General features: G+C 37.6%; 1 protein-coding gene, 1 non-coding gene and 2 pseudogenes across 2 annotated transcripts; 2 read left to right on the top strand and 2 right to left on the bottom strand.

The window, feature by feature from the left end:
- Positions 1–2,326: 2,326 nt before the first annotated feature.
- Positions 2,327–2,552, bottom strand: LOC119055386 (uncharacterized; annotated as a pseudogene).
- Positions 2,553–27,017: 24,465 nt separating this feature from the next.
- Positions 27,018–138,957, top strand: CUL5 (cullin 5). The gene is made up of 19 exons (XM_053670413.1): positions 27,018–27,477; positions 55,724–55,833; positions 77,710–77,809; positions 81,342–81,518; positions 84,815–84,956; positions 86,488–86,633; positions 86,716–86,796; positions 97,406–97,499; positions 100,513–100,643; positions 100,877–100,984; positions 103,646–103,710; positions 122,175–122,307; positions 123,161–123,292; positions 128,281–128,404; positions 128,964–129,139; positions 129,680–129,841; positions 130,751–130,869; positions 131,757–131,880; positions 138,316–138,957. Exons 1-19 carry the CDS (start codon positions 27,454–27,456, stop codon positions 138,508–138,510), a joined length of 2,343 nt encoding a protein of 780 aa, XP_053526388.1. The 5' UTR covers positions 27,018–27,453; the 3' UTR covers positions 138,511–138,957.
- On the top strand, positions 57,252–57,388 carry LOC119055387 (small nucleolar RNA SNORA42/SNORA80 family). The gene has a single exon (XR_005083688.2). It is a non-coding gene; the product is annotated as a small nucleolar RNA SNORA42/SNORA80 family (small nucleolar RNA).
- Positions 68,386–70,224, bottom strand: LOC119055383 (14-3-3 protein zeta/delta-like; annotated as a pseudogene).
- Positions 138,958–144,179: the final 5,222 nt, after the last annotated feature.

Here is a 144,179-nt window from a genome sequence, read left to right as displayed (position 1 = left end):
TTTAAAATGAACGATGACATAAAGATCTGAGTTCTTATACGGCATTGCCAAACATGTGTATAACCTTAGCCAGATATCTTTATCTAGATATATATGCATATATATAAAATAGCTGACCTATTTTCTTACATATCATTATAGAGAATATGGGCAATAATGCCAAAATAGCAAAAATATTTGTTCCAGGCAAAACATTTTGACTATGTGTATTAGAAGTCAGATATACATGAATCAGATATAATTGAAATTATTTAATTTAAAATCTATTTAGTTTAAATTTAAATCCATTTAAATTAAAATTTTTAAACTACTGAATGATGTAGCTAATTACTAAATATTTTAAATAAATATCACTTTAAAAAAATAAATGAAAAACTATCCAATTGTATGATAAACTTGTCCCTGACCAAAATTGCTCATTTTTTAAATATATTTTATTGATCATTTTGAGTTGCATTAACACTTTTAGTACAAGTGGTAATGTGATGATTTATTAAATGGTAATAAGCTTAAGCCAAAATGATTATGTAATTAGAGTGATTTTAAATCTGGTCTTTATATACATAATAGTAGCAAACAAGATTTCTTGAGCCTAGAAACTTGAGAGTTTACTCTAGATTTCAAAAAACCACAAAGAACTCCATGATTTTTTTGTGTGTGGCAACAAAAGCCATCTTTATTATTAAGATAACCTCACCAATCTACTTATCCAACTTTACATCATCAAAAAAACTGAACCTATGGATTAATAAAATCATGTTGTGTTTTCATCAGGTTTTATATTGCCCCTGGTTCAGTTAATCACAAAGCTTCCACTGACTTCAGAAAGTGCACTATGTTTGAATAATATCCTTAGGTCTGACAGAGAGAAGGATTTGAAAGACTAAAGGCCCATTTCATAAGTTAACCCATTTGTTCTCAAGTAACTGCCTGTAGAGATTTAGTTGGAAATGCAAAGGAAACATGTTATTTTTAAGGGAAAAAAAGACTATAAAGGCTTTAAATTTAGATACTTTATATTTTAATATAGAATACATTCCCAACCAGAAGCTAACTCCTGGAAATTCTGTAGCTGATAAATAGCTATCTCTGCTTCTTTCTAAATCCAAATGTTTTCACTAAACTTTACTGAGCAACCAATCTTCACGTGATCTTAAAATAACTAAGAAAGTATTTTAAACCTGAGTGTACTGCTGCATGACTCAGTATCTTTATAATCTTAATAACCAATGAAAGTAGACACGAGTGATGAGCTGTGACAATCTCTATCAATCATTAACTATCTAGTTCACTAACTACAAGTAATCATGGTATAGAACAAATGAAAAGAAAATGCTTTAGGATTTTAAAAAGTAGTGTTCTTTATTGTTATCTCTCTGGGTACATTTTTTGTCTTTTTTTAAAATAGCACCTCAAACATTGTGATATTCAGTGACTTCTAATCGATGGTTATCAGGTTGAATTAGTCCTATTAAATTCGGGTTCCATATACATGATTTTAACTTATACCTTCCATTCTATTTCATGGAACAAACATGTTTTGCTACAATTATACCTTGTCATTTTTTAAAAGAATGACAGCCAATGGAAGAAAGATATGGTATAAACTTTTTAAGTATGTTGTTACTTTTATTTTGTAGTGTTCTTTTATTTTAAATAATGAATAAAAAATGAGAATGAGAACTGTGCTTTTCATAGGATTGTTATATTATCTTTCATGATGCTTTTTAAATCCTATTTAACTGCAATTAAATGCATGAGTATGTGTTCACAAATGAAGTGCACAAAAGAACCATTAAACACCTGAAATTTCTTATGCATTACATAATACCCTCATAAACTGTGGGGCACAACCCTATAACCAAATATGAATATATATATATATATATATATATGTGTGTGTGTGTGTGTGTGTGTGTGCAGCAAGATGTATGAATGTTCACAGTAGAAAAGACAAAATCTAATGAGTTCAGGTCAGATTTTTTTTTTTTTGCTGCCAAATGAATTATCAAAAGAATTTTAGGTTTTCAGAGCTTTGGGGATATTAGAATGGTAGAAAAGGGATCATGGTCATGTACTATGCCTTAACAGATAATTCAGAATTTGTGACTCTTTTCTAGCTGGTTCATCATTGCCATGCTTCAGACTTGCATACAGTAGGAGCTTATTAAATTTTGACTTGACACATTAAATCACACACACAAAATATCATGATTTCTGCACATATAACCAGTTGCACATCTCAAATACAGGGCGAGGCAACTGATTGTTCCCTCTGTCATGTCTAAGTGGGGACCTGGCCCAGAACCCAGGCATGTGCCCTGACCAGGAATCAAACTAGCAACCTTTCAGTCTGCAGGCTGGCACTCAGTCCACTGAGCCATACCAGCCAGGGCACCAAGCACTAACTTTCGATAATGGTTGTCGTACTGGTTGATTGTAAATGGTCATGACTCTTCAAAATGGTCCCATTCTTAGAGTTAAGGAAGAATGTTTTAAACTGATAAGAACAGATACTACATTTGATCTTAGCCAAAAGGTTGAGGAGCAATTAAAAGAAGAATGTTTTAATACAACAGAGAGATAATACAGCTGTTGGGAATAGCTGGCAATGACCAACATCATCTGACCGGATGGGTAGGTGCTCAAGTGAGGGTAGGCCATCACGTCTCAACTGCAGCGCTGGAAACAGTTATCACTGGAGTAGTAAATATATGTGTGTGGTGTGGTGAGGGCTGTGGGTCAAAGGGTTGGGCTTCTCAGTGTTATATATAAAAAATACTTTGTTTTTTTAATCCTCACACAAGAATATGTTTTTATTGATTTGAGAGTGAGAGGAAGGGGAGGGGGGAGAAACATCAATGTGAGAAACATCTATATGAGATAGAAATATCTATCGGTTGCCTTCCTTAGGCACCTGGTCCAGGGATCAAACCTGCAACCTTCTGGTGTATGGGATGATGCTCCAGCCAACTGAGGGACCCAGCCCAGGTGAGTCTATTATATATAAAAGTTATTCGTATCATTGTTTCTTTAAAAAGTTTTTTGGTACAGCTTTATTGACATATAATTCACATACCATATAATTTATACATTTAAAATGCACAATTAGCCCTGGCTGGTGTGACTCAGTGGATCGAGCACTGGCCTGCAAACCACAGGGTTGCTGGTTTGATTCCCAATCAGGGCACATGCCTGGGTTGTGGGCCAGGTCCCCAGTAGAGGGGGTGTGAGAGGCAGCCATACATTGATGTTTCTCTCCCTCTTCTTCTCCCTCCCTTCCCCTCTCTAAAAATAAATAAATAAAATCTTTAAAAAACACAAAACTCTCTAGGGTTGGTGGGGAGTGGTGGAGGGAAAATGAAGACAACTGTACTTGAAGAACAATAAAAAATGTTAAAAAACCCCACAAAAACATCTCCATTTAACAAAATGAATGAAATATGCACAATGAATGAATTGTGCATAAAATGCACAATTAAATGCTTTTTCATAAACTCAGAGTTATGCAATCATCACAATTAGTTTTGAAACATTTTTTTGTCACCTCAAAAAGAAATCCAGGCCCTATTACTTCCAACACCCCTCCCCGAGCCCTAAACAACCACTAATCTACTTTGTGTCTCTATATTTGCCTATACTGAACATTTCATAAAAGTGGGGTTATACGATATGCTGTCTTTTGTAACTAGTTTGCTTCAATTAATATAATGTTTTTAAGGCAGTACCATCATTTTAATAAAAGTGTCCCCATTAGGTAATAAAAGCTCATACATTTCAGCTCTACCTTTATTTTTTTTAAGATTTTATTTATTTATTTTTAGAGAGAGAGGAAGGGGGGGACAAAGAAAGAGAAACATCAGTATGTGGTTGCCTTTCAAACACCTTCTACTGGAGACCTGGTCCACAACCCAAGCATGTGCCCTAACTGAGAATAAAACCAGCAACCCTTTGGTTCACAGGCCAGTGCTCAAACCACTGAGCCACACCAGCCAGGGCTTCTAACTTTATTTTTTTAATTATTTCTATATTTATTGATTGCTTTACTAATGTACACTTATAAATCATAGATATGCACATAAAATAAGGAAATATCCCTGTTATTTTATTTCCTTCACTGACTTTGGTTTAACGAGACATAAAACACAGGAACTGAGTTGACACACAAGGTCTGTCCAAAAGGTATCCAGTCATGTATATAAAAATAGAAGCGTTTATTGAAGAAGATACAATATACAAGAAACACTGTACATAGGATGATGCCTCAGTCTCTTTCAAAACAGGCACCTTGGCACCTCATACAGTCCTCCCAATTGCTGTCAGCTGCCCCTTTGTATTTTCCTGAATCTCATCAATGATCTGAAACCTCTTCCCTTTCGAAGGTGATTTTAGTTTTGGGGAAAAGCCAGAAGTTGCAGGGCACCAAATCTGGTCTATAGGGGAGCTGAGTCACTTGGATGATTTGATGTTTTGCCAAAAAACTCTGCACAAGACCTGATGCATGAGTGGGAACCTTGTTATGATGAAGATGCCAATCACCAGTTGCCCATAACTGTGGCCTTCTGAATCATCTGAATAGTTTCCATGGAGGAATGTTCAAGGTTAACGCAAAATGTGATTCAGATTTGTTGCTCTACTTGCTCAGTCATTTTTAATGCAAAGGCCACACAGTACACATGCTCACTAATGGTGTCTACCACCCCCACTGACTAGTACAGTGAAGTTGTCATTGTTCACATATGTGCATTCCAGTCCACTCTCCTTGGCTGCCAGTTAACATCGATGTCACACAAACCATTCTCATTATATTAACAATGTCTGGACATTTTCTGGACAGACTTCATATAAGTAGTCTGTATAAGAAATATTCCTAAGCCCTGGCTGTTGTGGTTCAGTGGATTGAGCACAGGCCTGTGAACTAAACAGTTGCTGGTTCAATTCCCAGTCAGGGCTTATGCCTGGGTTGTGGGCCAGGTCCCCAGTAGGGGGTGCATGAGAGGCAAGCACACATTGATGTCTCTCTTCCTGTCTTTCTTCTTCCTTTACCCTCTCTCTAAAATCTTTTAAAAAGTATTCCTCAAAAAAATTTAACCTAAATTTGCAAAACATTTTAACCATAGTAACAAAAACACAACCAAAACAGACAGAAAATTGAACTGTACGGAAGTCCAAAAACAACGAACCATTCAATCAGACTGGTAAGAGGGGCGGAATCAGCAGCTGGCAGAGCAGGGTCGGGCAGGAAAAAGTGGCCAGACCCACCCAGGCATGCAGGCAGCGGTTGGCAGATCCCAGGCATGGGGGTGGCAATGGGTGGACCCAGTGAGGGCCCAAGGCAGCTGGCTCACCACGGTCACACATTCTCACTGGTTTATCATTTTTAATGCAAAGGATAAACCAGGCATAGGAGGGAGCAGTGAGACAGACCCCGCAAACCAGGGCCCCAGCGACAGGAATTAAAACCTAAAAGCACCAATTGGAAAAACTTTCGGGGGTTGAGGTGCCAGGAGAGGCTCCCAGGTTCACAGAGAGTTCATTGGAGAGACCCACAAGGTCCTGGAAGGTGCGCAAGCCCACACACCCAAGAACAGCACCAGAAGGGCCCAGTTTGCTTGTGGGAAGTGGCAGAGGGGACTGAAATCCAAGGGAAAGCAGAAAAAAACACCACTGCCCCTCTCTGACCCCACCCCCACATACAGCATCACAACCCAGCAACATGGGTTGTCCCACCCTGGTGAACACCTAAGGCTCTGCCCCTCATACATAACAGGTGCAAACAGATCAAAACATTATGGCTCAAGCAGACGAAGAACTCAAAGCCCTAGAGCCAATACTAGTAAGCAACCAAGAGATAGCCAAGCTATCAGATGCACAGTTCAAAACACCGGTGATCAGGATGCTCACAGAACTGGTTGATTTTAGTCACAAATTAGAGGAACAAATGAAGGCTACACTAAGTGAAATGAAGGGAAATTCACAGGAAACCAATAGTGATAGGAAGGAAACTTCCTATCAATGGACTTCCTAACAATGGACTCAAATCAATGGAGTGGACCAGAAGGAAGAAAAAAATTACCAAACAGAAAACAATGAAGAAACAAGAATTCAAAAAAAATGAGGAGAGGCTTAGGAACCTCCAGGACATCTTTAAATGTTCCAACATCCAAATTATGGGGTTACCTATAATTTGGTACCCCTAATTAATATAGGGGTACCTATAATTTGGTACCCCTAATTAATATAGGGGTGCCTATAATTTGGTACGAAAGGGAAGAGGAATAGCAACTAGTGGAAAACTTATTTGAACAAATAATAAAGGAGAATTTCCCCAATCTGGTAAAGGAAATAGACTTCAAGGAAATCCAGGAAGCTCAGAGAGTCACAAAGAAGTTGGACCCAAGGAGGAACACACCAAGGCACATCATAATTATATTAGCCAAGATTAAAATGAAGGAGAGAATCCTAGAAGCAGCAATAGATAAGGGGACAGTCACCTACAAAGGAGTTCCCATCAGATAGTCAGCGGATTTCTCAAAAGAGACCTTACAGGCAAGAAGGGGCTGGAAAGAACTATTCCAAGTCATGAAATCCAAAGACCTACATCCAAGATTGCTCTATCCAGCAAAGCTTTCATTTAGAATGGAAGGGCAGATAAAGTGCTTCTCAGATAAGGTCAAGTTCAAGGAGTTCATCATCACCAAGCCCTCATTTGATTTAATGTTAAAGGGACTTACCTATGAAAAAGAAGATAAAAAAGATGAACAGTGAAAGGACAGCAAACTCACAGTTATTAACAACCACACCTAAAACAAAAGCAAACTAAGAGGGCAGCTAGATTAGGAGTGGAACCATAGAAATGGAGATCACAGGGAGTTTTTAGCAACAGGGGAGTGGGAGGAGGAGAAGGGGGGAGAAGGTACAGAGAATAAGTAGCATAGATGGTAGGAAGAAAATATACAGGAGGGAGGGCAAGAATAGTATGGGAAATATAGAATCTAAAGAACTTGTGACACATGGAACTAAACTAAAGGGGGGAATGGTGGGGGAGGGGGTGTGCAGGGTGGAGGGGAATGAAGGGGGGAAATGGGACAACTGTAATGGCATAATCAATAAAATATATTTAAAAAATAAAGTAAAAAAAGAAATTCAGTGATACAAGTAATATTGTACACTTATTAGTACATTTAATGATATAATAAAAGTTAGGTATAGTTTAGATTACCAATAACTTTTTCCTAAAATATTTATGCTATGTCAGGCACTGTGTTAAGATGAGAAGTGTCAACAATGAAAAGGCAGAAGACTCACCCAAGGAAGTTGTCTTAAAGAGCAGAAAAGCCATTTAACTATAACAAAAATGAGAGCTTAGGACACAGTAATGTGATGGACAAAAGAAGAAACCTAAAGCAGGTTTCATAGTCAGAGAAGGTTTCTTCAACCAGACAGTAAGGAATGACTGGACAACTAAAAGAAATGAGGCAGACATGGGAGAGTTTCCCAGCAGAGGAGACTGCAGTGAAAAGACCTAGAGGTTGTCCACATAAGAAACATCTAAACCTGTAGAGAATTTTCATAAGAGTTTATCTGAGCCAAATTGATGACATGCTGGGCAGCCAGGTCTCAAATGCTCCCTCACACTCTCCTTTTAACAGGTCATTCCAGTGTTCTGTTAGGTCAGCAGCTTCTGGGTGGTGCAATGCATCATCATCGGCTCTCTCCTACACACCTTTCGATATAAAGTGGGTCCCTAGTCTATGTGGTAATTAATATATGGCATGTTAGGCTGAGTCACTGCAAGAAAGGCAAACCTATACCAATATATGTGTCTATTCCTGCTAGAATTTACAGTTGACTTTTCCAACACTGTCAACTTGCCACAAAGGTGCCAATTATCAATGACTCCATGTTGGTCTCTTCTGCTGGTAGATTAAACTTTCAATGATGGACATTCATCCTTAATAAGGGGTAGCCCATGCTGTTGGGTCTAAACACAGCCTCCACTCCTGCCACCAGGGCCACTTTGCTCATATGTCTTTCATGCCAGAACTGGGCAACCAATGGCAAAGATTGGTTGATACCAATTGGTAGAGTAATTTCCTCTATTTGGTTTAGTGCCTCTTCTGAGATAGCTGCTCTTGTCAACATTAACATAATGAAAAGACCTTTGTATTTTGTGCCCCACCCCATCTGTTCATCCTGTACCTCTACCCAGACTTCTTTGTCCTAAATCATCTTATTTTCATACCCTTAATGAATAGCTAAGGTATTCTATACTGCACAAGGGTCTGTATATTCTAACTTCATTCCATTTATCATTCTACATGAAGTGTAGAACAACCATTTTGTCAGAGAAAAACAAGTACTGAACAGCAATTAAAACAGTAAAAACAGATTTTACTGAGCAACCACACACTAGAGGAAAAGAATCCTCCGTATAGAACTGGGTTTAAACTTGGGATGGTGTGTTGGGGACCCCTCTGCTTGGTTTCAGGAATTGTAACTACTCCCCCCCCCATGGCTAAGAATGAGTGAGCGACCTCTGGAATGTGAGCCACAGGAGACAAAGCTCGTCTCTGGTAGCAAATGCTGCCTCAGTTTCCTCCCTGCCCCCAAAGCATGGTCGGAAGTCAATGATGGGTAAGACTCCTCACAGCGAGGGGCAACCTAAGCCAGACTCTATCACTTGGGAGGTCATCATGGGAGGACTTGGGGGGCTGCAATAAAGGGAGCAATGGACCCTTGACCCCCAGCTATATGTGACATAGCCTGAGTCCCCATGTCCTCTGGGAGAAGCGCTTCCTGGCTCTAAGCACTTAAGCCTGATAACCTGGTGGGGAGGGGTGCAGCTCCTTGCCTTGCTAGAGCAGTATTGGGGGAAATCTAGCATAAGAAAGAATCCCTAAAAATCCTGTGAAACCTGGTAAGAGTGCCTTCATTCATATGTTATAGGTCCGAGCAGGAAATGAGTATGTCTCCCAAAGTTTCTGCAGACCCCCTTTCCTGACAAACACTGACTCAGACTAAGCCCTCAGGTTTCTTTGAAATGTTATCTACTGTTTGATACTTGCTGCCCTGTATTACAACTCAGTAAAAGCCCCTGGAGGAAGGGGCTCCTGGCCTTTTTCCTCCGAGAAACTGGCCACCTCTCCTCTCCAAGGAGATCATGTGTTGGTAGTGTTTACTTTCATCCATGGTGGACAGGGGGACTTGAGGGCAAAGTTGCCGCCACAGTGGTGGACACACACTACCATCTACAAATGATACATCATAGAACTGTACACTTGATACCTACATAACTGTATTAACCAATACCCCAATAAATTCAATAAAAGACAAAAAAGAACTGGGTTTAATTCCAAATTCAACAAGGAAAATGGGAATTTATACACAAGCAGCAGGGTGGGACCAGTGGATGGAAAATAACTAAGAAATATCAGGGGATTCTGGCTAAATAGGCCTAACAGGATTCTTCTGAACGTAGATATTACCTGGGAGATGATAAGGAATGAGTAATTTAATCAGATATCAAGGGTTAGAGATCTGGGCCAAACTCACTTAGCAGGGTTCTTACTAAAACTGGGCTCTGAGACATGCCCAAGGATGAGGCCTACTCACGTTCAAAGAAACCTGACTTAAGTTTGGTCAAAGAGAGCACCTTTGTCAAAGTGCACCACTCTGTCTATAAGGGAGTTTTCCCTAACCACTGTCTTTCAAGGCTTTGGTGCAACTGCTGTTCATTTCTGGCCTGCACACACCCACACTGAACCAATCCCTCATGAATCAAGCCTGGCATGTTTTCTTTTTCCTTCTTCCTCATTCATATGTGTGACTTATGGAAAGTGTGACACAGATGTGAGCAAAGGAAGAGGTACTGGTGTAATAGCATTAGATGACAGGATTCCAAACATCCTGCCTACTAAGCTTCCTTCTGCTCCTGGTCTCTCTTGTGTTCAGTACTGGATGCATCACTCTATCTTGTGCAAGTGCTGCTGTATTTGGCGGCTCTAATGGAAACCAATTTGTGAAGAGCAGTTGTAGCTACAACACATGGTCATTCGGTACTTCATAGTCAGGCTCTTCACCTCTACCAGTGCCAAGTATCATGCCGGAAATTGTTTTCTAAAAGGCATAAAATTCCCTGCTATAGATGGAACAACTTTGATTCAGAATGCTAGGGGTTGTTTGTGATTGGGTCTTGCTGTAAACTCCATAGTATGTCTTTTCCACTACTAATATGTCTAAGAGTATAGAGTCTACTGATTTTCAGTCCAAGCAGTAAGGCCACTTGCACCACAATCTGGATAACTTCCATTTATGGGAATCTGGTATATGGGTCAGAGGAGTATTATCCAGTGCAAACTTAAGTTGTCTTCAGAACCTGAGAGGCCTTCCAGTATTTGCTCTTCCTTCTGCATGGTAAGATGCAATGTCTCAACATGAATCCAATCACTTGACCCTTTAAAAAATTCTACTCTTGTAGAAGGTGCCCAAGTCTTCATAGGATCTGTTTCCCACCTCTGAAGTACATCTGTCTTATAAAGGCTTCCAGCATAATAGCCAGTCATTTATTATAGATGATGTCATTTATCAATTAACCAAATGATGTTTTGCTGGATATTAAGATAGTCCACACATCTTTGGACTACAGTATGACAAAGGACAGGAGCATTAATACAGCCCTAGAACAAAAGTGTAAGTTTTACTGTTTTCTATACCATGTGCAAACTTTTGATTCTCTGTTCTGATGTAGATAGGAAAGAAGGCATTCACAAAATCAAAATCCATATAACATGTATCTAGGTCTCTGTGCATCTACTCTAGCAGATAGCCCATCTGGGACATTGCTCCAGTTGGTACTATTGGTGTTGCAACTGGTTGAGTTTGGAAGTCTACTGTCATTCTCCCATGACACAGGCAGTGTCTGAGGTGTTATGGATGAGACGAGATAAATTCACATGGACTACCAAGTCCTGTGGAGGAAAAGGGATGGCATGGCTACTCTCTCAAGGGGAGAGCACACTGACCCTTGCCTTGCCAGGCTTTTATTGGCTTTCAAATAGCATACATCAAAGAAAGTTTTCGTTCATTATACTTAGATTTGCTTTAGGAAATTACTTTTTACAGATAGCAATGGAAGGGATGTTACTGATTACTTCTTACAGTTTAACAAGGAAAAATTGTTGAATATGCGAGGGAACGATAAGAGTAACAGGTCTGGTTACACTTCAGTCCTTGGGAGAATTAGCACAGACTTCAGGAAGTTACTTTCAAGATATGCAGCAAGTGCTCATCACCGGAACTCAGAGTGGGGGAGTTTTAGCAAGAGCAAGTCATGAAGCAGCCTAGGTATAATGCAGTCCTGTATTCCCATGGGAGAACTTCTTCATGGGCGTGGTCCTGCATGCCAACTTGGTCCCCAGTGGTTTTCCATGTGGGTGCTGAGCTACATTTCCATGCCTTTTGAAGTGGTTCCCTACACTCCCAAATCCATCTGGAGTATTCAGGGGCAAGACTGGTAAATTAAATGGAGATGTGATGAGAATTACTGCCCTTGAAATCTAAAATCTTTAAGAATAGCCCTAATTCCCACCATCTCCCTCACAATATAATATTTATTCTCTTGGCCAGGGCAGATGTACACTTTGAGAGCCTATGATTTGCCCTTTACCACTGTGCTCAATTTTACCCCATTACAGGCTAATAACTTGATATGATGTTGTGTGAACTACCAGGTATGGGTTTCTTGGGCTTGGGGAGTTTCAAGGAATCTAGTGATTCAAGATTTTGTAGGTCATAAAAGTAGATGTTCTCACTCCATGTGTCAGGTTCCTATTTTTTTTTCCCCAATTAACTCTCTTTGGAGCTTGGCTACTCTAATTGTTAAGTCTTGGTCCTGGCCCTTGGCTTTCTTTATCCTCCCATTGTAGGAGATGAAAGCGTCTTTGTAAGCTATCAGGAAGACCTGGATTTCACACTTAGTTTCCAACTAGTGATTAATACTCTCAGCTTGTCAATATTTTTTTCTAGTTCTCAGTGATAACTAATATCATTGTCCTAACAGGATTGAAGTTACTATAGTTACCTCCCATATTGTTAGCTTATATGCTTCAATGCCTCATATATCTCACCAGATAATTAATTCCCTTCCACCAAATATCAAACAATTCACCCCTGAAGAAAGTTTTAACAACCTGTGATATGTCCTTATCACAAGTAAGAAGTGATTCAGTTTCAAAATTTCATATTATAACTGTTCCTTTATGGAAACCCTCCTGGTAAGAACTGTCACAGGATGGATTTCTCAGGAAGCTGACTCTAAGACAAAGTTTGGTTGAGACAGCCAGGCCTTCATTACTTTTTGTCGACAGAAGTTGTCAGAGATGGGCCTTCCAGAAGAGGTGTGGCATTGGGTGAGAAGGCTCTCTGCAGCTGAGACCACCCCTGAGGGAACTGATGGCTGAATGTTGCCTGTTGACAGCAGCTGAGACAGTAAGCCCTTCATAGAAGGGGAAGCAGTATGGGATATGTCAGTGCTCATTGGAGAAATTGATAAGTTAAAGAGACTTAAGGGATACAACAAGCATATGCGTGGTATTGACCAAGTGATCCCAATTCAACTGTAAAAATTATTATGTGAGAACCAGGAAAAAACAGACACTGAACAATGACATTGACATGTTGAGTTTTTAGGTGTGATAATGGTATGTAGTCATGTTTTTAAAATGAGCTCTTTTTCACCTTTTAGAGATACATGTTCAGATGTTTATGGATGAAATGATAGGCTACCTGAGAATTGCTTCAAAGTAATAGGTTGAAACCAGTTAGAATATACATGGAACAAGAGTGACTATGAGTTGCTAGTATGGATGAAGACAAGCTAATGCCTCACCACCTGCAAAGATGGCCTTGTACTAATCTCTAGAACCTGTGACTATGTTAACGTACATGGCAAAAAAGGATTTTGCAGGTGTGATTAAGTTAAGGATCTTGACATGGGAAGATTATTCTGGATTTTCCCAGGTGGGTTCCATATAATCACAAAAGTTCTTATGAAAGGGAGATAAGGCCCTGGCTTAGTGTAGCTCAGTGGATTCAGCATGGGCCTGTGAACCAGAGGATCGTGGTTCAATTCCCAGTCATGGTACATGCCTGGGTTGTGGGCCAGTTCCCAGCAGGGTACAAATGAGAGGCAACCATACATTGATGTTTCTCTCCCTCTCTCCTTCCCTTCCCCTCTAAAGATAAATAAATAAAATCTATTAAAAAAAGGGAGATAAGAGGGACAAAGTAAAAAAAAAATAGAGGGAGAGAGAGAGAGAGATATATATACCCTGACTGGTATGACTCAGTGGGTTGAACATTATCCTACAAACCAAAAAGTTGCCAGTTTAATTCCCAGTAAGGGCACATGCCTAGGTTGTGGGCCAGGTCCCCAGTTGGGGGACATGCAAGAGACAACTCCATCGCACACTGATGATTCTCTCCCTCTCTTCCTCCCTTCCACTCTCTCTAAAATAAATAAATAAATATTTTTTAAAAAAAAGATCTTATCACACTGGGAGCAGAGTCAAACAAAAAAGGCGCTGTGCTACTAATTTGGAAAAAGGAGTCACCAGCCAAGGAATGAAGACAGCCAGAAGATGGAGAAAGCAAGGAACAGATTCTTTCCTGCAACCTTCAGAAGAAATGCAGCCCTACCAATACCCTGAGATTAGGCTTCTAATCTCCAGAAGTGTAAAAGAATAAATTCGTATTGGTTTAAGCCACTAAATTTATGGTAACTTGTTACGGCAGCAATAATTATCTAATACAGTAGACAAATGGGAATTTCATGTGCCATTTTTTCAACTCTTGTGAAATTTTCTATAATAAAAAGTTTTTAAAAACCCAAAAACTCCTGGACTAAATAGCTCAGTTGGTTAGAGTATTGTCCCAATATGCCAAGGTTGCAGGTTCAATACCTGGTCAGGGCACATACAAGAATCAACAGTGGGCACACCTAGCTGGGCCCTGTGGGTCTGGCTGGACAGAGTGGAGGAGCTAGGCCAGCGGTTGTCGCTGGAGCTCAACCACGCTGCCCGTCTGTGCTGCAGTCCACAGAGTCTAGCAGTGGGGCCCAGCATGGTCAGGTGAGATGGCCCAAGGCACTTGCAGAGCTGGTTGGTCCAGGTGAGGTTCTATGACATGGAGGGCACGCTGGGCAAGGACAACTTCGCTGTGGTGAAGCTGAGACACCAGATCACCCGATGGTGCAAAACCATTTCACTGACGTCTGGTCAAGATGAAGATGTAGGCAGACACACTTTGCCTCCTCGCACAACCATAGAAAGGATTACAACCAGATCTCAAAAACAAGTAACACCCAGAACTGTCAGAAAATCAAGCTACATAGAAGTCTGACAACCAAAGACTTAAAGAAGCCACACTCATCCAGATGGGTAGGAAGGGTGGAGTTGGGGAGAAAGGAAGGAGAGGTGGCAGTGGCCCAGGGTTCCAGCACCAAGAAGATAAACCACCATTACCTCCAGCTGCAAAAACAGTGGGTGTTGGGGTGGCAGAAGAAATGGCCAGAATTTTGCTACTAAAGGGACTGAAAAGTCTTAGAATATACACAAACCCCAGGGCAGCAATGGGAAAGACACCAATTGCATATAGGAAGAGACTGAAGTGACTAGAAACAGGGCAAAAGCCAGACAAGCCTCTAGAAGCCAGGCAACAGCACTGCCCCTCTCTGAGCCCTCCCCCACACAGAGCCACAGAGTGGGGAAGCAGGCTGCTCTGCTCTGGCAATTACCTAAGGCTCCAGCCTACACAATTTACAGGTGCTTTTTCTACATAGGCCATGCTACTAGGACAGGGAGAAAAAGCAGCTGTATCTAATACACAGAAACAAACACAGGGAGGCTGCCATATTTCTTTGGCCCAAAGAAATATGGGCCAAAAAGAAGAACAGAACAATAATCCAGAAAAAAAGCTAAATTTAATGGAAATAGCCAGCCTATCAGATGCAGCGTTCAAAACACTATTGATCAGGATGCTCGGGGAAAATCATTGAATACCGTCACAAAATAAAAGAGGAAATGAAGGTTACACTAAGTGAAACAAAGAAAAATATACAGGGAACCAACAGTGCAGGGAAGGAAGCTGAGATCAAATCAATTATTTAGAACAAAAGAAATGAACATTCAACCAGAACAGAATGAAGAAAAAGAATTCAAAAGAAATAAACAAACAACAACAACAACAAAAGTGAGAAAAGGCTTAGAAACCTTTGGAGCAACTTTAAGTGTATCAAAACATGAATCACACGGGTGCCATAAGGAGAAGAGGAAGAGCAAGAAATTAAAAATTTATTTGAAAAAATAATGAAAGAAAACTTCCCTAATTTGGCGAAGAAAATAGACATACAAGTCCAAGAAGCACAGAGAATCCCAAACAAGTTGGACCCAAAGAGGGCCACGCTAAGACACATCATAATTAAAATGCCAAAGATTAAAGATAAAAAGGGAATCTTAAAAGCCCCAACAGAGCCCTGGCTGGTATGGCTCAGTGGATTTAGTGCTGGCCTACAAACTTGAAGGTTTGCCGTTCAATTCCTAGTCAGGGCATATGCCTGAGTTGCAGGCCAGGTCCCAAGCTGGGGGCACACAAGAGACAACTGCACATTGATGTTTCTCTTTCTCTCTCCCTTCCTCTCTCTCTAAAAGTAGGTCCTTGCTTTTCATGACTCTCAATACTTCTTTCTAGGCCCTTCTTGCCTGCAAGGTTTCTACTGAGAAATCAGAGGATAGTCTTATGGGAACTCCTTTGTAGGTGACTGTCTCCTTTTCTCTTACTGCTTTTAAGATTGTCTCCTTATCTTTCATCTTGGGTAATGTAATTATGACGTGTCTTGGTGTGTGCTTCCTTGGGTCCAACTTTTTGGGGACTCTCTGAGCTTCTTGGACTTCCTGGAAGTCTATTTCCTTCACCAGATTAGGGAAGTTCTCCTTCATTATTCATTCAAATAAGTGTTCAATTTCTTGCTCTTCCTCTTCTCCTTCTAGCACCCCTACAATTCAGATGTTGGAATGTTTAAAGTTGTCCTGGAGGTTCCTAAGCCTCTCCTCATTTTTTTGAATTTTTGTTTCTTCATTCTGTTCTGGTTGAATGTTTATTTCTTCCTTCTGCTCCAAATCATTGATTTGAGTCCCGATTTCCTTGCCACCACTGTTGGTTCCTGTACATTTTCTTTTATTTCACTTCTCTTAGCCTTCACTTTTTTCTCTATTTTGTGACCATACTCAACCATCTCTTTGAGCATCCTGATTACTAATATTTTGAACTGTGTATCTGATAGGTTGGCTATCTCTTTATTGTTTAGTTGTATTTTTTTCTGGAGCTTTGATCTGTTCTTTCATTTGGGCCAAATTTTTTTGTCTTGGCATGCCTGTTATGTACTAAGGGTTGGAACCTTAGGTATTTGCCAAAGAGGGGCAACCCACCTTGCTGTATTGTGGCACTGTATGTGGGCGAAGGGTCCAAGAGGGCACAATGCTGCTTCCTCAGCTCTCTGCTGGCTTCTGGTCACCTCCCAGGCCACCCACACGTGAATTGGGCCCTTCTGGTGATGATTCCTGGGGAGGGGGGCGGTTTTGTGTACATTCTAGGACCCTGTCTCCAACAAACACTCCTGTGAGGCTAGGAGTTTCTCCTAATGCCTCAACCCCTACAGGTTTTTTTGGTCCGAGGTTTTTGAGGCTTTATTTCCCCTCACTGGAACCCTGGGTTGCATGGTCTGTCTCAGTCCCCAGTTGTTCCTCCCAGTTTATCCGCATGCAAAAGTGGGACCAAGGAGTCACCAGCTACCACCTCGCCCGTCCGCCAGGAATCACCTTGCCTCGAGTCCTCTCTGCCTGGCTTCCCATCTCCGCCCCTCCTGCCCATTCTGGATGAATGTTTCTTCTTTAACTCCTTGGTTGTCAAACTTCCATACAGTTCAATTTTCTGTCAGGTCTGTTTTTTGTTGTTGTTTTTAAATTTGTTGTTGTCCTTCTGTTGGTTGTTCGAGGAAACACAGTGTATCTACCTACACTGCCACTGCGCTCAGAAGTCAACATTTTATTTTATTTTTTTAATATTTTATTTATTTATCTTTAGAGGGGAAGGGAAGGAGAGACATATCAATGTATGGTTGCCTCTTGTGCGTCCCCTGCTGAGAACTGGCCTGCAACCCAGGCATGTGCCCTGACTGGGAATGGAACCGCAATCCTTTGGCTCACAGGCCTGCGGTCAATCCACTGAGCTACACCAGCCAGGGCAACATTTTATTTTTTTATAGTCTGTCCTTATCTTGTAAACTAACTGAGAAAATTTTAAAATAAATTAAACGAGACTTGTGAATGACAGTAGCTTGAATATAAAGGTGTTATTGTAGAATTTTAATGTAAAATTCTAATAAGATAGTCTCCAAGTGATAGTATAAATAAAAGCTCATAATTGACCAAGAATTGCTAATTTTGGTTTCTTCTATTTAGTGCTAATTAGGTGAGATAAAGTTGTTTTTTTTTCTGGTATTGGGAAAGTGAATAATTATTTGCGTAATTATAGATAATGAATCAAGTATTAGGCATGTACGTGTGTGTGTTTTTCTGGGTGTCTGAAATCATCCTTTGGCCAAAAAGTCAACAATGATCCACAGATGTGGACAGGCTAAAGAGAAACTAGAGTCTGAGCCTTCTGGACAAGCAAAACATTACTTGAGCTTTTTATCTCTGTTCTCTCTGATGCTTTTTTCCTGAAACCATCTTTCACATAAGAGCATTGAAGCACTTGGACCTAGTCCAAGTTCTGACAATTGACAATACTAATTTACATGGTGGAAGGTACTTGACCCCAAGCAAGCTCATAGAATGCAGGTTGGTCAACTCAGGTTGGTTAAAATGTCTATCTGTTCCAGAAATTGTATACCTAATAAATTATTTTTTCAAGAATTAATAATTCTAAACTTCCACCAAGATGGAGGCATAGGTGGAAGCACTGCAGCTTCTCACACAACCAAGTTTAAAAACAACAAAGTTTTAGCAACAAAAATGCAGCCAAACCACAGAAAGTTGAACTACACAGAAGTCTGACAACAACGAACCCTTCAGCCAAACTGGTAAGAGGGGAAGAGCCAGCAGCAGAGCGGCAGAGCCAGCAGCAGAGCGGGGTCAGACAGGAAGAATCCACCGGACCGACCTGGGCATGTGACCCAGGTACGCCAGCAGCCGTGGGCAGACCCCAGGTGTGGAGAAGCGGGCAGACCCACTGAGGGCGCAAGGCAGTGGACCCACTGAAGGCTGACCACGGTCACACACTGGCATGCAGATAAACCAGTGAAGGAGCTAGCAGTGAGACAGATTGGGAAGGCCCCAGCGGAGGGAAGTGGCAGAGGGAATCGCCATTGTCCCTCTCTGACCCTGCCCCGACATACAGCATCACAAACCAGCGACCTGGGTGGCCCCGCCCTGGTGAAGAACTAAGGCTCCGCTCCTCATATGTAACAGGCAGGAACAGATCAAAACATGGCTCAAGAACAAGTCAGAGCCCCAGAGCCCATAAATCTAAGTGATGAAGAAATAGCCAAACTTTCAGATGCACAGTTCAAAACACTGGTGATAAGGATGCTCACGGAACTGGTTAATTTTAGTCACAAATTAGAGGAACATATGGAAGCTAAACTAATTGAAATGAAGGGAAATACACAGGAAACCAATAGTAGTGGAAAGGAAACTGGGACTCAAATCAAAGGAGTGGACCAGAAGGAGGGAAAAAATGACCAAACAGAAAAGGATGAAGAAACAAGAATTCAAAAAAAATGAGGAGAGGCTTAGGAACCTTCAGGACATCTTTAAACGCTCCAACATCCGAATTATAGGGGTATCAGAAGGGGAAGAGGAACAACCATGAATGGAAACGTATTTGAACAAATAATAAAGGAGAACTTCCCCGTTCTGGCAAAGGAAATAGACTTCAAGGAAATCCAGGAAGCTCAGAGAGTCCCAAAGAAGTTGGACCCAAGAAGGAACACACCAAGGCACATCATAATTACATTAGCCAAGATTAAAATGAAGGAGAGAATCCTAGAAGCAGCAAGAGATAAGGGGACAGTCACCTACAAAGGAGTTCCCATCAGACTGTCAGCTGATTTCTCAAAAGAGACCTTATAGGCAAGAAGGGGCTGGAAAGAACTATTCCAAGTCATGAAAGGCAAGGACCTACATCCAAGATTGATCTATCCAGCAAAGCTTTCATTTAGAATGGAAGACCAGATAAAGTGCTTCTCAGATAAGATCAAATTCAAGGAGTTCATCATCACCAAGCCCTCATTTGATTTAATGTTAAAGGGACTTACCTACGAAAAAGAAGATAAAAAATATGAACAGTGAAAGGACAGCAAACTCACAGTTATTAACAACCACACCTAAAACAAAATCAAACTAAGAGGACAGCTAGATCAGGAGCAGAACCATAGAAATGAAGATCACATGGAGGGTTAGCAACAGGGGAGTGGGAGGAGGAGAAGGGGGGAGAAGGTACAGAAAATAAGTAGCATAGACCGTAGATAGAAAATAGATAGGGGGGAGGGCAAGAATAGTATGGGAAATATAGAATCTAAAGAACTTGAGAACATGGTCATAAACTAAAGGGGGGAATGGTGGGGGAGGGGTGTGCAGGGTGGAGGGGAATGAAGGGGAGGAAATGGGACAACTGTAATGGCATAATCAATAAAATGTATTTTAAAAAAGAAAAAATTATTAATAATTCTGGGACCTCACAGTGTTGTTTTGCAGTATTTTTAATTTTTAGACACTTTTTGTATTTTTCAGCAGTTGGGGGTTATTTTCCATTATATATATATATATATATATATATATATATATATATATAATAGAGTAGAGAAGTCCCAGATTATTTAATTCATCCTAGTCTAGAAAACATAATTGAGGCATAAGTCTCAGACATTGTTAAAGTTATTAATAATAGTAAATAAGTTAATAGGTGTCTTCACCAGTTGCTTTGAGAAGACTAGCACCATACTAGTTACTGAGTTTTTTCTTCAGAATTCTCGGTACATCAGATAAGCTTATCTCTCTCCCTGGGTTCTCTGACTCCTCCAGTAATGGCCAAGAGAATTCCCCAAAGCCCTGTGAATTTGAATGGAGTAGGAGTGCCTCTCCCCAGCTTCCTCACTTCCAACTGCAGCAGAGAAGAGGGGACCTTAGAGATCTGTGTGTTTCTGCAAGATACCCCTCCCTGTCACACCCCCACTGTCTGCCCTTCCACCATTAAGATCAATCTCCTTATGTCTTTAGTCTTATTTCAGTCTCTGCAAAAAGTCCCCACACTTAGGTTACCCCTCATTTCAGCACACCTCAGCACTTAACCCTTCCTGAGTCCATCTCCCATTTTCCTGACCTCCAAGCCTCTGCACAGGCAGCAAAATCCTCTGCATTCTCAAACTCTTCTCTGATGGTTCCTTTACTTATTCTAAGTGGAACTTCCCTATAAATAAAATAAAATCTCTCAGCTTAGAGTCTGGTGTCAATGAACTATCCATTCATTAACCCTCCTTGTCACTGTCATGTACTGACCCACCCCCCAGGTCATACTACCTCATTCCTTAATTAATTCAGGTCCTGACTCATTTCTCTCCAACATGCTCCTGGCGTAATTCTTACAATTTCAATATTCACATAAAAATTATTAATACCTCCTGGCTGGCATGGCTCAGTGGTTGAGTGCTAGCCTGTGAACCAAAGAGTCACAGGTTCAATTACCAATCAGAGCAAATGCCTATGTTGCAGGCCAGGTGCTCAGTAGGGGGCTTGCAGGAAGGCAACCACACATTCATGTTTCTCTCCCTTTCTTCTTACCTCCCTCCCCCTCTCTAAACAAGAAATAAAGTCTTTAAAAAATATTTATTAATACACTCATGTTTGAGTAAGTTTTCTCCTGAAAGTAGACCCTGAAACAAGGACTTGGGACATTATTGGTTTATTTGGGAGATAACCCAGGAAGCAGGAACCAAGGAGCAAGAAAAATAAGATAGAGAAGGAAGAAAAACTTCTGTAAAATTTTTTCTACCATGAACAAAGGGGACTTAAGTCCACTGAGATCTCTGGGAAACATCCTGAGTGTCCCATAGAAATGTTTGCTAGAGGCTGGAACATGTATTCAGTGGCTTTTGGCCCAACTGGTTAAAAGTTGTTCCCCTAAACCATTATCTTCCCCACACTTTGCTATGCTTGCCTGTGAACCTAGCAGGTTCCCAGGCCTTTGGAGAAGACCTGGGGTGAAAGAAGAAAGGAGAGGTGCCCTTTTCAGGTGGGAAACTGTCAGGAGGAGTCTGAAATGTCTACTTTAGCTGCTGCTGAAACCAGAGGTAGGTCAAGGGATGTGACTAGGACACCAAAAGTATCTGGAATGCCTGATTTCTCAGTTCCCCAACCTCCTGTTTTCCAGGAATGCTGTTCGCTGCCCTACCTCAACTACTCTCCTTTGATCTTAACTTAGCCCTTGTCATTACCAGTAACTGCAAACAAGAACAACCTAGGCTCAATTTCACCTTCCAGCCACCTCCTTCTATCTTTCCAACTCACTCCCTCCAGTGTAGTCATTCTGACAGTCCTAAGACTCTCACCTAAGCTTATGGTACTTTGATCCTACTATCTTTTATTTACCCTACGGATTCAGCTGTATCTTTACCCTACAGATTCAGCTTTTGTCCCATGGTCAATCATCATACTCTCTTACATATATGCTCAACTCCCTGCAACATCCTCTCAATAAAACCCCAACCGGGTTACATTCTATTCTATACCTATCCAGTGCCAGCACCTGATGTGGCTTTAGAAGCAAACAGGTCCTGCCACTCAAAAGCCAAGAGATCCTGAGCACCTTGCTTAATCCTGCTCTGTCTTAGTTTCCTTAGCTATGCCAAGTGGTCTCAACTAAAATTTAGGATTACTGCTCTCAATTGGGTATTTGGGGCTACCCAGGAATCAAAGCCTTTCCTGTCTCTTCACTCTCCCTCCATCGTAGACAATAATTTCCTATCTTCTTTCTCATTTCTTCTTAAACTTCACATCTGTTGTTGAAGACATTTGCAAATTATGTAAAATGTATAAATTGGGCTGTGGGAATGTCACTCCTGGCCTGGTCCCATGGAATTCTAGGATGGTTCTCTGGTTTCACACAGTTGCTAGTGTGACCTTCACTTCCTTAGCTTCCCCAGCCACCCATGTTGTCCAGGGCTCCACTTTCTGGCGGCAGGAATGATGCTTTGGACTGTGATGCTTTGGCAAGAAGTGCTTTGGACTGTGAGAGAGGGGGTTATCCAAAACAGTAATTTTGTTGGGTCAGTGTAGACTTAAGGTACAGGTGACTATCTCACAGGAAATGTGGAGAAGGCAGATGTCTCTGAGATACCCTCTCCCAAGAAAGACAACTAACACCCCCCAGCACTGGCAATGTGTGGCATTCCCTGGCACAGCTTTGACTTAATAGTTAGTGTATGTATTTAAAGTGGACTTCAAGAGCCTATTTTCATAATCCCAAACATCCTGGAGGCAATGGATGCATTAGGGCCTGTCAGTAATCAGTAATTATTTGAATTTCTATAATAAAGTGTGAAAAAAATAAACACAAACATATTTTCAGTGATTTATATCATAGAGCTGAATGGAAAAAAAGATGTTAACAGCGTAAGTACTATGCCATAGTCTGTGGAGAATGAAAAAAATACATATGTGAATGTTTACATATGCACAGAACATCCTAAGGATTTGCAAGAAACAACTACAGTTGTCTCTGAGAAGGAAGAAACAAAAAAAAGAAGTACCCATAAGGTTCAGAGTGTGACCACACAATGATGGCAATTAGGACTTTGGTCCCCCTCCCTACCATATGGTCTCAAATGCACACTACAGTTTTCATTTGGAGTATTTATTGAAATTCCAATTAAGCAATATTTGATTTGTGTGAGTATGCTTAATATCTGCCTCCCTTTTAAGACTATAAGGTCCCAGACAGCTGGGTTATTTCTTATATTTCCAGTGCCTAATACATAAAGACATACTTTGGAGATTTTGTGGGTCTGGCCGCAGACCACCACAATAAAGCAAGTAGAAATCTTTTTGCTGGTGGTGGGTCTTGCCTTCAATTTGTGAAAAAATGCAACACTTGTGAAGTGGAATAAAGCAAAGAGCAATAAAACAAGGTATGCCTATTGCAGCTCCTCAAACAAGTATTAAATACTCAACTGGATTCTTTAAGTGGTGTCATACATTCATTCATTCATTGTATCATGACTTGGCACCTATTTTTTTAGAGTACATAAAGCTGATTGTTATTTAATCTACAGTCTTACATTTTATTTTTTTTAAAGGCAGGGACAGCAGGAAAAACTCTCTTTTTTTTCCTTTAAAATTTTATTTATTTTTAGTGAGATGGGAGGGGAGGGAGAAAGAGAAGGAGAGAAGCATCAATGCGTGGTTGCCTTGCATGCATGTCTAACTGGGGACCTGGCCCGCAACACAGGCATGTGCTCTGACTGGGAACTGAACCAGTGACCTTTTATTTTGAAGGCCAGCCCTCAATCCACTCAGCCATGGCTACAGTCTTACATTTTAAATTAGGCAGGGGAATTTAGCTAGGTTTGAAGATAACCTAGTCTCATTGGAGAAGGGAACTATAATTACATAAAGTTTATTCTGGACTAGGTCTTCTCTGACCCATTTGAGTGACCTTGGCCAGACTGCCTGAGTCTCGTTTTTTCTAATCTGTAAATAAAGATGGCCTCTAAGAGTCATTCCTATGTTAATATTCTTCCAGGACATTATGGGCATAGTAGCTCTGAACCCTGGTTGTACCACTTACTCATTGTTTAATAGTGCCTAGATTGCTCTCTACTAAGTCATTTGTAAAATGGAGACACCTAGGTGGCATGATTGTTGTGTTGATTTAATGAAATATTACAAAAGCTTTCTAAATTACTTTTCTGCTTCTATTCACTATGCAACAGTCAGAGTAATCATGTTGAAATAAGAGTAAGACCACACCAGTCCTTTGTTAAAAAGCCTGCATGATGCCCCACTTCACTCAGAATAAAAGCCAGTCTTCACAGTGGTCAAGTAAGCCATATACAGTCTTATGCTCTCTTTCCTTTCTCTGCTCTGAACACACCAACCCTCTCATTGTTCCCTGGATGTTCTTGGCAACCCGCTACCTGTGAGTCCCCTCTGGGATGCTCTTCTCCCAGTAGGCCTAGCCTTCTTCCACACCTCCTTCAAGTGTTTGCTCAAACACCATCTCCTCAGTGAGTCCTAGTTAAATCACTCTATTTAAAATTTCAAACTTCATCCCCCTTCCCTGGTTTATTTTACTCTATAGCTCTTATCTATTTCTAACGTATTATGAGTGAATAATGTTTGTAAACATACACAATACAATATCAGATATATTGCATGTTCTACCTATAAATTATATTCTCTTCCCTTTTTCAGTGTCTTGTGGTCTGAAGGGATAAACCTTGGGGGCTTATGGCTTAGGATCTTCTAAAATAATGTGCCTTCAGGAAATCCGTGATTAATATTCATTGCCTAGTCAAGCATTTATAGATTTCAGTGCCAGGCACTCTTTTTCTTAAAAATGTTTACTTAATTATTTTTAGGGACTTCTGATAAGATGGAGGTGTAGGTAGATACACTTTGCCTCCTTACACAACCAAAAAAAGTACAAAAACACATTTAAAAACAAAAAACAACCAGAACTGCCCGAAAATCAAACTGTATGGAACTCTGACAACCAAGGAGTTAAAGAAGAAACATTCATCCAGACTGATAGGAGAGGCAGAGATGGGTAGCCAGACTGGGTGGTCCCACACTTGCCTGTGGATAAACCAGGAGGAAGAACTGGGGAGAGAGACATACCACATAATCCAAGGTTCCAGCAGGGTAAATGAAGCATCAAAACCTCTGACTGAAAAAATCTGTGGGAGTTGAAGCAACAAGGTTGGGAGTTGATGCTCCCAACCTCAGAGGAGAGTTTATTAGAGAGATCCACAGGATCCTAGAATGTACACAAAAACACCCACCTCCTCGAGAATCAGCACCAGAAGGGCCCAATTCACGTGTGGGTAGCAGTGGAAATAACTGAACGTGAACTGAGAGCTGAACAAGCAGCACTGTGCCCCCTCGGACTCTTCCCCCACATACGGTGCCACAATACAGCAAGGTGGGTTGCCCCGCCCTGGCAAATACTTAAGGCTCCATCCCTTATTACATAACAGGCATGTCAAGACAAAAAAATTTGGCCCAATGAAAGAACAGATCAAAGCTCCAGAAAAAATACAACTAAACAATAAAGAGATAGCTAACCTATCAGATACACAGTTCAAAACAATAGTAATCAGGATGCTCAAAGAGATAGTTTGAATATAGTTACAAAATACAGAAAAAAGTGAAGGCTAAGAGAAGTGAAATAAAGGAAAATGTACAGGAACCAACAGTAAAGGTAAGGCAACTGGGAGGCAAATCGATGGTTTGGAGCAGAAGGAAGAAAATAAACATTCAACCAGAACAGAATGAAGAAACAAGAATTCAAAAAACTATTTGGAAAAGAATAGTTTCCAACATCTTTAAAAAGAATTTAAACATTCCAACATCTGAATCATAGGGGTGCCGGAAGGAGAAGAGGAAGAGCATGATTGAAAACTTATTTGAAAAAATAATCGAGTCTTCTCTAATCTGGCAAAGAAAACAGACTTCCAAGAAGTGCAAGAAGCTCAGAAAGTCCCAAAGAAGTTGGATCCAAGGAGGAACACACCAAGGCACGTCATAATTACATTACCCAAGATTAAGGAGAGAACCTTACAAGCAGCAAGAAGAAAGAAGAAAGTTACCTACAAAGGAGTTCCCATAAGACTATCAGCTAATTTCTTAACAGAAACCTTGCAGGCAAGAAGGGGGCTGGAAAGTATTAAGTCATGAAAGACCTGCATCCAAGATTACTCTATCCAGCAAAACTATCCTTTAGAATGGAAGGCAGATAAAGTGCTTCCTTAATAAGGTCAAGTTAAAGGAGTTCATCATCACCAAGCCCTTATTATATGAAATGTAAAAGGGATTTATGTAAGAAAAAGATAAAAAATATGAACAATAAAATGAGAACTCACAACTATCATCAACTGAACCTAAAAAAACAAAACCAAATGAACTAAACAAACAACTAGAACAGGAACAGATTCACAGAAATAGAATTAACATGGAGGGTTATCAGCAGGAACTCGTAGGGGGAAGAATGGGGGAAAAGGTATAGAGAATGCGAAGCATAAATAGTAGATACAGAATAGAGAGGGGGATGTTAAGAATAATATGGGAAGTGGAGAATCCAAAGAACTTATAGGTATGACCTATGGACATGAACTAACATGGCAGAATGCTTGTGGGAAAGGGGGGGTCCAGGGCAGAGGGGAATAAAGAAGAAAAAAATCGGGACAACTAAAATACCACAATCAATAAAATATATATTTTAAATATTTTATTCATTTTTAGAGAGAGAGAGAGGAAGGGAGAAAGGGAAACATCATAACTGCTCAGATCTGGACAAAACCAGCAACCCAGACATGTGTCCTGACTCCTCAGGATCCAACAGGTAACCTTTCCCTTTGCAGGACACGCTCAATGAACTGAGCCAAACTAGTCCAGGTTAGTGCCAGGCCCTCTTTAACAGAGTAATCAATACTTTTGCGCACTCATTTATGTATTCATTCAACAAATATTTATTGGGCGGCTTCCGTGTGCCAGTTCTTAATGAAGACAGCTGTTACAAACATTTCTTTAGACCTCCCTTAAAACGGAGTTCCCAGACTTGGTGCGATGGATGCGGGAAGATGTACGGTCCCGCCAGCAGAGAGCGCACTCCCACCCCTGCGCAGCCTCAGGGCCCACGGAGGCTCCCAGGCTCCCACGCTCGCTCCCGAGCGCGCCCCCGGCCGCCGCGTCACGTGACGCAGCGTGGACCCTGAGCTGCTTGGTCTAAGCCCAGCTAAATTCGTTGCCGGTGGCTGCTGCGGGTGCCACCAAAAAGGCTAATCCGAGGGAGTGGGGAAGCTCGTAGAATCCATGCTTCCACTTCTAATTCAGGTTGGCTCCCGTTACCCTCTCACCATTCGCCGTAGCCAGCTCCCTGAGCGTTTGCATGAGTTCTTCCGTGTGGGGAAGCTCCGGTGACCATGTAGGGGGAAAGAGAGAAAGCTCCAGATACCTGGGACGAAGTCTGCTCTGTCGGCGCGCCGCCCGTCTCCCACCACGCCCCCGGTGCGGCCGGTGGGCCCGTCGGACCTGGTGGGAACTCCGGCCTCCAGTTGTGGCCTGGTCTCCGGCGCCACGAAATCTCGCGCTGTCTCGCGAGATTCTAAGTTGAAGGAACATGGCGACGTCTAATCTGTTAAAGGTAAAACCCTCAGTACAGCTTGGTTTTTAGTCCGTGACCGCTGGGTTCAGCTCTTCAGTAAAGATTCGGTTCTGGTTCAGTAGAGAAATATGGGAGTTGTCTACCGGAAGGGAAACCAGGGAGGCTGCCGCAGAGGACCAGAACGCGGGTCTCTGGCCTTGGGGTCGAGAGATTCTAGTTGTCCCTGCCGTGGATTGCCGCTGTTAGAAAGGCCCGGCAGCGGTCCTACGGGGAGCGAAGCTTGCAAGGGACCAGTTCTGGCCTCGGGCGGGAGAGGAAAGGTGGTGAAGATGCCCTGACTGATTAAGCAATTGCTACTCTGAGGGTCTCAGTTTCTTCTGAAACGAGAATCTAAAACGCATAAAAGGAAAATCCCAGAAAATGCTGCCCAACATGGATTTTATGACTATCCCCCTCCTCCTCAATTTTTGTTCTCACTCTCTGCATGGAATTCCAGGTCAGACAGCAGCGCTTTCCACCCCACTCCCTGTTCTGCACGCTGTACTTTCCCTTCTACTGTTCTCCCATTCTTCCGTTCCTATTTTACCCTTTTATTCCTTGGGAAACTGCTCATCAGCTCCATTATAGCACACAACCAGTTGAGTACTGAGGAAGTGCTACTCTAATTTTAGGTTTTAGGAAAGTTACCGTATCCAAGAAAACCGGTTTTAAGTTAGTTTTATATATTTGGAGTAGCAAGGGAGATCTGGGCCCAGAGGGCAGGTTCTCTATCAGTTAAAATGTTGAGAATGAGGAAGACGGAGCATTACTTTGCTTATTCTATGCTTGTATTTATAGTAGGAACGTTTTGCCTTAAAAGTAATTACTGAAATGAGTGTCTGATTAGCTCAGGGAACGTAAGTACAACGGATGAAGTACTCCTAGCTCAAACCATCATTTGTGCCTTTAGACAGTGTGGGTGGATAATAGTAAATAATTGAATAGAAAACATGTTAAAATATACTAAAACATCTCTCACGTTTTCTGTAGACTACGTTACATTAACTGTCTGATAAATGGGACTGTCTTAGAATGTAGACCTATTTTTACTAACTTAAGGGGCAATATATTTTCTTTTAAAGGGGTGAGGGGCCTAGAACTAGACTGAATTTTGGTTGGTTAGAAGCTGTGTGACTTTGGGCAAGTTTCTTAACCTCTCTGCCTGGTTTCCTATCAATAAAGTGAAATTTCAATAGTGTCTGTTTCATAGGAGCATTATGAAGGTTGAGTTAATGAGTGTAAAATGCTTAAAACTGACGTATTTAATTCTTGAACAATACTAGAATTGCTAGAATTACTACTCTTGCTGTTTCTCTAGGAAAAATAATTCACAGAATTATTTTCACAGAAATTGAGTAACCTGTCCTACTCTACTCTTCTTTTATAACAGTATAGCAAAGTTCTAATATATTATTTTAGAAAGAAAATTTGTTTGATTTCTGTAGACTACTAGTAATGCATCTGCATGTAATTTAAGCAATAGCTTATTAATTGAAATGTGTTTAAGAAATAATTTGGTTCCTAAATCTTTGTGAATTTTTGACTTGATTATCTGCATATACAGGAAGGTCTTTTTCCCAAAAAAAATTCTCTCTCAGAAAAGAGTAAGTCACTTTATTTTACCCCATACAAAGCCTGGGAGAGGATTGACTGGAGGAGGTATAAGTCTGAAACTACTTCAGACTCAGTAGTCAACACTAGTGAGTGCTTACCTTGATATCTACAGCACACATCTATAAAATGAAAAATTGCTTGAATGTATAGGAAATGAGTATTTAGTATGTAGGTTAAAAAGATAACAAGGATTCAAAAAAATCTGTAACCCAAACAACTTTTGTAAATAAAAGGAAGGAAACAGTGCTTTAGAAAAACTGGTAAATGATTCAGTCATTCTAGTGAACGTTAAAACATACCAAAGATACACTGGGAAAAAATAAAATTGTTTTATGAAATGTTGAAAGGGAGAAATGAACTTTTAAATATTCTTTTATATAGTATGTGATTTTAAATATGTACAACTAATGTAATATAATGGACATTATAGAGAGACATTTGATCCTTTTATCTGTATCACCAAAAGTTTACATATTTAAATTGGCCAGAGAAAATTTTTTTCTCTACCGGTTTGGGGAGGGGAGATTTTTTTTATATTCATACATTTAGGAGTAGCTAATTAAAAAGTGGGAAGTTTGTCTTCCTTGGAAAAATGTAGTGTGATCCTGCCAGGATAGAGCCATTAACATGATTAATAGGATCATTTAAATTCAAGGCTGGTGGTACCTGGAATAGAGAGAGGGGTGGCTAGGGTGTGGCCAGATTAGCCTCATTTCCTTCTTTTTTTTGAGAGAGAATTAACAGACTGGTTCATTAGAAAAATGCTTTAGACGTTGTGCAATTAGATTTCACCAGAGCATATTTGACAGAATTATCATGTTCTGTGGTCAAAATAGAGATGTAGGCTATATATGAATATAGTTGGAATTTGATTCATTATCACTTAAACAACCCTGATTATCATCAATCCTGAAGGAGGCATTTTTAGTGTCCAGCTGAAGGAAAATGTCCACTTCCTGTTTGGGGTTAAGTTTATTGAATTTGTGGATGATCCATAGGAGGTTAATGTTATGAAAGATAAGATTCAAAACTTTGATACGAAACTGGTAAGTCAGAACTCAATGCAATAGAAACTGCCTACTTTTTAAGTATTGGGATTTGATTGTAATACAATTGTATTCTGTTTAAAGCAAGTAGACTATTGCTGAATTTTGGAAATATATTGGATAATGCAAAGATTTGTGTTGTACATATTGATGTACAATTACCAGTTGCTTAGGGAATTTATAACTTTTTAATATTATTACTCTAACTTTTTATTTTAATGTTTTATCCTGTTTATTCCTTTACTTTTGTAGATATCATGTAGGTCTTCAGTGCTCATTTTCTTTATTTCCAATTGAGTGTCCTTTTCCAAATAGGAATTGCTTACATCTTATTTTGCTGAGCATCACCCTATTTAATTCTTTATTCCTTATTTATCCAATTATTGGAGTGCCCTTAATTTCCTCAGTAGTACCACAAATTTTTCTAGTTTCCCTTATGTTCTCCTCTTTTTCAAGGTACTTTCTATATTGCCTCCTTCTACTTTTTCTGCCTTCATTTCACCCCTTAGGACTTGGCAGCATGTTTCCTGTTATTTTGTTTCAGTTTCCTTTATTCTGTGGGGATAAAAAAGTTCATATAACTCCTTATAGAAACTTAACCTGTGCTTCGCTTTGTTCTCAAACTTTTGCCATTTTCTCTCTTTCCATTCACTATCACAGTTCTTAGAAAAGCAGCCCCCACTTGCTGCCTTTCTAATTCTTCACCTTTTCCCTTAACTTACTGTGAGTGGGCTCTCTCCCTGCCCTCACACAATTATATTGAAACTCTTAGTCTTAAGAGCTTTAGCAACCTCCTGTTTGTCAAGTAAGATCCTTCTAATACATTCATGTTCTCTTCTTTTACTGTTGGTTACTACCCCTGCTTCCCTTCTGGTTTTTATGACATTCTCTCCTTGGTCTCCTGTCTCTCAGGTAACTTGTGTTTTTCACTGACCTCCTTTCTCTTTTTTCTTTTCCTCCCCAATATAATTCTCAGGATTTAGCTTTTAGCTTTTGTACTTCTTTTTTTTCCAGGACAGTTTTTTTTTAAATGTTTTTTAAAGATTTTATTTACTTATTTTTAGAGAGGGGGAAGGAGAAAGAGAAACATCAATGTGTAGTTGCCTTTCAAATGCCCCCTACTGGGGACCTGACCTGCAACTCAGGTATGTGCCCTGACTGGGAATTGAACCAGTGACCCTTTGGTTTGCAGGTCCGTGCTCAATCCCCTGAGCTGCACCAGCCAGAGCTCTCAGAGCGTTTTAACTCCCATGATTTCACTATTTTTATCTCTTAATCCTGATCTGGGCTGAAACCAAGACAGTACGAACCATATCACTTTCCTGCTTAGATACCTTTGATAGTTCAAATTCCTTGAGGTCCTTCCAGCTGGGTCTTTTCCCTAGTAACACATTCATATTCATATTTCCTCCTTCACTCTCTCCTCTCACTCCTTTTCTCTCCTTCTCTCTCCCTTTCCCCCCTCTGCCCTTTCCCCCCCTTCCTCTTTCTCTTTCTTCCCAGCTGGTTATTTTTTTGGTTATCTAGCATACTAGTGTCTTCAAGACTCTTTATCTTTGCTGTTTCTTCTGTCAGGAATGGCCCCTCCCTTTGATGTTTTCCTGTTAAAATCTTATTTATTCATTAACACTCAGTCCAAATATCCCCTTTCTTTTCATGCTGTCATTTGGAATTAATTGTTGCCTGCTCTGCACAACTACAGCACTGCCATCAGTCTGTTCTATCACTTACAATATGCCTTATGTGTTATTTACAGGATTTACTCACATATCTCTGTTTCTGGATTGTAAGCCCCATTAGTGCCCAGACTTTATTAATCTTTTGATGCCTTAACCATCTAGTCTAAAGGAGTGATTCAGAGTTGTGTAGAATTTATTCATTATTAAAATAATTTTGTTAGACACATGTGTAAGGCATTGTGAAAGGTACAAAGACATGTAAAACAATGCCCAGTCTGTTTGGGAATTTACCATATGCTAAAGGAGGTACTAATGATTTGCTTTAAGGCAAGAACTTCAGGAGTGTAACCACATGCTGTATGGTCCCTCACAGACTGAGATAATTTCTGTGGGATGATAAAGGGAAGTTTTATGGAGAAAGCATTAGATCTGGATTTTGACGATTGTTTAGGCTTCTTGTAAGTGATGGTTAGCAGACAATTTGGCTGGTAGGGAGACTGGATCATTATGGCTGCAGTGTAGCAGGAGTACATGCTGTGTCTGCGTGCGTGGTTCTTCGTGAAGTCTGCAGCATAGTAGCCCAGAATATGGAAAATGGTGGGAGACAGGAGTATAAAAGAAAGTCATATTAGATTGTGAAAGGTCTTCAGTGCTAGACAAGGGAATTTGAAATAAAGTTCCATAGATAATCAGGAATATTTGAAAGACTATGTGAGCCTATATATTATTAAGCCCTCAATCTCTTCTTGTTTCTTACATATAAATCATGTTACTCATCATTATTTCTATTTTGTGTGTATTCAAAATATGATTTGTGGGGTGACGATGTATGAGGGGCATTTGTGCTAATAAAACCATGTTTCTTAAAACCAAACAGGAGTCTTTAACTCTGCGGAAAATAAATTTATTCAACAAGTATTTAGCATTTTCTAATTCCAACCAGGTAATGGTGATCTAGGAAGACAAATTCTTGCCCTTAATGTAACTTACATTTTTGTCGGGGAGACAGGTAATAAACATATAAGCAAATAAATATATACTGTAAAGTCAGGTTTTGACAAATGCTATGAGAAAAATAATCATGGTAAATGATAGAGAATGATCTGTGTTATTTTTGGTAGGATGATTAGGGAAGGTTTCTAAGGATGTGATATTTGAGGTGAGACCTGAATGAAATAGGGAACAAGTCATGTATTGGGTTGGCCAAAAAGTCTGTTTAGTTTTTTCAGTAAAATAAAAGACACATTTTTCATTTTCATCAATAACTTTATTGGTTTGGATATTTTGAGTATGTTGAATATCTTCCACATGGTATGATGTTGACTGTTCTCAATTTGATTGCTGTCCATTTCAACTGGTGTACCCAACCATGGAGCACTGTCCAGTGAAAAATCTCTATAATGAAACTTTGCAAACCACTTTTGATACGTTCGATCAGTCACAGCACCTTTCCCCATACACTGCACAAATCTTTTTGTGTGTTTCAGTTGTGTTTTTACCTCTCTTAAAATAATAAAGCTGAAAATAATAATTTTCAAAGCTTTGAGATAATAATGCTTAAAATAAAGCTTGAAATAATAATGCTGAAAGTGTTGCTTATATTCCATCTTTAATATTAAAATGGCTACACAAAAATTCACCAATTTTTAACAAATTTTCAAGAAAGATTTTATTTATTTTATTTCTTAGGGGGGAAGGGAGGGAGAAGGAGAGGGAGAGAAACAACAGTGTGTGGTTGCCTCTTGTGCGCCCCCTACTGGGGACTTGGTCTGCAGCCCAGGCACATGTCCTGTCTGGGAATCAAAGCAGTGACACTTTGGTTTGCAGGCTGGCGCTCAGTCCACTGAGCCATACCAGCTGGGGCAAAAGTTCACCAATTTTGATAAGTTTTTTAAATGCACACTGATATGACATCTATCAAATACCATCTAATAAAATTGTTTCAAATGAGGTTAAATACTGCGTATAAATGCGTGATTACTAGTAGCTCAATACACGACCATGGGCCTAGTAGTTAAGCACTCACTATTAGAGCTATTTTACGGGAAAAAACAATGAACTTTTTGGCCAGCCCCACAGTTATCATAATCTGGAGGTGATGTGTGTTAATTAAGGCTACTAATAGGAATTATAATTCAAGATGAACTTTGAGGGGTCAGTCATCAGTGAATTAGAAGAGGAGAATTTCAGACTGCAGGAGGGCATCAAGGGGACAGTAGGCTTCTATCTGGTGGACAGAGAAGAAGGGTGGAGAAGAGAGGTAGACAAAGACAGGTATTCCTTTTCTTTTTTAAAGATTTTATTTATTTATTTATTTATTTATTTATTTTGGTATTTTTTTTTAATTTTTTTTATTGATTATGCTGTTACAGTTGTTCTATTCCCCCTTTATTCCCCTCCACCCTACCCCCCCATGCCCACCATCACCCCCCCTTTAGTTTATGACCATGTGTCCCAAGTCCTTTAGATTCTATATTACCCATGCTATTCTTGCCCCCCCATCTATTTTCTATCTACTGTCTATGCTACTTATTTTCTGTACCTTCTCCCCCCTTCTCCTCCTCCCACTCCCCTGTTGCTAACCCTCCTTGAGATCTTCATTTCTATGTTTCCACTCCTGATCTAGCTGTCCTTTTAGTTTGCTTTCGTTTTAGGTGTGGTTGTTGATAACTGTGAGTTTGTTGTCCTTTCACTGTTCATGTTTCTTTAACTTCTTTTTCTTCGATAAGTCCCTTTAACGTTTCATATAATAAGGGCTTGGTGATGATGAACTCCTTGAATTTGATCTTATCTGAGAAGCACCTTATCTGTCCTTCCATTTTAAATGAAAGTTTTGCTGGATAGAGCAATCTTGGTTGTAGGTCTTTAGATTTCATGACTTGGAATACCTCTTTCCAGCCCCTTCTTGCCTGTAAGGTCTCTTTTGAGAAATCCGCTGACAGTCTGATGGGGACTCCTTTGTAGGTGACTGTCCCCTTAGCTCTTGCTGCTTCTAGGATTCTCTCCTTCATTTTAATCTTGGCTAATGTAATTATGATGTGCCTTGGTGTGTTCCTTCTTGAGTCTAACTTCTTTGGTACTCTCTGAGCTTCCTGGATTTCCTGGAAGTCTATTTCCTTTGCCAGATTGGGGAAATTCTCCTTTATTATTTGTTCAAATAAGTTTTCCACTGGTGGCTGTGCCTTTCCCCCTTCCGGTACCCCTATAATTCGGATGTTGGAGCGTTTAAAGATGTCCTGGAGGTTCCTAAGACTCTCCTCATCTCTTTGAATTCTTGCTTCTTGACTCTTTTCTGTTTGGCCATTATTTGCTTTCTTCTGGTCCACTCCATTGATTTGAGTCCCAGTTTCCTTTTCATTGCTATTGGTGTCCTGTGCAATTCCATTCATTTCAATTAATTTCGCCTTCATATATTTGTCTAATTTGTCGGTATAATCAACCAGTTCTGTGAGGATTCTGATCACCAATGTTTTAAACTGTGCGTCTGTGAGTTTTGCTATTTCTTCATTGCTTAGATTTATTGGCTCTGGGGCTCTGAGATCCTCCTGTGCCATTCTTGGTCTGTTCGGGCCCTTTAAGTGTGAGAAGCAGCGGCTTGGATTCCCAGGTCGCTGGGTTGTGACGCTGTATGTGGGGGCGTGGCCAGAGCGGGGAAATGGCGACCCCCTCTGCCGATTCTCACAGCTGGGTGCGGAGGAGCAGTGCCTTAGGTGGTTCACCTGGGCCGGGCCACTCAGAGTTGCTGGGTTATGACGCTGTATGTGGAGGTGGGGTCAGAGCAGGGAAATGGCGGCGCCCTCCACTGCCGCTTGCCGTGGGGACCTGCTGGCCCGGTCCAACCGCCCACTCCCTCGCCTGTCCACCCTCGCACAAATGCGCGACCTCAGTCAACACGCAGCCCCAGGCCGGCTGTCTCCCCCGAGGTCGCTCACTAGGTCTGACCCTGCGCCTGGATTTCGTGGGCCTGAGTGTGTCTGGCCAAGTCCTCCTGTGCAACCCTGCTCCGCCAGCCGCTGGTTTCACCCCTTACCAGTCAGGCTGAAGAATTTGTTGTTAACGTACTTCCGAAAAGTTCAATTTTCCGTGTTCTGGCTGTGTTTTCTGTTGCTAATATTTAGTTTTCTCTAATCTTGGTTGTGGGAGAAGGCACGGCACATCCACCTGTGCCTCCATCTTGGCGGAAGTCCTTTATTTATTTATAGAGAGACGGCAAGGGAGGGAGAAAGAGAGGAAGAGAAACATCAATGTGTGGTTGCCTCTAGCACACCCTTAACTGGGGACCTGTCCTGCAAACCAGGCAAGTGCCCTGACTGGGAATGGAACCGGTAACCTTTTGATTTACAGGCCAGTACTCAGTCCACTAAGCCACATGAGCCAGGGCAAGTATTTCTTATTAATTGTTTTGCTAGGGTCCTGGTGATCCTAGTCGTGACACAGAAAGTCATCTCTGCCTCTTGCTTCAGTATGGTAGGTAGAATAAATTGGTGCCAGATAGGCTCTGTAAACAAATTAACAAGTTACAGCCCTGGTTAAAACATAATGCATGGAGTCCATAAAGGTAATATGAAGGATGTTTGACCTCTGTAACAGGGTTTTGTTCATTCCACCAATATGTGAGAATCTACTGTGCCACATACTATTCTAAGTGTCAGTGTTACAGTAGTGAATATGACAAGCTAAAGAAGTGAGTAACACATGGGGTAGTTTTTGTAGCTATGAGGGTTGTGAAAAAAAAAACCCAATATAGTTGAGTGTTCAGAAGATGGGGACACTATTTTTGACAGAAAATAATCTTTTTTCCCCCCTAAGTATTGCTTTCAACTATGTTCTGTTAAATTTTTCTTCTCTGGCACTAAAGGACATTTCAGTCAGATCCCATAGATTTCTGATCTTAAAATGTTTTGTTTAGTCTGAATTAAAATTTAAGTCTCATAGCAAGTCAAAGCAACTCTTCTACCAGCTCATGACCTTGGCTCTGGATACGCAAGGAAGAAAGGGAGAAGGGCATTTTTTAGATTGGTTTGGGAAGTCCTCTCTGAGGTAATGTGGGTGCTGAGACCTGAATGATCTGCATTTTAGGCAAAGGCCTTAAGGTGCAGTGGTGAGCTTGGCATATTTGAGGAATACTTTTAAAACAGCGGTGTGGCTGCCATAGAATTACTAAGATTCAAGTGTATGCTGTAGATTGTGGTTCTTTGGGTTAATGGGGCTTGCAAATGTGGTTTCAGAATCGCATAACTGGGAGCACTTATGGTTTATTGACAAAATGAGAAGCCATACATTCATAGCTAACCTTATAATTTACATGAAACCTATAATATACAAATTGGATTCCTTTTGTAAATTATTAAAATGCCATCATTGGATATAATCCATAATCAATAGATTAGGAACTTCAAAGAAGGAACAAAGACCAATTTTTTTTAAGGGGCCAGCAGCCTTTTACTCTATTGTTTTGGTCAATTTTGTATAAGATTTGTTTATTTATTTACTTTTAGAGATGGGGAAGGAGGGAAACATCAATGTGTGGTTGCCTCTTTCGCTTCCCCTCCTGGGGACTTGGCCCACAACCTAGGCAGGTGCCCTTACTGGGAATTGAACCTGCAACCCTGTGATTCTCAGGCTGGCACTCAATCTACTGAGCCACACCAACCAGGGCCTTTTTTAAAAGATTTTATTTATTTATTTTTAGAGAGAGATCTCTAAAGACAGCCACCCCCTCGAGGTGGCTGGAGAGGGGAAGGACAGGAGAAAGAGAGGGAGAGAAACATCAGTGAATTAGAGATACGTCAGTCGCTGCTTCTCGCATGCTCCAAACTGGGGACCTGGCCCGTAACCCAGGCATGTGCCCTGACCAGGAATCACACCCACAACCCCTTAGTTCGCAGTCTAGCACTCAGTCCATTGAGCCACTCAATCCACCAGACAGGGCAGAACAAAGACAAGTCTTAAAACAACTAAACTCCTTAGCCAATTGTGAAACTGTGGTCAAAATGCTATGGGCGTGAAAAAATACAAATGATAGAAAATAATTGCTGTTTCTTTCGTACATGTTACTGTTTCTAGTCTTGCCCTCAGCTTGTCCTTTCACCATAATTACTCTTGCGTTTTTGTCATCATGAAAAAGATGCTGCAAGATGATGTGCAGTGGTGATAACTGCTTTCTTTATTTTCTCTTAAATGCAACGTTTGATGTAATATTGTAGTAATATTGCTTCTACTTCCTGATGGGATATGTTTTGTTCTGTATGTTATGTATGTATGGATTTCTGGACATTTTCGGGCAAACTAATAAATCATTACTTGTGTTTTTGTTTCAAAGTAAATGAGTCATTTAAAAATGATTCTATTTTAAAACATTTTGCAAGTAAACTTTTTTGTTCTTAATTACTTTTTTGTGTTTATTTAAGCATTCCTTTTTTCTTTTTAACATGGTACCAAATTTTCCATATAAGCAATTATGTATCTCCTTTTTCTTGAGATTAAATACAATGGGATTGTTGTAAATTAACTCATTATTTGAAAAAGTGCTCTTGAATTTCAGTGGAGGTGTGCAGATTTTTTTAAGTAATAATATATTCTAGAAAGATCTATATAGCATCTTTCATTACTGGCCTATAACACCTCCCCACACTCCAAACACATTATAAAAAAGTTAAACTTTTTCTGTAATTGGCTTTCTTTCAAATGCATGGGTTTTTAATTGTTTTTTTTTTTTTTTAAACAATGGTAATTACAGGTAAGAGATTGTGGGACTTTTTGTTGATCTGTTTTAGAACCAGTTTTTTCAAGTATCTGAATACTTACTTTAATGTAAGTATTCAGATAAAGCTGAATATATTTTATTTGGGTCTGGGCAACCAACATGTTGTATTAAGACATTCTAATTTTTTAATACTGATTAGAGCAGGGAAAGGTAGCCGAACCTTTGCTCACCTGTTTTTCTTTCATCTTTTTTTTTTTCCTACTGTTTTCATCCTTTCTCCTAATTGTTTCTGAAAAACTTGAAACGATCCCCCCACCCCTCAGTGCTGTGAGGGAGATAATTAAGTAAAAAGTAATTTAGTAATAAATAAACTTTTATTTAAAAGAACGAGAACGGAGAACACAGGGAAAAAGAAACAAAGGCTAAGAGTTACAATTGCTTTTATCTGACAGTACATCTAAAACTGAACTCATCTCTTCTCCTAAACCACTGGTGGCAAACACAAGGCCCGAGGGCTGAATCCAGCCCTCCACCTTGTTTTATCTGGCCCGGCACCTTGTTTCTACCAGGCAGCAGTGCCGAGTTCTCACTTAACTGTTAAGGTGTAGTTACATTTATACAGCCCTAAAATTATATTCGGCCCTTTGAAGGCAACCTTAAGGCTGATGTGTTCCCTGGTGAAAATGAGTTTGACACCCCTGTAACCATCCCACTCAAATGCATTCATCCCTAGCATTTCTTCCCATGGTCAGTGACTCCACCAGCCATTCACTTAAGTCAGGAACTGAGAGCCCCACTGTATTATCAAATAGGCAAAACAAGCACTTGATTAGGATACCCTACCCCACAGGAAAAAAAATGTTGTGTGGGGAAGTTACACATATATCCTCATAACAACCCTTTCAAATACATGCTTATTATATCTGTTTTATATTGATGAAGCCAGAGCACAATAGTTACTGAAGGCCACACATTGGGCAAGTGGCTAAGTTATAAGTTTGTTCTTAGAAAGGCTGCTTCCTGACCATCTTACCATTAGCACCTTTCTTCCTGTCTCATTGCATCAGTTTGGGGTTTCATCATTTATTTTCCTTGTAGACTATTGCAGTTGCTTCCTGTAGACTCCCTTTCAATTTTTCCTTCAATTAATTTATAGATCATCTTTATAGAAGTTAAATATAATCATGTCAGTAGCCAGTGGCTATCATTCTCCTATCATCCAAAGAATTATTTAATGTGTTACAGATTGTTACTATCATTTATTTTGCTTAGATTGAATACTTACTTTCTGGTACAGAAATCTACTCCAGAATCATCCTTGCCCGACCTTGGAATTAGCACGTTCTCTAAGAAGTCTTTTGTGGAATGGAGCCTTGAGAAATCAAAATCTTGATGCTAGGTATGCTGGTGTCTATTGCAGCATCACTCCTTTCAGACCCTCTCGGTGGACTGAACTAGGATACACACACAAACACATACCCACACCCCTATACTGATTTCTGTATCTGTGTTATTGAAACCCGTGAATTCACCCAATCCCTCCAATTCCAATAAGTTGAATTCTGTCTTTTTCCTTTTTCATGTATGTAACTTCCATCTCTGTCAGTGAGAGAAGTCTGGCTTTTGGACTGAATTATTCAGGAAGGAGGGATGAGGGGATGGAAGAAAGGAAGCTATTATAACATTCTTAATATCAGATGTAAAACTCTATACATTTCTTTAAGCTCAAAAATCTTTAATAATTGAAAAAATAGACTTACCAATTAAATGCAACACTAAAAACTCAAGATTTAAATAATACCAGCATGACAGTTTTTTTTTAAGTAAACTATTAAATTATGATTTATATACATGGATTTTTTTCATAAAGTAAACATACCTGTATAATCAAACCCACAGCTAGATAGAATATTAACAGTACCCCTAAAAGCCCTTCTCTTATCTGTCCCAGTCTGTAACTTGCTACTCCCTCCCCATGATAATCACTCTTCTGATTTCTAATAACTATAGATGTGTTTTGCGTATTCATGAACATAGTATGTACTCTTGTCTGACTTCTTTGCTCAACATTGTGTCTATAAGATTCATCTATACTATTACAAGTTAAGTTTTTGTATTGTAAGTTTTTTCCTATTCCACTATTATTACTATTCTACAATTATTCCGTCCTATTGTTGATGGACATTTGGTTTGTTTCTAGTTTTTTATTATTGAGAAAAAGATACCATGTACTTTCTTTTACAAGTCCTCTGATAGACATATGCATGTAATGTAGCTCTGTTGGAAGTATACCTAAAAGTGAAATTGCTGGCTTATATGGTATATATATGTTTAGCTTTCATAGATACTGCTAAATAATTTTCTGAAATGAGAGTTCTAATTTCTCTGAATTCTCTCCAGTACTTGGTATTGTCATTCTTTTCTGTTTCAGCCTTTTCAGTGGTTTGTAGTGATATTTCTTTGTGGTTTTAATATGTATTTTCCTGATGATGGATGAATGATACAGGTACCTTTTCATATGATAATTTGGCCATTTAGATATTGTCTTTGTGAAGGGTTTGTTCAAATGTTTTACCAGTTTTAATTTTTTTAAATATTTTATTTATTTTTAGAGAGAGGGCAAGGGAGGGAGAAAAAGAAGAGAGAAACATCAGTGTGTGGTTGCCTCTTGCATGCCCCCTACTGGGGACCTATTGGTCCGCAACCCATGCATGTGCCCTGGCTGGGAATCGAACCAGTGACCCATTGATTCCCAGGCTGGCACTCATTCCACTGAGCCACACCAGCCAGGGCTGTTCTACCAGTTTTTAAATTCAGTTGTCTTTCTCATTAGTTTTTAGGAATCTTTACATATCTGGATAAGAGTGTATTAGAAATATTTTTTCCTACTCTCTGGATTGCTTTTTTTCCACTCTTTTGATGGTGTCTTTTAAGGAACAAAAGTACTTAATTTTAATATGGCATAATTTGTCATTTTTTTATGGTTAGTCTTGGTTATTAGGTCATAATGAATGATCCAGCCTCTACTTATATTACTATTTTATTTAACCTTTCAGAACAAAAACACAATAAATATTTATTTTTATATTTTTGATCCTCAAGAATATATCCTGGGCCCTTTTAGGAGTCTGTGAGCCACAATTCAAGAAGCACTGTACTAGAATGTGAATTCCTTGAGGGCCTTTCATTTGTGTCCCAGTGACTAGTATAATTTTTCATGTATAGTAGGCACTCGGGGCTTGACTGAATGAATAAATGTAATAAATGAATGGTGAAGAAGCCCCCTAAAATAAACTGTTTCATCAGTGCTATTATTTTTGTGTTTTTTTCCCTTTTCCCTTAAAATAAGTTATTTGGGTTTCTAAATGCATTTTGGGTTTCTAAATGCATTTCTAAATGCATTTTATGCATTATCAGAATTTGTTTAAAATTAATTTTTGTCTATAAGAGAAACCTAAAGGTTTTAAAGGAACGTGTAATGTGATATTTCTTATTTCCATGGAGACAGATATTTAGCTTTTGGGAAAGTAGTGTTTTTCCCCTCTCCCACCATGTTTGAAGTATTAGTTTTACATAGTAATACTTCCACCTTATGGCTCCTAGATAATTGCCACTAAATTTTCGTAATTGTAGATTTTTGCAATTTACTCTACAAACCTGACGAATTTGAACCAAAAGCTGGATCTGGGCTGTAGGTTAGAAGTTCCTGTATTCTTCATCCAGGAAAGATCCAAGTAGTAGTTAAGAATGTGGCTAAATTGGATTTGAACTTCTGCTCTGCCACTGTAGCCTATAACCTTAGGGAAATAACCTAACTGAATCTCAGGTTAAAATGTACAGTTTTTTCACGTATAAACTGATAATATCACCTAACACATAGAATAGTTGTAAAGAATAAATGAATTAATGCTTGTATGTATTTAGAACAATATTTGATACATAATTAGCAATCAGATACTATAAAGTAAAATGATCAAAGTGATGGAGTGATCTAGACTGAAGATTACATATACTGAAGTTAAATAATAGTGGGTATAAATAACTCCAATTTATTTACAGATATCAGATACTGGAACTACCCATGGAATTGTAAAGGAAACTATTTGAGTATAAAAGAAAATTCTCTTTTGTACCACAGATAATCACATGTACAGAATGGACAGATGCCATATATTCGTAATGAAAGAAATAGTAAAAAACCTTGTAGTGAAATTCAGTGGTGTCCAGCCAAGCTGTGGTCTTTGGGCCACATGAAGCTCAGGAAGGCTGTGAATGCAGCCCAACACCAAATTGTAAATTTAGTTAAAAAATTATGAGATTTTTTTGTGATTAATTGTTATACTATATTTAATGTATAGCCCAAGACAACTCTTCTTCCAGTGTGGCACAGAGACACCAAAAGGTTGGGCACCCCTGGATTAAACAAAACAATGATATAATGAGAAAGTTTTTATAATTCCACTCTTCCATAACTTCAATATCAAGCATTCCACTCTAGTTACCCACCTCCTATCCTTTTAACTTGCTCTACTGCACTTATTCTAATAATCTAACTCTGCTAGGGCCTCTAACTCATTGCTTGTAACACTTTATTGTTTAATGTCTTAGATCTGTGGGTTTTTTCCATTATTAAAGCATTATTATTATTTTTAAAGATTTATTTATTCATTTTTAGAGAAGGAGAGAAATATTGATGTGTTGTTGCCTCTCACGTGCCCCCTACTGAGTACCTGGCCAACAACCCAGGCATGTGCCTTGACTGGGAATCGAACTGGCGACCCTTTGATTTGCAGCCCACACTCAATTCCACTGAGCTACACCAGCCAGGGCGCATTATTATTTTTTAATTACAGTTGACATACATTGTTGTATTAATTTCAGGTGAACACCCCAGTAATTAGACATTGCATAAATTATTAAGTGATCACCCTGATAAATCTCACAACCAATCTGATACCACACATAGTTACTACAATATTATTTACTATATTCTCTATGCTGTAATAGTCATCTGCATGACTGTTTTGTTCCTACCAATTTGTACTTGTTAGTCTTTTCACCTTTTTCACCTATGGTCCCCTACCCCCTCCCATCTGGTAGCCATCAAAATATTCTCTGTATCTGAGTCTGTTCCTGTTCTGCTTGTTAGTTTATTTTGTTTTTTAGATTCATTTGCTGATAGTTTTCATTTATTGGCATTTCATTGTTCACAGTTTTAATCTTCTTTTTGTCTTCTTAAAGAAGACCCTTTAACATTTCATATAATTTAGGTTCATTGGTGATGAAGTCCTTTAGCTTTTTCTTGTCTGGGAAGGTCTTCATCTGTCCTTTAATTCTAAATGATAGCCTTGCTGAGTAATCTTAATTGTAGGTCCTTGCTTTTCACCACTTTGAATGTTTTGTGCCAGTCATTTCTGGCCTGCCAAGTTTCTGATGAAAAATCAGCTGACAGTCATATGGGAGCTCCCTTGTAGGTAACTGTTTTTCTCTTGCTGCTTTTAAGATTCCCTTTCTCTTTAACCTTTGGCATTTTAATTGTGATATGTCTTGGTGTAGGCTTCTTTGAGTTCACCTTGTTTAGGACTCTGTACTTACTGAACTTGTTTACCTATTTCCTTCAACAAGTCAAGGAAGTCATTATTTTTTCAAATAGGTTTCAATTTCTTGCTCACTTTCTTCCCCTTCTGGTACCCCCATGATGTGAATATTGGTATACTTGATTTGTCCCAGAGGCTCCTTACACTATTTTCACTTTTTGGATTCTTTTTTCTTTTTTTTTTTAAACTTTTTTTATTGATTATGCCATTACATTTGCTCTATTCCACCCTCCATTCCCCTCCACCCTGCATACCCCTCCCCCCACCATTTCCCCCTTTAGTTCATGAACAGGTGTCTCAAATTCTTTAGATTCTGTATTTCCCCTACTATTCTTACCCTCCCCCCATCTATTTTCTATCTACTGTCTATGCTACTTATTTTCTGTACCTTCTCCCCCCTTCTCCTCCTCCCACTCCCCTGTTGCTAACCCTCCATGAGATCTTCATTTCTATGGTTCTGCTCCTGATCTAGCTGTCCTCTTAGTTTGCTTTTGTTTTAGGTGTGGTTCTTAATAACTGTGAGTTTGCTGTCCTTTCACTGTTCATCTTTTTTATCTTCTTTTTCTTAGGTAAGTCCCTTTAACATTTCATATAATAAGGGCTTGGTGATGATGAACTCCTTGAATTTGGTCTTATCTGAGAAGCACTTTATCTGTCCTTCCATTCTAAATGAAAGTTTTGCTGGGTAGAGCAATCTTGGTTGTAGATCTTTGGTTTTCATGACTTGGAATACCTCTTTCCAGCCCCTTCTTGCCTGTAAGGTCTCTTTTGAGAAATCAGCTGACAGTCTGATGGGAACTCCTTTATAGGTGACTGTCCCCTTAGCTCTTGCTGCCTCTAGGATTCTCTCCTTCATTTTAATCTTGGCTAATGTAATTATGATGTGCCTTGGTGTGTTCCTTCTTGGGTCCAACTTCTTTGGGACTCTCTGAGCTTCCTGGATTTCTTGGAAGTCTATTTCCTTTGCCAGATTGGGGAAATTCTCCTTTATTATTTGTTCAAATAAGTTTTCCACTGGTGGCTGTGCCTTTCCCCCTTCTGGTACCCCTATAATTCGGATATTGGAACGTTTAAAGATGTCCTGGAGGTTCCTAAGCTTCTCCTCATTTTTCTGAATTCTTATTTCTTCATTCCTTTCTGTTTGATCATTTTTTCCTTCCTTCTGGTCCACTCCCTTGATTTGAGTTCCAATTTTCTTTCTATTACTATTGGTATCTTTTGTATCACCATTCATTTCAATTAGTTTAGCTTCCATATGTTTCTCTAATTTGTGACTAAAATCAACCAGTTCTGTAAGGATCCTGATAACCAGTGTTTTGAACTGTGCATCTGAAAGACTGGCTATTTCTTCATCACTTAGGTCTATCGGTTCTGGGGCTCTGAGTTGTCCTAGAACCATTTTTGGTCTATTCGTGCTGTTAAGTGAGCGGAGCGATGCCTTAGTTGTTTACCAGGACGGGGCGACCCAGGTCGCTGGTTTGTGACGCTGTGTGTGGGGGCGTGGTCAGAGAGGGAGCAATGGCGGTCCTCTCCGCTCGCCCAGCGCACCAAGTCACTCAACACGCCTGGGGCTTGTTTATCTGATCGGAATTGTGCGAGCCTGCTGCCCGCGCCGGCTTCCCTCCTCACTGGTTTCTCCGCACGTAAATGCGCGCGACCGACCGACCCACCGCGCCCCTCCTTTGTGCGCTCCGGCAGCCAGCTCGCTGGCGATCGCGCCCTCGGTTGCCTGCGCGCACCGCGCACTGCCCCGGGAATTTTTTCTTGCTAACCTGCTCCGCTGCTGGCCTCGCTCCTCCTACCGGTCCAGCTGAGTATCTAGTTGTCCTTTGGACTCCGTATTGTCGATTTTCTGTGTGGCTTGGTTGTGACTGCTGTTAAAAATAGTTGTTCTTAGATTTGGTTGTGCACAGAGGCGAAGTGGTTTCTCCACCTACGTCTCCATCTTGGCCTGGATTCTTTTTTCTTTTTGTTGTTCTGATTGGGTGTTTTTTGCTTCCTTATGTTCCAAATTGCTAATTTTATTGTCACTTCATGTACTCTACCATTGATTACCTATAAATTATTCTTCATTTCAGTTAGTGTGTCCTTCATTTCTGACTGGTCCTTTTTTATATTGAGGTTCTCACTAAGTTCATTGAGAATCCTTAGAACCAATGTTTTGAACTCTGCATCTAGTAGATTGCATGTTCCATTTTGTTTAGTTCTTTTTCTGGAGTTTTGTTGTATTGTTTCATTTGGGATATTTTTTTTTTGTCTTATTTGGGCAGACACCCTGTTTTCATTTCTGTGTATTAGGTAAAGTGTCTGTGTCTCTCAGGATTGGTTCAATGGCCTAATATAGTAGGTGTTCTGTAGGGTCCAGTGCCACAGCCTTTCTGATTACCCAGGGCTGTTGGGCACTTGGGCACTTGAGGTGAGCTCCCATGAGGCCTGTGTATACATACCCTTCTGTTGTAGTTGAGCCTTGATTGATGTTGACATGTTAATGGTAGGGATTTACCCCCAGGCTGATCAGCTTCAAGAACTGGCTTTGACCTCTGGTGACCATAGATGATCAGCTATGCAGGGGCTCACCCCACAGAGCAGTACTTTCTTCATCAGGACCCTGGTGCCTGTGGAGTCTGCCTCTTGAGGGTTTCATTTATGGAGGTGGTTGGGTAGTGGTGCTTCTGTATGGTCTGAAGCTGTCCACTGGACGCACTGGCTTTGGGGCTTCCCTAGAGTTGCAGGCCAAGGTCAGGTGTCACCAGATGTCGCTTATTTGAGAGATTTTAGGAAAATCTGAAACATGAGCTGTGAAAGACTATTTGTATGGAAAAGTCACTGGAAACAGCTTGGTTGGGACTGAAAGTTGAGTGGGGCAGGGCCTCAGGGAATCACCGTGGTGGGATAAAGAGTGAGCCAGGTTGATGGAGTCTCAGATATGGTTGGGTGAGGGCTCAGAAAAGGAACAGTGGTATCTGCTATCACTTCTCTGGGAGAAAACCACCCTCCAGCACTTGCCCTGATGTTAGCAATTCAGTTCCTCCCTGCATATCCTTGTTGCCTTTCAAGCTGCTGCCCCAGTGCTAGGGCTGAGAGGGAGTGAGTCTGAGTAAGTCTGGGCACATGCCCTTTAAGAGGATCTGCCTGGGACTCCAGTAGCTTCAGCCATCCCCACTGGTTTTATAGCCAGAAGTTATGGGGACTTCTCTTCCTGGCATTGGAACCCTGGGCTGGGGAGCAGCTGGTGTGGGGCTGGGACCTCTCAACTTTTCAGGAGAAATGTCTGCAGCCAAGATGTCCCTCCCAATTTTTATCTGCCACTGGTGGATGTGGGACCAGCCTGTTCTGCCTCTCTGCCCCTCCTACCAGTCTCCATGTGACTTCTTTAATTCCCTTGTTGTAGGACTTCCATTCAGCTAGGTTTTAGGAGGTTCTAAATGATGGCTGTTTTGCAGTTTAGTTGTAATTTTGATGTGGTTGTGGAGGAGGCAAATACTGTGCTGACTTATGCATAGTGTTCCCTCAGGTCTCTTACCAAATATGAGGTCTGTGGGTTTTTAGCTTTTATCAAATTAAGAAACGTTTGGTTTTTATTTCTTCACATATTCCCTCTACCCAGTTATATGTTGGTTAGGTCATTGATGTTGTCCCATAGCTCACTGATACTCATTTTTAAAATCTTTTGTTTCTGTGGTCATGCTTTCTTCTGTTTTCTCGAATGTGGGGATTATATTTATAGAAGCTGGTTTAACATCTTTGTCTACTAAAACTGTTGATGTCATTTGTGGGTGAGTTTCTATTTATGAGTTTTTCTCTATGGCTTATATTTTTCTGCTTTTTTACCTACCTGGTAATTTTTGATTGGATGCCAGACATTGTTAGTTTTATGTTTTGGAGGCTGGCTTTAAAATTTTTTCTTTAAATATTTTTGGATTTGGCTGTGACACAGTTAAGTTACTTGGAATCAGTTTGATCCTTTTGAACCCTGCTTTTCAGTTTTGGTAGAGTGAGTCTAGAACGCTGTTCATGGTAGGGCTACTTCAGTCCCCCTGTAGATATATTATCTTTCTGAGGACTGTAGCCCATGCCTTGCATTTTAAGGAACATTTCCACTCTGGCTGGTGCGAACACAAACTGTTCCTAGCCCTGTGTTGGCTCTGGTGACTGTTTTGTCTCCTTTCTAATGGTTTTTTCCCCAGTCTGATAGTTTTCTCACACATGTACTTAGGTCAGTATTCAGTCAAAGGCTCTAAGGGACCCCTGTACATATCTCCATAACTCCCTCTCTGTGCAGCTTCTTTTTTTCTGGTACTATGTGCCACAAAATTTTGTTGCTTTGGCCCCCCAAATTCTGAAACCTGTCTTCTAAGCTTTGTGGCACCACCAGGCTGTTTTTGTTCCCCCTGCTTGTGCTAAGGACTGGAAACTCTCTCTAGGCAGTATGGTTGGGCATTTGTAGGACTTGCCTCATTTGTTTTTTTTTTATTTCCCTCCTTGGGAAACATTGTCATGCACTGCCTTTTGGCTTTGTAAATGTTCAAGCATGTAGGGAAATCTAATTCCTGTTATTCCATTGCAGTTGGAAGCAGGGATCTCTTGGCTCTTGTCATCATGATGTCCTTTCTCTCCCTCTTACCCAGCATAAATTCTTTGTTCACTCATTATAATGACATCTATAAATACAGTTTTGAGTCATTCTCCTCTCTTGTTTCACTGGGGAAAACCATTTCCTCACCTTTTGGTGTCAGCACCTGTGTAGTTGAATGTTGCATAAGAAACAGCCACCGGCATACTATTTTAATTTTAAATTCATGACCACAAACCATGATTGAACCCAGTCATACTAGACTTCCAAAGGACTTTTTTCTCCCACTTTTCTAGGTATCTGTTTCACATATTTTCTCTCAAAATTCCAGTACCTCCTTCCCTATCTTCCAAGTATTTTTCTTATTTCCACATCAGTGAGATATTGCAATAAGAAAATGAACTCAGCATATTATCACATCCATCCTCCTAACCAGTATCTACATGTACATATTTGTCTTCCCCTCTTGGCCTATAGCCAATTCCTCCACCTATGCATTAGATTCCATTGCTTTTGCCTCCCCAGAGCAATTTAAATTCTATGGCAGGTGCTCCCTTTTTCTCCTGTATCATTAATATTATGTCCTGGAACATGCCCATCAGTATTCCATCTTCTTTAAGAATTTTTTTATTGATTGATTTGAGAGAGAAACATCAATTTGTTGTTCCATTTAATTTATGTATTCATTGGTTGCTTCTTGTATGTGCCTTGACTGGAGACCAAACCTATAACTTTGGTGTGTCGGGATGATACTCTAACCAACTGAGCTACCTATAGCCAGAGCCATTTGTGTTCCATCTTAAAAAAAAAATTGATTCCCTCTCAATATATCCGTTATGATGCCATTTCTGTGCTCTGTTTTATGGCAAAAATTGTTGAGTTCTCTCTAATTTTTCTAGTTTTTTTCCCTTTCTTTCTCTTTTAATTCTGTTCCAATCTGGCTTTTGTCCTTATCATTCCACAAAAATTATTGATAAAGTCTTAGAAACTTCCATGTTGCTATTTCAGTGGTCATCTTATATGGTCTCTCAGGAGTATTTGCTAAAATTGATCACCCTCTTTTTTTTCCAAAGCAATTGACAGTAAATTTTGTTGTTTACTAAATGGTGGCTCTGGACAAAGTTAAGACAATGGAAACAATCATAACACATTTAAACATCTATCAAAATTGATCTGTTACAAATTTCCAGTGATTCAACGTATTAAAATATAAAATATGTAAAGAAAAAAACAAGAAATGTAACTATTCAGATTTTTGCAGTACAGAGCACCACCTTTTCTTGATATGCTTTATTCGCTTGGTTTCTAGAATGCTATACTCTTTGTCTATATCATCAAAAATTTTTTAAATTTTTTTTATTACAATTACATTCAGTATTTTTCTGTAGTAGTTTCAGATGTACCACAAAGTGGTTAGACGGTCATGTACTTTACAGAGTGGTTCCCTTGCTGCTGCAAGTACCCATCTGGCCTCACACACAGTTATCATGATACTGTCGACTGTATTCCTGATGCTGTAATCTACTCTTCTCTAACCAACAATTTGTACTGCTTAATCCCATCACCTGTTTCACACAGCCCCTGAAACTTTCTCCCCTCTGACCGTTCTCTATATCTATGAGTCTATTTTGTCATTACGTCTCAGATATAAATGAAATCATATGGTATTTGTCTTTCTCTGTCTGAATTATTTCACTGAGCATAATGCCCTCTAGCTCCATCCATGCTGTTGCAAAAGATTTCATTTTTTATATCTGAATAATATTTCATTGTGTATATGCACCAAAGTTTTTTTGTGTTTTTTTTTTAACCACAGCTTTTTTTATCCCTTCATTTATTGATGAGCATCTGGACTGCTTCCAAATCTTGACTGTTGTAAATAATGCCGCATTGAACATAGGGGTCCATATATCCTTTCTAATTAATGTTTTGGGTTTCTTCAGATATATTCCCACAAGTGGAATCACTGGATCATAAGGTAGTTCCCTTTTTAATTTTTTTGAGGAACTTTCACAGTGTTTTTCATAATGTTTGCACCAGTCTGCATTCCCACCAACAGTGCACAAGGGTTTTCTTTTCTCCACATCCTTGCCCCCAATTTGTTTGTTAATTTATTGATGGTAGCCAATCTGATAGGTGTGAGATGGTGTCTCATTGTGGGTTTTTTTTTACTTGTTTTTTTTTAATTGTTGTTCAAATACAGTTTTCTTTTACTCCCATCTCAGCCCACCCCCCTCATTGTGATTTTGATTTGCATTTCTCTGATGATTAGTGATGTTGAGCAACTTGTCCTATGTCTGCAGAATGCCATTACCCAAAGATATGTTTATTGATTTTAGAGAGTGGAGTACATCAATGTGAGAAACATCAATCAGTTGCCCTCTGTACATACCCTGACCTGGGAACTGAACCCACAGCCTAGGCACGCACTGACCAGGAATCAAACATGCAGTCTTTTGGTGTACGGTATGGTGCTCCAACCAACTGAGCCACCTGGCCAGGGTCAGAATGCCTTACTCTACATTTTCTTGCCACTTCTCTGGTTGCTCTTTCTGTCTTTTGTAGGTCTTACTCTTATCCCTACTTTTTAATGTTGGATACCTAAGGACCAGGCCTGGGTTTTCTTTACTTATATTCACTCTCATAGTGATCTTATTCATAAACAAGATTTAAAACCCATCTGTACGGTAATGGCTTTCAAATTTATAATTCCTGATCAGATCTTTCTTTTAAATTCTAGATTTACTTATCAAATTGCCTATTCAATGTCTTCAGATGGCTACTTAATACATATATCAAATGTAACATTTCTGAAACCCAAGTTCCTGAGCTTTCATCTTAAGCCTTTGTAGGTACAGTTTTTCCTTTTCGGTTAATGGCAGTGCCATACTTCTCAGACATGTCAAATCACACAACTAAAACAATTTAGTAACTGGTTTAGTGTCCTTTATTCAAGGGGGAAAATTCATGGATTAGGGTAGTACAGTCCCTAACAAGCAGTGGAGCATTCTTCCTGAAGAATTTTAAGCAAGAGCAAGTTTTATAGAATGTTAAAAGAGACAACATGGAAAGAGGGCGTGATTGGCTAGGAGGTCAGGGATTTCCTTAAAAGGCTAGCAGGTTCTATTTTTTTCAGTTCAGGTTAGCTAGCTAGCTGTGTTAGAGGATTGTGATCAGTGTTAGATTTTCTTAACAGTGAGGTATTTCCCGTATGTGCAGGTTGACTTAGGTTTAGATTTACGATGCGGGGTGGGCCACTGGGGTGGCCTCCATTTTCTGGGTCCCAATGTACAAATTAAGTTTATTAGAGACATGCCAAGTACTACTCATTACCTCCATTGCTACTACCCTGGTCCAAGTCATTATTTCTCACCTTGCCTCCTAACCCAACACTCAGCTTTAACCCTCACTTGCCCCTTGTGATGTATTCTTAACACAACAATCAGGGAGGTGTTAAAATGGAAATCAGATCCTGTTACTTCTTGCTCAGAATTTTTTAATGGTTCCCCATCTCTCTTATATTGAAGCCAAAGTCTTTGTAATGGCCTTTACAATCTTGTGAGATCCAACCTCTATTTTTCTGACCTCATCAGTGCTTTCCTCTGTTCTTACTTTGCTCTACCCTGAGTACATCAAACATCCTTCTGTGTTTGGATTAGGGTCTTTGGAATGGCTGCTTCCTTTGCCTGCAGTACTCTCCCCCCACATATTCCATGGCAAATTCCCATTGGCTTCGCCACGGCCCATTTGTGTGAGAAGAGTACCTGTGAAAGAATTGGTTGTGCTGTAAGGAGTAGATGATAGAGGGGTAGGAGTATGGCAGATGTTGAAATCCTCTCCATGAAAAAGAGCCAGTGGTTGAGATAATACTAGATAATACCGAGATTTACTAGCAATTGGTGAGTTCTGAGTAGCAATGTAATTTCTATTGTGAGTAATAATGAATTAAAGCAGAAGATACTTTGTAGCATGTTAATGCTACAAATGAGGCAGCCTTCATTTAACCATTAGAAACATTTCGTAAATCATGGTTCATAATTTGAAGGTCCCTACAGTTAATAAGGCATTCTGTTTTGTAGATAGTGGGTTTAGTGTCCTTTTACTTAGTTTAATGACTTAATGATATGCTCTTTGGTTTAACAGAGAATAGGTCAAAGAATTACTTGAGTATCATTTTTTGGAACCTGTTATTAAAGCTTAATAGAAAACATGTACTTATTAAATTCCTTCTTTAACTGAGTATTAGCAGGAAATATTTCTGTAGTTAATCTTATATGTTTCATAAAACAGGAGAACTAAAATATATTTTTCTGCTATTTTGCCATAACTGATTTCAGATCCTAACCACTATTTAATTTACCTCAAATACCTGCTTTCTATAGTCTTCTGTACTTTTCTGATTTTTAATTGAAGGGTTTATACTGTGTTTATTTTATAAATTGCCAAAGTTGCTCATGGAAATAGACTTAATTGACGTTATAAAGTATCCCTTTATGAAGAGGAAATTATTCTCCATGTCGTTGGGAAGGAAAGATTTGTATGTGCTTTTTATTGTTCTTTCATATTTGTTTGTACACCTTTTCCTCAGAGGGAAGAGTAAATGAAGAAATGAGGTTTATAGGAAAATAATAACATTACAAAAAGACTAGTACCTAAAGTGTATGCCATAGGATCACAAATATGAATGCATTTTTTATTAACCAACTATGTACATAAGGTAAAAACAAACTAGTTATTCAGGGGAGAAGCACAGCTAATCCTAGTATTAAATTTTGAATGAATATCCTCTGTGGATCTTTAACAAAAATGCCATGTGGTAAAGTAGGTACCTGGGACAAGACAGTACAGTAACTTTTAGGATCAACTGTGTTTGTAAATGTAAGAAGTATCACTTGCTTTCACAAAAGTTTAATATTAGTGGTTCCTAAATTTCTTTGAGTAATAAACCCTCTAACATTTTAAAAAAGATTTTATTGTTTGTAGAGAGAGGGGAAGGGAGTGAGAAAGAGAGGAAGAGAAACATCCTTGTGTATCTATCTCTTGCCTCCTGTGTGCCTTGTGTGCCTCTTGTGTGCCCCCTATTGGGGACCTGGCCTGCAATCCAGTCATGTGCCCTGACTGGGAATCAAACTGGTGACGCTTTGGCTTGTAGGCTGGCACTCAATCCACTGAGCCACACCTGCCAGGGCAAAGTTCTTTAACATTTGTACATACATGAATTTGCTAAACATGTAAATTTTAAACTCACCTCAAGAGATTCTGATCCAGCAGGTCTGAGGTAGGTTTTTATAATCTGTGTGTCTACCTCCATCCTAGGTGATTCTGATGTAGGTCCTTGTCAGATTACATGTTTGAAAACTGCTTCTGGGCTTATAATTTTGGGAAGTTTGCAGATTCTCTGCAGTTAGTACGTGTACCTTCTCTGATTCAAGTGAGCAGCACCCTCAACAATGCTTATGTAGTGAAAACAATAATGAGTTACTTAGGGGTGTGCGATATTGGTATATTAGACAATTAATGATTTTTGTTCAAATTTATTGGCAAAAGGAAGTCACATGGCCATATTGAACTTCAGAGGAAGCAGTACTAATGACTAATACATACAACATCTTTCTTTTTCTTTTAGTAATGTAATGAATTGATGAATTTTTAAAATATTGAATATTGAATATTTTCTAATATTCACATTCCTGCGGTAAATCATGTATGACTATGAGGTATCATTCTGTTGATATGCTACTTGTTTAATTTACTATTTATTTAAGATTTTTGTATCTATGTTCTCTAGTTAGATTGGTCTAGAGTTTCCATTTCTACTTCTCTTCTCCCTTATTGATATCATTGTCACCTTAGCATTATAAAATGAAATGGGTATCTTCCTGGGGTTTTTTTGGTCTCAGTTTTCAGAGTTTGTAGAGATTTTAAATACACTTTTTGTGTGAAGTTTAGGTCATCTATAAAATTAGAGGCCATATTCTCCACACACAAAACCACCTTCACTTCTCACATCAGCTGCATGTTTGGGGGTTCCCAGAACCAGCATGAGGTTTCATACTTCATTAGAAAAACTCAGATCTTGCTGTAAGCTGCTCTATTCATGGGTATGGTTTATTACAAAGACAGGAAAATTTAAGACTCTGGCTAGTGTGGCTCAGCAGGTTGAATGCCTGCCTGCAAACCGAAGGGTCACCAGTTTGATTCCTGGTCAGGGCACATGCCTGGGTTGTGGGCCAGCTCCCTAACTGGGAGAGTGTGAGAGGCAAGCAGTCAGTGTTTCTCTCTTGCATGTTGATGTTTCTTTCCATCTCATTCTCCCTCCCTTACCCCCTCTCTAAAAATGTACAAAATCTTTAAAAAAACACACACACAATGAAAGGAAAAATTAAGAGGAAGAGCCACGTAGGGACTCTGTGTTCAAAACCTGCAAAGTCCAGGCAGGTTTTGAACATAGAGCTTCCCTTATCCTCTCCCCTGTAGTTAGATCTCATTTTTCTCTTTTCTTCAATGTGTGACAGTGCATATATAAGGGGGGACCCCCAAAAAACCATAATTTATTTATAAAAATTGTGTATTTATTCTTACATGTTTAAACTTCGGTCACTTTCAAAATACTCTCCATTTGATGCAATACACCCACTGAGATGTTTGTTTCCACTGCTCAGGACTACATGAGTATTGTTAATTCCCTCCCTAAATCATATTGTTAGATTATCCAGTATATCCCAAGTCCCCCAAGTCCCCAGGGGCCTAGAGATTATCTACTAGAAGCCAAGGGCAAAGATCTTCACCTTAGACAAAACCAAATTCTTCATTATACAGTTTGACAATTGATTGTCTTCCTTTTTTTTTTTTTTTTTTTTTTTATGGTTGTCTTCCTGTGATCCTGATACCAGATTAAGTTCATAGGGATTCCACTATGGAAACCTCTTTCTTTTACATTTTTCTTGCTATCTCTTAAAAGATTAAAATAACAGTTTTGACTTAACTGCATCTAAATTAAAATATTGTTTATCCTTTTTTTTTTATCAAAGAATAAAGGTTCTCTTCAGTTTGAAGACAAATGGGATTTCATGCGTCCAATTGTTTTGAAGCTTTTACGCCAGGAATCTGTTACAAAACAGCAGTGGTTTGATCTGTTTTCGTAAGTAATCCATTCATTCTAATTTTTTTTAACAAAAGGAAATTTTGGTGATGGCATTTATCTATCCAAATGGAATGTTTACTCCAGGTTGATCTCTTTACTTATTTAAAATTATTACTACTTTTGTTGGGGGTCCTCAGGACCATCTATAGTTTCAGTGATTTGCAAGGAGGACTCAAAGGACATTCTCACAGCTATGATATATTACAGCAAAAGGATACAAATTCAAATCAGCAAAGGGGAAAAGGCATATGGAGTGATGTCTGAGGAAAAACAGGCGCAAACTGCCAAGAGTACTCATGGGGCACATAATTTCCCCAGCAACAAGATTGGCAACATATGTGATGTGTTGTCTACTAGGGAAGCACTGGGAACTCAGTACCTGGGGTTTTTATTGGAGGCTGCTCACATAGGCAGCATCTGCCTGTCATGTACCACAATTTCAGTCCCTCAGAAAAAAGAGATGTTTAGTATAAACCATACTGTTTATGCAGATTATTAGGCACTGTTAGATATTCTTAACATTTCAGGAAAGTTTTATGTCAATGTAGGGAACTGTTGACCATTGAGGTTCTCAGATGCCAGCCAAGGCCAAGAAGGCTTCTTCCAAGGAATACAATCCCAGGTCTTCTGTGTTAACTGGTGGCCTTTGGCCAGATGTTTTTACAGGCAAGACCAACCTGTAGTATTGATCTCAGTTAGACTTTTTAGAGGCCCTGGAGGTAGCTAGTTAAAATAAAACCCATTGACAGTGAGGTTTATCTCAGAAAAATAGGTTGCTTTCTCCTTCAGTTTTTGTATGGACCTGTACATGGCTTGAAGTATCAGTTTAGGCAAGTACAACCTGGCTGATAAATTGAAGCAGACCTGAACACTTTCCAGGGTTCCAGCAGTGTCATGATAGGCTACACACACACAGAAGTATGGCCTCAGATGGTATTCCTAGTACCCTTGGAAACAAATAGCTTACAATTGTTAGAGTACCCCACGCAAGACATGTCTACATTGGCCAGGAAGTATAGGTTTTGAAGGTCCCTGCAGTGTGCCTTCTTGGGGCCTTTCTCTGTAGAGTTCCCAATCCAGTCAATTCATTTCAGGCCTTGATTTCAGATGGACTGCCTGAAGGCAATTGATTCCTAACAGTTTCACTTATCCATGACACATTTCATTTGCCTCACTAGTGCAGATGATATTTAGAGGTGTTGCCAGTGAAAAGTGTAGGAGTTGGGCTGCTCCCTGCTGTCTCAGAGCACTGCAGGTGTGATTGGAAGCTTGGCAGTCAGTTTGAATTGAATGCATTCACAGCGGTGTGAAAAGTCAACACCAGGAGGGTTTTTTTGTGTTTCTTTTTGTTTTTTTAGGAAGAGAGGAAAGCCTTTAAGAATAGTTCCCAAAAAAAAGAAGAAAAAAAAAAAAGAGCATGGTAATGGATTTATGGTGGGCCCTTCCCTGTGGGCCTCTCATAGTGTACCCATGCCAGAGTAAATTGCAGCCTCGAACCATTGCCCAGCCTCCTTCTCTGTGGGCTGTGAGCACTGAAGGGGGTTGTACAGTGTAAAAAAAAAAGAAAAGAATAGTTCCAAAAAATAAAAATCATTAATGTCCTTTTCTCTACTATGCTGGGTTTTATTTTCTCCTCCTTATAAAGTTAGTATGTCCAATTCAGTAATGAAAACTATTCATTTTTTCCCAGTTATCCAGACCTTCAAGAGGAACAGAAGGATTTGTACAGAAAGGCATTTTTGTACAATCTAACTATGAAGATATGTCATGTTTAGGACTTGGTCTGGATGAAATCCCAAAGTTTCAAAAAGTTTCAAAATAGGTTTATGTCACTTCACACCTCTTTGTCCTGATCACTTTAGTGAGCAACCTGGAAAAGATCAGTTCCTCTGGAGACAGCTGTGTTTAATAATCAAGTTTTCTTACTAAGGTGTGTGTATAAGGAAGGGTGAGGTGAATGAAAGAGAAGTAGAGGCAGGTTATTAATAGACTGTTAAAAATTGGAACTAGTCCAGAAAGCTGAACACAAGTCTGTAGCAGTGAGAGATCCATAGAGGGATTGAGAGTCCAGTCTGTGAGGAGTGAGTAGAGTTCTCTCTCCCATCTTGCAGCTAACCGCAAGTTAGGAATGTATGTAGTCTCTATATCAGATATATTGAACCAAACAACCACCTGACATCAGATGGCCCATCAGAGAATAAGCCCTTTTCTGTGGGTATTGCAAGTGATTCAAATGGTCCGACTAGAATGTGTGATATTTTCAGTTTATGGCTCCACCGAGTGTCTTAAATCTTTAGCAGTCCTCAAGTCAAAGTCATGTTCATTGAGCATATGCCTGCTGTAGCTCAGTGCAGCTTGTGTTGAGGTTTAAACAGCCCACTACCAGACACTATCAGATTTTAGCTTAGATTCAGATCCACATAATTAGGGTCTGTGAATTCAGAATTCAAAAAAAGCCAATGACTTTTCTTCAGAGTCAGCAAAGCCAAGATGTGGCAGAACAGTCAGTCATGTTCCAATTCCAAGTTAACAAGACTTTTCTAAGCCTATTTTATTTTGGACTCATTCTTAGAGTCCAAATTGATCCACTCAAAAACATGCACTTCAGACTGGAAGGTCATTGGCCTCTAAGGGTCAGACATCTGATTTCAAAAGAGCTTAGTAACAACTAAAAACTGCTTTTTTAAAACTCTAAAAGTACATTGCCAGCTGAAGATTTTCTTTGTTTTCATGTTGTCTCTTTTTTTCTCAGAGACATCAGTAAGTAAAAATAACAGTAAATACCATTCATTACAGAGATTTATTTTGTTTCCCATACTTAAACAGTTTTAATTCCAGCCCCCTCACCAGCAGTAAAAAGCAAGGAAGTTGTGTCTCACTTTTTTCCCTTTTAAAAAAATTTTGGTTTTTATTGTATTTTTTTTCATTACCATTTATCCCTTCCCATACCCTCTTCCACCTCCACCCCTGCTGCAGTCACTATCACTAACTTTTTATTTTGCAGTTTTTTTCTGAGTGATATTATCCCTCTAGCGTTTATGAGAATACAAACATAGAATATTTTACATCTTTATCATACATGCAGCTCGTTATTTTACTAGACTCACTAAAGACTCAATGCCTGTGTTTTTTACAGGGGTTGGTCACTTAGGCCTTCTGCCTGACAGGAACCAAAATTTCAGACTCCTAGACAAAAGCAAGTGTTTAATATCAATCAGATTTTTTACATAAAAGTATAGGTGCAGTAATCCATTCTTACCAGGAAATGGTGAGAACTTTCCCAAAATTCAAATTCCCAGATGCCTTCCAAGGGTCAACTTTGCAACTACGTCTTCTGAAGGATAGTTCTCTCAGACTCGCTGTAATTTGTGTGTGTGTACACTAGTGAAGTGCTATATCAATGAGTTGTAACTGTGTGACTGAATAATCTATATGTAAACATGCAGCTGGACCTGCTCAGTGTTTTCTCTTTATTACATAAAAAAATCTAATTTCCCTAAATAATATAGAATTTGTTGCATAATTTTAATTAACCTACATCTATGATTCTGCCTTTTGATAAATTAGTACTCAATGAGAAACAGCAGTGACCTTTTAAAACTTCAAAGCATTCATGTATGCATATATTTTTCTTAAATCATTTGATTGAATTATAAGTAATGTTTGGGATGTGGTGGGGTTTCTTTATATTTTATTTTTGCCAATTTGTGTTGATGATATGATTTATCACCTAGAACAGGGTGTCAAACCTCATGTTCACCAGGGGCCACATCATCCTCACAGGTGCCTTCAAAGGGCTGAATGTAATTTTTGGAATGTATAAAATGTAACTACTCCTTAACTAGGGGCAAGGAGCTTTATATTCGGCCCTTTGAAGGCAACCACAAGGCTGATGTGGCCCCTGGTGAACATGAGTTTAGCACCCCTGACCTAGAATAATGCTTATTCTCTATACACTCCTGACTGGGAACAGGCACATAGTGTGATGCTGTTGTTTGCTTAAAGTATACTTATAAGAAGAAATAGTCAATAACCTTATACTTGCTACAGTTAGTGGTCTCAACATACTGTCTTTAGAAACCCTGATCTCCTTGGAATTAACCAACATTGGTTAATAAAATGTCCTTTTAGGATTTCTGTATGTCTTATGCTACCATCACCAAAATGGTAAGACCTACATTAATTAAAACCTTTCCAAACTTTAGCCTGTTTAACCATATTAATAACAGGTTGTTTATATCTAAGTCTGATGTGTCAATATTAAACTACACTGAATTCCTGGCTGGTGTAGCTCAGTGGATTGAGCACAGGCCTGCGAACCAGAAGATCGAGGTTTGATTCCCCGTCAGAGCACATGCCTGGGTTGCAGGCCAGTTCCCAGCAGGGAGTGCACCAGAAGCAACCATACATTGATATTTCTCTCCTTCTCTCCTTCCCTTCCCTTCTAAAGATAAATAAATTAAATTAAAAAAAAATGAAACTACACTGAGTATTGCTTCCTTTTTCTCATAATTTGTATCCTTGTTTTTTATTAGGAGTGCTGTTGATGTTTCAGGTGGTTATAAAAGATTGTCCTGTATGTTTTGGGTTATCACTTTGGTATTTACCCTCATAAAGTCTAGGAGTGGACACTCCCTAGGTACTCTACATTTACCCCTCAATATTGAAACAAAAAAAGCTCTTCTATGTTTCCAAATGACCTGAGGGGACAATATCTCACTCATTTGAGAATTGCTGCTTTAGATAACATGTTTGGTTTGACTCTGGTGTGTGAAATTGAAGCCAGAATTAAATGACAGATTATTTTCAACTTGTGAGATCTTGTTTCTTTTTTTTTTAATGAAAATCCCTCTTTACTATAAGTAATTTTTAAATAGATGCTTGTTCCTGAGTTGATTTTTATGGCACCACTTTCTTCTGTTTTAATCTTTTGTCTAAAATTTGCCTCATCTCAGTCATCTTAGCTGACTAAGTGTGCCTCCAGAGTTCATTTTTTCCTTTTCTTTTACCTGAGTTTTCATCTCCGTATAAGCAGTTCAGATTATTTTTCTGAGTAGACCTTCTAGGCTCATGAAGCCTTTTGTTTGCTGCATGTGTCTGTCTTTTAAGTTCAATAGGTACTGCAAATTCAGAATCATAAAAATCTGTTATTCATAGTCTCAAGACCCAAATCTGTCAGTTATCATGAACCTCCTTTGCCTTTTTACTTCTTCATATCCAGTTGATTACTAGATTTCATAGATTTTTAAAAAGATTTTGTTTATTTTATTTTTAGACAGGGGAAGGGAGAGAGGAAGAGAAACATCAATGTGTGCTTGCCTCTTGTGTGCCCCCTACTGGGGACCTAGCTTGCAACCCAGGCATGTGCCCTGACTGGAAATCAAACAGGCAGCCCTTCGGTTTACACTCAAACAGGTCAGCACTCAATCATTGAGCCACACCAGCCAGGGAAGTTCCATAGATTTTTAGTAAATATATCTTGAACTTCATTTCAGCTATCTTTTTCCCCACTGTCTTCATCTGAATAATTAAAATAGTCCTACACATCCCTACCTTCTTTGTCATATCTCTGCATATTAGTTTTCTTTTGCTGCATAACAAACTCCTCTAAAACTTAAGCAGCTCAAAACAGACAAAAAACCCCATCTGTTATCTTATTGTCTCTTAGGGTCAGGAATCTAATAGCAGCTTAATTGGGTGGTTCTAGCTCAGGATCTCTCATGAAGTTGCAGTCAAGCTCTCAGCTAAAGACCTGTGCCTCTATCCAACTAAGGACTGAACGATTTTTTTCCAAGCTCACATGATTGGTGACAGGTCTCAATTCTTCACTAGCTGCTCAGTTCCTCACCATGTGGAACCTTCCATAAGGCCATTTATGGTATGGCAGCTTTTTTTCCCCCAGAGCAAGACAGCTTTCAAGACAGAAGTCATCATGTTTCATAACATAATTTTGGAAGTGACAAAGCATCACTTCTGTCATATGCTTTTGATCATACAGACAAATGCTTATCCATTGTAGGAGGGAACTATACACAGATATGAATAATAGGAGACAGGAATCATTGGGGGTCATCTTAGAGGCTGTACTTCAGAGTTAGGGGAAATAGATGATGGCAGGTGTAGGAAAAAACTCCAAAAAAATTCCAGTTTATATCATTGGTGAGGATTAAAATGAAAAAGATTACTTTGAAAGTGAAATAGTCAAAATACAGAAGAGATCTTTGAATAAAAAAACAAAAGAGCTAATAAAAAAAGACCAAATTAGTGATTTGAAAAATAAAACCAAAGGATTTTCCCTGAATGTAGGGCAAAGACATATTAAGGGAATTAAATAAAAATTAATAATTATAAAGGCTAGATCTAGAATTAGGTTAACTTCTATTAAAAAGAGTTCCAGAAGAAGAAAACAGAAATAGGAGAGGCGAGGATAGAGCCAAAGTATAAGAAGAAAGTTTCCCAGGGCTGAAAACTCCTGTCCCTTCTTACCCATTCCTAAAAGTTTTCATATTGAAAGTGCTATAAAAAATGTCTAGATACATCCCCATAGAATGTGAGAATTCCAAGGATAAAGAAAATAGTAAGAATTCTTGCAGAGAAAAAAAAACTACCTTTTTTATTGGACAAAAGAGATGCAGGAGGTTGAAGGAGCATTTTCATTAAATATTTGAAGGGAAACTATTTCAAACCTAGTATACTATACCTAGTCAAATTTTCAATTAAGTTTAGGCCAAGTGGCAATATTTCCAGACAGTTTAGGATACAGAGGATTTAAGGATTCTGCAGAAATGAGACACATCTTTTTCTCCACCATTGCCAATATCAGCCATTAAACAAATGGAGCTTTATTAAACTAAACAGAAAGAAGTGCTCTTGAACTACAAATCCTGACCATAAGGTGAATATAAGTAGAAAAAAAGCAGACATTATCCATCCAAAAATACAAAAAGTATAAATCAGAGCATTTTTTAGATGATAAAAATTGTCCCACAGAAACCAACTTTGAAACCAAAGAATACAAACACAAAAGTCCAAACAGAATTTAGTATCCTTAGACAACCATATTGGGTTAATTAAAAATCTCAAATTCAAAATTCAAAAACTGAAAAATCAAAAAAGTAAGAGGGAATACAGGAAACAAATAGAAAAAGACAAAATCCTGTCACAAATCAGTCATCTTAGCATATGAAAGAAAAGACATAAAGAATCTTTCCACAGGGGTGGGCGGGGCAGGGGAGAGCAATGGGGGAAATTAGACAATTGTAAAAGAACAACAATAATAAAAAATAAAAGAGAATACCTTTCCAAAACAAAGTAGGAAATTAAAAAGATTATTCTTTATTCCAGCGAAGGTCATCTGTAAAATATATGTACTAGCAGCAGACATCCTAGTATATTGATAGATTGGAAGCATTCCATTTAAAATTGGGAATAAGATGAAGTATATGTACACTTTATTTCAGTTTTTTCTAGGATTAGAAAATTTTTTGCCATAGAATTACAATTAGTATATTTCTCTTTTTTTTTTTTTTTTTTTTTTTTTTATCTTTAGAGGGGAAGGGAAGGAAAGAGGGAGAGAAACATCAATGTATGGTTGCCTTTTGTGCGTCCCCTGCTGGGAACTGGCCTGTAGGGAACTGGTCTGCAACCTAGGCATGTGCCCTGACTGGGAATCAAACCGCGATTGTCTGTTACGGTATGAGTGGTGGAACCTTAGATGTTCACCAGGGTGGGGCAACTCAGTTGCTGGGTTGTGATGCTGTATGTGGGGGCAGGGTCAGAGAGGGAACAATGGTGCTTGTTCTGCACTCTCTCGGATTTCAGTTCCCTCTGCCGTTTCCCATGAGAAAATTGGGCCCTTCTGATGCTGGTTCCTGGGTGGGTGGGGTTGTGTACGTTCTAGGACCCCATGGATCTCTCCAACGAATTCTCCTGTGAGGTTAGGCGTCTCTCCTGGCACATTTTCAACCGGTGCTTTTAGCCTTTATTTCTTGTCACAGGAGCCCTGGGTTGTGCAGTCTGTCTCACTGCCCATTTTTGCCTAGTTTATCTGCACATGATTGTGTGATTATAGTCATCCCTGTGCCGCCTGCACTCCTGGGTATGGCAGCCACTGCCTTTTCCTGTGGCGACCCCTCTCCACCCCTCTTACCAGTGTGGTTGAATGGTTGTGTGACCTCTGTACAGTTCAGTTTTCTGTCTGTGCTGGTTGTGTTTTTGTTTCTAAATCTTTGTTGTTCTTAATTTTGTTTGTTTGAGGAGCCACAGTATTTCCACCTACACCTCCATCTTGGCCGGAAGTCCTTGATATTGCTTTTATTACAGCTTTTGTGCTATCAAGTATTTTCCTTGTTTCTATTTTTTAACTATTTTTATTGATTATACTATTACAGTTTTACCAATTCTTTCCTGTTATCTCACCTCTGCCCTGCAACCACCAACCTTCTGTCATTCCTCCCCCTTAATTCATGCCCATTGGTTGTACATGTAAGTTCTTTGAATCCTCTGTTTCCTATACCATTTTTTACCTCTCTCCATCTATTTTATGCCTATCGATTATGCTTCTTCTTCCCTGTACCTTTTCCCCCCTTTTCCTCCTCTTTCCCTCCCCACTGAAAACCCTCCATGTGATGTCCATTTCTCTGATTCTGTTCCTGTTCTAGCTGTTTGCTTAATTTTGTTTTCATTGTTCTTCACTTTTTTAGGTTTAGTTGTTGATAGTTGTGAGTTTGTTGCCATTTTACTGTTCATATTTTTTGATCTTCAGTCTCTTAGATAAGTCTCTTTAATATTTCATATAATAAGGGATTGGTGATAATGACCTCCCTTACCTAGGAAACACTTTATCTGCCCTTCCATTCTAAATGAAATCTTTGCTGGATGGAGTAATCTTTGATGTAGGTCCTTGCCTTTCATGACTTCAAATACTTCTTTCTAGCCCCTTCTTGCCGGTAAGGTTTCTTTGAGCAGTCAGCTGACAGTCTTATGGGAACTCCTTTGTAGGTAACTGTCTCCTTTTCTCTTGCTGCTTTTAAGATTCTCTCCTACTCTTTCATTTTGGGTAACTTAATTATGATGTGCCTTGGTGTGTTTCTTCTTGGATTCAATTTCTTTCAGACTCTCAGAGCTTCCTAGAAGTCTATTTCCTTCACCAGATTGGGGAAGTTCTCCTTCATTATGTTTTCAAATAAATTTTCAGTTTCTTGCTGTTGTTCTTCTCCTTCTGGCACCCCTATAATTTGGATGTTGCAACATTTAAAGTTGTCCTGGAGGTTCCTTAACCTCTCCTCCTTTGTTTGAATTCTTGTTTCTTCATTCTGTTCCAGTTGGATGTCTATTTCCTCCATTTGTTCCAATTGTTGATTTGAGTCCTGGTTTCTTTCCTGTCACTGTTGGTTCCCTGAATAGTTTGCTTTATTTCACTTTGCGTAGCTTTCATTTGTTCTTTTATTTTTTTTTTTGACCAAGCTCAGCCAGTTTGTGAGCATTTTTGATTACCAGGGCTTTAAACTCTCCATCAGATAGATATGTTGACTATCTCATATTTTAGCTCTCTTTCTGCAGTTTTGCTCTGATCTTTCATTTGGGCCTGTTTCTTTGTCTTGGCATACCTAATAAGTTTTAAGGAGGCAAGGCCTTAGGTATTCATCAAGCAGGGTAACGCTCCTTGCTGCACTGAGTCGCTCTCTGTGGGGGAGGGGCCGGAGAGGGAACAGTGCAGCTCTCCTGCTGGTCTGTAGTGCACTTTCCGTGAACTCCCATGTGAGACTGGCAGTTTCTCCCACCACAGCAACCCCTGCCATGATCCACAGTCAGCTCTAAGTCTGAGCTTCTCATTTAGTCCAGCCTTGCCTCATCCAGCCAACTCCACACTCATGGTCCACTGCCTGACTGTGCTCTGTCAGCTTGCCTTGCTGCGGGTTGTCTCCGTCTACCTGTCTTACCAGTTTGGTTGGTCTGGTTGGTCTGGTTGGCTGTTTCTTTAATTCCTTGATTGTTGGAGTTCCATGCAGTTTGATTTTCCTGATACTTCTGGTTGTTTATTGATTTTAGATTGGTTGTTATCCTCCTTTTGGTTGTGCAAGGAAGCAAAGGGTTTCTACCTATGCCTCCATCTTGGCTGGAACTTGGAAATTCGTCTCCCCTTTTTTTTCTTTCTCGATCATATTTCTTTTTCTTTACTCCATGTGTTACATAGGAATTTAATTTCTAAATAGCAAAGTTTTTTGAGTCACGTACATTTATGGATTATGATTACAGAACTAACCTTTAAAAATATCTTTTAAAAATTTTGCATGTGTGCATGTGCTTTTACAAAAAATTATCTTTTTGAGAGTTTCATGAATAAGAAGTTATATTGATTAATTGTATTCTTAAATTCTTCTGTGTCCTTAATTTTTTTCTCCTAGACTTTCAGATGTTGAGAGATTTCATGATAGTCACTGAGAAACAATTGATTTGCCAAGCCATACTCATTCCCAGTTTTCTCTGCCTTATGTGCCTTCCATGTTACAGGCTAGATAATTTATTCACTTCTTTGTGCTCCCTTCTTGCCAGGGTGGCCATGTGACACAGTTATGGCAAATAGTTTCATATGCAGGCTTCTAGGAAAGGTTTCATTTCCAGATGAGTTAAATTAATGTGCCTGGCACTGTCCTCTCTTTCCCTTTTTAATAATCACATTGATAAGAAGCTAACATGTTAGATGACAGAGTAGAGTTAGAAAGGTCCTGGTGAGGGTCTAAGCAAATACCAGCAATCACCTATGTCTAGACTTCTTGTTACATAAGAAGAAACCTAATAATCTAAGCCAGCGATTTTCAGTCTTTCATGTCATGTCACACATGAACTAATTACTAAAATTCTGTGGCATTCTTGCCTATCTGCCAAAAATATAGGTATAATTTTGATTCATTCACTCTGGACAGCTATTGTGATGTTGGCTGTTACCATTTTTTAAATTTCACAATCTAAAGGGAAAGAAATCAGTGCCCTTAACTAAATAGTCCATGTATTGCATGTTTTAAAAATTGTTGCAGCGCACCAATGTGCCTGCTGTGGCACAATGGTTGAAAATCGCTGATCCAAGCCACTGTTAATTGAGTTAAATATTATTTTCAGCTGAGTGTATCTTAACTGAAATAAGGATGTTTTAAAATATTCCGTTGTATCTGTACTAAGTTCTTACATATATAATTATTTTTGTTTTATATTTTGATATATATTTTCTGGTGTAAATAGATGGACATACTTTTTTCCATTCATAAAGTTTTTATTCCACTTACATGAACTTTGTACACATTTCTTAACAATTATTCTTAGATTGTTCATGAAAATTTCATAAGACATTAAATAAAGCTAGTGATCATCTCAAGTTATTTCCCTATTAACTATTTTACAGCATATGCATATTAGGCAAGTATTTAAAAAAAATCACACAAAAGCAGAAAAAAATTAAATACATGGGGTTTTTTTTCCTTTGTTTTACTGCTGTGTTTCATATACATGAAGTAATGGATATCAGGCAATTCATTTTACTGCATCTTGTTACATTTGTTCTTAGGTTGCCAAAAACATTCAAAGACAAATATAGTGAGTTTGGCAAAAATAATGTAAACAAACAGGAAGAAACTTTACAAAGAATAGAATGTGAACCGTTTCTGCCCACATCCAGAGTCGATTGGGTCACAACTAAAGGAACGCTTTCTGGAGCTGTAGTCAAAGGTGTGCATATCAAGATTGAGTATTCCATAGGTACACATGTTATTCAAAGTGTACTCATCAATGGGATATCCGCTTCTGTCCTTTAAGTGCTCCAGAACTTACATACCCACAGCAGCTCCACCTGTGACGGGAAACAGTCATCTCTTTTACACTCCACTAGACGGACAATATGCAGGTAGTTTCCTTTGCTTAGACCTGAAGCAGTTTTATGTTAATTTTTTTCATGTCTAATTTTTATTCTGAAATGTAAAGCTTTTCTGCATTAAAGTAGTTGCATATAATATTATATTAATTTCAGGTATAGAACATACTGAGATTTCACATTTAATTACCTTACAAAGTGATCACCATAAAAAGTCCACTGTCCATCTGTCACCATACAAAGTTATTGTGATGTTATTAATATTCCCTATGTTGTACTTTGCATCCCCATGACTTATAGTATAAGTTTGTACCTCTTAATCCCCATAACCTTTTTGCTCATACCCCCACCACCCAATCCTCTGGCAATTATCATTTTTTTTTTTTTACCTATGGGTCGGTTTGTTTTCTTTGTTCATTTTTAAAATTTTCTAGGTTCCACATCTAGGTGAAATGATAGAGTGTTTGTCTTTCTCTGACTTAATTTTACTTAGCATAGTATCCTCTAGGTTTATCCATGTCATAAATGATAAGATCTATTTCTTTCCCAAGGCTGATTAGTGTTCCAGGGTGTTATATGCATGAGCACACACATCTACTTCTTTATCCATTCATTTAGTGACACCTAGGTTGCTTCAATAACTTGGCTATTGCATTATTAGCATGCTATATTTGTATGAGTCTTACTTAATTTATCAAGTTCAGCAAAGGTTTCTTTGCAAGAAAGCAAGCTTTCTTCAGGGAGTGTAGAATCTCATGATAGAACGCAGAGAAGTTAAGGGCTAGACCCAATACGATAGGATGTGTCGGTTGCATCTTGGTATACTTGTTGTAACCGATCCACAATCGCTTTCTTGTCATCACCAGCAGCAACCTCAACCAAGTAACGATAGTAGTTTCCATTCCTTTTCAGATGAAGACTTTACTCTCTGCTTGTGAAGCATTGGGGATCAAGAACTTTTCAAAGAGAAATAAATACATCATTGCAGATATCTCTTTGCTTGGTCTCAATTTCTCTCTGTATTCTCAAGTCATCTCCTGTTTCTTTTCAGTATCTCTCATTTTTTTTATCAATACTTGAGATGACTCTCCAAGATGACCTATGGATTCCTACAACATTTTTATAAGCATCTAAGAAAAGATTTCTCTCCCCTTTGGATAATTCAGGTCCTTACTCAGAGACTTCAGGCAGGCTGCCATGTCATCATTTTGCTCAACCTGCTCTGCCAGTTTGGCCTTCTGTACTAGGTAGCTCATTTTTATCCATGACTGGACTGTTTCCAGGTGGCTATGGACTGACAGGGGCTCAGCAGTCTCCAGACAGACATATGTTCATAAATAATGCTTTTTATCATTACATACATGATGTTTCTTCTAGTTCTTTTAACCATAAATTCCTTTTTGGATGATAGTAATATTATCATGCTGCTTTCTTTTGGTTTGTGTTTGCCTAGTATCTCTTAAAACATAGTCATTTTTTAAAAACTTGGTAAAATGTACATTACATTAAAAATTACTATTTTATCCATTTTAAAGTGTGCAGTTCAGTGACACTGAGTACATTCACAGTGTTGTGCAAACATAACAATATGTGTATCCTACTGGCCTAGTAGCTCAGTTGTTCAGAGTGTTGTCTGAATACACTAAAGTTGCAGGTTCCATCCCGTCTGACATATACAAGAATCAACCAATGAATGCATAAATAAGGGGGACAACAAATCAGTGTTTCTCTCTCTCAAATCAGTAAATTAGCCCTGGCTGGTGTGGCTCAGTGGATTGGGCCTGGGAACCAGGGAGTCGCTGGTTTGATTCCCAGTCTAGGGCACATACATGCCTGGGTTGCAAGCCAGGTCCCCAGTGTGGGGAGTGTGAGAGGCAACCACACACTGATGTTTCTCTCCCTCTCTCCCTACCTAGCCCTTTGTCTAAGAATAAATAGATAAAATCTTTTTTAAAAAATCAATAAATTAAAAAAACTGAAAAAAAATCTAAAAAATATCTCCATTGTTAGAACTTCTTAATTATTTCAAGCAAAAGCTCTATACCCATTAAACAGTAGTTCCCAGTACCCCCTTTCCCCAGCCCTTGGTATACACCATTCAATTTTTAGTTTGTATAAATTTGCCTATTCTAATTGTCTCATGTAAGTAGAATCATATAACATTTGCCCTTTTGAAAAGCATGCTGTCTTCTAATGGGATAATTTATTCAGTTGATGGTTAATGTTAAAACTGATATTATTTATAATGCTTCTGTAAATGATCACTTATTAGATACTATCTTTTCCGTATTTTTGTTAATTTGAAATTTCACTTGCATTAGTGATTACTTTTCTGTTTCTCACTCTCAGTCAAAGGCATATGGTATTACTATTAATTAAAAGCAAAATACCATGCTGGCCAGAGCAGTTGGTTGGAGCATTGTCCTGTGCACCAAAAGGTTGCAGGTTTGATTCCTGTTTAAGGTACATACCTGGGTTATGGATTCAATCACCGGGCTGGGCACATATGGAGGGCAACTGATCATTGTTTCTCACATCAATGTTTTTCTCTCTAACCTACCGAGCCACACTGGCCAGGGCAGCATGTCTTTTTAAAAATGCAGTTTGGTAATATATTCCAAAAAAGTGTTTTCTTACTGATTCAGACCTAATTTCATATGTATATATTGCTTGCTGTTGCTTCTTCCCTTTTATGTTGAAGTGCCATTTGATATAATAGTTATAATACATTATGTATGTAAAGTAGAACACATAAACTTAAAAGTGAGTAAATATGAGAAGCAATGTTGAGTGAAAAGTTATTCGAAAATATTTCTATTTAGTGAATTTTCTTTTTAATTATGTTTTATTAATTATGCTATTACAGTTGCCCCTTTTGCCCCTGTCTACACTGTGCATCCTCTCAGGCAATCCCCACAGCATTGTCCATGTCCATGGGTCATGCATGTAAGTTCTTTGACTACACCATTTTCTATACTGTGTTTTACATCCCCATGGCAATTCTGTAACTACCTATTTGTACTTCTTAATCCCCTCACACCTTGACCCATTCCCCACACTCCCTTCTATCAAGCAACCATCAAAACACTCTCATATAGAGATTCTGTCTCTGTTCACCTTGTTTGCTTAGTTTGTTTTTTAGATTCAGTTGTTGATAGAGTTGTATTTATTGCCACTTTATTGTGATAGTTTTCATTTTCTTTTTATTAAATAAGTCCCTTTAACATTTCATATGATAATGGTTTTGTGATGATGAACTCCTTTAGTTTTTTCTTGTCTGGGAAGCTCTTTAGTTCTAAATATTTTTTCTGGGTAGAGAAATCTTGGCTGTAGGTCCCTACTTTTCATGACTTTATTTCTTTCTAGTCCTGTTCAGTCTGCAAAGTTTCTTTTGAGAAATCAGCTGACAGTTTTATAGGAACTCCCCTGTAGGTAACTGCTTTTCTCTTGCTGCTTTTAAGATTCTCTCTTTATCTTTAACCTTTGGCATTTTAATTAAGATGTGTCTTGGAGTGGGCCTCTTTGTGTCCATCTTGTTTGGGACTCTGTGCTTCCTGGGCTTGCATATCTATTTCCATCACCAAATTAGGGAAGTTTTCTTTCACTATTTTTTCAAATATATTTCCAATTTCTTCCTCTTTCTCTTCTCCTTCTGGCACCCATATGATGTGAATGTTCAATGCCTTGAAGTTGTCCCAGAGGCTCTTTACACTGTCCTTGTTTTTTGGGATTCACTTTTTTCCTTGTTGTTCTGATTGGTTGTTTTTTGCTTCCTTATGTTCCTAATCATTGATTTGATTCTTGGCTTTGTCCACTTGACTGTTGTTTCCCTGTAAATCATTCTTTATTTCAATTAGTGTATCCTTCATTTTCGACTGAATATTTTTTTTAATTATTTATCTTTAGAGGGGAAGGAGAGAGGGAGAGAAACATCAATGTATGGTTGCCTCTAGTGCGACCCCTGCTGGGAACTGGCCCGCAACCCCAGCATGTGCCCTGACCGGGAATGGAACTGTGATCCTCTAGTTCACAGACCTGTGCTCAATCCACTGTGCTATACCAGCCAGGGCTCAACTGAATATTTTTTATGCTCTTGATGTCCTCACTAAGTTCCTTGAGCATCCTTACAACAAGTGTTTTGAACTCTGTATCTGATACATTGCTTATCTCCCTTTTGTTTAGTTTTTTCTCTGGAGTTTTGGTCTCTTCTTTCATTTAGTCCGTGTTTCTTTGTCTCCTTATTTTGGTAGCCTCTTTGTGTTTATTTCTATCTTTTAGATAGCACTGCTATGATTCCCTATCTCGGTAATGTAGCCTAATGTAATAGATGTTTTGTAAGGTCCAGTGGCATAGCCTCCCCTGTCGCCCTACTGGGGTACTTGAGGTGTTGCCCTTCATGTGAGCTGTGTACACCTTCCTCTTGTATTTGAGCCTTTATTACTGTTGGCAGGTCAATGGAAAGGATTTACTCAGGCCAGTCAGTTGCAAAGACTGGCTGTGACCACTGGCCACCAACCTCCGCCCTCCATAGAGGACCAGCCATGTAGAGGCAGGGTGGTGATGCTCCAGTGTGGTCTACATCTGTCCACTGGGTGCACGGGATCTCAGATTTCTGGGGTGGTGTGGGCCAAGGTCAGCCCCTTCCTTTGTTTTGCCTGGAGCCATCTCACATGAGCTATAAAGCAATCTGAGATGGCTACCACTTGTGCTGGGTGTGGAGATTCCTAGGCAAAGCCAAGCTGCGAATCTAGGCTTGCTGCTGCTAGTGCTGGACCTGGGGCCACTTAGCAAATATATGGGGGCTGGAGACTATCGCTTGTTTGATAGGGTTTTGGAAGTTGTAAAGCATGAGCTAAGACCAGCCATTCATATGGAAAAGTTACAATTAATAGTTTGGGTGGGCCAGTAACTTGGGTGCTAAGGAGGGATCTCCAGAGCAGGGCAGCAGTGTTAGCCAGGTTAATGGAGTCTCAGATATGGCAACCACCTGCCATCTCTGTGGCTCTGGAGGGAAAGCTCAGAAAAGGGACAGTGGCCCTGCCTGCCTTTCTGTCTGGGAGAAAGCTGCCTGTCAGCTCCTGCCTTCATGCCTGACACTTCCGTTCCTCTCTGTTTGCTGCTTGTGCCTTTGAAGCTGCTACGCCAGTGCTGGAGCTCAGGGAGTGAATCAGTATTAGTCCATGTATGGGTTTTTTAAGGGGAACTGCTTGGGACTCCAAGAGTTTCTTCCCCTGACTCAATCCCCACTGGTTTTTGCAGCCTGAAGTTATGGGGACTTATCTTCCTGGCACTGGATCCCTGGGCTGGGGGGCCTGGTGTGGGTCCAGCCTGTTCTGCATCTCCCCTCCTACCAGTCTTCATGTATGTGGTTTCTTTATTTCCCTAGTTGTCAGACTTCCATTCAACTCAATTTTGTCAACTCTGACTTTTCTGAGTGATGGTTGTTCTATATTTTAGTTGTAATTTTGATGTGGTTATGTGAGGAGGCAAGCTGTGTTTACCTATGCCTCCATCTTGACTGGAAGTAGCTAGTAAAATTTCTATAAAGTTTAGAAATCCTTATAGCATGTTGTAAAATTTGGGATAAAATAAATTCAGGTTTGGTTACTTCTAAGGAGGGATATAGTAGGATTAGGGAGTAGAACATGGAAGACTTTAAGGGTATAGTCATAGTGCATTCCTTCCATATAATGAGTTCCTCAAACTGGGTATGAAAATTGGCCAGGATACTTGATACATTCTATTATGTGAGTAGTACTGTGTTTTGAATAAAAAAAGAGGATATTGGGGATATTCTCTGTGATATAGAAATACATAGAGGTTGAGAGCAGGGAACTAGAGAAGGTATATTAAGTTATCGAGTTTGATTCTTCCTTAAGTAAGATTTTTGGGTAGATACTCTACCCCACATCCTTCACCGCACCATTTCCTCTCGCCTTAGGAGGTGCAAGTTACATTTGATCCCTTCTGACATGTACCCAGCAGTGGTTTGAATACACAGGGATACTAAGATAGTCTTATTTCAGGGAGGCCTGAGTTTACTCTGATTAGTGACTTTTGCTCCACAATTCTCCAAGCTTTTCAGACTGTCTTAGAACTACACTTGTGGTCTAATATTCTTGCTACATAACCTTCCTTTCTGTTCTTCCCTGTGGGGATATAGGGGTGTCCAACCTGTGACCCATGATGGCTATGAATATTGCTCAACACAAAATCGTAAACTTATTATAAAAAACATCCAGATTTTTTGGTGATTTTGTGTCACAGTGTATTTAGTGTGTGGCCCAAGACAACTCTTCTAACGTTGGACACCCCGGTGGACCATCATTGCAGGCTTATCCTTTGCCTAACTTCCTGTAGTTCACCTCCAGTTTTCCTTCACAGGCATTTCTCTGAGTAAATCCCCTGCTCTTCTAATCCCATATGCTTTTTGGAAAACCTAAATGAACACAAGTCAGTATTTGTGAAGTGCCCGGTACATAGTAAGCAGTCAATTAATACTGTTTTTTGTTATAATAAACAAGATGATGGTGATTTTGATTATGCTGGTGGTGATGGATGGAAATATCCAAATTGGAGTGGTATTTATGCAGTAGGTATAATTCCTATTATAGGAATTATATATTGTGCGTGAATGTGGGAGATAAAATAAGGTTAGTTCGTCTAATTTCTTGATTATCACTCTACACTTCACACGCTAACTGCATTGATTATTTCATAGCTTACTGCAAATACCATAATAATTCACAGTTCTTTGCTTATTGTTTCTTCTTCATAAAATATTCTTCCACTGACCCCTTACCTTGTTTTTATGCATGGTAATAGTTGTAAACACATTGAATTATAATCTATCTATTTTTGTGTGAGTTTCTTCTTTCCACGTGTAGATTCCTTTAGTTGTCAGATTGCAGCCATTTTATAGGGGTCAGTTAACCATTCTGTACTTTATTCAAAGAGAAATGGAAAACCATTGGAGGATTTTAACAATAGAGGTAATATGATATGATTTTTTAGTTTTATAAAGATTACTTTGGCTATAGTTTGTTGGATGGATTGGAGGACTGCAAGAGTAAATTTGGAGAAATGGCTTGGTGTGGGCTCTGGAGCCCAGTTGCCTGGTTCCACCACGTACTAGCTGTCTAATCTTGGGAATGTTCCTTAAGCTTTCTTCGCCTTGGCTTCCACATCTATAAAATGGCAATAAAAATAGTACTCCGTCAGAGCTGCTGGGAAGAATAAATGAGTTAAAACACCTTAGACTAGAACTTTGCACATGCTAAGCTGTCAGATGTTACCTTTATGTTGTTATTTAACAAATATTTGTGTGCTTACTGCACCCTAGGCACTGGGCTAGATGCTACTGTTAAGCTAAATTTAACAATTGACAAATGCAAATGCAAATTAACATGCAGGCAAACTTTTGGGTTATAATAATGTTCCTAAGAATATGAATATAAAAACAAACTATTTGGCCATTGATATGTTACAGTTTTGGAGCTTTTGGAGGTGTTTTATTTAGACTTCTTCAACATTTTTTATAGCAGGGACTCTAGAGCGTACTGAATAAGTCACTGGGGGAGAATTTATTGAATAAAAGAATGCTCAGTATAAGACTACCTTTTGTTATGTTCCCTTGCTTTACAACTTGGTAATTAAAAATTAATTTTGTGAATATGTATTAATATTAAATATATTTCTGTAATGAATGTCCTTGGGGTAAAATATGTCAACTTTATGAATTTAGAGTTTTTGTCTACCAGTTTATAAGGGCTTTTTGTTGTTTATGCCTTTTTAAATAAAGGAGACTGTAGTAATTAATGTGTAAATGTAATTAATGTATGGCGAAGGTAGGAGATTTGCTGTAATGAGAATTAAATTACTATTTTTTCTAAAAGATAGACTAGTGTACATATATTGTGTTAAAGAATTAAAAGGGCCCTGACTGGTGTGGCTCAATGGGTTGGGCACTGTCCCACAAACCAAAAGGCCTCAGGTTCGATTCCTGGACAGGGCACATGGCCTGGGTTTTGGGCCAGGTTCCCACTTGGGGAGGCGTGAGAGGGAATCAGTCAGTGTTTCTCTTGTACATTGAGGTTTCTCTCTCTTTCTCCCTCACTTCCCCTTTCTCTAAAAATAAGTAAAATTTTTTAAATTAAGAGATTTATACTCATTTTGCATAAGAAAATTGATTCTTTTAGTTGTCAGATTGTAGCCATTTTATAGGGGTCAGTTAACCATTCTGTACTTCATTCAAAGAGAAATGGAAAACCATTGGAGGATTTTAACAATAGAGGTAATATGATATGATTTTTTAGTTTTATAAAGATTACTTTGGCTATAGTTCGTTGGATGGATTGGAGGACTGCAAGAGTAAATTTGGAGAAATGGCTTGGTGTAAGAAAAATGGTAATAGTTGGCCACAAAGTTCATTCTGTTTTTTTTTTTTTTTCTATAAAATGGCTCTAATAGTGCTTTTTTGTTTTTAACTTCATTTGAAACACTTTTGGTAGATTGTGACAGCTGTCATATCAATGTGCATTTAAAAACAGTGTAATCAAAATTGGTACTCATTTTATAATCAGAACTGGTAGAATTTTTGTATAGTCATTTCAATTTGAAGATGAAAGAAAATAAGCAAGATTTTCAGCATATTATGCTTTATTATTTCACGAAATGAAAAAACACAGCTGAAATGGAAAAATAAAAAAGATTCATTCAGTGCATGGAGAAGGTGCTATGACTGATCAAATGTGTCAAAAGTGGTTTCCAGAGTTTCTTGCTGGTAGTATCTTGCTGGATGGTGCTCCATGGTGCCGTAGACCAGTTGAAGTTGATAGCAATCAAATCAAGACATCAATTGAGAACAATCAACTATACCACACAGGAGATAGCCAACATAGTTAAAATACCCAATTCAAGTGTTGAAAATCAGTTGCAACAGCTTGGTTATATTAGTTGCTTTGATGTTTGGGTTTCACATAAGTTAAGTGGAAATAAAAAAAAAACCTTCTTGATCGTATTTCCACCTTCGATTCTCTATTTAAACCTAATGAAAACATCCTATTTTTAAAACATAATGTGGCAGGTGATGAAAAGTAGATACTTTACAATAATGTGGAATGGAAGAGCGTGTGGAGCCAGAAAAGTGAACCACGACCACCCACAACAAAGGCCAGTCTTCATCCAAAGAAGTTGATGTGTGTGTGGTGGAATCAGAAGGGAATTCTCTATTATGAGCTCCTTCTGAAAAACCAAACGATTAATTCCTGTCAGGTACTCCTCCCAATTAGATCAACCGAAAGCACTCGATAAAAAGCATCTGGAAGTAGTCAACAGAAAATGTATAATCTCCTATCAGGATAACAGCACGTTTCTTTGATAACCAAGCAAAAACTGTTACAGCTTGACTGGGAAGCTCTGATTCATCCACCATATTCACCAGATGTTGCATCTGTGGATTCCATTTATATCAGTCGTTACAAAATTGTCTTAGTGGAAAATATTTCAATTCCCTTAAAGACTGTAAAAGGCACCTGGAAGAGTTCTTTGCCCAAAAAGATAAAAAGTTTTGTGGAGATGGAATAATGAAGTTGCCTGAAAGATGGCAGAAGGTAGTGGAACAAAACAGTGAATATGCTGTTCAATAAAGTTATTGGTGAAAATGAAAAATGTGGTTTTTATTTTTACTTTAAAACCAAATGAGCTTTTTGGCCGGTCCAGTTGTTCACTTTAGGGAGGGGGAATAGGAAGTAGTATACTTTAATAATTAAAAATATTTTATGCAGTAAATAGCAGAGATTTAAAGAAAACAATGAGTGACAAATAACTATATAAACAAATCAATGTGTGAGACAACTTAACAAAAAATGCTTGGTTCATATGAATGGATTCAAGCACCTTTAGCTTGGTCTAGCATGGTCCACGGAAACTGTATTAAAACAGAACCTTAACAGTTTTGTCTTTGTTCTTGTCCCAGTGTTAATGTTTATTTACCTGCTTTATTTTCCTAGGGATGTGCATGCAGTCTGTCTCTGGGATGATAAAGGTCCAGCAAAAATTCATCAGGCTTTAAAAGAAGATATTCTTGAGTTTATTAAGCAAGCACAGGCAGTAAGTTCCGTATTTTTATATTAAGCTTGTTTTAAGGTTTTACCCAAGGAATATTATAAGAAATATTTTAAACATAGAACTTCCTAAAGTTTAAATGTCACATTGACTTTTGATATATTTGTTAAAAAAATTTTTAATGAAATGGTTATTTGTTTTTCCCTCAGTGACACTTCTTTCAAGAGAGTACATTATTATCCTCAATTAAAAGGTGTTATAAACAGAAATGAAAAGTCAGATTTATAGACATAGACAACAGTATGGTGATTACCAGAGGGAAAGGGGCTATGGGGAGGTTAAAGAGGGTAAACTTGATATAACGGTTACTAACCAATTTAACCCAAACAAATTTAATTATTAAAAAAGCAAAGGAAAAAGATACAAAGAAATTCAGTTTTTTAGATGTCCCCACTACCATTTATTTTTGGCTGTATGTCAGCCCACATAAATCTTTTTTTTTGTTCACAACTAATACCTTTTTACAATCTGACAGTAATCTCCTTCAAGTTCCATTCATATTGTTCCAAATGGCAAAACATTTTTTATAGCTGAATAATATTTCAGCCATATATTTTTTATCCATTCATCTCTCTATAAAAATTTAAGTTTTTTCATATCTTGGCTATCTTAAATAATATTGCAGTGAAAATGATGGGTACATTTAGTCCTCCTTCATTCTCTGCAGGGGTTGGTCCAGGGATCCCCCCAGCAGATACCAACATCCATAGGTGCGCAGTCCTTAGTCAGCCTTCTGTATTCGCACTTGCAGAGCCCACAGATGTGGAGGCTGACTGTAGAGTTTTTCAAATTAGTGTTTCTGTGTTCTTTGGGTATATAGCTAGAGGTGGAATTTCTGGATCATATGGTAGTATCTTGCTGGAAGGTATCTTTAAAAAGTTCTATTTTTAATTTTTGAGAACCCCCAAACTATTTTTCACAGTGGCCACACCAACTTACATTCCTGCCAGCAGTGTACGAGGGTTCCCTTTTCTGCACATTCTTGCCAACACTTATTTCTTGTCTTTTTGATGGTAGCCATTCTACCAGGTATGAGGTAGTATCTCATTGTGGTTTGGATTTTCATTTCCCTGCTCACTATCATTATAGTGAGCATCTTTTCATGTACCTGTGCTCATCTGTGTGTCTTCTTTGGAAAAAGGTCCAATCAGATCCTCTGCCCATTTTTTAATTTTTTTCGGTGGAGTTGTATGAGGTTTTTTATTTTTTGTTTGTTTGTTCTTTAACTTATTTTGGATGGTGACCCTTTTCAGGTATGAGTTACAAATATTTTCTCTAATTCAGTAGATTGCCTTTTTATTTTGGTGCTATTTTTTGGCTGTGTAGAAGCCTTTTAGTTTGATGTAGTCTTACTTGTTTATTTTTGCTTTTGATATCAAATGCAAAAAATCACTACCAACACTGATGTAGAGGAGCTTACCACTTATATTTTCTTTTAGGAGTTTTATGGTTTCAGGTCTTAAATTTCAGTCTTTAATTCATTAAAAACACCTTTTTCCCATTACTATTTATCCTTCATATTGTTCTTCTACCTCCATCCATCCACCCTCCTCCTCCATTATTTAATTTGTTTTGAATTAATTTTTGTGTATGGTGTAAGATGGTGATCAAGTGGTATTTTTTTGCATGTTGCTGTCCAGTTTTCTTAACACCATTTATTGAAGAGACTGTCCATTTCCCATTGTAAATTAATTTGATGTGTCTGGAAATTTTAACAGTATTCCAGTTCATGAGTGTAGAATATCGTTTCACTTTTGTGTCTTCAGTTTCTTTCATCAATATGTTCATGGTTTTCAGTGTAGGTCTTTCACCTTCCTAGTTAAATTTATTCTTTGGTATTGTTTTCTTCTTGATGCATTGTAAATGGGATTATTTTCTTCATTTCTCTTTCTGATAGTTTGCTAGGAAATGCAAACACTATAGAAATACAGTAGATTTTTGAGTTTCAATTTGGTTTCCTTTGACTTTACTGAAGTTTTATTTTAACCTTTATTTGTGGAGTCATATCACTTTCAAATAGTGACAGTTTTATGTCTTCCTTTTTAATTCAGAGACCTTGTGTTTTCTTTTTCTTGCCTAATTGCTCTGGCTGGGTCTTGCAGTATTGTGTTGAATAGGATTGGTGAGAGTGGGCATCCTGTTTGGTTCCTCACCTTAGATGAAAGGCTTACAACTTTTCACCATTGAATGTAATGTGATGTTAGTTAGATGTCATATATGGCCTTTATTATGTTGAGGTATGGTCTCATTGTACCCACCTTGTTGAGAGTTTTTGTCGTACAAGGATGTTGAATTTTGTCAAGTGCTTTTTCAGTATCTATCAAGGTGATCATACAATTTTTATACACTTTTGTCAAATGTGTACCACATGGATTGATTTGCCAATGTGGAACCATTCTTGCATCACTGGAATAAATCCCACTTGATCATGTGTATAATCTTTTTATTGTGTTGCAGAATTTGGTTTGCTAATATCTTCAGGAGTTTTGCATTTATATTTGTCAGGGCCATTGGCCTGTAACTTTCTTTTCTTGTGGCATCCTTGTCTGTTTTGGGAATCAAGGTAATGTTGACCTTGTAAGAGTTTAGAATTGTTTCCTTCTCTTCTATTTTTGGGAAGAGTTTTAGAAGTGTTGGCATTAATTTTTCTTTAAATATGTGATAAAATTCACCAGTGAGGCCATTTATTTGGGCCTGGACTTCTGTTTGTTAAAATTTTTGATTACGGATTCAGTCTCCTTACTACTAATTGTTCCATTCATATTTTTTATTTCTTTATGAATCATTCTGGGTAGAGTGTATGTTTCTAGTAATTTATTCATCTCTCCTAGGTTGTCAAATTTGTTGGCATATAATGTTCATAGTAGCCCCAGGATCCTTTGTATATCTTTGGTATCTGCTGTAATGTCTCCTCTTTCATTTCTGATTTTATGTGAGCCCTTTCTCTTTTATTCTTGTGAGTCTACACAAGTCTTTTGCAAACATTTTTGGTACACAGATATTTATAGCAGCATTATTCCTGATAGCCAAAAGGTTAAAAATAACCCAGATGTCTGCCAGTGGATATACATAAACAAAATATGGTACATTCATCAAATGAACTAGTATTTAGCCATAAAAAGAAATAAAATACTTGCTACAACAGGCAAAATTTATAGCCATACAAAGTAAACTAGTGGTTCCTTAGGGCTGAGAGGTAGAAGAGAGAGACAAGGGGGAAGATAAAGTGGCAGCTAATAGATACAGGGTTTCTATTTTAATTGACATTATTGACTAATAATGGTTTATTGGTTTCCTATAGACAACATAATGATTTGGTATGTGTATTTATTGTGAAATGATCACAAGCTTATGTGAACATGTAAATTTTCTCTTGGATATGTTTTAATTTATTTTAAGTGTAAGATATTTTATACAGTAAATAAAGTATTTAAATTTATAGCATAAAAATTTCCTAGTATCTGTATTTCTAGGACCTGTATTTCAAATTGGTTAAATTCTTTTTTTTTTTTTCCAGCGAGTACTGAGCCATCAAGATGATACAGCTTTGCTAAAAGCATATATTGTTGAATGGCGAAAATTCTTTACACAATGTGATATTTTACCGAAGCCTTTTTGTCAACTAGAGATTACTTTATTGGGTAAACAGGGCGGCAATAAAAAATCAAATGTAGAAGACGGTATTGTTCGAAAGGTCAGTTTTCCCATTTTTTCCCTAATATTCTTTAGAAAGAATGATTTGAAGACTTTTAAAACTAATTTACATAAGTGGGGTTTTCTACTTCACATATAAATTTCCAGCTCTTTCTGGGTTTTGTTGAATGGTATTTGTTTCATCCATTTTAGCTTTAAATTTCTTTCATCTTTTTGTGTGCTGTTAAGTTTTAGAACTGTGTTTCAGACACTGTCTCTGCTTTTCCTTTCACTTTCTTCTTTTCCTGGTTTTATCTTTGAGATTTTATTTCCTAATTCAATCTTTGTACTTTTACCTTGCTCTAAATTCAGTTGCTTTTATTCTAGCTCAAAAATCTCTCCTTTTATTAAGTTACCTTCTGTTATCTTTGTATTTAATCATGACTAAACTACTATAATCTTTATAATTTTTTTACTTGATTATAGTTAGAATATGCTCAGTATGTTCTGTTATATTTTTATATTTTGTATAGTTTCTAGTTAAAAGCTCAGTGCCCAGTAACAACTCATGATTTAATGGAAAAAGCTAAGCTCTGAAATTGGAGTCCCAGATTTCCTCTTCAACTCTTCAGCACTTCAGCGAGTAATGAACTAACCTCTCTGTCCTCGTTATTGTGTATTTTCCTATTTGTCAGACTCAAATGGCACCACAGATTTGAAAAGTTAAAAAAGGCCATTTGATCTTTAAACAACTCACTACTTGCTACAGTGATTATTGCAACAAACTCAGGCATTCATACATTAAAGTACATCCTAGGCATTATTGCGCCAGCCTTAAAATTTGCACTAATGCTGACAGGGTTATTGTGAAATTTAGATAGCCAGTGGTTCTTCAGTGGTAGAAATAACTGCAATGTGAGACATTCCCACCACCATCTGCCCCAAAAGAAAAACACTTCTAGATACCTTTTATTTTATTTCTTATTGTTTAAATTATTTATTTATTTATTTATTTTTAGAGAGAGGGGAAGGAAGGGAGAAAGAGAGAGAAAGAAATATCAATGTGTGGTTGCCTCTTACACACCTTCTGCTGGGAACCTGGCCCACAACCTGGGCATGTGCCCTGACTGGGAATTGAACCAGCAACCCTTTGGTTTGCAGGGCCGTGCTCAGTCCACTGAGCTACACCAGCTGGGGCTCTTCTAGGTACTTTTTAATTTGTAGTTCCATAATCTTGTTCGTGCTTGTTTTTCTGTTATTTCTTTAATTTTTACTATTCCCTATGGATTGTGAGAATCGGCATCACTTAGTGATTAAGAGCACAGATTCTAGGACCAAAGTTGTTGGATTCAGGTTCCAGTGTTGCCACCTGTGGTTTCCTGAGTCAATATGGGAAAGTTAGCTTTCTTCTGTGTGCCTCATGTCTAAAGGGAGCACCTAAATCTAAGTTGTGAAGATTAAATGAGTTATACATAGGAAGAAAGTATTTAGAACACTGCTAGGTACATGGTGAATGTTATATAACTGTTATTCTTGTATGATGTTGCTGCTGCTGTTATTAATGTATTTCCTATATCTGACGAAGTTACCTGGAGAGATAATACATGCTTATGAATATGTATATATCATTTCCATCATTTAAGTGGAATCTCTGGCCCTGACTGGTGTGGCTCAGTGGGTTGGACATCATCCCACAAACCAGAAGGTTGCGTGTTTGATTCCTGTCCGGGCACATGCCTGGGTTGAGGGCAGGGTCTCTGGTTAGAGGTGTGCAAGAGACAACCAATTGATAGTTCTCTTGTACATTAAGCTTTCTCTCCCTTCCTTTCTCACTCTCTAAAAATAAATAAATGAAATCTTAAAAAAAAAAAAAAAGACAGGAAAACATTCTTTGGAAAAAAACTGAACATCTGTAAGATGGATTTACATATACTTTTTTTTTAAGGTCCACCATCAGACACATTTTCAGTTGGTTCTTTCACATTTATTGTGTTTATACAAATATGAGCATGAGCATATCAAATACATACCAGTATTTTTGAAATTCAGCCTGGGAAATATAGGAGAAGTAACATTTTCTAGGTACTACCATATTTAATTTTTACAACCACTTGAAATTTGTATTATTATTTTCACTATTTTACAGATGGAAAAGCAGGTAAATAAGTAACACTTGGAATTCAAATCCAAATATGTTTGACTCTGAAAAACATACCCTTTACCATTATTTACCATATGTTCTTATTTCTAAATATTTTATTTACTTATTTTTAGAGAGAGGGAAAGGGAAGGAGAGAGGGAGACAAACATCAATGTGTAGTTGCCACTTACTCACCTGCCACAGGGGACCTGGCCTGTAACCCAGGCATGTGCCCTGACTGGGAATTGAACCAGCAACCTTTTGCTTCACAGGCCAGCGCTCAATCCACTGAGCCACACCAGCCAGTATTATTTACCATATATTCTTTACCACATTTGAATATACTGCTTCCCTGAAGTATGCAAGTGAATGTAGACCTAAGAATTTGAATTCCTTTTTTAGTGTTTGTACTTAATTTTTTTTGACCCTAGCTCAGCTGTCAAATTACCCATTCCTCTCTTTCCAAGACTCATACTCATCTTAATTTTAACTCATCTGAACTCCAAACCCCAGAGCCATCCCCCAAGCCCTCTCAAAATAAATGAAAGCGCTGTTCCCCCTGTACACAATGTCTGTCTGGGAAAAGTCCAGCCATTGTTAATATAACAAGAATGGTTGTGATGTTGATATAACCTGGCAACCAAGGAGAGTGGACTGGAATGCACTTGCTTAAACAATGACGACTTCACTGTAGAAGTCAGTGGGGATGGTAGAGGCTGTTGAGTGAGCATGTGTACTGTGTGGCTGTCACATTCAAAATGATCAAGCAAGTAGAACAATGAATCTGCATCAAATTTTGTGTTAATCTTGAACATTCCTCTGCGGAAACTGTTTGGTCGATTCAAAAGGCCTTTGGGGATAGTGCAGTGAGTGCAGCACAATAAAAGTGTGGCACAAACACTTCAAAGATGGTTGAGAATCTGTGGAAAGTGATCCACATTCTGGAAGGCCTGCAACAACCAGAATACCTGAAAATGTTGAATGTGTACAGGTTGATATCTACAAAGACCTGAGAACTGTGTAAGGTCCCAAGGTGTCTACTTAAAAGGGGACTGAGGTGTCATTGTCCTATGTACAATGTTTCTTATATCTTGTATCTTCTTCAATAAATGTCTGTTTTTCATAACACATAGCTGGATACTTGCTGGACAGATGTATATACTTTGTATATTAGTAATGGTAATGATTGCTTATTTTGTTTTTTGGTTTTTTTCTAGCTCATGCTTGATACATGGAATGAGTCAATCTTTTCAAATATAAAAAACAGACTCCAAGATAGTGCAATGAAGCTAGTGCATGCTGAAAGATTAGGAGAAGCTTTTGATTCTCAGCTGGTCATTGGAGTAAGAGAATCCTATGGTATGTTCTGAACTAATATGATTATAATTTCCTTTTCATGCAAATTCTAAGACAATTATAGAGTAGTACTATCAAAATTATATTTATTAGCATATAGTCACATTTGCTTATAGTGCCAGATATTTTTAAGAGTATACAAAAGGTATTCTGCTTTAAAGTAACCTACAAAAATTTATATTTGTAGGTTAATAATTCATTTTCTCTATCTCGTTTTTTGGCTGCTGAATCTTTTTAGCAACTTAAGGTACAGAAATGTAGATTTGAATCTATAGCTTACAAAAGATAAGTGGTTTTCTACTTATATTTTTAGGATGTAAGTTAATTCCATGTATACATTTGTCTTCAATCTTTTCCGTTTTTGACAATGACATTCTCATTTGTTCTTTCGATCAGATATTCCTCCAACTAAAATATTCTTCCTTCTCCTTCTTTATTTTCCAACTTATTCTCATTATCTATTTCCTTATGGAGTCCTTTCCTAAGACCCAGACTAAGTTAGATCCTCTCATAGTGCTTTATAGCACCTGTGCGTCTCTGTCTTAGTGCTTTAGTGTAATTAGTTGTGTTGTTGACACTGTGTCTCCGCTGAATACAAAATGCCTGGCACAAAATAGTTGTCAGTGAGGACTTTTTATGTTAATGAACCGTTAGTTATCTTTGACTTGCTTTCTCTATTGCCCACATATTTCTTTAGGTATCAGATCTAGATTTTCATTAGCCAAGTCCCCAACATTTCTTTTGATTTCAACTGCCACCATTTTGGACTCATTTAAACTCTACTTCTGGAATTTTGAAATAATTTTCTCATAGGGATCATTTTGCTATCATTTTTTCTTTTTTAAAAAATTTTATTTACTTTTAGAGAGAGGGGAAGGGAAGGAAAAAGAGAGGGAGAGGCAACCTCTTGCATACCCCCAACTGGGGACCTGACCTGCAACCCAGGCATGTGCCGTGACTGGGAATCAAAACAGGAATCTTTTGGTTTGCAGGCTGGCACTCAGTCCACTGAACCACACCAGCCAGAGCAAATGCTATTTTTCTTACCCATTTAGTGCTTTACCATGCTAAATTCAGGTTACTTAGCCTGAGCTTTGAGGCTGTCCTAACTTACTCTTATCTACTGTTAACCTTACAGTCCCCTCAGACAACCTAGTCACTGTACCTTGACTTGATCTGTGCTTTTCTCCTTCTGAACATTTACTTACTTTAGGTAGATCTAGCTATATAAATCCTAGTTTATTCATCAAGATCCATTTCAGATCTCATCCCTTTTGTGAATGGTTTCTTGATCCAATTAGATGTCACTGTTTTTCCTATTCAAAAATAAAATAGTCCATGTTCTCTCTACTATTTGTCACAGTACTACTTTGTGCTGTTATCTTTTTAAGTTGTTTTTATAGGGAAGATTTGGTATTACATGTTCTTATGTTCTCTTGAGTATTGTCAGTCCCTTGTGAATAATGACATTTTCTGTACTCAAAATACTGATTTGAATCATAATTAGAGTAAAATTTTGTTTTCTGTTTTTCAGTTAACCTTTGTTCTAATCCTGAGGATAAGCTTCAAATTTATAGGGACAATTTTGAGAAGGCATACTTGGACTCAACAGAGAGATTTTATAGAACACAGGCACCCTCATATTTACAGCAAAATGGTGTACAGAATTACATGAAATATGTAAGTCAGAACTTAATGTATGTGCTAATTTGAGCTAATATCTTGATGTTCTTAAAATGATTGCTATTTTGCCTCTGGACAGGCAGATGCTAAATTAAAAGAAGAAGAAAAACGAGCTCTACGTTATTTAGAAACAAGACGGGAATGTAATTCTGTTGAAGCAGTAAGTAATTTTTGTAATTATATATTCTGTGGGATTATTTGAAGTACAGTAGGCCAGGCATGGCTAAAACATAATGCAAGTAACATTATTTATCCTTTATCTGTCTCTGACAAACATCACTAATTGATTATAGCTTTTCTAGACACTTTATTTAGAAACTTACTGTTTTTCAGAGCTGACATGCAAGATAACATCTACCATATTTTTTGGACTATTAGACATACTTTTTTTCCCCCTTCTTCCCCCAATTTGGGAGGAATAATGGTGGTTAATGCTGCTGTTGAGTTCTATTTACACTTACATTGATGAAATATTATGTTATTTATGTTATTAAATATTTTACCACATTTTTTGCTTCAAAGTTATTTTTCCTGTTTTACTCTAAAACCTAGGTGCATCTTATGGCCTGAAAAATATGGTATTTGCCATCCCTGCACTAGAGTGCACCATATTTAATGTACTTAAGTTTTAATCAGTCTCCTTTATTTTTTGTTTATGCATATCTGAGGTTAACCATTTTAGTGACTTTCGTGTGGCAAGTAAAATATGCTCTGGGAAGATACAGTTGATTCTCATTATTTACAGTGATTATGTTCCATAGCGTGGCTGCAAGCACTGTATTACTGACTGCTGAATCATTACTACTGAGGGATATTTCTCCTTATGGGAAGATGATTTCAAACTTCATCTTGGTCATGAGATAAAATATTATTTGATAAGCGAACATCAGTCTTCTATGTTGTTTTATTTATCTGTATTTGAAGTCCCTTGTTTAAAAAAACTGAGAGGTAGTAGCCATTCTACAAAGCTGTCCTGGGTATTTTCTTTTACATGGAGAACGACCTTATAAGGAAAATACAACCTTTATGAAGAAAATATAACAATAATATTTCCTCCAGTTCCTTTCAGTTTTTGGAACCTAGGAATTAGATTAGATTAACATCTGAAGAAGTAACATTCTAGTTGGCCTAAACCAAACATTTTTCAGCTATGATTATTTTTTTCCTTTTAACTTTTCTTTGGCTTCTTCCATCTTGAATGGTAGTCATGTTTATGTTTTGTTCAGGAGTTGGGTTGGGTTGGATCTTTTTCCCCCCTTGTTTTTGTTTTATGTTGTTTTTCATAATGTCCAGTATATTTACTTTTTCAGAGGTTAAAATAACTTTGATATTGGCTAGAAAAGAGGGCTTAGTGGTTGTTTATAGAAGTTTTCTATAGAAAGTTAAAGCTGGCTTGGGCTTTATTCAGAAGGGAGGAAAGGCCATTGAATGATTGTTAAACAAATATGCTGTGCACAAAGTCATCCCTCAGGAAGATTAATCTAGTGACAGTATGCAAGTTTAATTGTGGGGAAGAACTGGAAATTGGAAGTAGTTGGGAGGTTTTTACAGTAATCCAAGGAAAGTATTAGGAGTACCAAATAGGATTGCAGCAAAGGGAATGAAAATTCCCTTTCTGCAGGGCAGAAAAGGGTAAAGAGAAAGAATTCCAGAAGTAGAACACTGTATCATATGGATGGGATTAGATATTGGACAGAATTGAGTCAATTTTATTGTTGAGGTTTTGGCTTGGGAGAATTGTGTTGCTACAGAAAGATCAGGTATAAGAATAAATCTTAGATCCTGGGCAGTGTGGCTCAGTTGGTTAAAACATTGTCCCCTAGACTGAGAGGTCACAGTTTCAGTTCCCAGTCAGGACACATACCAAGTTTGCTGAATAGATTCCCCCATTAGGGCACATATGAGAAGACAGCAGGAGAAAGATGAGTTTAGTTAAAGGGATTTGAAGTTTGTTTGGTTTTTTTTTAATTGATTTAGAGAAAAGGACGGGGGTGGGGAGAGAGAGAGAAACATCTATTTATTGTTCCATTTATTAAGGCATTTATTGATTGCTTCTTGTATGTGCCCTGACTGGGATCAAACCTGCAACCTTGGCCTACTGGGATGATGTTCTAGCCAACTGAGCTGCACGGCCAGGGCAGGATTTGAGTATTTTGAGTTGATTTTTTTGTGTTCATTTCATCTGGGTGGGGAATGTTACAGTTTTGTAAAAGAGAATTGTTCTATTCTTTTACTCTAGTTTATACAGCTTAATTGGAGCATATCCATATTAAACATAAGGAAATTCAACTGTAAAGGTCCATCTAAGAAAGGATGAGAGAGCAAGGAAAAGAGAATGAGAAAGGTAGAGAGAAACAAATACACATGACAGCCTGAATAGAATAGTGAAGACCCCCTTCTACTTGAAAACACACATACAGCCCTGGCTGGGTTACTCAGTTGTCTGGAGCACTGTCCCAGTGTACCAAGGCTGTGGGTTCCGTCCAGTTGGGCACTGAGTGTATGGATAGTTGAAGCGACAAGTCAGTGTTTGTGTCTTCCTCTCTCTTTCAAATGAATTTAAAAAAATTTTTAATACACACAGAATGGGAAAAAACTTGAAATAGGAGATGTGAATTTTCTTTTCCACAGCTACCAAATAGTGTGAGCATCTCACCCAGCTGAATGATAATAGAGTTTAAAGATATTTTTTTGTTATTTTTCAACAAAGACACTAAGTGCAATATAGCATGCTTCCAAAGAAATTATACTTTATTGTGGGTGTTAGAGGTCAGTTTGTGTAGTTTGTTTTTATTTTCTGCTCATTAAAAAAAATCAACCATTCTATTTGAAATATGACATATGTACTGAAAAGTGCACAAAATCTAAAGTGCATATATATAAGTTAATTATCACAAAGTGAGCATAACTGTAAAATTAACAGGAAAAGAATTAATAGCAATTTGGAAACCTTCTATCGTACGCCCTCCAAAGGGGGTACAAGACTATTAATATCTTTTTCTTCAAAAGTTATCACTTTCTTAACTTTTAACAACATTGATTATAGCAAAATTTGGTGCAGAGGTGACATCAAGCACCAAAACTCTAGAGTTAATTTTGACATTGAGAATGTAAGGCTTAATGTTTTACTATATTATATACCTCACTGAGCTAAAGCCGTTATATACATAATATTTATTATGTGTTCATTAGTTTACAGTTTTGTTTTGAAAGAGAAATAATGTGTAAAGTGAAGTATATTGTAATAGAAGGAACAGTAAACTGAAAATCACCAAGTCCTAGGTTCTAACTTAATATAAATAAAGTATAAACACTATTATTTGAATAGCTAGCAAGACACAAGTTACTTTTCATACTAAAAACTATTGAAAATAGACTTACTGTCCTAAATTTCCTCTTTAAGGAATTATCAGCTCTCAGAAACATGTTATGCTGTATCTTAATGCTTCACTGATGCTAGCTTTAGTCTGTACTTATCTATTGGGCTATTCTTGTTAATGGAGGACAATGACATATCAGTTTATGTGGGGCTACACAGCATTGCTCACCAGAATTTAAGATTAAAAGTATGTACATTTTTGGTACTTATGTTTTTCTCTAAAAATTAGGAAATTATTATGGTTTATTAATTACTTTCTTTGAATTTAGTTGGTATGTGTCAGTCTTAATCATCTAAACCTGATTAGTTTTCAGTATACACAGAAAGTAAGTTTCTGGACCATATTCTGTGTACTAGAGCAAGTCTCACCTAGGTAGTACCCAGTTGTGAGGCCAGGCCTAGTAAAGGCCAGATGTACATTTCAAGTAGAGTTCTTAAAGTGCTTAGCATCTTACTGAATTTGTTTATGGTTTATAAGAGTGTTCTTTCATTCTCTTGGGAATTCCAAGCATCTGATCATATCATTTGCAAATAATGATGCTTCTTTTATTCTAATATTAATATCTTCTGTTTCCTTCAGTGGATTAAAAATGTATCTAATATTAAGTGATAAATTTTACAAAAATGTTAATAATATTGGAAATCCTTGTCTTCCAATCTTTGATGGGAGTGCTTAAGCATGGTGGGGTTTTTTTTTGACATGGTGCATGCATTTTACTGTGTTAAATGAGTATTCACTTATTCTTTTATAAAGACTATTATCAGGCCTTCTCTTCTACTTTTACTTAGTGGAGAGCAACTTAGCCCCACTTAGATCCAATTAAACACACAATTCTAATAAGCTTGAGTATCTTTGGATGGGCCTCTAGCAGCGGAGCAGTGGTGTATCGGTAAATCTGGGTAAGAGGCTTCAGAGCTGTGCTGCCAAAGGGGCATCAGTGACAGCAAAAAGTGAGCCATAACAGTAAAAAAAAATGAGGAAAAAATTATAGCCAAAATAACTTTACTTTTTTCTATGATTATTAGTAGTTTAGGTAATGGTCCAATATATCTTGGTATTCCTTGATGGCATTCAGGCAGTATGTATTATGCACCTAAAATGTCAGGTCTCATGCTAGTTGGGGATAAGAAGACAGACGTTGTTCCCGTTCTCATAGCAACACTAGCATAAAATGGATTGTTTATATAACAGAGTAGTGGAATAGAAAGTTGATTAGTGGTGGCAAGTTTTCATCTCTTCACAGTGACGAGGGCACTCAGAGGGAGACAGAGGCAGTATGTTATAGTGGTGTGAGGCTTTCACGTTGGAACCAGAGGATTTGAATTTCACTGTTGTTATTTTACCAGCTGTGTGCCCTTTGGCAAGTTATTCAACCTTTTTATTTCTTGTTTTCCTAACTGTAAAATGGGATAATACCCACTTACGCTGTCACAGTTTAATGAAATGACTATAGAAAATATTTAAGCACTGTGTCTAGCATGGTAGTTTTTACTGTTGGGGCTCTGGTTTGGAGATAGTCACTTACTGATTCTAAGACAGCTATTTTACTGTCTGTACAAAGTACTGATAAAACTGGATTAGTACTAGATAACATTCATAAATTATCTAAAGTGAGTGCTTGTTAGCCTTTAGTACTTTAGTTTATTAAGGGTGAATTGATCTGACTCTTCATTGTTCTGTGTTAAGAGTTACATGTGGAACTAGTTTAGAAATGAAGCAAGTAACACTAGTTATAATGGTAAAAAAGAAAGAAGAGAAATCTAAATCAAGCTAGAAAGTCCAAGATAATTTAATTTTGAGAATAACCTACCACACATGGAATAAATTAATTTTTGAATGTGTTACAGATATCCATGTATGGTTAAATAACTAATTGATCATGAAAAAGTAAAATCTTAAAGTGGAGAGATGTAGGATAATTTTTAGTTCAACTGCTTCTTTATAACTGAGGAAAAGCAACTTATTAGATGGAATTACAAAACTAATGAAAATCAGAGCTGTACTTGTTGCCTTTTACTAAATTTCAGTGAAGTAGAAGTAATTGTTCAAATTGAATACCACTTAAAGAAGACTCTGCTCTGTCACTTAGTCTGCCTGTCCCACCTTTCATCTTCACAGACCTATGCATTCATTCATTGCACATTTACTGAGTGCCTGCTGTGTTTTATGGCAGGCATCATCTTTGAAGAGTTTTGCTATAGAGGAAGGTAAAACATCAAGCACACTGATAGTTAAAGTGTTTCACCTTGCAGACCTCTGGGGAGAGATTGCTATGGATTTAGAAGTTGTGCTCATCTCAGGCAAAATACAGGAATTGATGGCATATGGCAAAAGGTTTTTTTCTTCACGGAAGCTAGCAAAAGGAGACAGAAAGGGAATACAAGGTGAGAGAGTTGGTTTATCACTATCCTTTCCATTCAAGATGTATTTTTTCAAATAACAAGAAAATATTTAGGGTTGACTGTATATAGTACTTTGGTAAATCATGGGGAAGTAACACAAAAGAGGAATAACATGGTCTCTGCCCTCTAAGAACTGACCCATTTGTTAAGATAAGACTCATGTGAAATAAGGAGAGAACTCTATCAAACAACCTCCCTTTCTTCTTTTTGCCTACATAAAATAGTTTTCTAGCCCTGGCGGTGTGCCTCAGTGGATTGAGTGTCCAAAAGGTCACCTGTTCAGTTCTGGGTCAGGGCACATGCCTGGGTTGCAGGCCAGGTCTCCGGTTGGTGGAGGACGAGAGGCAACCACACATAGATGTTTCTCTCCCTCTTTCTGTCTCCTTTCCCCTCTCTCTGAAAATAAACAAAATCTTTTTAAAAAAGTTTTCTAAAGGATTTTTCAACACACAGAGATCTATACCATACTTTCTCTTTTAAGAAAAAGCTTTGTTATGAAAGTTTTCAAATATTTATATTTCAGAAAATAGTCAAATAAACCCAACCCACCATACACAGGCCTCAGATTTAACAGTGATCATCATTTTTATCACATTGGCTTGGTTGATCCCTCTTTTTCCCCTTCTCTCCTTCCCTTCCTTTCGTTCTCTCCCTTTCCTCTAGCATTTTAAAAGAAATTTATGACAACATGCGTTTTAACTCCAAAGCCTTCTGTATTACAACATTATTTTTAATACCTGTATATATTTTATTATATATGTATTATAACATATTGATAACTAACCAGTCCTCTAATGATAGACATGTTAGTTCTTATTCATTATTATAGCTTATTTCCTACAAATAATACTTCCTGAAATGTCCTTATATGCCTGTATCTTTTTAACATCTTTTTGCATACATCTTTCTCACATGTGGCATTCTCTTGGAATAAAATTTCCTGGAAAAGAGTTGGCCAAAGCAAAGAGTATGCACCTTTTACAAATTGCTACATAACACCAAACTGATTCAGAAATGTTATAGTAATTCTTACTCCTATGAACAGTGTGCCTGTTTATCTTTGCTGATCTGAGTTTTGTCAGTGTATTAATTTTGCCAGTCTCCTAGTATCATAGATTTTTTTATGTCCATGTGGAAAATTATTAATGAGGTTTGGGTACCTTTATTCATACCATAGACCATTTGTATTTCTTCTTTTGTGTGTTCAGGCTAATCTTTTATAAATATCACTTTCATTTCTTCTTCATTCAAACCATAGTATCATTTTCTGTCACTGATTTTTCAAGACCATTCATAATTGGCCCTAACTTATTTTTTTAACTTAATATTGTCCTGCAAGAGTCCTTCTATGTCAATAAAGAGTATTTCCTCATTAATGTACCTCATTCTGTTCATTTTTTCTTTGATTCATTTCTCAGTAACATTTTACTTTTTTTAATGTTTTACTTACTACTTTTCTTATTTTTTTCCTGCCTATTAAGTCCTTCAGAATCCTTATAGTCCATTATGCAATAGAGTTGCCCCAAATTCTCTGGCTTTTATAAATTTTGTCTTATTTGATTTCCTACTGTACCTATTTATTGTTTCTACCACTTGATTTAGTAGTGTATTGTAGACTGCTTTGTTGTGTTATTTTGTCAAACACCAACTGTGTGTGAGGCCATAATAAATATGTAATATGGACAGAACAGTTTCCTCATAAAGTTTATAGTGTAGTAATATGGATTTATTTCCACTTCTTTGCTTTGTTAGCGAGGCTGAACTTCTTTTCATATACCTGTTATATGTGAAGTATGTATACATTTTTAGATATGTAGTTAGTTACGTTTCCCAACCGGATTGTAAAATCATTGAGGATATACCACCATATTTTATACTTTTCTATTCCTTACAACGCTTAACTCAGTTCTGAGCATGTAGTGATTACTAAGTACATACTTGCTCTGTTACTGTAGGCTGTGGAGTCACATACGTACGCGATGGCATATTATAGCTCAGGACCTTATAAAGTAACTGTACAGCATGTACAAGTTACTTTGCCTGTCTAAGCTTGTTTATTCATATGTTAAATATCTGCTTCATAATTTCATGTGGGTTAAATGAGATAATGTATGTAAACCATTTAGCATAATGCTTGATTTGGAGTAAGTATTCTTTAAAAGATACCTGCTATTATAATTTGTTTATCCCTCCCAGCCTAGCAACTGCTTCATCAACCTTTTAGTTCCCTAAGTTTTTTTCACCTAAACAGCTAAGCAGATTCTGCTCTGTTTACTTAAATTATTTTGTCAATTTAGCATTTCAGTTATTTTGTCAGGTTAGCCTGTCCTTTTAATCCTCATCATAACAACACAATGAGAAATACATTTAATATTGTGTATTGTTCATTTGCAAATACTTGAGATGAAAGTTTTATGAAATGATGTTATTATTTGTGATGCACTGTTGTTTCTTCTGTTCGTTATTGTACTATTTTTTGAAAAGCTGGTCACAACCAGTGAAACTGATTGTATAACAAATAGTTTGAAAAACACTGGTATAGATTTTTGGACTCTGTAAAATTTAGACTGTTACTGAACTGGAATATGTTGAAGTGTAAAAACTTTTTTACTGTAATTTCCTTTTTTTTTTTTTTATTATTGTTACTCTGTTATAGTTGTCCCAATTTTTCCCTCTTCCACCCTGCCCATTTCCCGCTCCCACAGTCAATCCCTACACTGTTGTCCATGTCCATGAGTCATTCGTACACGTTCTTTGACTGATCCCTTCCCCTTCTTTCCACCATTATTCCACCCCTCCACAGAGGTGGAGGCTCCACTGGCAGCTGTCAGTCTGTTCTGTGTGTCCATGTCTCTGCTTCTATTTTGCTTGTTAGTTTATTTTGTTCATTAGATTCCTCTTATAAGTGAGATCATATGGTATTTGTTTTCACTGACTGGCTTATTTCACTCAGCATAATAGTCTCCAGTTCCAACAATGCTGTTGCAAAAGGTAGTAATTCCTTCTTTCTTTCTGCTGCATAGTATTCCATTGTGTAAGTAAACCATAGTTTTTGGTCCACTCATTTACTGATGGGCACCTAGGTTGCTTCCAGCACTTGGCTCTTGGAAATAGTACTGCTATGAACGTTGGGGTGCATAGGTTCTTTTGAATTGGTGCTTCAGGATTCTTAGGGTATATTACCAGCAGTGGTATTGCTAGGTCAAAAAGCAGCTCAATTTTTAATTTTTTGAGGAAATTCCATGCTGTTTTTCACAGTGGCTGCATCAGTCTGCTTTCCCACCAATAGTGCACTAGGGTTCCCTTTTCTCCACAGTCTTGCCAGCACTTGTTTGTTGATTTGTTTACAATGGCCATTCTGACTGGTGTGAAGTGGTATCTTCATTATGGTTTTAATTTGCCTCTCTCTGATGGCTAGTGATGCTGAACATCCTTTCATACGTCTATAGGCTGTCTCTATGTCCTTCAAGTGTAAAAATTTTTAATGAATTAGAAAACACATAACAGGCTGGGAGCTTATTTCAGTTGTACCTTCTGTTTCTTTTCCATTAGTTACTTATAGTTAATTTACCTGTCCTCAGTCTGTTTTTGCTGCTGAAGGTGGTAGTGTTCATTGTGTATTTTCCACATATACAATGATATAAAATGAGGCTACTCAGCAGTTGGTGGGACAGAAATTTCTCAACCACTTTGTATGTATATTGTTTTTCATAGGACAGAAATCAAAATACATAGATTTTTAGCATACTTCTCAAAGAGGGACTTGAAAAAACTTTTTATTGTGGAAATGTTAAACTATATTAACAAGTAGAAAGCATAGTATAATGAATCTTTATTGCCTAAATAAAACTTCTATAATTGTCAACATTATGTTAATCCCAAGAAGAATTTTTAACAAAAAACTTTTAAGACAATCAGAATTTCTTTTCTTAATACAGATAGATAATTAGTTTTTCAGAAGAGATATATCAGCCTTAGGATCCCTTGCTTTAGTACCAACAAGCCACTTATTTTGTATGATATTTGCAAAAAGAATAAATAATTATATGGCACAAGTCCTGAGGGCCATATAAAACACTCAGCCCTCGCCATCTTACTTGAAATGTTTCAACAACCTCGTTTGCCAGTTCCCCTCCTGTCTACCACTCAGTATCACCTTGCCTTACTGCCGTTAGACTGATTTTTTCAAAATGACCTAGGGGAAATAGAAGCTTGTTATACATGTCCTCTTTTAAAACCTTTGATTCTTTTTTCTCTACCTATAGAATAAAATCCCAAACCACAGATTTTTTCATTCATGATCTGGCTCCAGCCTAACTCTCTAGGTTTCTCTTCCACTGTCTGTCTTGTCACTACCACATTATTATTCCTAGAATACTCCATTCACTTTGGACTTGTACTTATTTTTTCAAGATTCAATTTAAACTTCATCTTATGGATGAGATGTTTTTAACTTCCTCAGAACAAAGTGTATAGTTCCTTTAATTGCTTCTGTTGTGTGTGTGTGTGTTTTGTCAATTAACTGAGTCATATTTATTAATCTGTGTTTGCCTCCTCACCCTTAATTAGTGATCGCCCCTAAATATCTTAGTCTGCTAAACACTTCTTCTGTGCCCATACATAATAAGGCATCCAATGATGGTTTATTGAATGAATGTATGGATATGTTTAGAATTTGAAAATCTCATTACAATACGTGTTTTCTTCAAAGTGTTTGTCTTCTTAAGACAAAAGTTTATTTTTTCACTTTGTTTTGTATGAGTGTTATTTTTTTCTCTCCCCTCCTTTGGAGACTTTTGTTAAAATTTCTAAAGAGAACCTAAGTTCCTTAATGGGAACTATACTGTGATAAAGGTAAGTAACATCTTTCTTGTATACTTAACTTTTTGCTGTTATTGAAAATACAGTCTTATGGAGCTATAAAGCAAAATGAAGTGGAATAAATTTGTACTTATAATAGCCTTAACTAATTTTTAATATATTTCAGCTGATGGAATGCTGTGTAAATGCCCTGGTGACATCCTTTAAAGAGACTATCTTAGCAGAGTGTCAAGGCATGATCAAGCGAAATGAAACTGAAAGTAGGTAAAATATCACTTAAAGTTCTCATAATCTTTTAAGAGGGTATTTTTGAGGCAGATCTCTTAATAAATAGCTCTTAAATCATTCTTTTATACATAAGTATATTTGTTAAACTGTGCTTAAAGAAAAGGATAAAATATTTAACACAGTTAGAAGCACTGTAAAGAAGAAACATATAAACTTATATGTTTATAAGCCGCCTTAGTAGTATCATTATGTGCACGAATGCATATGTGTATTCCAATTTGTTCTCCAAAGTAGGACTCTTCTTTTAAAGACTAATTTAAGTGATAAACGTATGGTGTAGGATAGAACTAGGTATTTGACTTGTATGTGGAACCTTATGGTATTTTTAGAAAGTCATAAAACTCTCCATGTTAATATTTATCCCTGACCCCCAAAAGATGTTATAATTTAAGATTACAGAAGTGTTTTTAAATCACTTAAGTGTTTTCTTAATAAAGATATATTTGAGGGGTGGCAAGTACATTACAACCAAAAGGAATATCAAAAAATAGTCCATATGCCTGCTACCCAGAGATAACCACATCTGATATTGTGATGTATTCCTTTCCAGATTTTATCATGTATAGTTGTAAGATCCCGTTTATTTTCTAGTTGCATTCAAAGTGTGTATTTCAATTATGTTAAGTTCATACACTTTTTAGAAGTACTTTTGTAGTGAAAAGCAAGACTGCTCATTGGAATAAATGAAATATTTGAATTTCTGTATGCCAGACTAAGTAGAGATATATCTGATCCATTTTGGACTCCCTCCCAAAGGATTTACTTAGTAATAACCAGTTTTGTGAGGTAAGATTTTTGTGACGGTCAGGTGGTGTAACATGTGAAAATGCTTTTGAATGCTGAAAAATTCTGTATAAATACAGCTTTACATTATCTCTAATATACTATTATTTTATAATCATTACTCTGAATAATATGATGACATGATTTTTTACTCCTTATTGATATGGTTGTGTATTCAGTATCACATCTACCTCATAAAATGTACTAATAAATATTCTGTATAAATTTTCATGTGTTGACAGTCACATGACTCACCTTTTAATTTTATTTTTTATTTTAATTGTTGTTCAAGTACAGTTTTCTGTCTTTTACTCCCCCAATCCCTCCCCTCCGCCCCCCCCCCCCCCCACCAGCCCTCCTCACCTCCCTCCCGTTTCCATCCTCCTTGTTACTGTCCAGGTGTCCTTTATACCTGTTCCTGCAAATCCTTCCCCCTTTCCCCTGAAATTCCCTCCCCTCTGGTCACTGTCAGCCTGTTCTCTATTTCAGTGTCTTTGGTTATATTTTGCTTGCTTGTTTGTTTTGTTGTTTAGGTTCCTGTTAATGGTGAGATATGGTATTTGTCTTTTACCGCCTGGCTTATTTTGCTTAGCATAACGCTTTCCAGTTCTATCCCTGCTGTTGCAAAGGGTAGGAGCTCCTTCTTTCCTTCTGCTGCATAGAATTCCATTGTGTAAATGTACCGTGGTTATTGATCCATTCATTTACTGATGGGTACTTAGGTTGCTTCCACCACTTGGCTATTGTAAATTGTGCACATTGTGCAAATTATGAACATTGGGGTGCATAGGTTCTTTTGGATTGGTGTTTCAGAGTTCTTAGGATATAATCCTAGCAGTGGAGTTGCTGGGTCAGAAGGCAGATTCATTTTTAGTTTTCTGAGAAAATTCCCTGTTTTCCATAGTGGTCGTAGCAGTTTCCAATCCCATCAACAGTGCACTAGGGTTCCCTTTTCCCCACATCCTCTCCAACACTTGTTGTTTGTTGCTTTGTTTATAATGGCTTTTCTGACTGGTGTGAAGTGGTATCTCATTGTGATTTTAATTTGCATTTCTCTGATAGCTAGCAATACTGAGCATTTTTTCTTGTGTCTCTAGATCCTCTGTATGTCCTCCTTGGAGAAGTGTCTGTTCAAGTCCTTTGCCCATTTTTAAAATTAGGTTGCTTGTCTTCTTAGAGTGGAGTCATGTGAGTTCTTTATATATTTTGGAGATCAAACCCTTGTCAGAGATATCATTGGCAACTATGTTTTCCCATACAGTTGGTTCTCTTTTTATTTTAATACTGTTTTCTTTAGCCGTACAGAAGCTTTTTATTTTGATGAGATCCCATTTGTTTATTCTTTCCTTTATGTCCCTTGCTGTAGGAAACACATCAGTAAAAATGTTGCTGTGTGAAATATCTGAGATTTTCCTGCCAGTGTTTTCCTCTAAGACTTTAATGGTGTCACAACTTATATTTAAGTCTTTTATCCACCTTGAACTTATTTTGGTGTATGGTGTAAGTTGGTGCTCAAGTTTCATTTTTTTGCACGTAGCTGTCCAGTTCTCCCAACACCATTTGTTGAAGAGGCTATTATTACTCCATTTTATGTTGCTGCCCCCTTTGTTGAATATTAATTGACCATAGAGACTTGGGTTTATTTCTGGGCTCTCTGTTCTGTTCCATTGGTCTATGTGCCTGCTTTTATGCCAGTACCAGGCTGTTTTGATTACAGTGGCCTTGTAATACAGTTTGGTATCAGGTATTGTGATCCCTCCTACTTTGTTCTTCTTTCCCAAAATTGCAGCATCTTTTCAGAGTCGTTTATGGTTCCATGTAAGTTTTTGAAGTGTTTGTTCTATATGACTCACCTTTTAAAAAAGGTGGGTTTTGTAGTGTGTGATGATTTTTTAAAAATTTTATTGTTGACATTATTACAGATGTCCCCCATCTTCCCCTCTTGCCCTGCTCTGTGTGATCACTTTTAATTAGAGTTTCTTTTAAAAATAATTTTTGTTGGACTGACAAGGTAGATCAGGAAATTATAGTACATCTTATAACAGCTACTGAACTAATAATACCCACCAGATACTGTCAACTTCAAACTAGTATTTCTCCAAACTCTTACTATCATAAGCATTCTACATCCATGATACAAATCAAAGAGAAAATATATTCTGATGGTGGAAATGATTACATGAGTATGTTCTATCCTTTCAGAATTACACTTAATGTTTTCATTGATGGATAAAGTTCCTAATGGGATAGAACCAATGTTGAAAGACTTGGAGGAACATATCATTAGTGCTGGCCTTGCAGATATGGTTGCAGCTGCTGAAACTATTACTACTGTAAGTTTTCCTCAATGGCAATGATAGATATAAATCAGGCTTATTTTTTAAATGGAAGTTTGGGTATTTAAAATCATAATTGATAGCAAAATGGTGATATTGGAACACCTTTTAATTTTAAGAAAAACAATTTTTCATAAAAATTCCTAAATTTTTAGGCTCTAGTGTTCTATTAAAATTATGTTTATATTTTCTTTTTAAAAAGACTCAAATATAAAACATTTTATTTTTAGGACTCTGAGAAATATGTCGAGCAGTTGCTTACGCTATTCAATAGATTTAGTAAACTCGTCAAAGAAGCTTTTCAAGATGATCCACGGTTTCTTACTGCAAGAGATAAGGTATGTATTTTTTTTATATTAAAAGTACTGTTATTATTTACTTTTTTTAGATTTGGTAAGATAAATTGTTTACTGTATAAATGCAAAATGCAGAAAAGAATATAGCATGATTTTCTTAATGGAAAACAGGATATGCATTTTATGCTTTGTATATAACATCATAATTTAATTTTAATAACATTTGCTTGGGTGGGATAGGTGGAAGAGGGTTGGGGGGATTGGAACAACTGAAATAGAATAACAATTAAAATGATAAAAAAAGAAACTTGTATCATTATGCTATTAAATTACAACTAAAAACCTAGGAACGGTGATTTTTTTAATCAGTCAAGGGCTACCATATTAAATACATTTGTCTTACTGTGTGTTTTATAAGCATTGGGTGAACTTGTGAACCAGAATTTAGCCAGAAAATTACTTTTTCATTTTTCAAATAATGTTTTTCCATTTTTAATATTATTGATTATTGAATTCATACTCATATATCTATTATGACCCAGCTTAAAGTGTACGTCTGAAACATCCTTAACACCATACTTTCCCCATCCTATCCCAAGCAGATTTAATTCCCCTGTCCTTTTATTGGGCTTCTGTGAGAGTGGTGTCACATTTTCCTTGCTTCCCACACCTTTTCTTCCATCCTCACTAGAAGAGGATAAGGACAGTAAAACTTAGTATTGTCCTTACAGTTGTGTCTTTTTAAACATCACTAACCTATTACTAGAAATTACCATTGTTTTTTTCTCTTCTTCAATTACCGTTTTTTACTTCCCAAGTTAGCTTATTTTCCCATGACTCTAAAAAGACATCAGCTTCTTTCAGTAGGCTTTTGTTTTCATCCATTTTTTTAAAAGGTGGATAGATAGATAGATTTAGATATAGATAGAGTAGGAAAGGGGTTAAGGGAGTATGACAGTAATGAGGTGTTTTTAAATATTAAATTAAGTGACCTGCAAAAGCTTCTTTGAGGTGACATTTGAATCAGGATTGCAGGTGATTAGGAATAAGTCATGTGGCTATCTACGGGGAAAGTGTTCCAGCTGGAGAGAACAGCAGGATGCTGAGTCTCTAAGGCAGGAATACGTCAGTGATGTTTCAGAAACAGAAAAAAGAGGTCATTCTGACCAGACTGGATTGAACGAGTGGTAGAAATATAGTAGAAAATAAAGTCAAGAGGTGGCAGGAAGCCAGGTTAGGTAAGACTTTGTGAGCCATGGGTTTTACTCTGAGTAGGGTTTGGAATGTCATAATAAGCTTTTGAACAGAATGACAGGACCTGACTTAACATTTTACCAGGATTACCTGGCTGCTATAAAAACAAAAAAGAAAAATAGACTAAAGGGGGGCAAGAGAAGAAGCAAGAATATCAGTTAAGAACCTGTTTAAGTAATTCAATTAAGTAATGATGGAAGCTCATCCCAGAATAATAGTGGGTAGAGGTAATCAAAAGTGGTTGAATTCTGATTACATTACAAAAATGGACTATACAGGATTTGGTAATGAATCAGATGTGGAATGTGATAGGTAGTGATCATTCCAGGATGGCATTCATATTTTTGTTCTGATCAATTAAAAGCATATTCTTGCTGAGACGGGGAAGACTTTGGAAGAAGCAGGTTTGGGAGAGATGGTTGCAGAGAGGTTAGGAACTCAGTTCCAAACAAGTTAACTTTGAAATGTTTATCAGACATCCATTTGGCAATGTCAAGTCTGGAGTTTAAGGAGGGAATGGGTCTGGAAAAAGTAAATTTGGGAGCTTCAGCATATGGGAAGTATTTAAAGAACTGACACTGACTATGATACCAGAAAAATGAATGAGGATAGAAACAAGATCCAAGGACTGACCTGGTGCATTGTAAATTTAGTTATCAGAAGGATGAGAAACCAGCTTTCATGAGGTGAGAGGACAATGAGTGGAATGACCAGGAGAGTGTGTTGTGCTAGAACACAAGTGGCAAAAGCACTTTGAGGAAGAAGGCATGAGCTGCTGTTTAAAAATGCTCCTGAAAGGGCCAAATAAAATGAGAATTAACCATTAGGGTGGAGTAGTGGTGTGAAAGCCTGGTTAGAATGTTTTCTAATGAGAATGGCAGTAAAGAATTTAGAGAAAGGGAGTTAGATAGGTCCTCCAGGAGTTTAACTTAGAGAGAAATGAGGCAGAGAAATGGACAGAGCCAAAAGAGGACTTTTAAGATTTAAAAAATGACAATATGTTTGTATGTTGAGGCTATAGAACCAGTGGAGATGGAAAAATTTATCAATGCAAGAGAAGTAAGAGGGAATTCTGATTATTAAAGCTTTCTTAGTGAAATAAGAAGCTACATTATCAGCCATGAGTGTATATGGAGGAAGAATTACTGGAGGTTTGGAGAGAGAAGTGATAGTATGAAAATGTTACCCAGGATAATGTGTGAACAAGAGAAAATGGTGTGGTTGTCAGGTAGCTTTAAGATCCCAGTTAAAAAATAATGATAATCAGAAAATAACATAAAGGATGCTACAGTCCTTGACTTGAAACATCCTATGCTGAAGTCTGGCCTTGAAACAGGCCAGGTGTACCATTAAAAATAAAAAATAATCTATATTTTTATGTATTTTTGGAATTTAACTGTTCTAAATATCAAAAAAGAATGTTTATATTTTATTTTAAATTATTTGCAGGCATATAAAGCAGTTGTTAATGATGCTACCATATTTAAACTTGAATTACCTTTGAAGCAGAAAGGGTAAGTTTTTTAAAAATTACGTTTAAATTTAAAAATTTTTTTTGTGTGTCATATATATTATTAGGAATTCAAAGTGCCCTATTTTCTAGTCCTATTAGTTTTTTGTTTTACTTTCATGATTTTTGCAGCCTTTGATTGTAAGAAACTGTCTTAATTTTCAATTTTATATTATTCTGATAAAAATTTACTTTTTAGGTAGAATAAAATGTTATTTTTTTCCTTTTAAATCCTTACTGAAAAATATACAATTTATTGATTTGAGAGAGACAGAGAAACATCCATCAGTTGCCTGCTGTACATGCCCTGACCAGGGATCAAATGCGCAGCCTTTTGGTACGTGGGACGATGTTCCAAACAACTGAACCACCCAGCCAAGGCTCCTTTTATTTTTCAATTACAGTTTACATTCAGTATTTTGTATTAGTTTCAGTTGTACAGGATAGTGGTTAGACATTCACCTACTTTACAAAGCATTACCCCTAATATTTCCAGTACTCAAGTGGGAAATGTTTAGTTCTTTTCCTTTTAGAACCCGTATATGATTGTGTTCCTTTCTCTTAGTCACCAAAGTTGACTAGTAAGGGTTTTTTTTGTTTGTTTTTTAGCTGTATAAGTTATTTGAGTGATATTACAGTGGAAAATACCTGGGTCATAGAGTATTCTAGTAATTGACATAGTTTAGAAGGATATATATTGTGTTTTCTATAAATTGTGAAATATATGAACCATATATATCACTATATCTTGGTGATTTCCTGGTCTTCCTCATTCTTCCCTGCCCCAGCATTTGTAAAAAATTTTCAAACTTACAGTAAAGTCACTCTATTGGTTTATCAAGTGCATATATCTCCCTATACATTTATTCAGCAGTCATATTTTTAAATACATTTCAGAAGAAGCTTCAGGCACCAATATCCTTTACTCCCTAAACATTTCAACATTCAGTCATATATTTAATTTGGTGTTTATATTTTGAAATAAAATTTACCTTCAGTCATAGGCATAAATCTCAAATGTACAGTTTTGTGTGATTTGGCAAATGCCTCTACCTCTCTTAAGATGTATAATAGTATCTTCATCCCTGAGTGTTACTGCATGGTCATTTTCAGTCACTCCCACCTCCACTTATTTCTGGAGACAATGATTGTTCTGATTATTTTAACATGGGTTAGTTTTTCCTCATCTAGGACTTCATATAAGTAGAAATATATAATAATACTTTTCTGTGTAAAGCAACTGTCAGTTTGGCATAGTGGTTTTGAGATTCATCTTTTTTTTTTTGCATATCACATAGACTTGTTTTCCAAAGTGGTTGTATTTACTGTTTTACACTCGCACTAAGTATGAGAGTACCAGTTGATCCTCATCCTCCAACTGTTTAGTGTTGTCATTTTAATTTTAATCATGATGGCTGTAAGTAGTGATATTTCATAGTAGTTTTAATTCCCATTTCCCTCATGACTATTGATACTAAGTGCTTTTTCATGTATTTTTTTGCATTATATTTTCCTTTATACACCATTCAAATTTTGGTCTTTTTTTCCCCAGTTTGGTATTTTAAGATTTTATTTGTTTACTTTTAGAGAGAGGAGAAGGGAGGGAGAAAGAGAGGGAGGAAACATCAATCAATTGCCCCTTGCACAGCCCCCAGCTGGGGACCTGGCCTGCAACACAGACATATACCCCGACTGGGCACTGAACTGGTGACCTTTTGGTTTGCAGGCTGGTGCCCAATCCTCTGAGCCACACGAGCGAGGAGTTGTTTTTTTTGTTAGTGAACTGTAAGACTTCATATATGTTCTGTATACAGGTCCTTTGTAAAATATATGCTTTTCTTTTATGGTTTCTGCTTTGTGTGTTTTGTCTAGGAAACCTTTGTCTACTTCTGCCCTTAGGTCATGAAAATAATCTTTGGAACCTATCTAATTTTTGTTTTCACATTAGGTCAAGATTCATTTTAAATTAAAGTTTATATATAATCTAGATTACATACTAAATTTTTTTCTTTCCATATGGATAGCAAGTGGTTTCATCACCATATACTGGAAAGGTTTTCCATTTCCTACTGCATTGCTTTGGTGCCCCCTGTCAAAAATCAGGTGACTTAAATATATGTACTTCAGGTTCTTGATTTTTTTAATGTCCATTTCTTATTGTATTTTTTTATTATTATTTATCTATCCCTCTGTATCCTCTTCCACTCACCCCCTTCCTCCACAATCAGAACACCTTTGTCCATGTCCATGAATTCTTTTTCTTTCATGCTCAATCCCTCCATCTCTCTAACCCCCTATCCCAGAGCTGTCAGCTTGCCCTCTATTTATGAGTCTGTCTGTATTTATCTGTTAGTTCAGTTTGTTTGTGAAGGCTCTCTATTCTATTCCACTTATTTATTTGGGTATCCTTAGGCCATTACTACATAGTCATGATTAATATAGTTTTGTAATAAATCTTGAGGTCACATAGTATAATTTTGTTCTTTTTTTCCATGAGTGCCTTTGCTATTCTAGTATTTGCTAGTATTTACAAACATGCTTGATTTTTGTATATTTATCTTATATCCTGTTACTATGTTAAAGTTATCACATAGTAGTTGTTTTGTAGATTTCTTAAGATTTCCTATGTGACAGTCATGTAATCTGTGTATAAAGATGATTTTACTCCTTCCTGTCTGAAAATTAGTTCACTTATTTTTTTTCCTTAACTTGATGTACTGGCTACTATCATAAGTACAGTGTTAAATGAAAGTGCTGAGAGTAGGCATTCTTGCCTTTTTTGGCAAGCTAAAGAGGAAATCCTTTAATATTTCAACATTAAGTACAAAGTTAGTGGAGAGTTTTCATAGATGTCCTTAATTAGATTGCTTTTTATTCCTAATTTGCTCAAAGTTTCTATAATGGTTATAACATTCATTAAATGCTTTTTCTGTGTTGAAATGATCGTAAAGTTTTTCTTCCTTGTTCTTTTCATATGAAATACAGTGGTTTGGAAAAAAAACTGTGAGAGGTCCAAGATAATGGCAGAGTAGGTAGAAGCTACACAAAATTCCTCCTAGCACCAAACTGGAATTACAACTAAATTACAGAAAAATCATCCTGAAGAATAATCTGAAGACTAGCCTTATAACCAAGAACATACAGAAGAAGCCACATTGAGTCTGACTACTCCCCTCCATTCAGCATCAGTCTAGGGGAAGTAGTAGCTCCACCAAGTGGAATCCCTCTTACCCCAACCGTGGAGTTTAAGTCCTGCTGAGGAGTACAGCTGGAGGATCTTTCAAGGACTAAGTCTAATAGGTAGCCTACGGACAGAGGTGATCTCTGGATGCTTTGAGACTTTTGTTAACTTGACCCCAGGCCTGGTGCTAGTAAGAACTGGCGTTGGTGTGCAGCTTGGTCCTTTCCACATGCACCCAGGCCCAGCAGAGGTAGACATAAACTGTGAATCACTGATAACTCTAAACAGTTTGTCCAGGGCCAGTCACAGGCGCATTAGATATAGTTCTACACTAGAGACCCTCTGAAGATCCCCAGAACCAACATATCCAGAACAGGAGCCATTAAGCTTCACAAGAAACAGCCACAGGGAGATCTCGACAGGTACCAAAACATGCTGAGGCAAATTCTGCTTTGTAGGACCAGCATCTGCACAAGCAGCTTGCACACTATGTTGGGGGTTGAGCCTCACAGCCAGCCAGCCTGAGCATCAATCCCATGCACAAATGGGCCACAAGCAATCAAGACTCAATTACAATAGGAAAGCCCATATAATATGCACAAAGGCCACTCCTAGAGCACCCGGCTCAGGTGATCAGGGAGAATGTGTCAGTGGGTCCCATAAGGACCTTACTACATAAGGCCACTCTAACAAGACTGGAAATCATAGCATATTTACCTAATTCATAGAAACAAACACAAAGAGGGAGCCAAGCCAAAATGTGGAGACAGTGGAACAGGTCCCAAAATGAAAGAATAAGACAACTCTCCAGAAGAAGAGCTAAATGAAACGGAAGCAAGCAAGCTAGCAGATACACATTTGAAAGTAATGATTATAAGCATACTCAACAGCATGAAAAAGGACATAGAAAATATTAAAAAAGACTAGTCAGAAATGTAGAATACAGTATCTAAAATAAAGAATGCACTGGAAGGAATAAATAGTAGTTTAGATGAAGCAGAGGTTCGAATCAGCAATTTCAAAGGCAAGATAGAAAAAGACCCCCAATCAGAGCAGCAGAAACAAAATAGGATTTAAAAAAATAGGATGGTTTGAGGGAGCTTTGGGGTAACATAGAGCATAACAACATCTGTATCATAGGGGTACTAGAAGAAGAGAAAAAGCAAGGGATTGAGATCCTATTTGAAGAAATAATGACCACAAACATCCCTAACATAGTAAGGAAAAAGACACACAAGTCCAGGAAACAGAAAAAGGCCCAAACAAGTTAGATGCTAAGAGGCCCACACCAAAGCACATCATAATTAAAATGGCAAAACGTAGCCCTGGCTGGTGTGCTTCAGTGGATTGAGCACCAGCCTGGAAAACAGAAAGCTCACCAGTTGGATTCCCAGTTAAGGTTGTGGACCAGGTCCCCATTTTGGGGTGAGTGAGAGGCAACTGATGGATAGATGTTTCTTTTGCACATCGATGTTTCTCTCCTCTTTCTCCCTTACTTCCCCCCCTCTCTAAAAATAAAAATAAATAGCCCTGATGGGTGTGGCTCAGTGGATTTAGTGCTGGCCTGCAAGCCAAAGGGTTGCCCATTTGATTCTCAGTCTATGACACATGCCTGGTTGTGAGCCAGGTCCCCAGGAGGGGACATGCAAGAGGCAGCCACACATTGATGTTTCTCTTCCTTTTTTCTCTTTCCTGTCCCCTCTCTAAAAATAAATAAATAAATAATAAAATCTGGAAAAATTATTAAAATGGCCAGGCTTAAACACAAGGAGAGAATCTTAAGAGCTACAAGAGAAAAAATCTTAAGAGCTCCCACAAGGGAGCTCCCATAGGACTGTCAGCTGATTTCTTAACACAAGGATTTAGAACAGAAGAGATTGGTGTGAAATTTCCAAAATGATGAAAAGTAACAATTGACAACCAGGGCTATTTTACCTACCATGGCTGTCATTTAAAATTGAAGGAGAAATAAAGATGTCCCAGACAAGAAAAAACTGAAGAAGTTCATCACTACCAAACCAGTATTACAAGAAATGTTAAAGGACTTCCTTTAGGAACAAGAGGAAGGATAATAAACCAGAAACAAACAGGAAGGAGCATAATTAAAAAAGAAAATGGCAATAGAGATATACTAGTCAATAACCACTTTAACTGTAAATTGCTTAACTACTCCAATAAAAAAATATAGGATAGCTGAATGGATAAGAAAACAAGACCAGTATACAAGATCTGTCCAGAAGATATCCAGGCATGTAATATGAAAAATAGAGACATTTATTGAAGAAGGTAAAAGATACAACCTCAATCTCCTTCAATATAGGCAACTTGGCACCTCACAATTCTCCTAATTTCCATTTGTTGCCCTGTTGTATTTTCCTGACTCCCATCAATGGTCTGAAATCTCTTCCCTTTCAAAGGTGATTTTAGTTTTGGGAAATGGCAGAAGTCACAGGATGGGCTGCAGGGGGATGAGTCACATGGGTAATTTGATGTTTAGCTAAAAACCTCTACACTGGACATGATGCATGAGTGGATGTGCTGTTGTGATGAAGCTGCCAATCACCAGTAGCCCAGTACTGTGAGTTTCTGAATCATCTGAATATTATCCACACAGGGATGTTTAAATTTAATGCAGAATTTGATTCAGATTCATTGCTCTATTTGCTCAGTCATTTTTAATGTGATGGCCTCATGTACACATGCTAACTCAATGGCATGCACCACCCCCACTGGCTAATACAGTGAAGTCATCATTGTTCACACATGCGTGTTCCAGTCCACTCTCCTTGGCTGTCAGGTTACGTTGATGTTGCACAAACCATTGTCATTATATTATCAGTGGATGGACTTTTTCTGGACAGACCTCATATGTGCTGTCTTCAAGAGACCAACCTCAGAATGAAACACACAGACTGAAAGTGAATCAATGGTAAAAGATATTTGATGCAAATGGAAAGGAAAAGAAAGAGGAGTAGTAATACTTACATCTGACACAACAGACTTTAAACTCCAGGCTATAGTAAGAGAAAAAGAAGGATGCCATGTAATGATAAAGGGAACAGCTCAACAAGAGGATATAACCTTTGTAAAATTTATGCACTTGACTTTGGCCAAGATGGAGGGCGTAGATAGACACACTGTGCCTCTTCGAACAACCAACAGAAGGACAACAACAATTTAAAAACAAAAAACCAGAACTGACAGAAAACTGAACTGTATGGAAGTCTGACAGCCAAGGAGTTAAAGAAGACACATTTGGCCAGACTGGTAGGAGAGGTAGAGGTGGGCAGCCAGGTAGAGAGGACTAGCGGCAAGGTGGCAGCCAGCGGACCCAGCGAGGCAATGAATTGTGGAACAGGCCGTCCCACATTTGCCTGTAGATAACTGCGAGAAACAACTGGGGAGTGGGATGGACTGTGCAACCCAGGGCTCCCGTGCAGGGAAATAAAGCCCCAAACCACTGATTGAAAACAATTGTGGGGGTTGAGGTAGTGGGAGAAACTCCCAGCCTCACAGGAGACATCGTTGGAGAGACCCACAGGGTCCTAGAAGGTACACGAACCCACCCACATGGGAATCAGCACCAGAAGGGCCCAGTTTGCTTGTGGGATGCAGGGGAAGTGACTGATATCCGGCGGAAAGTGGAGCAAGCACCATTGTTCCCTCTCAGACACTTCTCCCACATACAACATCACAATGCAGCTACATGGGATGTCCGACCCGGGTGCATACCTAAGGCTTCACCCCTGACTATGTAACAGGCGCATCAAGACAAAAAAAAGTGACCCAAACGAAAGAACAGATCAAAGCTCCAGAAAAAATACAGCTAAGGGATGAAAAGATAGCCAACCTATCAGATGCACAGTTCAAAATAGTGGTAATCATGATGCTCACAGAATTGGCTGAATTTGGTCACAAATTAGAAAAAGAGTGAAGGCTATGCTAAGTGAAATAAAGGAAAATGTACAGGGAAACAATAGTGATGGGAAGGAAACTGGGACTCATCAATGGTGTGGTGGTGTGGACCAGAAGGAGGAAAGAAATTTCCAACCAGAAAAGAATGAAGAAACAAGAATTCAAAAAAATGAGGAGACATCCTGGAACCTCCAAGACATCTTTAAACATTACAACATCTAAATTATAGGGGTACCAGAAGGGGAAGAAGAAGAGCAACGAGTGGAAAGTTATTTGAACAAATAGGAAAGGACTTCCCCAACCTGGCAAAGGAAATAAATTTCCAGAAAGTTCAGGAAGCTCAGAGAGTCCCAAAGAAGTTGGACCCAAAAAGGAACACATCAAGGCACATATAATTACATTACCCAAGTTTAAAATTAAGGAGAGAATCCTAAAAGCAACAAGAGATAAGGAGACAGTTACTTACAAAGGAGTGCTCTCATAAGACTGTTAGCTGATGTCTCAAAAGAGATCTTATGGTAAGAAGGAGCTGGGAAGAAATATTCTGAGTTGGGAAAGGCAAGGATCTACATCCAAGATTACTCTGTGCAGCAAAGTTTTCATTTAGAATGGAAGGACGGATAAAGTGCTTGTCAGATAAGATCAACTTCAAGGAGTTCATCATCACCAAAGCCCTTCTTATATGAAATATTAAAGGGATTTATCTAAGGAAGAGAAGATGAAAATATGAACAGTAAAATAATAGCAAACGCACAATCATTAACAACCACACCTAAAACAAAAACAAAAGCAAACTAAGCAAACAAATAGAACAGGAACGGAAGTATTTCACCCCAAACCAGAACATATACTTTTTTCAAGTGCATATAGGACATTTTTTAGAATAGACCACATGTTAGGACACAAAACAAGTCTCAATAAATTTAAGAAGATTGAGATTCTATCAGGAAAGCCATCCCATTCACCAGTTTTGTGAATTGCTTCAAAAAGAACAATATACCTGGGAATAAAATTAACCAAGAATTTAAAAGATCTGTACTCAGCAAATTATAAGACACAGGAGAAAGAAATTGAAGAAAATACAAGTAAATGGAAGCATATTCAGTGTTAATTGATAGGAATAATTAACATAATTAAAATGTCCATGCTACTGGAAACATTTTACAGATTCAGTGCAATTCCTATCAAGATACCAATGGCTTATTTCACAGAGCTACAACAGATATTTCAAAATTTTTTGTAGAACCACAAAAGACCCTGAATAAGTACAGTCACCTTGAGAAAGAACAGAGTTGGAAGAATCATGCTACCTAATATCAAACTATACTACAAGGCCATAGTAACAAAAACAGTATTGTACTGGCATAAAAAGTGAAGTATATATTAGTGAAACAGAATAGATAGCCTAGAAATAAATTCACAACTTTATAGTCATTTAATACTTGACAAAGGAGGCAAAAACATACAATGGGCTAAAAATAGTCTATTTTATAAATTGTTTTGGGAAAATTGGACAGGTAAGTGCAAAATGTGAAAAAGGCAAACCTCTTGCACCATATAAACTCAAAATGAAATAAAAACTTAAATGTTAGTCTCAAAACCATAAAAATACTAGGAGAAAAACATAGGCAGTAAAATCTCAGACATTTCTCCTAATAATGTTTTTTTTTCCTGATATATCATCTTGGGCAAGGGAAACAAAAGGAAAAAAAAAAGATGGGACTCCATGAACTATAATATTTTCATACACAGCAAATAAAACCATCAACAAAGTGATAAGAGAACCCACTGAATGGTAGAACATATTTGCCAATACGTCTGAAAAAGGGCTAATTATCCGAAACTTATAAGGAACTTGTAAAACTCAACACCAAAAAAAACAAACAATGCAATTTAAAAAATGGGCAAAGGACCTGAATATACACTTCTCTGAAGAGTATGTACAGATGGTGAATAAACATATGAAAAGATGCTCAATGTCACTAGTTATCAGAAATGCAAATTAAAATCACAATGAGATATCACCTCACACCTGTCAGAATGGCCATCATCAATAAATCAACACACAGCCAGTGTTGGCAAGGATGTGGAGAAAGGTGAACCCTTGTGCATTTTGGGTGGGAATGCAGTTTGGTGCAGCCACTGTGGAAACTGGTATGGAATCAACCCCAAATAATTAAGAATGGAACTGCATTATGACCTAGGAATAATACTTTTGGGAATTTATTTGAAGAAGTCTGAAACACTAATTTGATATAATATATCCAATCCTATGTTCATTGCATCATTATTTGCAGTAGCCCAGTTTTGCAAGCAACCCAGATATCCATCAGCAGGGGAGTGGGCAAAACAATGGTACATTTACACAGTGGAATACTGCTTGGCCATGAAAAAGAAGAGACTTTTCCTCTTTGTGATAGCATGGATAGACGTGGAGAACATTATGTTAAGTAAAATAAGCATGTTAGAGAAAGGCAAGTACCATATGATTTCACTTATATGTGGAACCTAGTGAACAAAGTAAACTCACAAGGAAATTGAGCCAAAAAGAAGGAAAAAAGAGAAAGAATTCACGGACACTGACAACAGTATGGTGATTACAGGGGCAGGTGGTGGGTGGAGGTGAAGAGTGTATCAAGGGAATAAATGGAAAAATAAAAGAAAATAAATTAAGAAAAAAGAGATGTATAAACATTAATTTTTTTAAATTATGTTTTAATTTCTGGGTACCAAACTTTACTTGGTCATGATGCATTTTTTTAAAGTATTCCTAAATTCAGTTCATTAATTTTATTGAGATGAGTATAGATTTATAGAAAGTTGTAAGAATTCACTAATGTTTATAAATTATTTTTTGTCTGTTTATGAAGGATTTATCTCTTTGTGCTGTTTGCGCTTTGTACAATTTTCATTTTTATTATTGTTTTTCATTTTCTGGTATCAGGATTATGCTGGCATCATAAAATGGATTGGGAGTTGGTCCCTCTTTTGTATGTTTTAAAAGTATTAGTGTAATTGCTAGAACTTCTTTCTTACATGTTTGTTAGAATTTATAATTACAACCATCTGGGCCTTGAGTTTTGTTTAAGGGCAGATTTTGATCACACATGCAATTTTTGAATAGGTACAAGGGTCTTCAGATTATTTAATCTAGTTTTAGTTTTGGTAAGTTACATTTTGCAAGAAATTTGTTTATTCTAAGTTGTCAAATTTATGTACATGGAGTTGTAAGTACTCTGTATTTTTTTCTCTTTGGAAATACATTAAAACTTTTTCTAAGAATTATTTGAGAGTAAGTTGTTTATCATTCCAAGTACACTAGTGTATATTTTTAGAAATATAATTACAACTATAAAAATCAAGAAATTGGGAGTTCTGGCAAGGATGGAGGCATATATAGAAACACTTCACTTCCTCGCACAACCAAAAGAAGGATAACAACAAATTTAAAAAGAAAAAACAACCAGAACTGCCAGAAAATCAAACTGCATTAAACTCTGATATCCAAGGACTTAAGAAACATTCATCCAGATGGATAGGAGGGGCAGAGATGGGCAGCTGTGTGGAGAGGACACGTAACAAGGCAGTGGACCATGCAGGCGAAGCAGAGCTGGTGGACCAGGCCATTCCACATTCACATGTGGATAAGCCAGAAGGAACAACTGGGGAGCAAGACAGACTGTGAAATGTAGGGTTTTGCAAGATTTCAATGTAGGAAACTAAAGACTCAAAACCTCTGGCTGTTAAATTCTGTGGGGGTTGCAAAGGCAGGAGAAACTCTCACTCTCACAGAGGAGTCCATTAGAGAATTCCATGGGGTCCTAGAATGTACACAAATCCACCCATCTGGGAATCAGCACCTGAAAGGGCACAATCTGCTTGTGGGAAGTGACGGAAAGTGGGGTGAGAGCCCAGCAAGCAGCATTGTTTCCTCTCCAAAGAGGGTTGCCCCAGCCTACAAAATGCCTAAGGCTCCGCCCTTAAAGTGTAAAAGGAGCACCAGGACAAAGAAATATGGCTTAAATGAAAGAACGGATCAAAACCCCAGAAAAAGAACTAAACAATGAGGAGATAGCCAACCTACCAGATTCAGGATTTAAAACACTGGTAATCAGGATGCTCCAGAAATGACTGAGTTTGGTTGCAAAATGAAGGAAGAAATAAAGACTATGCAAAGTGAAATAAAGAGAAATATACAGGGAACCAACAGTGAAGGGAAGGAAACGGGCTGATCAAAGTTTTGGAACAAAAGGAAGAAATAAACATCCAACCAGATCAGAATGAAGAAACAAGAATTCAAAAAAAGAAGGAGAGGCATAGGAACCTTCGGGACAACTTGAAACATTCCAACATCTGAATCATAGGGGTGCCAGAAGGAGAAGAGGAAGAGCAAGAAATTGAAAACTTATTTGAAAATGTAATGGGGAACTTCCCCATTGTGGTGAAGGAAATAAACTTCCAGGAAGTTATGAGAGTCCCAAAGAAATTGGATCCAAGAAGAAACACACCAAGGCATATCATAATTAAGTTACCCAAGGTGAAAGATAAGGAGAGAATCTTAAAAGCAGCAGAGGAAAGAAGATAGTTACCTACAAAGGAGCTCCCACAAGACTGTAAGCTTAATTCTCAAAAGGAACCTTGCAGGCAAGAAGGGGCTAGAACTAAGTGTTCAAAGTCATGAAAATCAAGGACCTACATCCAAGATACTCTATCCAACAAAGCTATCATTTAGAATGGAAAGCAGATAAAGTGCTTGCCAGATAAGGTCAACTTAGAAGAGTTCATCACCAAAGTATGAAATGTTAAAGTGACTTAGAAGATCAAAACTATGAACAATAAAATGACAACAAATTCACAACTATCAACAACTGAACCTAAAAAGAAAACCAAACCAAAGTAAGGAAACAACTAGAACAGGAACAGAATCACAGAAATGGAGATCACATGGGAGATTATCAGCAAGGAGGGGTTGGGGGGAGAATGGGGAAAAGTTACAGGGAATAAGAAGCATACTGTATTTTGGGGGCTATAAGACTCAAACCTCCCCCCCAGTTTGGGAAGAATAATGGTTGTTAATGCTGCTTTTGAGTTCTATTTACATTCTCATTGGTGAAATATTATTTATGTTATTAAGTATTTTACCACATGCTGTCTTCAAAAATTTTTTTCCTATTTTCCTCCTCTAAAACCTAGGTGTGTCATACAGTCCAAAAAATATGGGTAGATGATAGGTACAAAATAGACAGGAGGCAGTTAAGAATAGTATAGGAAATGGAAAAGCCAAAGAACTTACATGTACAACCTGTGGACATGAGCTAATGGAGGGGATCCTGATGGGAGGAGAGTACAGGGTATAGGAGGATAAGGGGGAGGAAAAAATTGGGACAACTGTAATAGCATTATCAATAAGATATACTTAAAAATCAAGAAATTGACTTTGATGCATCATGCTGTCTACTCAGATCCTATTAAATTTCATTGATGACTATATAATGTATTTTTTAGTAGGAAAAGTATCCAGTACACGTGTTACATTTAGTTATTAAAGAGAGGAGAAGGGAAGGAGAAAGAGTAGGAGAGAAACATCAATGTGTGGTTGCCTCTCATGTGTCCCCCAGTGGGGACCTGGCCTGCAACTCAGGCATGTGCCCTGACTGGGAATCGAACTAGCAACCCCCTGCTTCACAGGCCCATGCTCAATCCACTGAGCTATACCAGCCAGGGCCTTTTTAAAATTTTTTTAAATTTATTTTTCAAAAGAGGGGGAGGGAGAGAAAGATAAGTGTGCAAGAAATCCATTGATCAGGTGGCTCTGGTACATTACCAACTGTGGATCTTACCCACAACCCAGGCATGTGCCCTGACTGGGCATCGGACCAGTGCCCTTTTGGTTCACAGGCTGGCACTCATTCCATTGAGCCACACCAGCCAGGGCCCAATTTATAGTTCTTAATCCCTCTGTCGTTTTCACTGAAACTCCTAATGCCCCTCCCCTCTGGCAGCCTTCTGTCTGCTCTCTGTATCTATGAGTCCGTTTCAGTTTTGTGTGTTCATTTAGTTCTTTAGACTGTACATATAAGTGAAATCATATGGTATTTGCCTTTCTCTGACTTACTTTATTTGGCATAATACTCTCGAGCTCCACCATTCTCTTTTTTTAAGGGTTTTATTTTATTTTTAGAATGAGGGGAAGGGAGAGTGAAAGAGAGGAAGAAAAACATCAATATGTCATTGCCTCACTCATTCCCTCCATACCGGGGACCTGGCCCACAACCCAGGCATGTGCCCTGAGTGGGAATTGAACTGGCAACCCTTTGGTTTACAGGCTCACACTCAATCCACTGAGCCACACCAGCCAGTCAACTCTTCTTTTGTATGGCCAAGTAATATTTCACTGTATATATGCACCCCTTTTTATCCTCATTTATTGATTGGCACTTGGGTTGCTTCCATAGCTTGGCTATTGAAAAATAATGATTCAATAAACACAGGGGTGCATCTCTTCTTTCAAATTAGTGTTTTGAGTATCTTCCGATGTATTCCAAGAAGTGAAATTACTGAGTCATAAGGCAGTTTAATTTTTAATGTTTTTGATGAAACTCCATTCTGTTTTCCATGGTGGTCACACCAGTCTGCATTCCCATCCACGGTACGTGAAGGTTCCCTTTTCTCCACATCCTTACCAACACTTGTTTGTTGATTTATTGATGATAGTCCTTCTTATAGGTGTGAGGCAGAAAGAGTGAGCCTGCTCTTAATGGAAGATACCATCTGGTACCCCTGTGATTCTTTTATGTGTAGAGCCCAGTATTCAGTCTGACATTGCCAGTTTTGTGAAGACAGAGCAGTGTATGATCAACTAAGAGAAAAATCATTTTAGAAGCAGACTCTCACATTATTTCAGTATTGGAGTTAGCATGTAAGTAGTTTAAAATAATTAAGATCAATAGCTTGACCACTGCCACCCACTAGGATAGCTAAAATTAAAAAGTAGTTTTTAAAAAAGGGTGTTAGCAAGTGTTGGTGAAGATGTGGAGACATTGTAATCATACACAGATGATGTGCAGCTACTTTGGAAACAGTTTGGTATTTCCTCAAGAAGTTAAATGCAGCCATGTGAGGAATATGACACTGAAAACAAAAAGGAAGTCCCTGCCCCTGCCTAAACCAAAGCCAAAGCAAACACTTTGAAGGCAGAGAAAGCAGTGCTGATGGACATTCACAGTCACAAAAAAGAAGATCCACACATCATCCACCTTCGAATAGCTGAAGACACTGGCTCCGAAGGCATCCCAAAGATCCTTGGAAGAGCGCCCCCAGGAGAAGTAAGCTTGATCACTTTGCTATCATCAGATTCCCTCTGACTACTGAGTCAACCATGTAGAAGATAGAAGACAACAATACACTTGTGTTCACCGTGCATGTCAAGGCCAACAAGCACCAGGTCAGACATGCTGTGAAGAAGCTCAGTGCCATTGATGTGGCTCAGTGACAAGGTCAACAGCCTGATCAGACCTGATGGAGAACAGAAGGCATATGTTCTACTGGTTCCTGTGAGGCTGTGGATGCTGCCAATATATATTATTGGGATCATCTATACTGAGTGCAGCTGGCTAATTCTAAATATAAATATTTAACACTGTAAAAAAAAAGTTAAACGTTGAGTTTCCGTATGACGTCTTGGGTATGTACCCAAGAGAAACGAATAATATACATTCACTCAAAAACTTGCACTTAGTATGAATATTTATATCAGTATCATTCTTTTTTTTAAAGCTTTTAATCATCCACCTATCACCTCTTTTTTTTTTTAAAGATTTATTTATTTATCTTTAGAGGGGAAGGGAAGGAGAGAGGGAAAGAAATATCAATGTATGGTTGCCTCTCCTGCGCTCCCTGCTGGAAACTGGCCTGCAACCCAGGCATGTGCCCTGACTGGGAATTGAACCGCGATACTCTGGTTCACAGGCCCCCGCTCAATCCACTGAGCTACACCAGCCAGGCTCTATCAGTGTCATTCTTAATAGTCAAAGAGTAGAAACAACCCAGATGGCCTATTATCTGATGAATGGATAGCAAAAGATGATGTTTCCCCTTCCTGGCTGGGTAGCTCAGCCGGCTAGAGTGTTGTCCCTATACATCAAAGTTTGGGGTGCCATCCCTGACCAAGGAACATGCAAGAGTCAACCACTGAATGCATAAATAAGTAGAACAGTGGACTGATGTTTCTCTCTCCTTTTCTCCCTTCCTGTCTCTAAAAATCAATTTAAAAAGGAAAATAAGGATGTATCCCTGCAACAAAATGTTATTCAACCATAAGAAGGAATGAAATGCTGATATATGCTATAACATGAATGAAACCTTGAGAATATTCAACAACATAAGCTATGCACAAAAAGACAAATTTTTTATGATTCCACTTATACGACATATTTAGAATAGTCAAATTCATTGATAGAAATAGCAGAGTAGATGTACCAAGGACTAGGGGAAGAGAGAGGAATAGTAAGTTAATTTTTAATGGGTATGGGGATTCTGTGGGGGTAATGAAAAAGTTCTGGATATAGATAGTGGTGATATTTGTAGAGCATTTGTGAATGTACTTAATGCCACCGACTTTTACATTTAAAAATAGGAAAAGTGCTTAGTTTTTGTTAAAGATTGTATTGGTTTCTTAGAGAGGGAAGGGAGAGAGAAAAGGAGAGACACATCAGTGTGTAAGAAATACATCAGTGGGTTGTCTCTTGCATGCCCCCCAACCAGGGACCTGGCCCACAACCCAGGTATGTGCCCTGCCAAGCAGTCAAACTGGCAACCTTTTAGTTCACAGGCCAGCACTCAGTCCTCTGAACCACATCATCCAAGCCACTTAATATTATTTTTACTGCAATAAAAAGATACATTTTTTGAAAGGAATGAACTACTGACACATGCTATGATATAGATGAATCTTAAAAACATTATGCTCAGTAAAAGAAGTCATTCAGAGAAGGCCACATATTGTAGGATTCTGTCCATGTGAGATGTCCAGAATAAGGAAATCCACAGAGACACAGAGTGTAAATTTTTTTGTAGTCAGAGGTGGTGAGGAAGGGATAGGTGCAGAATAGGATTTAAGTGCTAATGAGTATGGGTTTTCTTTTTGGAGTAATGAAAATGTTTGACATTTTTATTATGATGATGGTTCTCTAACCTTGAGAATATACTTAAAAAACATTGCACATTTTAAGTGGATGAATTTTATTGTATGTGGGTTATATCTCAATAATAATCTTACATAGATAATAAGTATTAATATTAATGAACAGATAAGGAGAAAATGTTTACCTGAGAAAAGGTAAAATATCTATAACAATGTAATTGGAATCATAAAAAATAGAAAAGGGAACATAAATAATAATTGAGCTATTGACCATAATTTTCCAAAATTGTTAAACTTACCAATTCTTAGATCCAAACACCACTTTAATCCCATGCAGGATAGATACAAATGGGTACTTCATAGTTTAAAAAAACAACAGCTAAAGACACAAAAAGCTAAAACAGCCAGAGAGGGAGAATGACACACCTACCTTTAAAGTAACAACAATAAAAGATTGACAACTGTCCTCTTAACAGGTTGAATAGGAAGAAGGGAGATAGACCACTGCGGTTACTACAGTAGTTCATGCAGGCACTAGTCACTGGCAGTGTGAATAGATGGATCTGGATAGATTCTTGTGAAGTAAGTTAGTGGTCTTCAGACTGGCATATTGAGAGAGACAGAAAGAATAGTATGCCAGTGGGTGGATACTTTTCAGGAAATCAGTTTCAAAATCCTCAACTTAAACATTCTTTTTCTAAAATTGAGCTCTTTGGTGGAAGTACTGCAATTTCTCCTCCTCATTTCTCCTTTCTACAATTACTCTTTTTTAAAAAAAGATTTTATTTTATTTTATTTTTTTTAGAGAGGGGATGGGAAGAAAGAGAGGGAAACATCAGTGTGTTACTGCCTTTTGTGCACCCTCTACTGGGAATCAAACCTGTGCAACACTTTAGTTTACAGGGCCGCACTCAAATCACTGAGCTACACCAGCCAGGGCCTTTCTGCAGTTCTTTGCAAAGAAAAGCATACCTCCCTTCACTCTTGTTATGGTATGTTACATTAGAATTTAAAAAGCCACCAAGTTGCATAAGAAAGGAGTACTTTGAAACATTGGTATTGATGTACAGAAAGTGAATTTCAGTGACTAGTTATCAGATTCTTTTCCAAGTCAGATGGTTTTCAGTTCTTTGCTTTCAACACAATGGCTAATTCACTGCATTATTAAAAATAACTCTTTCGTTAGATCATCATGTGTTTTTTTTTAGCAAATAAACTCAGGAGGTGCTCAGTGAATTGAACATACTAAGAAAAACTTTCAGTTCTTATTTATGAGTAAGATTTTTGGGGACAAATACATAAATTTATAAAAATAAAAGAAACACAATTGTGATTTCTGGACTCATAATTGGAAGGGGGAAAAGCCTCATCTCCCTCATTAAGAGTTGACACATATGTTAAAATATTTCATATTTATGTTTTATATATACCCTATATGTTGTTTTTGGTGAAGTGCATACTTATAATTTGGATAACTCAATTCTGGTAAAATAACACTTGAATTTTATATACACAAGAAATTTTAAAATCTTGAATGTACATACATAATTTAAAGAAGTAGAATAAAGAGAAGCACAAAATTTTCCAGCATAAAGGTAAAATACACTGGTTTTAAAATTTTGTTGAGAAAGTAAAAGATAGATACAAGTTCTTAATTGAGAAAAGGTGGTTTGCAGACTTTTAAAATGTATGATAATATCACATCACTGTGGGATTTAGTTTGCATTGGAAACATTTCAAAGAGTGAAGGGACAATTTGATGTTAACATTAGTAATCGAAAGTTTAGATGTTAACATATGCAGATTTATACAATGCAATACACAGATGATGTATTATAGAGTTGTATATTTAAAACATAATTTTGTTAGTTACCCCAATAAATTTATTAATTTTTTAAAATTTAAAAGTATTTTAGCAAGTGTATGAATAAAATATTTTTTAAATCATTTGCAAGGCCATTGCTAGAGTGAGGCAAGGAGGCTCCTAGGGTACAAAATTTAAGGTCTCATTCTCAGAGAACCTAAGACTGAGTTCCTCCTTAAATTGCATGCTTGAAGTGTCTTTTTGCTCCCCCTAGTCTCAACTCTGATCACTGGATTACTACAACATAATTGTAGTTTGGATTACTGCAACACAATTGTTGGATTACTACAACAACATTGAATTTGTGGAAAATTGGCTCCAGAAAAAATATTTGCAGATATCAATCATTTCTTATTTGTTTTTTAGGGTAGGATTAAAAACTCAGCCTGAATCAAAATGCCCTGAGCTGCTTGCCAATTACTGTGACATGTTGCTAAGGAAAACACCATTGAGCAAAAAACTAACCTCTGAAGAGATTGAAGCAAAACTTAAAGAAGTGGTACATTTTTTTTTATTTCAGAATTTTTAATGATCTTACTTTGAATTTGCGTTTTGCTTATAAAAGATGTTATGTGATAGCATCAGTTTTTTAAAATGTGTAAGCAACTAATACGTAATTTCACAGTATAAGATGTCTATAGGGTAGTCTTTTTTCTTCCTGAAAATTTTTATTCTATAGCTTCCAGAAAGAGCAGTAGCATTTAATTCTCCCCCTTTATTGATTCTTTTTAGATAATTAAATTATAGCACATGTTAAAGGTAAAAAAAAAGTGGGGGGGGGAATCATGCTGATGGTGATGGGATGATTTGTGAGAAACAGGAAGTTTTTCTCTTTTTGTGAGTCTGAAATAGGTAATTAGGAAATAGTGAATATAAATAATTGGTTTTATTTTTGTTTTTTTCTTGGTTGTTAGTGTAATGTAATATAAGCCCAGGAACACAAAGAGGAAAATAATAAGTAAAGATATAGAGAGAGTATAAACAAAACAGCCTAGAGATATTAGTGTAAGAAAAAAGGGAACAAGATCTGTAGAAGAGAATATTGGGAAGAACCATTGCTTGTCGTGTAAAGTTTATTTTTTATCATCATGTAAAGTTTTATCACATTTATATAAAATTTCAAAAATTAATATAGGATTTAAAGGTTGTTTGGTTATTGTCTCAAATGTACTAAGTTGTGAGGTAGTATATCAGGACTGCTTATTTTTCAGAGATGAGCAATTAGTTGGCCTCTCTGTATATATGCTTATATAAATTTCTTAATTTTAAAAATTGGGAGATACAGAAAGGTCAAAATGAAAGAAATGGCTAAGCATATATGTGAATTGACAGTAACTCTGTTTTCTATACAGCTCTTGGTACTCAAATACGTGCAAAACAAAGATGTTTTTATGAGATATCACAAAGCTCATTTGACACGGCGTCTTATATTAGACATCTCTGCTGACAGTGAAATTGAGGAGAATATGGTAGAGTGGCTAAGAGTAAGTAATTTTTTGTTAATACTTATTCTTAATATAGCACATGGTTCATATGTGTGTTTAAGTGATGCATTTTGGTGTGATATCTCTAATGTCAAATAGGGAACATTTTATAAGCATATAACATCAATTCTATTAAAAATGTGGTATCTGACTTCCGCCAAGATGGAGGCATAGGTGGAGACGCCGTGCTTTCTTACACAACCAAGTTTAGAGACAACAAAATATTAGCAACAGAAAACACAGCCAGAACACAGAAAATTGAACTTTTTGGAAGTCTGATAACAACGAATTCTTCAGCCTGACCAGTAAGAGGGGTGAAGCCAGCAGCTGGCGTAGCGGGGTTGCACAGGAAAACTCGGTCAGACGGACTCAGGCAACTCAGGCGTGCGAATCCCAGGCGTGGGGTTGCAATGGGTGGACCCAGTGAGCGACCTATGACCCAGCAAGGGCGCAGGGCGGCGGGTTGACTGTGGTTGCACATTTCTGCGCAGATAGACCAGCGAGGGAGTGGGCAGTGAGACGGGAGGGAGCAGACCCCAGCAGTGGGAGGCAGCAGAGGGGTCTGCCATTTCCCGGCTCTGACCCCACCCCCACATACAGCGTCACAACCCAGTGACCTGAGCAGCCCTGCCCTGGTGAACACTTTAGGCTCTGCTCCCCATACTTAAGCGACGAAGAAATAGCAAAACTTTCAGATGCACAGTTCAAAACACTGGTGATCAGGATGCTCACAGAACTGTTTATTTTAGTCACAAATTAGAGGAACATATGAAGGCTAAACTAATTGAAATGAAGGGGATTGCACAGGAAACCAATAGTAATGGAAAGGAAACTGGGACTCAAGGGAGTGAACCAGAAGGAAGGAAAAAATGACCAAACAGGAAAATATGAAGAAAAAAGAATTAAAAAAAAATGAGGAGAGACTTAGGAACCTCCAGAACATCTTTAAAACGTTCCAACATCTGAATTATAGGGGTATCAGAAGGGGAAGAGGAACAGCCACCAGTGGAAAACTTATTTGAACGAATAATAAAGGAGAATTTCCCCAAGCTGGCAAAGGAAATAGACTTCCAGGAAATCCAGGAAGCTCAGAGAGTCCCAAAGAAGTTGGACCCAAGAAGAAACACACCAAGGCACATCATCGTTACATTAGCCAAGATTAAAATGAAGGAGAGAATCCTAGAAGCAGCAATAGATAAGGGGACAGTCACCTACAAAGGAGTTCCCATCAGACTGTCAGCTGATTTCTCAAAAGAGACTTTACAGACAAGAAGGGGTTGGAAAGAGGTATTCCAAGTCATGAAATCCAAAGACCTACAACCAAGATTGCTCCATCCAGCAAAACTTTCATTTAGAATGGAAGGACAGATAAAGTGCTTCTCAGATAAGATCAAATTCAAGGAGTTCATCATCACCAAGCCCTTATTATGTGAAGTGTTAAAGGGAGTTATCTAAGAAAAAGAGGATAAAAAAGATGAACAGTGAAAGGACAGCAAACTCTCAGTTATCAACAACCACACCTAAAACAAAAGCAAACTAAAAGGACAGCTAGATCAGGAGCAGAAACATAGAGATGAAGATCTCATGGAGGGTTAGCAACAGGGGAGTGGGAGGAGGAGAAGAGGGGAGAAGGTACAGAAAATAAGTAGCATAGACTGTAGGTAGAAAATAGATAGGGTGAGGGCAAGAATAGTATGGAAATATAGAATCTAAAGAACTTGAGACATGTGGTCATAAACTAAAGGGGGGATGGTAGGGGAAGGGGTATGCAGAGTGGAGGGGAATGAAGGGAATAGAACAACTGTAATGACATAATCAATAAAATAAAATTTTTTTAAAATGGTATCTAATGAAGTATATTTTTTAAATAAAGACTTTTATTGAAGTACCTTTACTCTCATTGGGACTGACCTTATTAAATAATGCTACAGGACAAATCATTTTATTTTTAAGGTGTTTTGTGTACTAAATACTGAACTATTGATATGTTTGTAAATACTTCTGTGGAGCAGAAAGAACCAATAGGTAAAGAATGATGGCTTATTTAGGGCATTCATAACTTATTTTGACTTGATTCCTATATCAAAATGTTTTTGTCTATTCCTTTCAATTCATTTGAATGGAATTTGAGTTATATTAAAATGTTTTTTATTTTTATATATGGTATTATATATTATATTACTAGATTAATATATAACAAATTTATATATAAGAATTATATACATTGTTATATGTGAGGGGGTACCCAATAAAAACCAGAATTTATTTATTAAAAATTGTGTACTTATTCTTACATGTTTAAATTTTAGTCACCTTCAACATACTCTCCGTTTGATGCAGTATTTTCCACTGCTTAGAATAGTTTTTGAATCAACAATTTAGATGCCTTATAGTGTTTCTGCTGTTTTTTGTTGCACCTCTTCCACATTGGCAAAATGTTTCCCTTGGAGGAATTTTTTCATCCAGGGAAACAAAAAGAAGTTGCTCAGGTGAGATCTTGAATAGGGAGGGTGAGCACAGAGGTCATACTGTTTTTGGTCAAAAACTGAAGGGCACTCAGCACTTGTGGGCAGGTACACTCATAAATCACCCAGCATGAAGTGGGCAAACATGCTGAAAGACTCTTCAAAAAAATTCACTGAAACCGAAAGCAGCCTCTCACAACAGTGCCAGTTGGTACACTAATCTAGATGGGTTCCTTGAACACTTGCCTAGTGTTACATACAAGGGGACCACCCTCCAGAACATAATTAAAGTTTTATTAGGGTCCCTCCTTGTATGTTTTTCATTTATGTTTATATATTTCATATTACAGGTTTGCAGAGGACCCTGCTTTGTAGTGTGGGATAGTAAAACTTACGCAGACTAATACTGGGCAAAGTGATCTTCATACTAACAATCAGTGGGAACAATTATTGTTTTGCGACTGATTTCAGAAATTTTTGTCAAAACATTAAAAACTCTCACTATTCAAATATATAGGAAAGAGGAAAAATTAACAAAATTAATGTGTATTTAGTATGCCATAATTTTAAACATATTCTTTAAGAGTTAAAGTGTTTTATTTGTGAAAAAACTTAAGTAGTTAGGGAAGCATTTGCAATTCTTTTATCTGCCATATCTAAAATATATAAAAACTCTTAAAATTTAACAGTAAAAAGACAACTCAATTAAAACTGCACACAAGATTAGAATAGACATTTCTTCTCAAAAAGTACACACATGGCCAATAAGTTTATGCAAAATTCTCAACATCATTAATCACTATGGAAATACTAATCAAAGCCACAATGAGATACCACTTTACTCCCATTAGAATAGCTAGAAATTTAAAAGGAAGAGGAGAAATTGGAACCCTGTTGCATTGCTACTGAGAGTATAAAATGGTGCAGCCACTTTGGAAAACTGTTTGGTAGTTCCCCAGAAAGTTACGTATAGAGTTGACCTAGCAATTCCACACTTAGGTAGTTCCACTCAAGAGAAATAAAAACATGGCCACACAATAACTTGTAGTGAATGTTCCTAGCAGCATTATTCATAATCGCAAAAAACTTCCCAAAATATAAATCAGCTGATTAATAATAACATGGTATGTTCATAAAATGGACTCTTACTTGGCAATAAAAAGAAATGAAGAATTGATACAAGCTACACTATGGGTGAACTTTGACAACATTATGCTAACTGCAAAGTCATTCACAAAAGACCACATATTGTGTGATTCCACTAATAAAAAATGTTCAAAATAGCCAATTCTGTACAGACAGAAAGTACCCTTGTGGTTTCCCAGAGCTAGAGGAAAGGAAAATGGGGAGTGACTTCTAGTAAGTATGGATTTTCTCTTTGGGATGATGAAAATATTATAAAATTAGATAGTGGTGATGATTGCGTGACACTGTAAATGCTATACAAAAATTCAGTTAATTGTACACATTAAAAGGGTAAATTTGGTGGTAGATAATATCACAATTGAGATAATTATATCTCAGTAACATCGTTATTAAAATGAAGAGTAGATTGACTAGCATTTATCTTTTTATAAAGTAACTTCCAGTACAGAGTGAGCATCTTTGTATGCCTTGGGGAGTTTTGATACTTTCTGTAAGTTTGGATCCACTTCTAGCATTTTGTCTTTTTGAGTTTTCAGTGTTGTGATTTTTTTTGCTTGCGTCACTTCCACTGGGGCATTTTAAACTTTTTTTTTGTCACTACAACTTTTCTCATTTATGTTGGTCATTTACCTTCATAAATTTTCTATGCTTCTGCATATTTGGAGTCCTCAACATTGTCAGTATCAACATTACATACCAGTCAGTTCTTTTTTCCATAACTCCATTTATGTTCTATTTTATTTTCATCTGCAGCATTACTTTCATTTCATTGGTATACTTGTATCATCTTTACTGGAGAGTTACCCCTTAATTAATCCATTTTTGTAAATGTCATGTGGATTTATCATTTGCACACAGGGATGCAAGAAGACTACATGTTTTGCTGTCTGTGGGTGAACTGAAAAATGATTAACAGATTTTAAAAGAAATATTGTGATTGGTCACTGATAGGTTGTGCTCTGTTACTTGTGTAGTGATTTGCAGATTGAGGAGCTAGAAGTGAAGTTTGTACTTTATGCATTACTCATATTTAACGTATGAAAGTTGAACTGTGTTGTTAGGAGACTGATGTTATTTATTATCTATTTTGTAGTGACTCAAATTCATGCATATTGGGATTGTGCAAAGAAAGCCAGGATTGTCTGTACAATTCTATTTAGTTTCTAAGAATCAAGTTTCATAGATATTGGATTATAAACATTGTAGCAAATAAGAAGAAGAATTTTGTATTAAAGGATCTAATATATATTAATATATTTTAGCATCTAAGATGTACTGATGCATCTAAGATTAAAGCATTTTAGTTTTCTATTTAAAATTTTCGTAATAATATATCACATTATGTATTATTACCTCTTCTGTCTTTGGTTTTCATAGGAAGTTGGTATGCCAGCAGATTATGTAAACAAGCTTGCTAGAATGTTTCAGGACATTAAAGTATCTGAAGATTTGAACCAGGCTTTTAAGGAAATGCACAAAAATAATAAATTGGCATTACCAGGTATTATAATTTATGTATATATTATATACATTATACTTTTTAAAACTTTTTTAAAAAGAATATCTTTGTTTTCCAGTAAATTAAAAATAAAACTTGGGCCCTGGCTGGTGTGGCTCAGTCAGTGGATTAAGTGTTGGCCTGCAAACCAAAGGGTCGCCAGTTCAATTTCCAGTCATAGCACATGCCTGGGTTACAGGCCAGGTCCCAAGTGAGGGGCACGTGAAAGGCAACCACACACTGATGTTTCTCTCCCTCTCTTTCTTCTTCTCTTCCTCTCTCTCTAAAAATAAATAATAAAAATAAAATCTTAAAAAAGCAAATAAACCTTGGCAGTAATAGCTACAAAGATGTTGCGAATACCATATTCCTTGAAGACATTCTGCGGACCAGAATTTAGATTTGCTGATCTTTATTTTGTAAACAAAAGTACACTTCTAACCAAATGTTTAGTTTTATTTTTCACCAAAGTTTACCGTGTATGTATGTATGAATTTATTTATATTGAATTTGATCCATTGCCCAGATTTACTTTATATTTTTCTGATACTCTTGCCTATAGCTGATTCAGTTAATATAAAAATTTTGAATGCTGGTGCCTGGTCAAGAAGCTCTGAGAAAGTCTTTGTCTCACTTCCTACTGAACTGGAGGATTTGATACCTGAAGTAGAAGAATTCTATAAAAAAAATCACAGTGGTAGAAAATTACATTGGCATCACCTCATGTCAAATGGAATTGTAAGTAGATAATGTTGTTAGTCAAGATACTGGTTTGACTGAAAGTAGCAAATAAGAGTTGCTTAAACAAGATAAATTTGCTTCTCTCACATGTAAAAAGTATGATCAGGAACAGTGGATCTCTTCCATGAACTTGTTAAGGATAGAAGCTTCTGTTAATAGCACCATCCTTAAGATATTCAATATGATCCTTACTATGTTTTTCAGCACAACAGAAAGATGAGTATATATGTTCAGTTAAGGGCAACTTCTAGAAGTTTCCCCCCATAATTTCCACTTGTATCCTATTGCCCAGAACTCAGTCACATGGATACATTTGAAAGGAAACTTCCAGGGAAAAGTTGAGAGATAAGCCTCTACTCTGGACAGTCATTGAGGTCTTCTAAACATGTTCTTACCATGTAAGAAATTGAGAATGGATATTGGAAGACAGCTACCAGTCTTTGCCATATATAATCTCATTTAAGAGATATTATAGTAGAGAGATGGTAATCAATATGAAAAATTCTTATTTTTAAAATTTTATTTTATCTATTATAGATAACATTTAAGAATGAAGTAGGTCAGTATGATTTGGAGGTAACAACGTTTCAGCTGGCTGTGTTGTTTGCGTGGAACCAAAGACCTAGAGAGAAAATCAGCTTTGAAAATCTAAAACTTGCAACTGAACTCCCTGATGCCGAGCTTAGAAGGACTTTATGGGTTTGTCTGTTTTTGTTTTTTTTTTAATTTTAAAATTATGTCCTGTCAGCAGAAAATGTGTTGGCTTGCTTGTAATAAATTTAGGAACTCATAACATTCTCAAATCCATTTTGACCAAAAAATACACTAATGAGGCATTTAGATAATAATAAATGAAAAATAAACAGGTTACTAAAGTGGACAAAGGCAAAAAATAAAAAGAGCAAAAGATTGAGTTGGTAGTTAAATATTACCTGTGAGGAATATGACAAAAAGTTCATAATGAGAATGTGTTTAAAGATTTAATGATGACCAAAAATTTAAGAATTACAGACAACCTTGTCTCTGGGGAGCTACCTTAGCTAGTTAGAGTGTACCTTGATATACCTTGTGCGGTGGATCCCCAGTTAGGGCACATACAAGAATCAACCAATGAATGCATAAATAAGTGGAACGAGAAGTCTCTCTCTCTCTCTCTCTCTTTTCTCTCCCCCCCCACAATCAATTTAAAAAAATTAGACAACTTTGGTCCTTTTGTGGGCTTGTAAAATGTACTCATTAGCCTCTTGCTTATAACTACATTTTATCTCTACTTACAGACTTTTTAAAAGTTCCAAAATAAATTATAACGTAGAGAGAAGCAGTTGATATATAACTGGCAAGCGGTGTTTGTCGTGGGTCATACATGACCAATCTCTCTGGTTTCTTATTGTAAAGAGAACATTTGTTTCCTCATAACCAACTCTTTTCTCCTAGTTCTCTCTGTCCTTATTATGCATTTACATTATTATGTTAATGGAGGTACCAAAGAAAAGTTTGAATTGTGAATTTGTGCTTATAATGCTTTCTTACTGCTATTAGTCATTTTGGAGAATTGATCTTAGTATTTAATGCTTTTAACAAATGCTAATTTTTCTCTTTATTTTATAGTCTTTAGTAGCTTTCCCAAAGCTCAAACGTCAAGTTTTACTATATGAACCTCAAGTCAACTCACCCAAAGACTTTACAGAAGGTACCCTCTTCTCAGTGAACCAGGAATTCAGTTTAATGTAGGTTTATGTTGGTTGGTCTAAAACAGAAATACCTTGTTTGAATTTCAGTGCTTTATTTTTAACAAAGTAATTAGTTTTCTTACATGATATTTAAAGTACAAATGTGTACTCATTATTCTAACTCAGCAATTTTCTACCTTTTTCATCTCATGACACATATAAACCAATTACTAAAATTCTGTAGCACACCAAAAACTATAATTTTTGGCCAGTATGACAAACAAATAAATATAGTTTTGCTTTATTCACACCGAACAGCTATTGTTGCATTGGCTGTTGTCACAGTCTAAGGGAGAGGAGGGCAGTGCCCCTGACTAAACAGGTTTTGCATGTTTTAAAAATTATTGTGGCACACCAGTTGGAAATTGCTGCTCTAGATTTATGCCATTTAGTTGTTTATTAAACATTACTGAGCTAGAGATGTTTACTTCTTTACATATTTTTCATGGGTACATTTTGTTGTCTGACATTATATTGTATTGGTTTTCATGTTTAAAATAAACTATCCTTTTGCATTTTAAAGCATCTTTATCCACACAAAGCTTTTTTTCCCCCTTAAGATCCAATTAGAAGATAATGCTGAATTACAAGCTATATATCTTCAATTATCTAATTGTTTTCATGGCAATATAAATTATATTAACTTTGTTATTACAGGAAGTATAATAACCCATATTTTATTAGCAGGGCCTTTTTTGTGTTTAAGGGAAATCACACTGTTCATTTCAAATAAAGCTACATATGTTGGTTGTTTGTTACCTTTTCTTCAAGCAATTCTGGATATTAATTTTTAGAATATTTCTAACTCATCTCTCAGATGTTGCTGTAAGTATGATGTTTACAAGGCCTCTCATATAGAATATTTCCTTAAATGTTTTTTATAGAAAAAATGCGAAAGTTCAGAAGAGGGGTAAAATCAACTTGATTGGACGCTTGCAGCTCACCACAGAACGAATGAGAGAAGAAGAGAATGAAGGGATAGTTCAGCTACGGATACTGAGGACCCAGGTTTGTAATGTTAAGACAGAATGTCTAAATTTTGCACAATGTTGCCCATTTTGTTGTTGTTTAAATCTTCAAACATTTTTTTGAATTTAAAAGCATGTAGGTATTCAAACTTTTTGTAAGGTAGAGCTACTTTTCATTTTACTAGAATTTTAAAATTGTATTGATGGCATTCTCTCAGCTGCAGAAAAAGATGTCTATGTGGCTTCGTGGACTCTGGTAGATTCTCTTGGTTGGCAAAACCTTGATTTTAGGGTACATCTTCATTTGACCATACCTGAGTAAAGGTGTCTCCGCAACAAATTATAGTTCTAGGATTGATATATTTAAATTTTTATTTGACTTCTTATTCTATTGTAATATGAAATTAGGGAACATTTTAAAACTAGGCTTATGATACCTTCTAAACATGATAATATTCATTAGAATATTGCAAGCTAACATGATTGTTTTCACTTTAGAAATCGTTCTATTAAAACCATGTGCCGCCTGGCTGGTGTAGCTCAGTGGATTGAGCGTGGGCCTGCGAACCAGACAATCGCAGTTCGATTCCCAGTCAGGGCACATACTGGGGTTGCAGGCCAGTTCCCTGCAGGAGATGCATGAAAGGCAACCATACATTGATGTTTCTCTCCCTCTCTCTTTCCCTTCCCCTCTAAAGATAAATAAATTTTTTTTTTAATCTTAAAAAAATATATTAAAAAAATGCTTAAAAAAAAAACAAAAACCACTTGCTGCACTTTTACAGTCTTTACTTAGTGTTGTTTGAAAGTATTGGCCAGTGCAATGAAATACAAAACAAATAACAGGAAAATGATTAAATTATTTTCTGTTGCTCAGGGATCATACAATAATAAAGGAACAAACATGAATAAAAATTGCATTTCTGTTTTTCAGTGAACAAATTTTAAAACTTAAGAGGAAAATAAGACACCATAAAATTCAAATATTTTTTCTATTTATTGATTTTAGAAAGAGAGAAACATCAGATTGTTTTTCCATTTATTTATGAATTCATTGGTTGATTCTTGTACATGCCCTGACTGGGGATCAAACCTGCAACCTTGGCATGTCAGGATGATGCTCTAACCAACTGAGCTACCTGGTCAAGGTGCATAGGCATTTCTTTAAGAAGTAGTTTATAGGTCTTTATGTGAAGAGGGTGGCTCTTTACTGAGAGAGTCAAAAGATTTGAATAAATAGATCAGGCTCTTTTTCTTCTAAAATTTTTAGTGAGGTATAATTTATATAAGATAGAATATTCATTTGAAAGTTTAGTTTTTGGTGAGTTTTAATAAATGTGTATACCTATGTAACCATCACTTCATTAAAATACAAAACATTTCTATCACTCCAGTAATTTCCCCATGTCTCCCATCCAGCCAATGTCCCTTCTTTCCAACCCACTTCATTCCTATAACCATTGCTTAGTTTTGCCTGGTACAGGTCTCCATATAAATTGAATCAGTGTATGTACTCTTTGTGTCTAGCTTTTTTTGCTCAACACCAATACTGTATTCTTTATTTCTATTTTTTTTAACTGGTTTGAGACACAGAGAGACATTGATTTGTTGTTCCATTTTTTGTGCACTCATTAATTGAATCTTCTCTGTGCCCTCTCTGGGGATCAAACCTGCAACATCAGTGTATCCAGATGTTTCTCTAACCAACTAAGCTACCCAGCCTGGGCAAAATACCATATTCTTTAATGATAAGGCTAAATAGCTTAATGAGTCGGTTTTTTCCATAGTCATATCCAGTTTACTGAATTCATATAAAAATTCAGCTAGAAATATTTTTGGAATTTTACATATTGATTTTCAGTTTTATCAGAAAGAATAAATATGATTGAAAATCTTAAAAGAATAATAAGGTGATGGTGGTTGAACTTGCCTTGCCAAATATTTAAAGCTTATTAAAATATGTACAAAAATAAAGACTACTTTCAAGGATCATTTCTATAGTTCATTACTAGAGAAGTTCCTCTGAATGTGTAAAATATCTACAGAAATACAATATGACAAGTAGATTAATTGGGGAAAAACCCTCAGAATTAAACCTCCTGTATAAGTATAGACTGACTTCACAATAAAATAATAATTTCTATGGCAAATTTAAAGGGAATGGATTATTCAGTAAGAAGTTTTAGGAAATTATACTTCTTAGAGGAAAAATCAGGGTATATTCCTAGTTTATACCCCAGGATAAATTTCAGATGGATTTGAGTTGAGATGTGTAATGGGATGGCAGGTATAGACATATACTATAAGGAGTGCAGAGAAAATTAAGTATTTTTGTTTTGTCTCTCAAACTGACTCATAGTTATGCCCAATCTAGTAATCCAGGCTGTTTAGGTAATGCCGAGACTTTCTTATGTCTCCCTGATTCCATTCCACCCATCCCCATTATTTTCTCTTTTCACAGATGGCATTGGGATGTATTGAGGTTTAGAAGAACTCATTTGAGCTTATAGTGACAATAAAGGGAGTGTCATGTTTATGTTGTGACAGTGTCCTGGGTTCTTGCTGTGGAGAGCTTTATCTGTCACCTATAGGAATTTGACTTTCTGTTGCTATCTACTGCTGATACCTATAGCAGATGAACTGTGATGTATTCTTTTCCCAGTTGGTAAGGACCACATAGCTACTTCCCTGCTCTCACCTGTCCTGTGCTCTCACTGAGCTCTTGTGCTTTCTGAGACTGTACCACCACATCTTCTCTGTGGCCCCTCGGTCTATATCAGGCATTGTCGTTGTCATCCACTGCTGCAGGTTCACCCTCTCCTGCCACTAAAGGCCCTGTGGCAGGTTTATTAGCTCTAAACTCCATCTGCATCATGTGAGGGAACTGAGAGTGATTCAGAAGTGCAAATTATTTTCATATCATTCCACTCTTCAGGTGACCCCCAGCACATTAGATGGGGACCAGAGCCCGAGCCCCTGTGCTTTCTGTTTTTCTCTTGAGTTCTTTAACACGACCACCATCTTCACCTCTACCAAATCTAGAAGGGAGAAATTAGGGCATTTACAGTTGTTCATTTTCTCTCCCTGCTTCCAGTAATCCTCAAGTGCTCAAAGGGACAGACTTTCCCCCTTCTGTTTGGACCCTTGACACAGACCCCTGTGATCAAGAGCCTAGCGTCTGGATGTATTGAGAGTGGGAAGAATTCACCCAGCGTCCTAGTAACAGTATAGGAATTAAAGAAACCATCAAGGAAAACATTGATAACATTGACATGGATGAAAATGCTTACTCATGACTGGAAAGATAGGACTTCCGCCAAGATGGAGGCATAGGTGGACACGCCGTGCTTCCTCACACAACCAAGTTTAGAGACAACTAAATATTAGCAACAGAAAACACAGCCAGAACACAGATAATTGAACTTTTCGGAAGTCTGTTAACAACAAATTCTTCAGTCTGACCTGTAAGAGGGGCGAAACCAGCAGCTGGTGGAGCGGGGTTGCACAGGAAAACTCGGTCAGACAGACTCAGGTGCGGAATCCAGGCGCAGGGTTGGACCTAGTGAGAGACCCAGCGACCAAGGGGAAACAGCGAGAGAGCAGGGCTGCGGGTTGACTGTGGTCGCGCATTTGTGCGCAGAGAGACAAGTGAGGGAGTGGGCAATTGGACTGTGACCCAGCGGGTCCCCGCAGCAAGCGGCAGTGGAGGGCGCTGCCATTTCCCTGCTCTGACCCCGCCTCCACATACAGTGTCATAACCCAGCGACTCTGAATGGCCCGGCCCTGGTGAACCACCTAAGACTCTGCTCCTCTCCCAGCGGTGCAAAACAGCAGAGGGGGTCGCCATTTCCCCGAGCTGACCACGCTCCCACATACAGTGTCACAACCCAGCGACCTGGGAGTCCAAGGCTCCGCTCCTCACACTTAACGGGCGCAAACAGACCAAAAATGGCTCAAGAAGAACTCAAAGCCCCAGAGCCTATAAATCTAAGCAATGAAGAAATAGCAAAACTCTCAGACGCACAGTTTAAAACACTGGTGATCAGGATCCTCACAGAACTGGGTGATTATAGCCACAAATTAGAGAAACATATGAAGGCGAAACTAATTGAAATGAATGGAATTGCACAGGAAACCAATAGCAATGAAAAGGAAACTGGGACTCAAATCAATGGAGTGGACCAGAAGAAAGCAAATAATGGCCAAACAGAAAAGAGTCAGGAAGCAAGAATTCAAAGAAATGAGGAGAGTCTTAGGGACCTCCAGGACATCTTTAAACACTCCAACATCCGAATTATAGGGGTACCAGAAGGGGGAAAGGAACAGCCACCAGTGGAAAACTTACTTGAACAAATAATAAAGGAGAATTTCCCCAATCTGGCAAAGGAAATAGACTTCCATGAAATCCAGAAAGCTCAGAGAGTCACAAAGAAGTTGGACCCAAGGAGGAACACACCAAGGCACATCATAATTACATTAGCCAAAATTAAAATGAAGGAGAGAATCTTAGAAGCAGCAAGAGATAAGGGGACGGTCACCTACAAAGGAGTTCCCATCAGACTGTCAGCTGATTTCTCAAAAGAGATCTTACAGGCAAGAAGGGGCTGAAAAGAGGTATTCCAAGTCATGAAATCCAAAGACCTACAACCAAGATTGCTCTATCCAGCAATGGAAGGATAGATAAAGTGCTTCTTAGATAAGATCAAATTCAAGGAGTTCATCATCACCCAGCCCTTATTATATGAAATGTTAAAGGGACTTACCTAAGAAAAAGAAGTTAAAAAAACATGAACAGTGAAAGGACAGCAAACTCACAGTTATCAACAACCACACCTAAAACAAAAGCAAACTAAAAGGACAGCTAGATCAGGAGTGGAAACATAGAAATGAAGATCTCATGGAGGGTTAGCAACAGGGGAGTGGGAGGAGGAGAAGAGGGGAGAAGGTGCAGAAAATAAGTAGCATAGACAGTAGATAGAAAATAGATGGGGGGGCAAGAATAGTATGGGAAATACAGAATCTAAGGAACTTGAGACACATGGTCATAAACTAAAGGGGGGGTAATGGTGGGGATGGGGGGTAGGGTGGAGGGGAATGAAGGGGGGAATAGAACAACTGTAATGGCATAATCAATAAAAAATAAATTAAAAAAAGAAAATGCTTACTCCTCTCGAAACTGAAAACATTTAATGAATCAGCACAAATTGAAGATAATATTTATAACATAATTTATTAATCTGACAAATATAAAAAGTTGTAATCACTGATTTTTTAAAGCAGACATCAACTAGTTTTCTGCTACTAACAGGAATAACTAAATACAAGGGGAAGTTATATGGAAGGGGTTTGTTGTATTTTAATTGATTTTTAACACAATACCAGATTATATACATATTATGTTCACAGGTAAAATAAAGTTTTTAAGTGTATGTAGTGTGGAAAAAGCAATGAAAGGTCTTGGTCAAAACATTAGGTGTGATTTTCTTTCAGCAGAGAGATTATAGATAATTTCGCTTTTCTTCACTTTTCAAAACCTGTAATCATATTAAAAAGAAAAAAGCCCTGGCTGGTGTAGCTCAGTGGATTGAGCACGGGCCTGTGAAGCAAAGGGTCACTGGTTCGATTCCCAATCAGGACACATGCCTGGGTTGCAGGCCAGGCCCCCAGTAGGGGACACATGAGACACAACCACACATTGATGTTTTTCTCTCCCACTCTTTCGCCTTCCCTTCCCCTCTCTCTAAAAATAAATAAATAGAATTTTTTTTAAAACCATCAAAAATCCTGTAATCAGGTTTTTTTACAGTGGGTGAAAAAAGATATTTTTATTTGTTAAGTAAAAGATACTGGCCTTAATTTTAATCTATGATTGCAGCAATTTTCAACCTTTTCACCTCATAATATATATAATCTAATTACTAAAATTCTGTAGCATACCAGGAGAATATGTATGCCAGTCTGTCAAAAAAACAGGTTTAATTTTGATTGACTTGCAATTAGTAATAATAATAGTAATTACCAGTACTTTTTTCCCCAACTGACTTTTTAAAAAATCAGGTGCTTATACTTGTATATACGGATTTCTGGTACCAGGAATTAACCAATCAGATTCAACCTTATGATGTGACATGACCAGTAACACATAACTCTGCCAGATGACCTATGTATTTATAGTTCAAGACAGGGCATTCACACCAGACTGCTGTTATTGTGTTGGACATTGTCATTTTCTTGTTTGTCAGTCTAAGGGTAAAAGAGGTCAGTGTCCCTGACTAAAGAGTCAGATATTTGCACATCTGAACAGTTCTCGTGGCGCACTGCAGCACACCAGTTGGAAATTTCTGTCTTAGTGGTTGTAATCATTTGGGTAGATGTTGGGTAGAGAATGAAATACATCAAAAGTCCTTTTTTTGTTTTGTTTTCCTTAAAACAATTTAGTATATTAATTCTCTTTTATTTTCATTTTTTCTTTTAGGAAGCTATCATACAAATAATGAAGATGAGGAAGAAAATTAGTAATGCTCAGCTGCAGACTGAATTAGTAGAGATTTTGAAAAACATGTTCTTGCCACAAAAGAAAATGATAAAAGAGCAAATAGAATGGCTAATAGAGCACAAATACATCAGAAGAGATGAATCTGATATCAACACTTTCATATATATGGCATAATTTTGAATATCATGGACAGTAATAAGAACCTTGAATTTTGGAGTGCTTGGGCAGAAAGTTGTAACAGTTTGTGCTGGGGGAAGGTTTATCTGGACTTGGATTACATAAATATTAAAATCTCTGCCTTACCTAACAAAACAACTCTGTTTGCCAATCACATTAGTTAGCATGATGGCATCCCCTTCATGTTCCACACTCTTTAACAGCATGCTGTTTTGTGGAGGCACCTGCGTTCATGAAGAGCCCTCTGTGAACTTTTAAAAGTAAAATTGACTTATATCCACCAGAAGAAATACAGCTGGGAAGGGTAAGGGCGAGGTTCTTACTGCTTTTTGTCCTTTTTCCCCTTCTCACAAAAATGTACTTGCACAAGGAAGGATCTTTACATATTTGTGCACTGAAAAATGCTGTTATGTTTTGTTTTTATAATGCAATTAAAGTCAGAAATAGCACTCTTGGTTTCTTTTGATCAAAAGAGTGAGCTGGTCTACCCAACATTGGAAGAGGGCAGGTGTAGGTGAGAAGATAAGTATTTAGTAAGTATCAAGTTTGTTCAAACATTGCTTCAGCATAGTAACTGGATTTTAATGGTGGCCTAAAAACGGTGTTAAATTTTTCCAACTCACAGATACTGGCTTGCTTTAATCAGGAGACTGTTGTTTTAGTTGTTTGTTGTTAAATGATAAGGAGTATTTTTTATCTTACATGGTTGGAGAGCTTGTTTGGAAAAAGTGAGCCTTAATTAATGGTTTCTTCAATTGTTTTTTAAACATGTATGGAGATAGGTAGGTCATTTTGATTGCAGAGTCAAAATAGTGAAATTAGGTGTACTTACTAATACACTACATATATAAAACAAATATTAGGTATACATATATGTAAATATATGGTATAATATATGTATACCTAATATTTGTTGTGATATTCAAATTTATTAAAAACAAGGCAGAATCTCCTGCTCTCCTATAATACAGTTATGTAACTGATCCCTTAATTTGTAGCATAGAAATATTTTGGTATTTTGAAGTCTCTTGGTTAGGGATTTGTAGCCTCAGGTTTCTGGAAAGGAAGACATTCTTTTTTTAAAAGTAGTATTAGTCATTTAGGATGAGAAAAACCACAACATAGAAAAGACCTGGAAAGCATAAGCAAAATTATTGCGATCTTAATATGAGCAGTAAACTTGCCAAATATATGTACATATATATTTATATATTTTAAAAATAAACATTTTTAAATGTTCAGAAGGCAATTCTTACCTTGTTTCTTTTAGTCAGTCCAAAGTAGCAACTTATCAGTTGCTGGTAACTGAATATCCAGAGTAGTCAAGTTTCGGATTTCACAACATGAACAACTTAAAAGAGAAAAACATATTCCCCATTGGGAAAGTATGGTGCAACGGATTTTTATTCATTATGGTACACGTTTCAGATTTTTTTGGACCTTATTGTATATCTTGTTCGATATTGAGGAAAATTCCTAACATATGGTTTTGAAGAGAGTCGGCCAGGCAGTGCGGGAGCACGGGAGGCACCCAGCGCCCTGCGGACTGCTCTCCGGAGCGCTCGGTGCGACCGGGGCCAGCCCCCACAGGCTCCGTGCGCTGCCTGGTGACCGGAAGGAAAGGAGATTTAAAACACGTAAGGTTTTGTTGGTTATACTCAAATGCCTGTTCTGAAACTGATAAGAAATTGGAATTTTGTTTCTAATTTAAAATCTTATACTTGAGCTCTGAGGTAGCATATGTAAATTATTAAACCAAGTATATTCTGAAGACTTCAATTAGTGCTCACCTTCTCTAATTAAATGACTGCTAACAATGGAGAAATTTTGTACAAATTGTAATAATTATGGTCCTCATGCTTAACAAATAGTTTGTTGTTGGCATATTTGCCTATCCAATATAAGAATGCCAAAGGAAAAATGGACGGAAGGAAATGTTACAGGCTATTTTTTAAAGTTTAAGATTTGTTGTTTTAAATCATAATTGTTCTTAGAACTTTTGTGGAATTTCTAAAGAAAGAAATTTAAGAGTGAAAGCCATGATGTTTTGATTTAGTAAAGGCAAATTTAATGCAAAAATGGGTAACTCATAGCAAACTTTTCTATTAAATTTTATAAATTTTTAAGTAGCTAATTATGTCCTAATCGTATTTTGGGGGAACATAACATCAGTAAATACTGTAGGTTCACAGTTCTCATAATTTTTTTGTTATATACACAAATGTTTAAGTACTTTTTGGTGTATATGAAAACCATTCAGTTGACAAGGTGCCTATACCATTACTGAATTTCCTTTAAATATGTTTTGATGATAGATTTGCTAATTTAAATAAAAGAATCTGGGGAAAAAAAGCTTACCAGCGATTTGCTAAAGACAGAATCACAGTTAGTATTCTTTATCAGGTTCCTTTTCAATAATGTGCACTTAAAATTAGTGCTATCTGAGCAGGAATGAAACCTGAAATAGTTAAGGGGAAAAAAATATATATCTTTTTTTTTTTTTTTTTTTCACAAGTAGCATGGCAGTAGGACTCTTCACAGGTTAATTTAAGCTTTGAACATTTGCCTTCTAATTTAAAGCTGGAGTCATCTCCAAAATGTTAACCTTTGTTGCCATCTCATTGCCAGAGTAAATAGAATGAAAATAAATTTACAAAGTAAAAATATAGAGCAATTTTAATCCTTACAATGAGGTAAATATTAGACCATTATGGTTCCAGTGATTTAATGAGGATTGAAATAAATTCTGAAGTCTTCCAATTTTTACGTTTATTGGAGGGGTCTCTGCATTCTGTCAGCCTATTTAAGTCTCTTTTACTTTGTGCATAAATGTCAAAATTTTAAAAAATGGAATGTTAGCTTTTTTGTTTTTACTTTTATTAAATTTAATATAAAGTAGGACTGGGGTAGTTTAAAAGCATTATGTATTATTTGCAGAAGGATTTCATTAGCCCTCAAAGGGCAAATTTTAAAAAGTCAATTTGGGTGAAAGATTTGCTAATTTTCAAGAAAGATTTGCTATCTTAAACTCAAGGTGGTTTTTCTGTTTTCATGTAAATGACTGGAATGCTATCTTACAAACTCTTCCAAGGTCATGTTTGTGAGTTAAACATTACATGAGGGCTTTCCTGTCATCTACACTATATATGTATTCTGGAGTGTTGAACAAATTTGAGTTTCTAAGTTGTGATCTATCCTCGGATGGAATATACGGTTTTGAATGTGTGCCACTACATACTGAGATGGTAATGCTGTACAATTTTAAATAGTAGCAGTTTCTGTATGCAGTAGGCAGAAATATTTTGATGAACTGCTTAATTTTTGAATTTTATTTTTAAGTTGTATAATTTATTTTCTTGCAAAATAAAAATGTAATATAAAAGCTTCCACCTACCCAGAAAATGTTGATGTTCTACTGTAAAATAGTTTTTAAGAGTTGAATTAAAAATTTTTATAATAGGTGTATTTATATAGTTTATGGCAAAATACTACATCTCAACCAGCCTTTGGAATCAGAAATGTGAAAAGTAACGCATTTATTTCTCTTAGATTTCAAAGTCTAGGTCAAAATGAAAGCTGTCAGGAAATGTAGCTTTGCCACTGATTTCAGTAGATGCCTCTCATCTGCTGAAAAAATTCCAAACTTGAAAGGGATTAATAAATTCATTTATCAGTTTGGATAGACCTTGTCCTAACTAAAATTTAAATTTCATATTAGATGAAAGTTAAAAATATGAATTATTCCAGTTTGGTATATATTTGAAAACTTGTGAAATATTTAAGTTTTGAAGCTAGAGATAGTTTAGTAGTAAGGTTGGAGGGAAGGGAGGGAGGGAGGAAGGGAGGGAGTGGGGCTTAGGAATACCTCCTTACAAGCTTCTTTTCCTGTGACTGTAATTTTTCTTCTGTTCTGTATTAGCCCCTCCATTCCAACAGAAGACTTTGCTTTGAGAAAACAAGCAGGAAAAAAAACAACAACAAGGCCTTGGGCACAAACTTTCATAACTTGCCATCTTTCCACCTCTAAACTTTACCTCTAACAGTGTATCTTCATCTGCCTGCCTGTCTTGGAGGAAAGAAATACCTCACTCAAGGCCGACTGTTTTACCTCTTCACTGAATCCTTTCTGCCTCCTGTGTTTTACTCTAAAAATATCTACATTTCCACTATCTTGCAGACATACTTCTTTTAGTTATTTCCTTCTTAACCTACAACAGGGGTTCTCAAAGTTTTGATCTACAGACCATCAGCATTATCATCACTTGAGAACTTGTTGGAAATTCAAGTTCTCGAGCCCTTCTTCAGACCTACTGATTCAGAACTCTCCTGGCAGGGCCCTGCAATCTGAATTTTAATAACCCTTCCAGGTGATGGCGATACACGCTGGCTTACAAACATAGTTAAGTGTCCACCATCCTTAGAAAAAATGCCTTCCTGTGCCCTGATCACACTATGTATTATGACCTTATTTCCCCCTTTCCTCTACTCTTTGCTAAACATCTTAAAAGTAGTCAGTAGTCTGATTGTCTCTCTTCTGCTTGGTACTCAGGGATTTGTGTTCCCACTGGTCCTCTTGCCAAGGTCATCAGTGAATGCCCATTTGCACCTTAAACACACCTAGTCACTGAATTTGTTTCATCCCTTAGCTTCGAAGATGCCATGCTGTCCTGGTCTCACACTTCTCTCTCAGCTTTCTCTGCCTTGTCAGTTTTAAAGAGTGTTAGCACAGCAACGTGGAAATGCATGATTGGCTAAGGAGGTCAGGGATTTCCTTATAAAGCTAGCAGGTCAAACAGAATAAGGAAAGAGTATTCGACTTGAATTAATTGACTAAGGTTACATATCTCTCCTTATGTAGAACAAGAAAATCGGCACAGTTGGGCATTGGCTGGCCGGACATACTGTGCTTCTGGTTAAGGGGAGCGCACCTCAGGATATCGTCTCCGTTCTCTGCTGCCGCTGAGCTGCTGCCTCTTCCAGGCTGATTGCATCTGCTTCTCTGGCTTCAGTCACTGTCTGCGTGTTGATCCTCCAGACTGTCTCCAGCGCAGCTTTCCCTCCTTAGATCAACATGTGTTTCCAGAAATTTTTTGAACAACTCATCTTTCACAAACTTGCTCTACTTCACAACTATCACAGTCTCCCACGTTAGGAATTTTTATGTAATTTCTGTTGCTCCCCTCCCCATACCACTTTTATAATTCCACTTCTGATTGTCTTGAGAATCTGACCTTTGTTTACCTTCTACTGTGTTCACTAAATAAAAAGAACATTTTATAGTATGTTTATACCATCTGAGGTAAGGACAAGGTGCTAGGTTGCTTCTTGGCCTGTGTTTTGAAGTAGAATGTACAGAATGGTAAGTTGCGGTCAGTAAGCATACATTTGCTTTAAATCAGGCATTTCTGGACCACTAACCTATCCCTAGTTTTTCCCTTAATTGAGCCAATACCTCAATGGCTGAGGGATTCTTCCAAATCTAAAGCATAAAGCAGGGAAAGGATTTTCATCATTTAAAAATTACTCACGCTTTCCAATGCAGTTTCTTGCTCACTTAGGGGCCTACTATTTGTAAAATTGAAATCATAGGCTTGGGAACCACTCTTGGCAAAACCATATCCTCTAAAGGTGAAGGAACATGTAACAAGGCCAAACACCATTCTCGG

This window comes from Artibeus jamaicensis, unplaced genomic scaffold, assembly GCF_021234435.1.
Source record: "Artibeus jamaicensis isolate MK-2021 breed Jamaican fruit bat unplaced genomic scaffold, CSHL_Jam_final contig_585, whole genome shotgun sequence".
In the NCBI taxonomy this organism is placed as follows: Eukaryota; Metazoa; Chordata; class Mammalia; order Chiroptera; family Phyllostomidae; genus Artibeus; species Artibeus jamaicensis.
Note: the sequence above shows the minus strand (reverse complement) of the source record. Positions and strands in the feature narration are given on the sequence as shown.

Excerpts from the sequence above, each read along its gene's own strand:
- CUL5 (XM_053670413.1), top strand. The coding sequence starts at position 27,454 with ATGGCGACGTCTAATCTGTTAAAG. Across the intron at positions 122,308-123,160 it reads AAGCAAAACTTAAAGAAGTG|CTCTTGGTACTCAAATACGT; the intron begins GTACATTTTTTT and ends TTTTCTATACAG. Across the intron at positions 131,881-138,315 it reads TACGGATACTGAGGACCCAG|GAAGCTATCATACAAATAAT; the intron begins GTTTGTAATGTT and ends TTTTTCTTTTAG.